General features: G+C 38.9%; 4 protein-coding genes, 1 long non-coding RNA gene and 1 other non-coding gene across 6 annotated transcripts; all 6 read right to left on the reverse strand.

Moving 5' to 3' along the window:
* Positions 1-17719: 17719 nt before the first annotated feature.
* LOC104120192 (2-oxoisovalerate dehydrogenase subunit alpha 1, mitochondrial-like) lies at positions 17720-32203 on the reverse strand. Its single transcript, XM_009631922.4, has 9 exons — positions 31824-32203; positions 20248-20385; positions 19883-20065; positions 19136-19293; positions 18959-19058; positions 18742-18853; positions 18373-18512; positions 18090-18275; positions 17720-18008 (listed from the first exon to the last, which is right to left on the reverse strand). Exons 1-9 carry the CDS (start codon positions 32046-32048, stop codon positions 17841-17843), a joined length of 1410 nt encoding a protein of 469 aa, XP_009630217.1. The 5' UTR covers positions 32049-32203; the 3' UTR covers positions 17720-17840.
* On the reverse strand, positions 28959-30187 carry LOC117273390 (uncharacterized). Its single transcript, XR_004503399.2, has 2 exons — positions 29785-30187; positions 28959-29467 (listed from the first exon to the last, which is right to left on the reverse strand). It is a non-coding gene; the product is annotated as an uncharacterized lncRNA (long non-coding RNA).
* Positions 32204-62826: 30623 nt separating the features above from the next.
* LOC104120193 (2-oxoisovalerate dehydrogenase subunit alpha 1, mitochondrial-like) lies at positions 62827-65031 on the reverse strand. The gene is made up of 6 exons (XM_070177670.1): positions 64821-65031; positions 64606-64705; positions 64415-64526; positions 64121-64260; positions 63795-63981; positions 62827-63690 (listed from the first exon to the last, which is right to left on the reverse strand). The coding sequence occupies exons 1-5, from the start codon at positions 65012-65014 to the stop codon at positions 63835-63837; spliced, it is 693 nt and encodes a 230-aa protein (XP_070033771.1). The 5' UTR covers positions 65015-65031; the 3' UTR covers positions 62827-63690; positions 63795-63834.
* Positions 64979-65081, reverse strand: LOC117273393 (U6 spliceosomal RNA). Its single transcript, XR_004503401.1, has one exon. It is a non-coding gene; the product is annotated as a U6 spliceosomal RNA (small nuclear RNA).
* A 36037-nt stretch (positions 65082-101118) lies between these two features.
* On the reverse strand, positions 101119-101673 carry LOC104120199 (uncharacterized). Its single transcript, XM_070179241.1, has one exon. It carries the CDS (start codon positions 101671-101673, stop codon positions 101119-101121), a length of 555 nt encoding a protein of 184 aa, XP_070035342.1.
* Positions 101674-105543: 3870 nt separating this feature from the next.
* Positions 105544-107561, reverse strand: LOC104120195 (small ribosomal subunit protein uS5x-like). Its single transcript, XM_009631926.4, has 2 exons — positions 106835-107561; positions 105544-105873 (listed from the first exon to the last, which is right to left on the reverse strand). Exons 1-2 carry the CDS (start codon positions 107486-107488, stop codon positions 105700-105702), a joined length of 828 nt encoding a protein of 275 aa, XP_009630221.1. The 5' UTR covers positions 107489-107561; the 3' UTR covers positions 105544-105699.
* Between the last annotated feature and the right edge of the window lie 21525 nt (positions 107562-129086).

The raw sequence follows: 129086 nt of genomic DNA on the forward strand, positions 1-129086 counted from the left end.
TTTTCTTCTTATTGTAAGTCTATTTTGCAACTTGTCTTGTTAATATGTGCATTATGTAATTGAAATCGTTTTCTGAAACTTGGTTAAGTCTGTCTTAAATCTAAGCATGTTCTGTTACCTATTTTTTACGTGCTCAATTTGATTCTGTCCTTCAGTGTTGTCCCTTAACCTCATTCTATTCCTTTTACTACTTGGTCTCTTTGAGTTCTTATTCCTTAGCCAGCTGAAAGCCAAAGCTACGTAGGTTTGGCCCTTTGACCTCCCTAGTGTGAGCATTGCTCAGGGTTCAATTGAGATCCTTGTGAACTCTGACACACCAGGACTTGGTCCCTAGTTACCCTCTGAATCTCTCCCATTAACCTCCCTAGTGTGAGCACTTCCCTGGGTTCTTGAAGCTCTTGGGAACTCTGACACACTAGGCTCTTGGTTCTATATGTTTTATACCTAGTGGGTGAATCAATTGATTTTTGGCTGCCTTATGTCAATGAAGATTTCATTTCTGGGCTATTCTGAAACATAGGATTGAAGGCCTGGCCTGGCCGGGTATATCTTTGGTCCTGCTGTAGGCTCCCTATAGTCATTTATTTCTGTAATTTATTCCATTCATGTTGGGTCTGTAATAATTGTTGTAATAACAATTGGGGTATTAGTAAAATTGAGAAAATGGATTTACATTGTAACTATAGAAATCATGCCTATAGGATCTAAAATCAGTTTCAATTATGACTATATAAATTCTGTATATAGGGTCTAAAATCAAACTTAATTATTGTCCTACTCGTTTCTTTTAAGAGTTTTCAACATTGTGCTAATTATCATTATTGGGAACTATGCCTATATGACTCGATTAAGCAATTCTGAACATATTCCTATGATTACCATTGTTAGTTACTGTGTGAATCACCTAGACATGATGCCTATAGGTTTTAATCTCTTATACTTGTAATCAGTAGGCAACTATGAAGGCTTTAGAAATCGTATTAAGGGAAGTGGCTTTTAACACACAAATTCCCTGCTTATTAAAATTCAGAATCACATAGAGATCCTGCCTATAGGATTCTGCAACCTTAACTTATTTAAAATATGCAACTGTCAGTGGCAATTAGTTTGCGTGCATTTGTTGTCTAAATGCGGAGGTCAACTTGAGCCCTTATTTGCTTATACATGAAAGTCCAAATTATTTTGTATGTCGCCTAGTTTTTCTCAATTTTGAGCAACCTAAGTTAAGTCTAGAACCACCCGAGATAGAGGTCCAAATGCCTCCTGGACCATAGGCACGGGACGAGAAGTGCACACATAGGATACGATTTAGAATTAACTAGTGCGCTTTAGGTAAACAACGTAAAGATAGTAATCGGGTAGCAGGAGATGATAGTGTGTGCCCGCTGAATAATACGAGTAACACCCCATTTCGACGGAGTTACGAAGTATTATTTATGTTGCACGGGGTGATCCTTTAGGCTAAAAAACTTAGGACCCCCTTTTTGTTTTAAAATCAATCATTTTATTTATTTGCCCAATTTTGTCTTTTCTCTTTTGCTTAGACTAATTCATATAATTCGAGTTTGACCGGGACCCACCGTTGTGGACCTTGAGAAGTGCCTAACACCTTCTCCTCGAGGTAATTTGAGCCCTTACCCGATCTTTGACGACACAAACTGGTTAAACCAGATTTATCTGCAAATAGGTGACCTAACGCACCTTAAATCCGTTAGGTGGCGACTCTCTCTTTTAACACCCTTCCTTAAAAGAGTTGTCACGTGTCGAAACCCTATTTCACGAGAAAAGGAGCGCGACTGCATGGCGACTCTACTAGGAGATTTTTAGGCTCTTACCATAGCAAACTTGGTCTATTTGAATTAATCTTCTTTGATGAATATGTTTTCTTGTTCTTTATCGTTACATGAACATCCCGCTCTCCTTTCCCTTTTATTGATACATGCACATCCTTTTCCCTATTTTTCCTTTATGTGAATTCATATTAATATGCAAATCCAGTTATGTTTACTTGCTCCGAATCATCTTTTTTTAAATTTTGCTATATCATGTCTTTCCCCATCCCTACCCTTTTGTTTGCTTTATTGCAATTCTTTTACATTGCGAGAACTAACTTCTTCCTTGTTTTCCTTTCTTTTTATGTCTTTACGTTCCATTTAATACTGCGTTTATTGTCTTCATAATGCAAAATACTTGACAACGTGTTGTTTTATCTTTATATAAAGCATGCTCCACATCATATTCCACTCGTGCGTAATTAATATTATAGCGGTGCTTGATGAGTGTCCGCGCTCTTCCTAAATCACCCTTTTAAATTTAGAAAGGCTTATTTGCGGTAAAACTAGTCGATCAGCGGTGTAATCGATTTCGTGCCTTCCCCTCTCAAGTTGTCTACTTGAGAGTACCGGTCTAGACTCTTCTAGAAACCCCCACTCTTATATTAACTGTGCATGCATCATGTCTAAACCTAGTATGGGTTAGAACGCTGTCCGCATAATAACTCTTTAAGGCAAGCCTTGTCCAAAGCCCGCCGGGATTTTCTTAAATCTCAATGGGTACGATCATGATATGTGCATTATTTGGAGAAAACGTGCCGATATGATAACCATTAATGTGTAAATAGTCGAATCCGGAGGGGAAAGGGCTAACTTTATTTGTTTTGCAGAAATGAGGCACGAAGTCCCCAGGTTTGGTATGGTTCGAAGTATCCCACCTTTGTTGTTAGATTGGTGGGAAAATATCTCGCCGAGCGACAAAAACCATGTGAAAAGAGTTCTCGGGAATTTACCTTCTTTGTTAGATATTCAGCCGAACAATGTGTTAATTGAGGCTGCCACCATGTTCTGGGATGAGAAGAGGGTCGTCTTCTGTTTTGGTGATATAGAAATGACTCCCCTTCTAGAGAAAATAGAAGGCTTCATTGGGCTCCCATGGGATAGTCCTGGCGTGTTGATACCGGAAAACCGTACTTCTCGAGGTTTCCTAAAAATGATGGGTTTAAGGAAAAATGATGAGTTAGTCTGTCTGAAGGAATCTTACATACCATTCGAATTCCTTTACGAGCGTTATGGTCACAACAAGTCATATCACCTTTACCATGATGAATTTTCCATCACTTCTTTGGGTCGGACTCACCGCCGGGTTTTTTGTATTCATTGTCTATTTTCTAGGGATGTTGATATTCCCGATACAAGGAGAAAGGATCCATACTTGCCTAGCTATAGTCACTAAGACCCTAATGGAAGGAATTGAGGGGCAAACTTACACTATTATCCCAATGATCGTTGCTGAGATGTACCGAGCCTTAGACCGTTGCAAAAAGGGATATAGGCATTTCGAGGGTTGCAATCTGTTGCTGCAAATGTGGTTGTTGGAACACCTTCAGAGGGGACAATACAGTCAAGAATTTCTGCGATGACCATGGAATGACCACATAGCTTATCACCATCCGAAAAGAATGACTTTTATCCCAGGTAGGTTTGCACAACCGGGAAACGCTGTGAGCTGGGTACATTTCTTTAGCAATTTGACTGATGACAAGATACATTGGATGTTTGAGTGGTTCCCTAGCAGTGAATTCATCATTAGGTCGAGAGATGTTCCTCATCTAGTGCTAATCGGATTAAGGGGAATCTATCCTTATGCTCCTATCAGAGTCATGAGGCAAGCTGGGAGAAAATAGGTTATACCACGAGTTTCCAAAATGGTTCATTACAAAGAAGATTTCCAAGGGAATGTCATTCCATTCAAGTTCGAGGCACAACACATGTGGCATCAAAAGATTATTGTGGAAAAAGATACCATCGAGCCGGACACGTATCGTGCCGGCCATGTGTACTTCTACCCATCATGGTTGGTCGATGACATAGCAGGAGAGGTCAAGCCAGGGGTTGATTTGAGAAATAGGGTCATAGACGACGCTGCTGAAGCACAAGTCAAATACAGGAGGTTGCAAAAAAGGTCTTTGAATCTGAGTCCAGGCATTTGGAACAGTATAAAGTGGACATGGAAGCAATCAATGAATGGAGGGGAATCGATACTAAATCAACATAAAGTTTGGAGTATTCGGAGCAGGGTTTGATGGAACTTGAGGGAAAGATGAGGAAAAGGGTCTCGGATTGTCAGAATGCAGAGGGCAATAAAGGAGGACATCTGGCAAGGGTGTATCTTCTATTGGACATGCGCGACCTGGGGAATCTGATTGGCAGGGCTAAGAAGGCCAAGCTTGGAGAAGGTCCCTCTGGGACCAAGTAGATTAGGGGTGATGTTTTCTAGATTCGTTTTAGAATTTGATTGTAGTAAGGCAAATATTACTAGTGGCTCTTTATAATTATTGTCATTTTAGTAGAGATTTGGTCTATTTATCATATTAATGAAATGATGCAGTTATCGGCATTGAGTTTTCTCCAAAGCTATATGTCGCTAGGCATATCTCGGGCACGATGAGGTCCCCAAATTAGGACACGAATTCTGCAATACGTGTTTAAATATCGTAAATATCCTTTTAATACTCTTTACTGACTTGTTTACCTTTTGTTTTTCTTCTTTTCTTTGTTTATTCGCATCCCCTAAGGTTGGTTTGTGCATACTGGCATCATCGGCATATCATACCAGATCTAGAGGTCCTCCACCTCCTCCTCCTCCAAGTGATCCTAAGAACAAAGGAAAGGTTAAGATGGATGATCTAAGTGGTATCAGGAAAGACAACGCTACACATGCAGAGAATGTTGAGACTTCGGATGGTCGGAGTACTCCGGCACAGAACGACTTAGTTTTGCGATTAGAGCAAAAAATACTGGAGTTACAAGGGGAACTTGAGCAGGTCCGTAATTTGGCAAACCGTTCCCTTATCCCAGATGTTCCCGATATTAACCAACAAAATGCCCAAAACTCAACACCTCCTCAAAACACACAAAACCAGCACCCGCAAAATCCTCTCGTACCTCATCAATATGCCACGCCTCCCCAAAATCCTAATCCTCCATCAGCACCAACTCCTCCACAACATCATCATCATCCGACCCAGTACCCACAAACTACCACATACCACTCCTCAGAATGCACCACAGCCTACTCCTAACCCGCAAAACTCAATCAATGACCACCATTACGCCCATATTCCCGGAGTCCACCAAAGCAATCCCATATATGCGGAAACCTTACCCCACACCCCACAACAGACCCTATACATACCCGAATCCGCCGAGAAGGACCTGCTCATCAAGAACATAGTAGAGGAACTCAAGAAATTTACCGGCAGGGTTCAAAATGTCGAAGGAGGCAAAGGTGTTGAGGGTTTGAATTATGAAGATTTGTGTATTCAGCCAGATGTAGAACTTCCAGAGGGTTACAAACCTCCTAAGTTCAAAATTTTCGACGGAACTGGTGATCCGAAGGTGCACTTGAGAACATATTGTGACAAGCTTGTAGGAGTTGGCAGGGATGAAAGAATCCGCATGAAGCTGTTCATGAGAAGCCTCACTGGAGATGCCCTGTCTTGGTACATCAGTCAAAACCCAAAGAAATGGGTTAATTGGGTAAGCATAGCATCAGATTTCATGGATCGGTTCAGGTTTAACACAGAAAACGCAGCAGACGTTTTCTACATTCAAAATCTCAAGAAGAAGCCAATGAAAACTTTCTGCGAGTATGCTACTCGGTGGAGGTCTGAAGCTGCAAAAGTAAGGCCAGCGCTGGAAGAAGAACAGATGAATAAGTTATTCGTCAGAGCTCAGGATCCGCAATACTACGAAAGATTTATGGTTATTGAAAACCATAAATTTTCTAATATCATCAAGTTGGGAGAGAGAATAGAAGAATGGATATAAAACAGAATGGTGAAAATATTTGAAGCACTCCAAGCCACAAATAAGGCCCTGCAGTCAGAAGGTATCTCCAAGAAGAAAGAAGTAGGTGCAGTAATGGTAGCCCAAGGTCCGAAGTCTCCTATCACATACCAAACACCTCCACCCACATATCAGCCTTCACCTCCCAGATACCAACAACCTGCCACCACTTACCATACCTATAACACCCAACCCGCATACTACCACTCACCACCAGCCCGCCAAAACTACCAAAAACCTAGACCAAATTTCGACCGCAGACCACCTAGCTGAACCTATAGACCAATTGTACGAGAGACTGAAGGTTACCGGTTATATCACTCCCATTCTCGCTGTCACCATGGAAAATTTCTTTCAATGGGTCGATCCAAATAATACATGTGCCTATCACTCAGGCATGAAAGGTCATACTATTGATGAGTGTCGTACTTTGAAGGATAAGATCCAGACACTAGTTAACACGAAAATCATACAGTCAAAGGAGGCTGCACCCAATGTCCGTAACAATCCTGTCCCGGATCATAGGGGCGGAGGGGTAAACATAAAGACCGATGAAGAATGGGACTCAGAAGGGTCAATTGGACTCATTCGAGAAGGGGATAATCCTGAAACATCCCTAGTCACTCTCACACCTATCATGGTACAAACTCAGGCACCAATTAAAGGTGAGGTAGCTGCACCAACTCCGTTTGAGGTTGAAATAACAACACCCTTCACTGTGATGGTAACACCTACACCATCTTATAAATCTTATGTTATACCATGGGATTATGTTGTAGAAGCGAGAAGGAAAGGAAAGGGGAAAATGGAAGAAACTGGTGCAGCACAAGGTATGACCAGAACTGGTAGGGTTTACACGCCCGAGCATTTGGGGGGAATAAATAAAGAAGCCGCTTCCAGGCAGCCCATCATTGAAACCGGCCCGGATGATCTTTGGATAAAGGTGCAAGCAAGGGAGTATTTTGTGGTTGATCATTTGAACAAAACCTCTGCTCAGATATCCATTCTATCACTACTGTAGAATTCTGAGGCACACAGGAATGCATTGATGAAAGTGTGTGAATGAGGCTTATGTACCCAACAACATTACCAGTGGAGAAATGGCCAATATGATAGGACAAGTGTTGGAAAGCCACAAGATCGCTTTTCATGAAGACGAGCTACCACCAGAAGGACTAAGTCACCAGGGGATCACCAAACCAATACAGCTAAAGCATCATGGCATAACTTTGGGTCTTGGGTATGAATACACCTGACACGAGTATCAGAATTGGTCGCCACCATGGCGTGGTCCTTATTACCCTCTAGAGCAACCAGTACCACATTTGAGCCAGTCATTTCATCAAGCTGACATGATGTGGGAGTCCGAAGAAGATGAAGTTCTAGCCGGTATAAGGAATCTATTTCTGGATGATGAAGACATGGATTGCAGTGCGATAGTTGAGGAGGAGGAGGAGGAGGAGAAAGGCCTCATTATTTAGACCGTGGAGAAGGGAGCTATTCTTAAGAACTGGATTGTTGCATCATCAAGGGCCCATCGAGTTCCTGGGTAGCCTGACAATTAGCATCATTTATTTTAAAAGCAATTTTTATGAGCATTTAAAACATTTTTAGTATTTTGTTTTAAGCGTGTTTTGTTTTGAAATAATTGCTCGGGTCATCGAGCCGTACCTGTTTGATGTTTTCAAGATTTACCTAAATGCATTATTATTTTTAGTATTTATTATTATTCTTTACGTTTTTTCTCTACAGTATTATTATTACCTATCCCGATGAACTTACGACTGTGACATGTAATGAGATAACGCAACATAAGGATAATGATTTAGAGGATCCGAAAGAGGATATAATACCCGAGGAAATTGTTAGAGAAGTGGAATACTTTGAAAACAAGACTAAGTCCAATCTGGATGAGACTGAAATAGTTAATCTAGGAGACTCTGAAACAGTCAAAGAAACACGTGTAAGCATTCGCCTGTCACCATCAGAGAAAGAAGAATACACTCGTTTCCTGAAGGAATATGAGGATATCTTTGCATGGTCCTATGATGATATGACCGGTTTGAGCATGTCCATAGTGGCTCATAAACTACCTACCAACCCAATGTGTCCGCCCAGAAGCTCAGAAAGTTTAAGCCGGATATGAGTTTGAAAATCAAAGAAGAAGTCATCAAGCGGATCAAAGCTAAGGTTCTCAGAGTGGTTGAATATCCAACTTGGTTAGCTAACATAGTGCCAGTTCAAAAGAAGGATGGGAAAGTCAGAGTATGCGTCGATTATCAGGACCTAAACAAAGCAAGTCCCAAAGAATATTTTCCATTACCCAACATTCACATACTGATCGACAAATGCTCTAAGCATGAATTCCAATCCTTTCTGGATTGCTTCGCGGGATATCATCAGATCTGGATGGATGAAGAGGATGCCGAAAAGACAGCTTTTATCACACCATGGGGGTGTACTGCTATAAAATGATGTCGTTTGGTCTGAAGAATGCTGGGGCCACTTATATGAGGGCCATGACAACTATTTTCCACGAGATGATACACAAGGAGATAGAGGTATATGTGGATTGCGTCATCATCAAATCCAAGAAAAGTACAGATCACATAGCAGACTTGAGAAAATTCTTTGATCAGCTTTGGAGTTACAATTTGAAATTGAATCCCGCAAAATGTGCCTTCGGGGTCCCCGTAGGAAAATTATTAGGATTCATCGTCAGCCGCCGAGGAATTGAGCTATACCCATCAAAGGTCAAGGCTATCCAGGATTTGCCACCTCCAAAGAACAAGAAAGACGTAATGAGCTTCTTGGGACGTCTTAATTACATTAGCCGCTTCATAGAACAATCAACCATGATATGTGAGCCGATTTTCAAAATGTTAAGGAAGGATACCGCAACCAATTGGACTAAAGACTGCCAGAACGCTTTTGACAGAATCAAAGAATATTTGTCCACACCGCCAGTCCTGGTCCCGCTAGAACCTGGTAGACCACTGCTACTCTATCTCTCCGTATTAGATGGGGCTTTCGGTTGTGTCTTGGGACAACACGACAAGACGGGAAGGAAAGAACAGGACATATACTATATGAGTAAGAAGTTCACACCCTACGAAGCACGGTATTCTTTGCTGGAACGCACCTGCTGTGCTTTGACCTGGATAGCCCAGAAATTGAGGCACTACTTCTGTGCCTATACCACATATCTCATATCAAAGATGGATCCTCTGAAGTACATCTTCCAGAAACCCATGCCTACAGGGAAGCTGGCAAAATGGCAGATATTGTTGAGTGAATTCGACATCGTCTATGTGACTCAGAAGGCGATTAAGGGAGAAGCATTAGCGGATCATCTTGTAGAAAATCCTGTAGGAGGAGAATACGAACCACTAAAAATGTATGTTCCTGATGAAGAAGTATCATTCGTAGGAGAAGATATCGCCGAAGCCTACGACAGGTGGAGAATGTTTTTTGATGGAGCCGCAAACTTCAAAGGAGTGGGTATTGGAGCCGTTTTGGTGTCAAAAATAGGTCAACATTATCCGGTATCAGCAAAACTCAGATTTCCATACACCAATAATATGGCAGAATATGAGGCTTGCATATTGGGGCTCAATTTAGCCGTTGACATGAATATCCAGGAATTACTAGTAATAAGTGATTCAGATCTTCTGGTACATCAGGTGCAGGGAGAATGGGCTACAAAGAATACAAAGATATTACCATATCTATATCATGTGCAAGAGATGATAATGAGGTTCACGAATAAAGAGTTTAGACATGTCCCGAAAATCCAGAATGAGTTCGCAGACGCATTGGCCACTTTGTCCTCCATGATACGGCATCTGAACAAGAATTTCATCGACCCCATTCCGGTAAGGATTCATAATCAGCTAGCTTACTGCACTCATGTTGAAGAAGAAGCAGACAGGAATCCATGGTTCCATGATATCAAGGAGTACTTGGCAATAGGAGAGTACCCGGAGCATGCAAATCATACTAAAAAACGCACGCTTCGAAGATTGTCCAAACATTTCTTCCAAAGTGGAGGAATCATGTACAGAAGGACTTCAGACTTAGGATTATTACGGTATGTTGACGCCAAGGAAGCTTCCAAACTGCTCGAAGAGATACACTCTAGAACTTACAGACCACACATGAATGGTTTCGTTTTAGCCAAGAAGATACTGAGGGCAGGTTATTTTTGGATGACTATGGAAACAGACTGCATCAGGTATGTCCAGAAATGTCATCAGTGCCAAATACACGCAGATATGATACGGGTGCCGCCAAATGAACTCAATGCAACGAGTGCACCTTGGCCTTTTGCCACTTGGGGAATGGACGTCGTTGGACCAATCGAGCTCGCAGCTTCAAACGGGCACAGGTTCATTTTAGTGGCCATAGACTACTTCACAAAATGGGTCAAAGATGCATCCTACAAAGCTGTAACCAAGAAAGTCATCGCATATTTTGTCAGAGATCATATTGTTTACCGATTCGGGGTTCTAGAGTCCATCATCACCGACAATGCCGCCAATCTCAACAGTGACCTAATGAAAGCTATGTGCGAGACCTTCAAAATCAAGCACCAGAATTTCACAGCATACAGGCCTCAAATGAATGGAGCCATGGAGGCATGAGAGGTTACCATTTGCCTTATTGAGGTACCGGACCACAGTCCGCACATCAACTAGGGCAACTCCCTATTTGCTGGTCTATGGTACCGAAGCTGTCATTCCTACCGAGGCTGAAATTCCTTCTTTAAGAATTATACAAGAAGCTGAACTCAGTGATGCAGAATGGATAATAAGCTGCTATGAACAATTAGCTCTCATTGATGGGAAAAGAATAAATGCAGTTTGTCATGGTCAACTCTATCAGAATAGGATGTCCAGAGATTTCAACAAAAGGGTCAAACCTAGACAGTTCGCACCGGGGCAGCTGGTACTAAAGCGGATCTTCCCGCATCAAGATGAAGCCAAAGGGAAATTTTTTCCCAATTGGCAAGGGCCCTACATGGTTCACCGAGTACTAACAGGAGGAGCACTCATACTCGCAGAAATGGACGGAAAGGTTTGGCCAAAGCCTATCAAATCAGACGCAGTCAAAAGATATTATGTTTAGAATGTTCGCATTTCTTCATCTGATGTAACTGAACTACACTTGACCCGATTCCCATTTAAGAGGAGATACGTAGGCAGCCCTGTGAGTTCGGTCACAATTCAATAAAATTCTCATTTTCCCCACAATCAGAAACTGGGGCAGAATTTTGAGGAGGACCCTCAAATTTTTGGGGTAAGCTCAGCCAACGGCACCGTGTGCGGAATATCCAGAAAATCGTCTGAATAACTGGGGCAAAATTTTGAGGAGGACCCTCAAAATTCTATGGCAAAAAGGTCGCAATGTATCTGATAATGTCACAGTTACTGGTTTATCTAATTTACTTAATATTACTATGTTTTAAATAACTATGCACATATATTTTTCGGAAAGCTTTATTTTTAGCCAGATGCTACTCATGGTAACTCGAGCAGGATTTCAATGCAGAGCAAAGCAAAGAAAGCAGGCAGAGGCACAAACCGATCTCCCCGTAAAAATCACAATTTTCCTTTGGATACAGGAACAAAGAATAGCCGCGAGTACGTGCGCACCTTAGAATCACTATCTTCATAACAACAAAGCTACCGAACGCAAACATATCTCCAGCTAAGAAATACTCTGCTATCACTTATTATCTATTCATTGCACGAGACTAAGCATTGTCTCCATTTTGTATGAGGCTAAGCTCTGCCCCCAGTTCTACACAAGACTAAGCTCTGTCTTGTTTCATCTCAAGCATCATGTCTTTGCATCTCATGGGCTGAAGCATAGCCAAATTTTTCGAAGGCGTCATAGTCCGAAGGCATCATCCTCATAGCCGGAAGACACCATGCCATGGCCTGAGGATCTCTCAATATTGCACATCATTATTCAAAGGAATCATAGTTCGGAGGCACCATCATCATAGCCCGAGAACATCATTTCATGGCATGCGAATCCCCTATCTCACAATTCATGGCCCGGGACATAACGGTCTAAGGACATCATCCTCACCGTCCAAAGGCGATCTCCATAGTCCAAAGGGAATTTGCATCATGCTTTAATTTATGCAATAATCTATATGTATTTGTATGCATCGTATTTTGAGTTTGCAGGTGATCCAAGAAGTAATCGTTCTCTTAACTGGAGCAATCTTCGCTCCGGTTTTCATTCAACGTTCATGTCCAATAATTATTTCAAACGTAACCAACCACTGTCTGTTACCCATTTACATCTGAAAACAATTCAAATATCCATAACCATTCCCATATACATCTGTTTACAATCCCGATATCGTCCTATCCAGAATATTTTGTCCGTTCTTACAATAACTCCATCGGTTTAATCCACCGTTGGATTCATAACTACACATGACCTGATTCCTGTAAAATCAGGGATATGTAGGTAGCTCAGAAACCAGGGTCCAGCCTATATTTTTCAAAATCACCCCGTTCGGTCAAAATCGATCATCATTTCTTTACCCGACAACTCTTTCATCCTTTCCGGGTAAAGAGGGGCAGCTGTTGATACCCAATTTTTCCCTCATATTTTTCATATATATATATATATATATATATATATTCATATATAGCGCATATGCATCATCATTTGATTTACAAGCATACACAAGTATATTTTCATAATTTTTCATATATATATCTTCAAAATAGCGCATATGCATCATCATTTGATTTACAAGCATACACAAGTATATTTTCATAATTTTTCATAATTTTTAAAGACTTTAAATCAATTTATTTATGTATTTTTATTATATAAATATCCAATAATTACCCTAAAAAAAATTTTATGATAATTTAATCATTTAAACTTATCATTTATACCAATATGAGGTTTTAAATATTTTCAGCGCATTTATCATAATTACATTTGTATTTTTTAGGGCCAAATTGCATATTTTATAATAATAACCCATATGTATATATAATTACATTATTCATATAGAAAATGACTTTTTATACTTTTATAATGTTAAGTAATTATTTTTAATTATTTTTATGCACAAATCATATTTTTTTATTTATTAAATATTTTATAAATTATTTATTTGTTAGAGAGTGGGTATTTAAAATCTAGCCCTAAAATCCCCTATTTTCGGATTTAACCCAACACCCTTACACCAGCCCAATACCCTGAGCCCAAACCAAATAATCCCCAGCCCAAACCAAATAATCCCCAGCCCAACCAATTAAAATAGCCCGACCCAGAACCCCAAACTAATCGTGGCCGTTGATCTCTGAGATCAACGGCCCATATTACTTTTACCCTTTTAATTAACCAAACTCCCCTAAACCCTAAACTATTCTCCACCATCCGCCGCCTTTGGATTCTCTCATCTCTATGCCCAAACCCTAGCCGTCTCCCCCAATTTTCTCTCATAATTCCTCCGGACATGGGATTACATAGCTGTTTCTTGTCATATTCTACTTCCCCCGGTACTGGAACCTTCTATATACCGCTTGCCTAAACATGGCAAGCAGATCTTATCAACTTCGAACCAAGGCTGGTTCAGTTCCTTGACCTTTTCCGTCTATGTTCATGCTTATTCTTTTATGATATGAATCTCTGTGTATTTCTGTGATTCCTACTCACTCTAAAATTAGGGTTTCAGATTCTTTTAAATCGAACCAAATCTGGTTCGATTCTTTGATTTTAAGCGCTATTTTCGTATATGTTCATTCTTGTTCTTTTATGGTATGAATCTCTGTGTATTTATGTAATTCCTACTCACCCTAAAATTAGGGTTTCATATTATTTTAAATCGAACCAAATCTAGTTCGATTATTTAATTTTAAAAGGTATTTCTGTCTATGTTCATCTTATTCTATGCAGCATATGATTTTTACCTTTTATTTATTTTAGATTTCTACCGATTTGTGTACTTTACCTAAAATTAGGGTTTTGAAATTTTCTCTTTTCCTTACTGATTTCGATTGCTTTCATTTCTAAGTGTTTGGCTGATGTTTTTCCATGTTTATGTGTTCGATTTCTCCACTATATAAATCCCTCCCTACTCCCCTTTGAAAGAGTTCTCGAATCATTAAGAAAATTACTAAAAATTAAAGTTGTATGCTCTTTGCTCTTTAACAATCTTGTTCTGCATTTTCATTCCTGGCCGGCTAAAAGACAAGGCCAGAAATTCTGGGTTCTTGCTCTTTCGTTGATATTCATAACACTGCGGGTTTTCTTTCTTTCTTGTTTTATTTAACTGGTGAGTTACCAAACCTTTGTCATTTTATTCTGATTTACCTGTCATTAACATGAGTTTTTACTTCTTAAGATTTTTATTCCATGTGTTACTTCAATTTTAGGCTTTGCTAATCTGAATGCCATTACGTTTGTAGTTTGAGACATGTTTAGACCTGAGTTGATTAATTTCTTTTAATTCTGCCTAGCCTATGTGTTATTGATAGCCACCCCTCTACTGTTTAAAATTGCTACTGGAACATGCTCTCTTATCTCCTTCTATGGATTAGTTGATTAAGTATGAGTGTATTCATTAAGTAAATAACAAGTCTGTTTCTGAATTGCTACAATATAGCCTGTTTTGATCCTTTTTTTATCATGTCTTGACTTCTCCAGTAATTGCCCTAATTAGTTCTCAGCATGTTACATTCTATTGCCAATTGATATGATTCCTTCTTGTGACACTAGCCTTCTGCACTTAGCATAATCTGAAATCTCTTTTTCTTCTTACTATAAGTATGTCTTGCAACTTGTCTTGTTAATATATGCATTATGTGATTGAACTCGTTTTCTGAAACTTGGCTAAGTCTATCTTAAATCTAAGCATGTTCTGTTACCTATTTTTTACATGCTCAATTTGATTATGTCCTTCAGTTTTGTTCCTTAACCTCATTCTATTCCTTTTACTACTTGGTCTCTTTGAGTTCTTATTCCTTAGCCAGCTGAAAGCCAAGGCTACTTAGGTTTTGCCCTTTGACCTCCCTAGTGTGAGCACTGCTCAGGGTCTAATTAAGATCCTAGTGAACTCTGACATACCAGGACTTGGTCCCTAGTTATCCTCTTAATCTCTCCCATTAACCTCCCTAGTGTGAGCACTGCCCTGGGTTCTTGAAGCTCTTGTGAACTCTGACACATTAGGGTCTTGGTTCTATATGTTTTATACCTAGTGGGTGAATCAATTGATTTTTGGATCTCTTATGTCATTGAAGATGTCATTTCTGGGCTATTGTGAACCATGGGAATGAAGGCCTGACCTGGCCGGGTGTATCTTTGGGCCTGCTGTAGGCTCCCTAGAGTCATTTATTTCTGTAATTTATTCCATCCATTTTGGGTCTATAATAATGGTTGTAATAACAATTGGGGCATTAGTAAAATTGGGAAAGGAGATTTGCATTGTAACTATAGAAATCATGCCTATAGGATCTAAAATCAGTTTTAATTATGACTATAGAAATTCTGCCTATAGGGTCTAAAATCAGTCTTAATTATTGTCCTGCTCATTTTTTTTAAGAGTTTTCAACATTATGCTAATTATCATTATTAGGAACCATGCCTATAGGACTCGATTAAGCAATTCTGAACATATTCCTGTGATTACCATTGTTAGTTACTGCGTGAATCACCTAGACATAATGTCTATATATTTTAATCTCTTATACTTGTGATCAGTAGGCAACTATGTAGGCTTTAAAAATCGTATTAAGGGAAGTAGCTTTTAACACACGAACTGCCTGCTTATTAAAATTCAGAATCACATAGAGATCCTGCCTATAGAATTCTGCAACCTTAACTTATTTAAAATATGCAACTTTCAGTGGCAATTAGTTTGCGTGCATTTGTTGTCTAAATGCGGAGGCCAACTTGAGCCCTTATTTGCTTATACATGAAAGTCCAAATTATTTTGTATGTCGCCTAATTTTTCTCAATTTTGAGCAAACCTAAGTTAAGTCTAGAACCACCCGAGATAGAGGTCCAAATGCCTCCTGCACCATAGGCACGGTACGGGTAGTGCACGCATAGGGTACGATTTAGAATTAACTAGTGCACTTTAGGTAAACAACTTAAAGAGAGTAATCGGGTAGCAGGAGATTATAGTGTGTGCCCGCTGAATAATATGAGTAACACCCCATTTCGAGGAAGTTACGAAGTATTATTTATATTGCACGGGGCGATCCTTTACGCTAAAAAACTTAGGACCCCCTTTTTGTTTTAAAATCAATCATTTTATTTATTCGCCCAATTTTGTCTTCTCTTTTGCTTAGACCAATTCATATAATTCGAGTTCAGCCGGGACCCATCGTTGTGGACCTCGAAGAGTTTCTAACACCTTCTCCTCGAGGTAATTTGAGCCCTTACCCGATCTTTGGTGACGCAAACTGGTTAAACCAAAGTTATCTGCAAATAGGTACCCTAACGCACCTTAAATCCATTAGGTGACGACTGTATCTTTTAACATTCTTCCTTAAAAGAGTTGTCACGTATCGAAACCCTATTTCGCGAGAAAAGGGGCGCGACACAAATAATCCTCTATTTATATTTTTCAGAATCCAAAATCATTGTCATTGAACTTGTCAATCTTAGTCTTCCCTTCTTCTTATGCTATTACTTCAATAAAAAAAAAAAATTATGTGAATAGTACCTATGAATAGTGACCGCAAATACTACTCTGTGTAGGAAAAAATATCCCGACCGTGTAAGGTAAACAACAATTACTATTGGTGAATAGTCTATCACTATTAATGAATAGTACTTCACTATTGTGAATAACGTTAGTATTGATGATCAATAGTGTCGCACTATTCTTGTGAATATTACCTGCACCAATAGCGTACTTTTCTACCAAAATTATATTATCTGTGCTCTGATACCAGTTGTTGGAAAGCGTATCAGGCTAATAGAAAGGAAAACTATATTTAAAGAGAAAAACAATAAATTGCACAAGACAAGATTTACGTGGTTCGTCAATATTTACCTACTCTACGGCCACACAAAGAATAGCTCTTTATTAATTGAAGAGAAAGAAGAAGTTGAGGGGATGATTACAACTGAAGAAGAGGATGCCTATTTATAGGCTGAACGTCTGCTGAAAAAAAGTTTCAGCGAATGTGAATACGCGACAAGACGGTACAACAAATTCCGCGCCGAATTCTTTCTTTCATATTGTGTCAGCCCAAGTTTTCTGGCCCTTCTTTCTTTATGTCTCTTTCTTTCTTATCTTTGTTTCTTTTCATTTACCCACATGAGTTTGTCCCATCAGAGTCTTCCTTTTCAAATACTACTATTTACACTCTCCGTTTCAATTTATGTAAATTCATTTGATTGGGCACGGAGTTTATGAAAATAGAGAAGATTTTTGAACTTGTGGTATAAAATGAGTCACTTATATTTTGTATGGCTATACATCATTACATAAAGGTAAATTGTTTCCAGATAGGGAAATGAGTCATTCTTTTTGACACGGACTAAAAAGGAAATATGTCCACATAAATTGAAACGGAGTGAGTACTTATTTCCAAACAGTAAATTCCAGTTGGACATCATTTAAGCACCAAGAACCTAATTGGATTATGTTCTTTTTTTCTTTTCTTCAGTAGGTAGAGCATCATAACTAGTACGTGATAATCATAAATGATGCTTGAAAATGACATTCTAGTTGACAACTATCAAGTCTGACTTTGCATGGCATAGTGCATGCATTTTGTGAATATACACTTCATGCACATAAAACAGGATAAAGTATGCGATCAAGTTTTTTTATTAACTTGGGATTCATTGTGAGTTTGAAAGAAGGTTCTGAGTTTGTCCCATTTTGGTAACTTTTAGGAAGTTGCATTAATTAAGTTTTAGAGTAAAGTATACATTAATTAAGCTAATATTTCATTGCTACAGGATTTTTCATGAATTTGCATATACATATTTTCAATTAAGCTATACATGGACATCAGTTGGGTAGTCTGTTGAGTGTTTCTTGAATGCGTCTCTAAGAGACCTCTCTTGCTCTTGGAGGTTAGGTAGCATCTGGTCATATACATCTGTAAACAATTCTGTCAATGGAGGTTTTTCCATTTTCTCTGCTGTTTGAATTGCCTGCAGTACCTGCATCAAGATGAAAAATTGATCTATAAATCAATTTCCATTTTATTCCATATATTTCAAGATGGCATGCCCATGTTGTACCTGTTTCTTGGTATTTCTGCAGAATTCAGATTCCTTGTCATCACTCCACCAACCATTTCTCTGAATCCATTTTCTGAATCTGGCAATGGGGCTTCTGACTGTTTTCCAGTATTCTATTTCATTTGTTGCCCGATACCTTGTAGAATCATCAGATGTTGAATGGTGTCCCACTCGATAAGTCATTGCCTGAACATTTTCACCAAATGCACATATAATTTTTCACTTCATTTAGTTGGTAATTATGATGCATTCGAAAGCCAATGACAGTATACATAAGTTTCACCTCAACTAATATTGGTCTATCCTCATTGATTGCCATATTCCGAGCTGCATGAATAGCACTATAAACAGCAATAGCATCATTTCCATCTACTCGAATACTTCTTATTCCATAACCTAGTCCCTTTGTCACAATGCCATCACCTGCCACCAGAAGAAAAAGGGGAGAACCTAAGGAGATAATATAGATTAATCACATTCCCATGTCCCAAAAAATGTGATTTAGTTCCCCTTTAGAAATCATTCAGGTAATTTTATGCTTTATTTTCACTAAGTAATATAATTAAGTAAACATAAGTGTATTCTTTCTAATAGCTTGAACTTTTAGATAAGGTGGTAACACAATTCAGACCGAAGAGGAAATGAGTTTTACTTCGGAACTGTTCATTTACAGGGGTGCTTATGGCCCATCCATTATTCCGGCATATGAAGATAACAGGAGCTTCCATAACTGCTGCAAAGTTCAATCCAGCATGAAAATCTCCCTGCATTGATGTTTTTTCACCAATAAATTTTAACTGTAGTTAATTAACATTCATCTCTAGTGAGAAAGTAAGTTTAATTTCAAAGCGCTCATTTCCAATATTTACCTCACTGGTTCCACCATCCCCTGTATAAACAACAGCACATGTGCCCCTTTTATCCAGTTTTAGAGAATAAGCCACACCAGCAGCCTGAGATATCTGAGTGCTGAGCAAGAGTAATAGAATAAGTAGGCACATTATCGCGATTTCTACAGTAGGAATTTAAATTAAGATGTATCTTACGCCAAAGGTGAAGAGATGGTAATAACATTGTGTTTCTTGGAACCATAATGTACTGGCATTTGTCTGCCTTTTCCTTTATCATCCTTATTCCCAAAACATTGGTTGGTGCATTCTTGCACGGTAAAGCCACGCCATAGCAAGACCCCTGCTTCTCTATACTGCAATAACAATATATCCATTTGGTTCACATTTCCATGTTTCACGATTGCATAACTGAAGTTAAAAATTTCATATTATAACCTGATACAATCATATGGAAGTTCAATATGTGCACGGCTTTCAAATTTAGCCCAAGCCCAAATGACCCGTCCAAGGTTGGACTGGTTATTGACCTGCTCATTTATTGAACACATCCCGTTTTGACCCAACTCATATCAACTTGTTTAAAGTTGAGCTAATTTTTAGGCAAAACTGATCTATGAGTAACTTTACCAAAATATCTTAGAAATAATTCGTTTTTATTTTATATGTTATATATAACCATAAGAAAAGAAAAAAAGTCTTATTTAGTAATTATACAATTCATAAGAAAATAACACATTAATTAAAGCTATGTAAGAGTTGGGTGACTTGAGCTATGACCCAAATTTTAACCTATCTTGACTCAGCCCATTTCAGCCCAAATAACTCTTGGACGGATCATTTACCCGCCCATTTATTAACTCAGCCTATTTTGAGCCGCCCAAAATCGGCTCAACAGGTCCATTTGACCCCCAAAATATGTGCAATCAAGGTGATGGAAATTACTTGAGGTAATGCAAAGTCATGTGGAGATAGAGCAGCAGCAGATGCAATGTTGATGGCTTCTTCACCACAAGATGTCATATAGAAGGAAATTCTGCCTTGCCTTTGTGCTTCATAAAGGAATGTGTCCATAATCTTAAGAGTAGCCATGGCAGTGTACATGTTCACAGCTAGTTCTTCCCCTACCTGACATATAATTACTGTCCATTACATACGCAAATTAATAAAATTGGCTGTCCGGAATGATTAGTGTAAATAAATTTTTATATAATCGTATGATTTAACCTGTTATAGAAGGTTACTTGTTTCAGTTGTAAGTAATTAAGTATATATATTCTAGTAGTAAGGTTTCAAGATTTTTGTGGTACCTGCTCATATATGCTATCGGAAATTAGAGAGCCATCATCATTTAGAACTCGATAACATGGCAACCTCATATCGGATGCCTCTGAAATAAACTTCATTTGTGATGTTAATGGAATTTTCCCACCTGGAAAATCCAAAGCCTGTTGAATCAATAATAATTAATGATTATCAGTTTACAGAAGTATATCAATACTTATCTTCAGTAAATCATGCAGAAAGTTATAAACTCTCTTCATTGAGCCTAAACACATAAAAAATTTAAAGATTTAAGTATTTAACAAGTTTCAATCTCTAGGCATTTTCAATTTACATCTAGTACTTCAAAGTCTTCATTTCTTAATTAGTAATTTCTTATATTTTATTTTCAATAACACTGAAATGTCGTTAATAAACGCATAATAAAAGATTGGACACCCGTTAAACGTCAGTTCCTTAGAAATTTCAAACAAGTATTACTTCCTCTTTTCCACACGTTATACTTGATTGAATTTAGATTTAAAAAAAAAAAAGACTTTTGACACTTAAGATAAATGTAAATCATATATGACAAAAAATATTCTTAGAATCTTGTAACATTTAATTAATATGTTTGATGTTATTGAAAGGAACAAACCCAGCTATAAAATAAATAGCGAAAGAAAGAGAAAAAGGTCAAAGAAATACTCAATGAAGAAAGAAAACAATATGCAAAAGACAAAGAAGGAAATGTATGCTGCACCAAAAGTCAGCACCAGCAAAATCCACAGTGAGGAAAAAAGAAAATGTGTGGTTAATATCGGCGCATGTAAGAAAAGAAGCAGTATTCATATTCTAATATTTGCATATAAATAGGCATCCCTTTCCTCAATTAATAAAGAACTATTCTTTGTGTGGCCGTGGAGTAGGCAAAAATTACCGAACCACGTAAATCTTGTCTTGTCTTGTACAATTTATTGCTTTTCTCTTTAAATATATTGTTTTCCTTCTATTAGCCTGACATATTTTCCAACAACTGATATCAGAGCACAGTGTAATTCTGATAGAAAAGTACGGTACTGGTGCAGGTACTGTTCACAAGAATAGTGCGACACTATTGATCATCAATACTAATACTATTCACAATAGTGAAGTACTATTCATTAATAATGATAGTATTGTTCACCAATAGTGATTGTTGTCTACCTTATACGGTTGGGACATTTTTCTTACACATAGTAGTATTTGCAGTTACTATTCACAGGCACTATTCACATAAAAATAATTTGTAAAAAATGGCATCGGAAGAAGGGAAGGTTAAGATTAACAAGTTCAATGGCAACGATTTTGGATTCTGGAAAATGCAAATAAAGGATTGTATGAGAAAAAATTACACTTACCTCTGACCGAGGTAAAATCAGAGAATATGGCCAAAGCAGATTGGGATCTATTAGATCGTCAAGCTCTTGGTGTGATTCGTTTCACGCTAATACGAAATATAGCATTCACAATCATTAACGAGAAGACCATTGCGTGCTTGATGAAGGCGTTATCAAATATGTAGGGGAAGCCATTGTTTCAAATAAAGTCTAATTGATGCGTCGATTGTTCAACTTGAAGATGACAGAAGGTGGATCTGTTACGGAACCTATCAATGAGTTTAATGTAATATAACTTAGTTGAGTTCTGTTAATATAACACTTGATGACGAAGTCAGGGCATTGATTCTACTATCATCTCTACCGGATAGTTAGTCTGCAACAGTAACTGTTGTTAGTAGTTCATCGAGAAGTACCAAATTCAAATTGGATGATATCAGAGACTTGGTTCTAAGCGAAGATATTCGCCGTAGAGAATCAAATAATTCCCCATGATATGCTTTTTATAACAAAAGCAGGGGGAGAAGCAGCCAAAGAGGATAAAGTCATAGTCATGGCAGATCAAAGTCAATGAGAAGAGGGCAATCCAAAAATCTCAAGGACATTACTTGTTGGAATTGCGATAAAAAGGGTCACTACAGTAGTCAGCGTAGAGAACCAAAGAAGAAGAATGGTGAAAATTCGGCAAATGTAATTATTGAACAAGTCGGTGATGCACCAATTAGTTGTGCAAACAGTCGAATCTTGGATTCTAGACTCAAGTGCATCCTTTCACTCTACCTCATGCAAAGAATTATTGCATAATTATATTGCTGAAAAATTCAGAAAGGTTTATCTAGCAGACGACGAACCTTTGGATATTGTAGAAAAAGGTAAAGTTCATATAAAGACTTCACAAGGGATGCTATGAAAATTGCAAAATGTCCGACATGTTCCTGGCCTCAAGAAAATCTGATATTCATGGGTCAGATTGATAGTGAAGGATACACAACAGTATTTGGTAACAGATCGTGGAAGATAACCAAAGGATATTTGGTTGTGGCATGAGGCTTCAAGAAAGGAACATTGTATTCAACCGCAATACAGAGAGATACTATAGCAACAGTTGATCATGGTCGTGATAAAACATTGTAGCACCATAGGCTCGGGCATATGAGTGAGAAGGGAATGAAGCTATTGGCATCCAAAGAAAGATTGTCAAACCTCAATCATGTTGAATTAGGTTTGTGCGAAGATTACATTTAAGGGAAACAAAAAAGAGTTAGTTTCTCAAAGGCGGGAAGGACGCTAAAGAAAAAGATGTTGGAACTAGTTCATACGGATTGTAGGGACTAGCTCCTGTAACTTCTCTAGGAGGCTTACGCTATTATCTCACCTTCATTGATGATTCCACGAGAAAAGTATGGGTTTATTTTCTTAAAAATAAATCTGATATTTTGTTACCTTTAAAAGATGGAAAGTTGAAGTTGAAAATCAGAGAAGCCTAAATTCAAAACGTCTGAAGTCTGACAATGGAGGAAAGTATGATAGTCAAGAGTTCAAAGTATTTTACTCCGAGAATAAAATTAGAATGATCAAGATAGTTCCTGGAACACCGGAACAAAATGGCATTTCTAAGAGGATGAACAGAACCCTGAATGAACGAGCCAGAAGTATGAGAATACATTTTGGGTTGGCGAAGTATTTCTGGGCCGATGTTGTTAACACGACAGCTTACCTGATAAATAGAAGACCCTCTGTACCACTGAATTTTGAAATTCCTGGGGAGGTATGGATAGGAAAGGAGGTAACTCTCTCACATCTGAAATTTTTTGGATGTATTGCTTATGTGCATATAAACTCTAATGATAGAGATAAGCTTGATCCTAAAGCCAAAAAATATTTCTTTATTGGTTATGGTGATAATAATTTTGGTTATCGATTTTGGGATGATCATGATAGAAAAATCTTAAGCCACATGAATGTCATATTCAATAAAAATGTGATGTACAAGGACAAGCTTGGAGTAAAACCAATCAGCACCAGCAAACAGACATCTGAAACATTTGAGTTAGAAGAAATCTCAGATAATGAAGTGGCTAGAGAGATTACAACTGATTCTACAAATTGAAGATGAAGAACCAGAAGCCGAATCTGGATCAGAATCAGAATTGGAACCAGAACCAGAGATAGAATCAGATGTAGAACTAAATATGGAGTCATGACTTGAATTAAATTCGGGATCAGTTACTCCTGAACCTACATTAAGGAGATCTAAAAGAGTCACGAATGCTCCAGATATGTCAACTCTCTCTCTTCGCTATTTACTTCTGACTGATGTTGGAGGACCATAACATTTTGTTGAAGCAATGCAGGTGATAAACTATGATAAGTGGAAGCTAGTTGAAAGAAGAGATGAATTCTCTTCAAAAGAATAAAATATGGATACTTATAGAGTTACCAAAAGGAAAGAAGGCATTGCAAAACAAGTGGGTGTACAAGGTCAGGGAAGAGCATGATAGTAAAGAGACCGAAAGCACGATTAGTAGTAAAAGACTTTCAGCAGAAGGAAGGAATTGACTACACAGAGATCTTCTCTCCTGTAGTCAAATTAACTACTTATCAGGTTAGTGTTAAGTATTGTAGCTGCAGAAAATTTGCATTTGGAGCAGCTAGATGTTAAAACTGCTTTCTTGCATAGTGACTTTGAAGAAGACATCTACATGAAGCAGCCTGAAGGTTTTCAAGTTTCTGGTAAAGAAAACCTTGTGTGTAAGTTGAAGAAGAGATTGTATGGTTTGAAACAAGCTCTCCGACAATGATACAAGAAATTTGATGGATTCATGCATAACAATGGTTTCACGCGATGTGAGATGGACATTGTTGTTATATCAAAAATCTTGATACATCATATATCATTTTACTGGTGTACGTTGATGATATGTTAATTGCAAGATCTAACATAAATGAGATCAACAGGGTTAACCAACAACTGACGGAGGAGTTTGAAATGAAAGACTTAGGACCATCTAAGCAAATGCTTGGGATGAGGATTAGCAGAAACAGGTCTGAAGGAACCTTAAAGTTGTCTCAACAAAAGAAAATACAAAAGGTGCTAAGCAGGTTCAGTTTTCATGATACGAAGACCAGAAGCACTCCACTCGGAAGTCATCTTAATCTGTCAAAGGACCAATCACCTAAGACAGATGAAGAAAGGAAGTACATGTCCAAAGTTCCATATGCTTCAGCAGTAGGAATTTTGATATATGCTATAGTTTGCACGAGACATGACATAGCTCATGCAGTTAGAGTTGTCAGTAGATGCATGTCAGATCTAGGAAAGGAGCATTGGAAAGGTGTAAAATGGATATTGCGATAACTCAAAGGCACCTCAGGTATGGCACTTTACTTCAGAAAGAGTAGTATTATTTTACAAGGGTTTTCTGATGCAAACCTCGATGGTGACCTGGATAGTCGAAAAAGTATCACAGGCTACGTATTTACTTTGGGTGGTACAACTGTTAGTTGGATGTACAGGCTTCAGAAAAGTATTGCTCTATCTACAATTGAAGCAGAGTACATGGCGAACTCAGAAGCTGCGAAAGAGATGATATAGCTTAAGAACTTTTTGGAAGAGTTGGGAAAGAAGTAGGACAATTGTGAACTTTTCACTGACAGCCAAAGTAAAATTCATCTTGCCAAGAATTCAGTATTTCATGCAAGATCGAAACACATCCAGTTGATGTATCATCATTTTCGAAAGTTGATAGAAGATGGAACTATGTCCCTGAAGAAGATACCAGGATCGAAGAACCTGACAGATATGTTAACCAAAGTAGGCTGTGTATTGCCTCAGTTGGCCTTCAAAATTAATAATGTAAAGGCACCACATAGAGACATGTAATACTTCTTTTGATGTATATAGGTTTGTAGGGGAGATTGAAAGAAACAAACCCAACTGTAATATAAATAATGAAAGAAAGAGAAAAAGGTCAAAGAAATACTTAATGAAGAAAGAGAACAATATGCAAAAGGCAAAGAAGGAAATGTATGATGCACAAAAAGTCAGCAGTAACAAAATCCACAGTGTGAGGAAAGAAGAAAATGTGTGAGTTAACATCGGCGCATGCAAGAAAAGAAGCAGTGTTCATATTCTGATATTTGCCTATAAATATGAATCCCTTTCCTCAATTGTAAATTATCCCTCAACTTCTTCTCTCTTCAATTAATAAAGAGTTATACTTTGTGTGGCCGTGGAGTAGGAAAAAATTATTGAACCATGTAAATCTTGTCTTGTCTTGTGCAATTTATTACTTTTCTCATTAAATATATTGTTTTCCTTGTATTAGCCTGACACGCTTCCCAATAATTATTTCTAAAAGTATTTTTAAGGGTAAAGGGAAATGTCAAAATTAAAAAGTTTTTAAATATGTCAATTTTATTATAACACACTTTCAAAGAGAGTATTATTGAAACTAATTGAGTATCTAAAATCACTATTCATACACTCTCTTTATCCCAATTTGTTTGATGCAATTTGAATTTATAGAGCCAAACGAGTTTTTCTTTAAGCACAAGTATGCCATATGTCTTTTAAATAATTTAAATATTTAATTATGGTGACTTTTATACTTTTTATGCAGTTTCCTATCAAATTAACCAATGAACGAGAATGAAATCGATAGAGTAATAGAAAGAAGAGGAGATGAAGAAAACTTGGAGAGAAATCTAAGAGATTCTCATTTCTTTTGCATACTACAATAATGAGGTGTACTTCATATATATACGCATACCAGCTAACTACATCCCTAACCGACTAAGCTGACTCCTAACATAAATAACTGACTCATTAGCTAACTAACTAACCATTACACATCAGCTTGCTATGCTCTCAGCACTCCCCCTTAACTGATGCTTTGAATATATTTTCAACTCCAAGTTGATTCAACAGGACTTCATGTTGTGCTTTCCCGATGCTCTTAGTCAGCAAATATGCTAGTTTATCCTTTGTTGAGAGATGATGAGTTGTGATTACTCCTTGTCTTAGTTTTTCTCTCATAAAGTAACAATCGATGTCTATGTTCTTGGTTCGTTCATAAAATATAGGATTTGTTGCTATTTGGATGGCAACTTTGCTGTCACAAAACAGATCAACAGGCTGGTGCAGTTCAATTCCAAGTTCCCTGAACAAACCTATTAGCCAAGTAACTTTAGCCACACAGGATGCCATGCATCTGAATTCAGCTTCAGCTGAACTTCTAGCTATAGTTTCTTCTTTCTTTGACTTCCATGACACCAAGGTTTCTCCAAATTTCACAAGATAGCTTGTGACAGATCTCCTGGTCTACAGGCAAGAGCCCCAGTCAGAGTCACAAAAGGTTTATAGATGTTTGGTCTCGGTTGATGGCATTAGGAGTCCCAGACCTGGTGATGCGTTCAAATATCTAACAATCCTTAGAGTAGCTTCCATGTGTGATTGTTTTGGGGCATGCATATACTGGCTCAACACTTGTACTCCAATTGAGATATCTGACCTAGTCATGGTCAAGTACAAAAGTCTGCCTACAAGCCTTTGATATTCTCCAGCATCATTTAGTATAGGATCTTCATGGCCTGCACCTTTGTTAAACGTTCTGTCATACTCAATTGAAGTAAGTTTTTGAATGCACTCCAAAGGAATATCAGTTGTCTTTGATCCTCCTAAGCCAAGTTCAGAGATTAACTCCAAGGAATACTTCCTTTGACACATGTGTATTCCTCTTTTCGACCTGGCAAATTTAATACCTAAGAAGAATTTTAGTTCCCCTAGGTCTTTCATCTTGAACTTCTTCTGAAGATCTTCCCTTGTTTTGACTAACAGATCATTGTTGCTTCCTGTGATGATCGAGTCATCCACGTAGATTAGGATCACAACTATGTCACCTCCTAGCTTCTGTGTGAAAAGTGAGTAGTCAAAGTGGCTTTGAACAAAGCCCAACTGTTGTAGAGCTTCAATCAACTTGAGATTCCACTGTCTTGGTGCTTGTTTCAGACCATATAATAATTTTTGTAGTTTGCAGACTTGTTTGGTCTCCCCTGTCTAGCAAACCCATCTGGAATGGTCACGTAGACCTCTTCTAACAGATCTCCTTGCAAGAAGACATTGTGAACATCCATTTGATAGATGAACCAATGTCTAGAAGCTGCCACAACTACTACTAATCTAACAGTAACCATTTTAGCTACTGGTGAAAATGTTTCTTTGTAGTCCAACCCTGCTTGTTGACTATAACCCTTTGCTATCAATCGTGCCTTATACCTCTCCACTTCTCCTGATGATTTATATTTAACCTTGAACACCCATTTGCAACCAATGCGAGTTTTTTCCTTAGGCAAGTTCACAATGCTTCGGGTGTTATTTACCTCTAGTGCTGCAATCTCCAATTTCATGGCTTCAATCTACTTTGGATCTACAGCTGCTTCTTTGTAACTGGAGGGCTCCACAATAGAGGAGTAGGAATTTAAGGCAACCTTATAGGAGGGAGTCAAATACTCATAACAAATATAAGATGATAGAGGGTAGGCACAATTGGATTTTTTGGTAATGACAAAATCCTGGATCCACAAAGGTTGTTTAATAGTTCTAGAGGATTTTCTAACTGTTTCAGGTTGTTGTTGCTCAGGGATAGGTAACGAACTGATGACAGAGTCATCGGCTACTGTGCTATCAGGTGCAGATGGGCATATAGAGTGATCCACAGTTGTGAAAGGAATTGGAGATGGAGGACTTTATGTGAGTAAGTCTTCTTGAGTAGGTGGTTGTTATGTTGTTAGGTGTTCTGTTTGGAAAAGGTTTTGGTAGATCGGGTGAAAGTTCTAACACTGAAAACAGAGGTAGTGTAGAGGGTGTAAAATGTTTGAAAAGAACCAAATCTTCTCTGAAAACTATATTTCTACTGACAAAGAATGATCTAGCATATAGGTTATAGAGTTTATACCCCTTTTGAGTGGAAAAGTACCCCATTAAGGCAACGGGAATAGCTCTTGGTGACATTTTATTAGTAACACTAGGATTTGATGCATAGGCAAGACAACCAAAGGTTCTCAAATGGCCAAGGTTAGAAGGATGTGAATGCAACATTTCAAAGGATGATTTATTCTGTAAGATAGCAGAGGGTAACCTATTGAGTAGATAGACAGCTGTAGCAACACATTCTCCCCAGAACTTCAAAGGTACAACTCCTTGAAACCTCAGAGACCTAGCTACATTCAAAATTGACCTATGCTTCCTCTCTACTATACCATTCTGTTGAGGTGTATAAATACAAGAGCTCTGGTATACAATGCCATTTTCCTTAATCAACTCATCAAACTGAGAGTTAAAAAATTCACAGCCATTGTCTGTTCTCAAAGTCTGAACATTAGAATAGAACATATTCATTACTAAAGCCAGAAACTGCTTCACCATAACAAAGGTTTCAGCTCTATTATTCAATAAGAATATCCAGGTATACCTGGAGAAATCATACACTAGTGTTAGAAAGTATCTCTTACCATCATGTTTAGGTACTCTATAAGGACCCCAAACAACACCATGTACTAGCTAGAAAGGTTTATTTGAACTAGTAGTGCTGATAGGAAATGAGAGTTTTGACTATTTTACAAGTGGACATACAGTGCAGTGATGGTTTTTATCTAATTTAAACTGTTTCAAGGACTCTATTTTTCTGAGTACATCTAAAGGAGCATGAGCTAATCTATTATGCCATACAGATAGTGGAACATTAGCAGATACTGAATAGCAAACTTCTCTGTTAGACTTCTGTAGTTGTAATTGTACTGGTAGTTGAACTTATGTAGGAGCTGGTTTCAAGTAGTATAGGCCACAGTCTTCTTTACCAATCCCCCTCACCTGCCCATTGAAGAGGTCCTGGAAGAGGCAGAAGTCAGGAAAAAATACCACACAACATTTCAGTTCCTTTGTCAACTGTGACACAGACAAAAGGTTAAACTTGAAGTCAGGAATATGTAGCACATTTTGTATTTCCTAATCCCTGAATATACTAGATGTCCCTGTGTTTGAAATTGATACCACATTACCAGTTGGTAGATGCACTTTTTCACCTTTTAGACTAGACTCTTTGTCCAATTTGTTCAATAAAGTAGAATTTGCTACCATGTGGTTAGTAGCTCTAGTATCAATTATCCACCTATCATCAATTATTCTGGATAGGAATGAAAATATACCCGTTGCTGCTGGTTGAGCAGAGCATGTTTCTTCATTCCCTTTACCAAGCATCTATAAGATTTGTTGGTATTGTTCTGGAGTAAAGTAGGGTGCTGAAAGGGGTGGTGGTATCAGCTGAGTTTTGCCACTATCACCTTGGTATCCTCCACTGCTGTTACCTGCAAAATTAGCTGTTGAAAAAGGGTCCTGACTACCAGTAGTATGCATGAGTGGTCCAGTATAAGTTCCAGAACCACCATTATTTCCTGCAAAGTTAGCTGTAGGAAATATGCCTCCCTTTTTCTAATGCTTGAAATCAGCAGGATAACCATTCAATTTAAACAATTCTCTCTAGTGTGCCCTTTGTAGTTGCAGTAGTCACATATGAGGTTAAAATATTTCTTAGGTTTCTAATGGAATCCACCTCTAGCAGATACAAGAGCAGTAATATCAGGATTCTCTATAGTCACACATGTGTGTACAATTGCTCTCTGGCTTTCCATTTCCATTAGCATAGAGTAAGCCTTGTTAACAGAGGGAGTTGGTATCATCATGAGCAGTTGACTTCTAGCTTACTCATACGACTCATTTAGTCTCATAAGGAACTGTAGAAGCTTCAATCTTTTCATGAACACAACAAATTCACGCGATTTCTCACAGTCACACCCAGGGAGTGGATCTAGACTATCAAACTCGGCCCACAGTAGACGTAGTTTTGAGAAATAGGAAGAAATTGAGCTAGTACCTTGATTGATTGTAGCAATGCCCTTATGAATCTGAAAAATTCTAGAGAGATCAACTTTGTCGAACCTCTCTTTTAGATCATTCCACACAATACTCGCATTTGAGGAGTAAACAAATCCACTAAGTAATTTTGGTGATACACAGTTCATTATTCACGATAGCACTATTGCATTACATCTCTCTCATAGATCCACTAGATTTGGACCATAGTTTTCTCGCTTGCATGTACCGTCTATAAACCCTAGCTTATTTCGCCCTAAAATGGCGATTCTCATTGCATGACTCCACACCGAGTAATTCTCCGGACCTTGTAGTTGTAGTAAGATCAAAATTGCTCCAGAATTATCATTTGAATTCAGGAACAGAGGATGATTATGACTTAGCTTCTCAGGAACTTCATTATCGATTTCTGCCATTATTGAGCTTTACCTGCAGATACAGAGCTAAGCAATTGAACTCGAACTAATCAAACACGCAATTGAGAGATTTAGATTCGAGCGACAGGATCTGATACCATGTCAAATTAACCAATGAACGAGAATGAAATCGATAGAGTAATAGAGAGAAGAGGAGCTGAAGAAAACTTTCTGCATACTACAGTAATGAGGCGTACCTCATATATATACACATACCAGCTAACTACATCTCTAACCGACTAAGCTGACTCCTAACATAAATAACTGACTCATTAGCTAACTAACTAACCATTACACATCAACGTGCTATGCTCTCAACATTTTCAAATATATGAAAATTATGTCTAAAAATTTTAAAAATTTATGTTTGAATTTGTTGTCAAACTTAAGAAGTTTGATTTTCTATATTCGAACTTCATCAAACAAATTGAGTCTAAGGAAGTATTCTTTGTAAGTTCTAACAGCAGATCACGGTTATAGACTCTGATCTCAGTCTCGAACTGAACTATGCGCACCACCTGGGTTCTACTCTAATTCTCTCCAGAAACATAGGAGTAGTTAATCTTACTTTCTTTTTCTGACATAATAATGCTAACTATATTGATTTAATGAAGTTCTAGGTTTCATTTTAACATTATTTCCGATAGTGAGTAATTTCAGATTATATCTCTTTATAGAACTTAATAACAATATTGTCATTTTTAACGGAAATATTACACTCTCAGTGGCAGAGCCACCTATGTTTGAGGGCTTTCAAAGTGTCAATGACATTCTTTCCCAAAAAAATTACATTGTATAGCTAGGCGTATAGTATATGTTAAATGATCCAAGTTAGTAAAGTCAACTAGACCAGAATAAAAATGACGATAGTACGAAGAAACAGAGAGTTCAAAAGTTGCCTGATTTTCGTGAGCAGTGTCATTATGATAATCCTCTTCATAACTGCATGGATCCAGTTTCTGTCCAGCTTCAATGGACTCGAAACGTCTTGATACAAGAACGGCGGCAGACTCGCCGGAAAAAGCCACCGGCAGCTTTCTTATAATGCCACTGCAGCTAGTCCTCCTTGAGCTTGGTAGAAAATGATTTAAGCAGCTTCTTGATCTTACAACCCAACTTGCCATTGAAATTTTCTTGAAGAAAATAACGAAAGATTTTAGGATGCTCTTTAGAAGGTAGTAAGATAATGAGCTCAAGGTTGATGTATGTAATGTGTACCATAAATATGAGGAAGACAGCTCCCTTTTCCCCCCTACTCTTTCTCTTTCTGGAAAGTATAGTCGCCGGTATGGAAACTCAGGGTGGATTTATAGGAGAAATTATGGAGCACGTGAGCATGTTCTTTTTGTAAAATTAGATATTTTATGTACATAGTTTCTAAAATTGATATAATATTAACCGTATGGAAACAGAGGGGGGCGATTTATAGGAAAAATTATGGAAAACGTGAAGCCATGATTTTTCCGCAAAATTGGATGTTTTATGTACATTTTTTCTAACATTGGTACTATAATATTAACTGTTAGCGTCCATACTCCAAGAAGGTTGAATGATACACTTGGTTGAAGGTTGAATTATTGACGAAGAGGAAAAGGGATCAATTTTCACTTAATATATTTTTTTCTCCTTTTTTTTTAGTAGTGCACCCATATTGTACTAGAAATTTTAAATTTGCCTATAGAAACAGATCATTTGGTTTGGACTAGTTATGCATAGTAATGCATGAGGGATTAATTTTTATTGAATATCTCGTTTGTTGTATTAAAAATTACTACTACCCATTGTATAACTATAATATATGTTTTCTTTTTTGTTTAAAGAATATTTGGTTACTATCACTACTAGAAATTCGGTAAAAACCGACCAAGGTCGACCGACCAACTTTGGTCGGTCAAATAACCGACCAAAGTTTGGTCGGTTTTTCAAAATATTTAATTTTTAAATTTTTTTTTTACGAAACCGACCAACTTTGGTCGGTTTTCTTTGGCGCAAAAATACGGGAAACTATTTTTGAGTCCCGCGAAATTTATTTTTCAAGAAACCGATAAACTTTGGTCGGTTTTTCAATTAAAATAAATAAAAATTAATATTAAAAAAATCGACCAAAATTGGCCGGTTAATTCGTCCGGTCATTTAAAAAAACCGACCAACTTTGGTCAGTAATTTTACTTTTTAATAAAACCGACCAACTTTGGTCGGTTATTTTCGTGCGAAAATACAATTAAAGAGTATAAATCAAATAAAAGATAGTCTTAAAAATAAAATATACCAATGGTCTAGTGGTAGAATAGTATCCTGTCACAGTACAGACCCCGATTCGATTTCCACATGATAAATCTTTTTATTACATAATTAAAATACGGACCAAATATTTTTGGTGAATCTATTAAGTTGTCACGTAATCTGAAATTAAGTGACCCAAGTGTTGGTGTTCTCGTATATTTGGCCGGCATAAGTAAAGCAACATACCAAACTGCCTATTTAATGTAGCATCATCTACCACATGATTTCTCCAATTCCAGTACTCAAACTTGTTGGACATACAGTTACATTAGTTAATTTAAAGCCCCAACCAACTGCCAATTTAATGCAACCATATGACCTCCCAATTCCAACTACTCAAACTTTGTCAACATATACAGAGTTAATTTTAAAGTCCCAACCTCTCCCACAGTTGGAACTTAAGTGGTGATGTTGAAAACATCTAAATGACAATGTTGTTCAAGAGGACCACCTAACGTCATGTCAAACCAGAGTACGAGATAGTTGTAGTATAAAGTTTTATTGCTGCTAACTGTTCAAGACGTGTAAATGCACATACACTGCTCCATTTCTGTTGTATCCAACTCCTCGTCAGTAATGTATTTTTCTTTTCTGTTAGTATCAACAACAAACACAGTATAAATCACGAAACAAAAAAAGCATCATTCTAAACTAGCCTTTCTAATGACTTCATCCCGAAAAAGGAATGGTTAATATAACTTTTCAACCAGCCAAGCAATCCAAAACCCATATTATTTACCCGAAAAATGGATAGAGTTGAATTTGTACATAGTTCTAAGGGTACGTGGTATAAATTGATATAAATCGTAAAAGTAAGTAGAAATATCTAATATTGACGGTAAAGAATGAAATACAAACCAACTTGAATAGAGAATGATTTATGGATAAGCTAGATGAATCAATATATAAAGCTCAAAAAGATAATTTTCCAAAATGAGAGTATCTCAATAGTATCTGAGTTATGTTGTATGAATGCCTTGATGATTTCTCTTTACAGAAATAATAGCATCCTTTTTATAGTGGAGGGATCCTACTTTGAATATAATTAAAAATACATAGTGGGGAACCCATGATAGATTAGCTTTTCCATGATTTCCGCCGAGATTCTCTCTATTAATGCGGCTGTAACGGTTCTTGTCCCTTGGCTCGATCTTGATCGGACTCGATATTGACTCAGGGCCCGGTATTGACTTGGGCTCGGATTGGTTGGTCTCTGGCTCTTAAGCTTGATAACTCCTCTTCACATCGTAGCTCGATATTGGCTCGAGCTCGACAATGGCTTCGAGCTTGGAATTCGATTGTTTCCTAAAACATGAGTTCGGTGACCTGGCTTCAAATCTCATCATGATATTATGAAGACGCTACTCGGTCCACTATGTTCCGATCTTGACTAATCATACGAAGGTCAAAACTGGTTTGACCATATACAGATAGTCCCTTCGTTTCTCGGGAAGGATGTGGCGAGAAACGACATGATTTTTCAACGGCTTGACTAGATATACACTAACGTTTGCATCGAGCCCGACCATGACATACGTGATAGATGTCCCGTCAATTCAGTTACCAAAGCATTAAATGCATATCAGACGACGGTCAGCCACTACTGATATTGAACCGTCATTGCCCAATCTATAAGTAGCTCCTCTCTTCACTATTTTTCACTTTTAGATCTTCAAATCTTCTAAGTTCCTTTTCGCATCTTCTGAGTTTTTCGTCTGCAAATTTGTGATTTTCACCGCAAATTCCTTCTCTAAACATCAAATACTTCCGATCTTCATCCACAGAATTATAGATGGCAAAAACGTCTAAAACCGTTCCGCAAAAAGAGGCCGCTTCTTCATCTCGACCCGTCGGTGGCGAAGATGTGGAGGAGCTTCGCCCTGAGGAATTTATTCCGGTGGGGTGTTCAAATGTAGGTGATTTTAAAATTGAAAAGCCTTCTCCGGTACCGGGCCGATGTGAGCCGATGTCGAGGTACCAGTGTTCTACCGAGAAAGTTCTCGAGAAATTCATACAAGAATGCAATTGGGATAATAAGCTCGTAGTAATCCCATCGCCTGACGAATCCATTACTACTCACGTGAAAGGGTTTTTAAGTGTTTATACTTATCCTTTCACGTTGGGTCCTCTAGACCCCGTCATCAATGCCTTTTGCAAGAGGTACGATGTGACCCTTGGCCAGATCCATCCTTCATTTTGGAGGATAGTGATTCTTCTCTAATTTTTCTCTAGTAAGATCGAGGGGCGTATCTTCACCCTCGATCACCTTATGTGCCTTTATAGTCCCCGACTTTATCGAGGAGGATTAATCAAGCTTGCTCGTTGAGCATCCAAAGCGCCATTCTCGAGTATTGATGAGACTCGCGATCGGTGTTGGATGGGCCGTTTTGTCCGAATCAAAACTTCGGACTTGATCCCTGCCGATGACTTGCCGTTTCCTGAGAAATGGAACTCGAACCGTGAGTAAACATTTCACTTTGTTCGTTTTAATTTTGTGACTGCCTTTCATTTTGTTGATCCATTTTTATTTTCTTGTTACAGCCATATCTCGGATGCCGGAACCAATTCCAAATCTTAAACAATGGGTTGAAGGTTTGGTGCTACAGAGACCGTACTCCGAGCGTGCTTGGGTCGAATTATCAAATGGTCAATGGGAGGCCCATAGTCATGGTAAGTCTCTTTCTCGATTTGTCTATTATTTGTTCTTCTTTATTTGCTTATTCCCTTTTTTGTAGGATATGGAGAGGATGTAGCCATGAGGCCCCCATCTGGTGATGAAGAGGTTCCTGCCCCAAAGCAGATTAAAGAAAGGAAGAGAAAAGATGTACCGAGCTCCTCGAGCTTGGAAAAGAAAAAACCGGCTAAGAGATCTCGCAAGCCAAAGGGGGGCTCCGGTGTCATGCCTTTGGAAGTGGTCCGCCGATTAAGGGACGAGTCCGAAGGAGGAGAAGAGGATTTAGCCTGTGTACAGGCTAATGTTGTGATTCAACATTCTTCCGAATTGGCGGAGGCAAATCAAGAAATCCTGTCCATAATCCTAGAACAAGAAGAAGCCGAGATTATCCCTTCTCGAGCTAAGATGATTGAAGGGGAGACCGAGGGTAGGACTTCTCGGGCAGTAGAAGATATTTTGAGGGATGAGCTCGGGATAGTTGATATTAGTGGATCCCCTCAGATTTCGGATGCCATGATCCAAGAGGCCAGCATATTGGAAGGTCGGTCCTACGAGGGTATTCAGGAATCAGCCGATATCTACGGTTTTCTGGATGGGCTCGAGTCAGCTGCCTCGGAGGAGGTTACCGATTTTGGTGGAATGCCGATACCAAAGAAAGCATCATGGTCGGGTCCTCCCAAGCCTTTATCGGTTCACAAACTAGTGGATCGATTCCCAGCCTCGAGTGTCGATCCTGACCGTAGGCGGAAGATAGTGCTCTCCGTGCCTGAGGATACCCGAATTCTTTCTCCCCCCTGTGGGGATAGCCAATTACCTTCGGTCCTTGGTGACCGAAGAGGATCAATCAGTGATGAATGCGGTAGGGCTCGTTTATCTTTTCAACGAGGCCCAACATGCTTTGAATCGGGTAACTATGATGGCATCTTTGTTGTTTCTTTTATACTTAGAATTATAGGTAATTCTAACGTTTTTCCTTCTATTTGTAGGCTTCGGTGTTGCATCATGAGGCCTTCCTCCGAATTCGAGAGGAGCACGATGCTGAGGTTTGGAGCCTCACTGAGAAGAGTGACTCTTACAAGCTCCTTAGTTTAAAACTTTGAGCAGATTTGACCGCAGCTCGGGAAGAGCACGAGGAGATGGCTGAGCAGGTATTCCGAATTTTCCATGATAGTGAAGATGAAAAAGAGATAACCACTAACGATTCGATTCTACAGGTTCGGCAGAGGATCGAGAAGATCGGACGGCTTAACTCACAGGTAGATGGGCTACTGGCCGAGGCAGAAGAATTTAAAAAGAGTATGGATATACTTGCCTCGAAAAAGGAAGCCGTTCAAGCTTAGTTAGAGTTGTGTGATACCCAACTTCGATCTGCGAAAGAAAATGCTTCGGGGCTGATCGAGAAGATGAATGAGCTTCAGCATCAGTTGGATTTGTCCATTTCTGATAAAGCAGGCTTGGCTAATGAACTTGAAGTGGCCAGATCTGAGGTGATCGAGGCCAATAAAAGAGTCGATGCTAAAGTGGCTCAATTCAGGATCGATGTTAAAGTTAATCAAGACAAAGCCAAGAGTATGGTCGAACATGCTAAATGGCAAGCTCGGAGAGAAGCTCTCGAGGAGGTCAGTGCTTAGGGCTTCGATGTTGGGGCCGAGATTGAAGTTGCCAGGGTGGAAGAAAACAAGGCTCGAAGGCTGGACTTTCCTAAAGAAGACCCCGATAACTCGAGTGAGTCTGAAGGTGAGGAAGATGCCGAGGATACGGCCTCTGAGGAGGATCAAGTCATTTAGGACCTTAGGTAGTTGTTGCCTCCGAGGCTGTTTTAGGTTTTTTGCAAAGAACTTCTGAGTTTCCATTGTACAAGATTTGCATATATATAAAACTTTCTTTCTTTGCAGCAACATAGCCTTTTAAGCTAAATAATTTGAACTTTGAATTATTGTTACCTTCGGGCTTTGTGGGTAGTCCCTTTCGTTTATTGGGTACAAATTGAGGTAGCCTTCAGGCGTAAATGGTCGAATGAATGTTTGTTTGAACTCGAAATAATGAGTAGCCCTTAGGCTTAGTAGTCAAGTGAGTGATTGCTCGCACTCGAAGTAATGTAGCCCGTAGGCTTTATGATTAAGTGAGTGCTTGCTCGAACTCGAAGTAGGAGTAGCCCTTAGGCTTAATAGTCGAGTGAGTGCTTGCTCGAACTCGAATTAGGAGTAGCCCTTGGGCTTAATAGTCGAGTGAGTGCTTGCTCGAACTCGGAGTAGGGGTAGCCCTTAGGCTTAATAGTCGAGTGAGTGATTGCTCGAACTCAAAGTAATGTAGCCCGTAGGCTTTATGGTCGAGTGAGTGCTTGATCGAACTCGAAGCATTGTAGCCCGTAGGCTTAGTAGTCGAGTGAGTGATTGCTCAAACTTGAAGTAATGTAGCCCGTAGACTTTATGGTTGAGTGAGTGCTTGCTTGAACTCGAAGTAGGAGGAGCCCTTAGGCTTAATAATCGAGTGATTGCTCGGACTCGAAGTAATGTAGCCCGTAGGCTTTATGGTCGAGTGAGTGCTTGCTCGAACTCGAAGTAGGAGTAGCCCTTAGGCTTAATAGTCGAGTGAATGATTGCTCTAACTCGAAGTAATATAGCCCGTAGGCTTTATGGTCGAGTGAGCGCTTGCTCGAACTCAAAGAATTGTAGCCCGTAGGCTTAGTAGTCGAGTGAGTGATTGCTCAAACTCGAAGTAATGTAGCCCGTAGGTTTTATGGTCGAGTGAGTGCTTACTCAAACTCGAAGCATTGTAGCATGTATGCTTAGTAGTCGAGCAAGTAATTGTTCGAACTCGAAGTAATGTAGTCTGTAGGCTTTATAGTCGAGTGAGTGCTTTCTCGAACTCGAAGTAATGTAGCCCGTAGGCTTAGTAGTCGAGTGAGTGATTGCTCGAACTCGAAATAATGTTGCACGTAGGCTTTATGGTCGAGTGAGTGCTTGTTCGAACTCAAAGTAGGAGTAGCTCTTAGGCTTAGTAGTCGAGTGAGTGATTGCTCGAACTCGAAGTAATGTAGCCCGTAGGCTTTAAGGTCGAGTGAGTGCTTGCTCGAACTCGAAGCATCGTAGCCTGTAGGCTTAGTAGTCGAGTGAGTGATTGCTCGAACTCGAAGTAATGTAGCCCGTAAGCTTATGTGGGGCTTGATCTCGTTGATTTTTTGGTTGGCAATCCCCGATTTATGAGGTGATGGTCGGCCCTTAAGTGTGTTTGCGATAGATCACAAAATAGAGGATGGATTCTGAAATATAAGATATCGGCAAAGAAGAAATTTCTCTTTATGTCATTATACATGTGTTTATGTTTTGTACCAGGGGTCGAGCAAACTATACGAGCATGGTTCGTTTTGACCATTTGGCTCTTACAATTGTTCCTATCGAAACCCTGTTATTGTGAAGTAATTTCCTTGCCTTGAACTTAATAATCGAACTTGATATATTTGAGGGTAATGTCCCCCAGTATTCGAGGTTGATTGTAAAGAGGCCTCGGATACTGTTGAATTGTTCTAAGTTAGCACGATCAATGGTTGCCTCATTAAAAACCTTGCCGAAAAACCCATTTGGGACAAAACCGGTCTAAGAGAAAAAGAGTGCAACACGTGTTTTCAGGCCTAAAGGCTCCGAGTTGAGTGATCCATCCCTGTTTCTGATCAAACGCCTGCAAGAGTTAATTTCAAAATATAAATGAACATAGGAGGGTCGTACCTTAACAGTAGTATCATTTTAGGTGCGACACGTTCCAATTGCTTGGTAGTTGTTTGCCGTTTATTACACCGAGCTTGTAGGTTCCTTTTCTGATTATTTCGAGAACCTGATACGGTCCTTACCAGTTCGGACCCAGTTTTCCTTCAATTGAATTTCGGGTGTTGAGGGTGACTTTCCTTAGCACTAAATCCCCGATTTTAAAATATCGAAGATTGGTTCTTCGATCATAATACCTTTCAATCCGCTGTTTTTGGGCGGCTAATCGGACGAGAGATGTTTCTCATTTTTTGTCCAATAATTCTAGGTTCGTCTTCATCGTCTCGCTATTTGATTCATTTGTTGCATATCGAAGACTGATGCTGGGTTCTTTGACCTCAACCGGGATAAGAGCTTCGGCGCCATAAACTAACGAGAATGGTGTCGCTGCGGTACTTGATTTTGATATTTTGTGGTATGCCCATAGGACATCGGGTATTATTTCTCTCCATTTTCCTTTAGCGTTGGTTAATCTTTTCTTAAGATTTCGGATGATGGTTTTGTTGGTCGATTCGGCTTGTCCATTCCCGCTGGGATGATAAGGTGTCGATAGGATCCTTTTGTTACTTTGCTTCCGATGAATTGTTTTCCATTATCACATGCAATCTCGGATGGCATCCCGAACCGACATATGATGTGGTCCCAAATGAAGTCTATCACCTCCTTTTCTCTGACTTTCTCAAAAGCATGTGCTTCAACCCATTTAGACAAATAATCAGTCATAAACAAAAAGAACTGAGCCTTACCTGGGGCCGATGGGAGGAGGCCGACGATGTCCATTCCCCATTTCATGAAAGGCCAAGGAGATAGGACCGAGTGGAGAAGTTCCCCAGGTTGATGAATCATGGGTGCATGTCTTTGGCATTTGTCGCATTTTTAAACGAACTCCCTGGCATCTTTGTCCATATCGATCCAATAATATCCTGCTCTGATTATTTTGTGGACTAATGAATCGGCACCGGAATGATTCCCACAAGTGCCCTTGTGAATCTCACGTAAGATGTAGTCAGTATCTCCCGGTTCCAAACATATTGCTAGTGGACCATCGAACATCCTTCTGAACAGCGTTACATTATTGGATAAGGTGAACCGTGCAGCTTTTGTGCGTAGAGCTCTCGATTCCTTTGGATCCGATGGAAGTTTCCCGTTCTTGAAGTATTCAATATACTTGTTTCTCCAATCCCAGGTTAGACTCGTGGCGTTTATCTCGGCATGACCTTCTTCGATTACCGATTTCATGAGTTGTACGACAGTCCCCGAGTTGAGTTCGTCATCGTCGACCAAAGAACCTAAGTTCGCAAGAGCGTTGGCCTAACTGTTCTGTTCTCGAAGCACATGCTGCAAAGTCTATTCCTTAAATCGATGTAGAGTCACTTGTAATTTATCCAAGTACCTCTGCATTCGATCTTCTCGGACTTCGAAAGTCCTGTTGACTTGATTTACCACGAGGAAGGAATCATATTTAGCCTCCACGACCTTGGCTCCCAAGCTTTTAGCTAGTTCGAGACCTGCAATCACGGCCTCATACTCGGCCTCATTATTAGTCAATTTTGTAGTTTTAATAGACTGTCTAACTACATTATCTATGGGCAATTTTAGTACGATGCCCAGTCCGGACCCCTTTGCGTTCGAGGCTCCGTCCGTAAAGAGGGTCCAGATTCCCGAAGAGATATCCGATTTTATCAAAAATTCCTTTTCAATTTTGGGTACCAAGGCCGGCGTAAAGTCAGCCACGAAGTCCGCTAAGATCTGAGATTTGATAGCGGTTCGAGGTCGATACTCGATGTCATACCCGCCGATCTCTATGGCCCATTTGGCCAATCGACCTAAAAGCTCAGGCTTGTGTAAAATATTTTGTAGAGGATAAGTTGTCACAACATGTATCGGATGGCACTGGAAATATGGTTTTAGTTTCCTAGAGGCACTTATTAAAGCAAGCGCTAATTTTTTTAAGTTTGGATATCTAGTTTCGGCCTCACCTAAAGTTCGACTGATATAATAAATAGGGAATTGCGTACCTCGTTCTTCTCGAACTAGGACTCCACTTACCGCTATCTCCGAAACAGCTAGATACAGGTAGAGCTGTTCGTCTGCATTCGGGGTATGAAGCAATGGAGGGCTCAATAAATACCGTTTTAGCTCTTCCAAAGCCTGCTGACATTCCGGAGTCCATGCAAAATTGCTTTTCTTTTTAAGAAGAGAGAAAAATCGGTGGCTCCTATCCGAGGATCTCGAAATGAATCATCCCAGGGCGGCTATCCGCCCGGTTAGCCTTTGCACGACCTTTACATTATCTACCACTGTGATGTCCTCGATTGCTTTAATTTTATCGGGGTTAATCTCGATTCCTCGATTGGATACCATGAAGCCAAGAAACTTGCCCGAGCCAACCCCGAAAGCACATTTTTCGGGATTGAGCGTCATATTGTACTCCCTTAGTATGTCGAAAATTTCCTGCAAATGCTTTAAATGGTCCTCCGCTCACAGTGATTTAACTAATATATCATCAATATAAACCTCCATTATTTTTCCTATTTGTTTTTTGAACATTCTGTTTACTAGGCGTTGATAGGTTACACTAGCGTTTTAGGCCGAATAGCATTACGTTATAATAGTAAGTCCCATACTTAGTGATAAACGAGGTCTTTTCCTGATCCTTCGGGTTCATCTGTATTTGGTTATACCCGGAATAGGCATCGAGAAAGATGAGATTCTTGTGGCTAGCTGTGGCATCGATCATACGATCGATATTAGGCAAAGGAAAAGAATTCTTAGGGCATGCTTTATTCAGGTCTTTATAATCTATACACATTCTAAGCTTGTTCCCCTTTTTAGGGACTACCACCACATTTGCCAGCCATTCGGGGTACTTTACTTCCCGAATGGACCCTATTTTAAGAAGTTTGGTTGCCTCATCTTTGATGAAGGCATGTTTGACCTCGTACTAGGGCCTTCTTTTTTGTTTTACCGGGTGGAACCTTGGGTCCAAGCTTAGCTTATGAGTGGTGATTCCCGGTGGGATCCCTATCATGTCAAGATGGGACCAAGCGAAACAGTCTATGTTAGTTATAAGAAATTGAATAAGCTTTTTCCTGAGCTCGGGACCTAACCTCGTGCCCAGGTATACCTTTCGTTAGGGCAGATATTCGATTAGTATGACTTGCTCCAGTTCTTCGACCATAGATTGAGTAGCGTCGGAATTATCGAGGACCACGAAGGATCGAGGGATCCTATGTTCATCATCTTCGTCAGTCTTCCGATTCTCTAATTGGGTCGGAGCTGATGTTTGTGATTGCTATTTGGTATTTCGTTCTTCCTTCGAACCCGATCCTTTCGCCGATGATAGTGAAGATATCAGAGTTGCTTCTTCGATGGCAAACATTTTTCTTGCGGTCGGTTGTTCTCTGTAAACTATTTTGACTCCCTCCGATGTTGGGAATTTCAGAACCTGGTGGAGGGTCGAAGGTACAACTCTCATATTGTGGATCCACGGCCTTCCAACAAGGGCGTTGTACCTCATATCGTCTTCAATTACGTGAAACTTCATTTATTGGATGGTTCCGGCCACGTTTATTGGCAGAATTATCTCGCCTTTAGTAGTTTCACATGCCATATTGAATCCGTTTAGAACTAGGGTTACGGGTACGACCTGGTCCTGCAGGCCGAGTTGCTCTACGACCTTCAATCTAATAATGTTGGCCGAGCTACCTAGATCAATTAACACACGTTTAACTTTAGTTTTATTCATAAGTACAGATATTACCAGCGCATCGTTGTGAGGTTGCATGACTCCTTCTGCATCTTCATCATTAAAGGACAGGGTTCCTATGGGTGCGTAATCTTGAGCTCGATATCGTTTTTCTCTTATTACCGATATCTTAGTGCGTTTAAGCACCGGCCCCTGAGGGGTATCGATACCACCGATGATCATATGGATGATGTGTTGTAGCTCTTCTTGTTCGTTCCGTCTATTGAAATCCCTGTTTTTGAAATGATTTTTGGCCCTGTCACTTAAATATTCTTGAAGATGCCCTTTATTGAATAACCGAGCTACCCCCTCTCTTAATTGCCTGCAATCTTCCGTTCTGTGGCTATGAGTGTCATGATATTCGCACATTTGATTGGGATTCCTCTGGGCAGGATCAGTCTGCATAGGTCAAGGCCATTTAGTATCTTTGATACGTCCGATATCTGACACGATAGCGGATGCATCGGTGCTGAAGTTCTACTCCGATAATCGAGGTGCTTCCCTGGGTCCGGTATGCCTGTCGAGCCCATTCTTGTTCATCAGCCCCCGAGAACCTTGGCCTCGATCATTTCTCTTTTCACCTTGTACGGGGTTGTATGAAGGTTCGCTACCCCTATAATCTCTGTTATATGGCCGATATCGATCCTTGTTTGCCCTTGGTTCTCGGTTGATATCCCTTTTAGTATCGGATCCAGAACCCAACTAGTCGTCTTCGACTCTTATTTTGGATTGATACCGATTGTGCACATCGGCCCAAGTAATAGCTGGGTACTCGATCAAGTTATGCTTCAGCCGCCATGAAGCCATCGAGCTTCGTTCGTTTAGACCTTGAGTGAAAGCTTGAACAGCCCAATCATCTGTGACTGGTGGTAGATCCATTCGTTCCATTTGGAAACGAGATACGAATTCTCTAGCATCTCGTTATCCTTTTGTCTTACCTTGAATAGGTCCGACTTCCTGGTTTCGACCTTTATAGCCCCAGCATGTGCTTTTACGAAAGAATCTGCAAGCATAGCAAAAGAATCGATAGAGTTAGATGGTAAATTATGATACCATATCATTGCTCCCTTGGACAGGGTTTCGCCGAATTTTTTCAGTAATACAGATTCGATCTCATCGTCCTCTAGATCATTCACTTTGATGGCACATGTGTAAGAGGTGACATGTTCGTTGGGCTTGGTCGTTCTGTTATATTTAGGAATCTCGGGCATGCGAAACTTTTTTGGGATCGGTTTAGGAGCCGCGCTCATAGGGAAAGGCTTTTGTATGAATGTTTTAGAATCTAAGCCCTTCAATATCGGTGGTGCCCCGGGGATCTGATCAACCCTGGAGTTATATGCTTCCACTTTTTTATCGTTTTCCTCGATCCTCCTTTCTCCTGACTCTATTCATTTTGTCAATTCTTTGAATATCTCGGGATTAGTCCCCGATTCTTGCTCATTTGACCTTACTATAGCTGGCCTCCGTTTTGTGGGTGACTTCTTAGGGTGGACTGGGCTCGAGTCTGGTCGGTGCCTGAGTTTGGCTCTGTAACTGGGCTATTGCTACTTGTTGAGCTTGCAACATCTCGAAGATTATACGCAAGCTGATACCGTTTTCCTCAGCATATTGGGTATTTCGAGCTGCAGACCGAGTTCCACCATGAATGTTATTTTCAGGGTCGGAACGTTGGTTTGCCTCGATGGACGCATGTGAATTGACGTTTATTGGCTCTTCGACCCGAGCTCCAACGGGATCGACGAGTGGCCTTCCACGCCCGGGGGTTAAGTTGTTGTTCTTATCTTGAAGGCCAGCTTCGTTGTCGATAGGTAGGACCATTAATTGAGAATTCGTCGTTTTCAATCTGAAATCAAAGATACTTTCAAGAGCAAGCGTAAAATTGTGTGTTTTGTAGAGATTCGTACCAAACAACCACTGTTATCCTTAGCCCCACGGTGGGCGCCAAACTGTTAACCCGAAAAACGGATAGAGTTGAATTTGTACGTAGTTCTAAAGGTACGTGGTATAAATTGACATGAATCATAAAAGTAAGTAGAAATATCGAATATTGACTGTAAAGAATGAAATACAAACCAAGTTGAATGGAGAATGATTTATGGATAAGCTAGATGAATCAATGTATAAAGCGCAAAAAGATAATTTCCCAAAATGAGAGTGTCTCAATAGTATCTGAGTTATGTTGTATGAATGCCTTGATAATCTCTTTACAGAAATAATAGCATCCTTCTTATAGCGGAGTGATCCTACTTTGGATATAACAAAAAATACATAGTGGGGAACCCATGATAGATTAGCTTTTCCCTGATTCCCGCCGAGATTCTCTCCCTTAGTGCGGCTGTAACGGCTCTTGTCAACTCGATCTTGATCGGACTCGATATTGTCTTGAGCTCGATATTGACTCGGGGCCCGGTATTGACTTGGACTCGGTATTGGTCAGTCTCTGGCTCTTAAGCTCGATAACTCCACTTCACATCGTAGCTCGATATTGGCTCGAGCTCGACAATGGCTTCGAGCTCGGAATTCGATTGGTTCCTAAAACATGAGCTCGGTGACGACCTGGCTTCAGATCTCATCATGATATTACAAAGACGCTCCTCAGTCCACTATGTTTTAATCTTGACTAATCATATGAAGGTCGAAACCGGTTTGACCGTATACACATATATAAATCATGTAGTACTTTCAGAAGCACTTTTCCATAGGCCAAATTAGCAGATACAGTATGCAGAGGCGGAGCTAGGATTCGAAGTATGTGGATTATAAATTTTAAAATAAAACACTGCTTTCAGTGAGAATCGAACCCCCATCTTTTATCAGGGAACCCACATCCCTTACCGTTGAACCAAGTCCCCTTTTATTTCTGGGTTCGGCAGTAGATATTTATATAGATTTAATAAATATTTCAATACAAATACAGGGTTTCGGAAAAAACCACTGAGTTCGCCCGAACTCGCACCCATTACTGTAGCTCCGCCCCTGACAGTATGCCTGCAATTGATCTTGTCTCTAGCGAATCACTCAGAAGATGAAACGCGCAGTAGCAGCGGGATCTCCATTCTTATATTAAGTTCTTTCTCCGAGAGTTCTTTCGTTCCTTAAGAAAAAGGAAGGAGATTTTAATTCAAAAGTGATAGAAGGTATTCTTGTCATTTGCTAATTAAATCCATAAATTATTTAATACATGTATTCTTATTCCATGTACAATTCTGCATGAAATAATACTACATAGATTTTATCATCAATTCATAAAGATATTATGTATGAAGAAAAAAAAAACTAACCAAAACTAACCATATTTATATATACTAACTATATTGGATTTTATATCAAGATTAACTCTTCTTAAGAGACCAACCAATTAAACAATGTATTATATCGTAGGAAATTACACCTAATGACTTTGAAAATGGATAATCTTGATTATTTGACCTTCATTTGTCCCATAAACAAACGGTTTAAGTTCAAAAGTTAAAAGTGTTACGCATGAGGCAAGCGAGGGGAACACTTATTAAACTTGATTGCCCATGGGACAAATGGGGTCAATAAATCAAGATCACCCACTTCCAAGACCATTCTTGCAAATCATCCTATTGCAGGAAATTGTTATGCAGAGATTAACACTCTCTTCAAATACCAACCAAACGAGCCTTTACATGATATGATGTCAAAGTCAATCATGCAATTTACCTCATGCATAACTTAGGTAAAAATAAAATATGCATAACTTAAGTTACCATCATCTAGTAGACTTCGAGATTCCAACAATGAAGGATTCTATTTTGAGTCTAGCTTATTTTAATGTCTAAAATATTTCTAAAAAAAGGCGTGAAGCTACATAGAGTATTTTTCATAAATAAGTAAATGAATAAATAAATAAAAACTACAGAGAGTCTCATCTATTTTAAGAAAGAAAGATAGGCTCTGTTCCAGAATCCAGGTCTTTCAATAATTATACTACAAATATCCAAAAGGAGTCCTGACATTCTGACTCGAGAGCTTGTCTTGTTATTTTTCATTATATAAGTATAATAATAGATCCCCAATGATTAGTCTTTGAAATAAAGATGTGAGAATGAGCAGAGGAATGGGGCGTAGAGAAGCAGGATACATCAACTTGGATGGGCTCATAAAACTGTTGTCGGAACTCAAGGATGGACCCAATAGGCTCACTCTGCAATATCTCCTGTTGTGACGCCCATTAATGGACGGTGAACTGATGAGGACGGGTAGAGAAGGAGCTACCGAGCTAGGATTTCAATTTTATGTGTTCTGAATTTTAGAACATGATTTTAAGAGGTACCATGAGTTCTAAATTAAATACTATCTTTTTTAACACAAACATATTGTTTGAGTAAAAGCTGGTGGGTTCGACCGAACCCGTCCTTAGATTTCTAACTTCGCCCCATAGGGCGGGTAATAGAGAAAAAATGGCAGGCTTCTAAGTTTTTACAAAAGTAAAGTGTCAAAGTATAAAATAGAGCAGAAGTTTAGATGATATACGCATTTTTAGGCTGATAAAGGTGTAATGCAATGGACAAAACCGTGAGACCAAATAGATTAAGCGAATAATATGTGTCATGGCTTGGGTTGTGACACTTTCTCCAACTTTGTTTTCTTCTTCATCGCTCTTTCTTGTATGAGTTCTCTAAGATTTAATTTTTCTAGGAAATTTATTATTAACTTGAAAATGTTATATATATATATATATACACTAATTTTACCTTCAAATATTAAATCAACCTCTGGAATCAACTTAAAGATCAGTGGCGAATTCAGGAAATTCAATAAGGGTTTCAAATTTTGAACACACTTTGCCAGTGGGCTATGCAAGAATGTTCAAAGTCTATTTTTTAATCAATAATAACTAATATTTTACCTTATACGTAGTATAATTTTTCGGCGAAGGGTATTTAGTTGACCACCTTTGACCAACATAACTTCGCCCTTGTTAAAGATTGTATATAGTTTATCTTGCAGTCAGATCCATGCTGCATAAAAGCAACCAGGGGAGTCAGTTGACCACCCTTAGCCAACATAGCTTCACACTTGTTAAAGATCGTATATAGTTTATCTTGCAGTCAGATCCATGCTGCATAAAAGCAACCAGGGGAGTACTTCCTTTACATAGGAATATTAATTTTTATAGCCCCTCAAGATTTTAAAAATTATCTGTCACTTGACTCCATTGAATTTCGGTTCTGTAGTTTATTTTATAGTAATACCTTATTGAATTATCAAATAATTTTTAATTAATTTTTGTTTGAGGCGATATTAATCTAGAAGCTAAGATACAAAATGAGAAAATATCAAGAAGACGAGGGTAAGAACTCGCAACAACTTCCATATACATAGGTGAATAAATGCAAAGTAGCTAAACGTGGACAACCCGTCCAATTTCAGATTTTCTTTTGATAATTACAATACACAAAAACCATAGCTATTACAGATTATAATCTTGACATATGAAAATCAGACGAAATAGACTATACAGGCACGTCAGAAGGATAATCTTTTGGGTATCTTTTAATAGTATCTCTAATAAACTTCTCTTGCTCGTGCAGATTTGATGCCATTTTGTCATAAACGTCACCAAATGAGGTTTCTGTTAGGTGTTGTCCTGCTTTTTTTATCATATTTGATTTTTCTATCTGTTGTACGAAAGGGTAACATATTTATCATAATTGGGTTTTCCTTCTTGTAGAAGGAAATTATAAATTTTTCATATTTGGCTAGTCCCTTTTCTTGTAAGAAAATGTTTGGACTTCTATAAATTGAGGGTCCTTCCTTCTCATTCAGTAGCATCCACAATGTAGCCATATGTGGTTTGAGAATCTTGTTTACGGAGAGAACTTTACGGGACAAGTGTTAGTGTGTCACTTGTGTTTGCCTTTTCGTGAAGTTATTCTCTCGATATTTTGTATTCTTTTTTATTAAAGTGGATTGCTCATCTCCACCGTGAAAGTAGGTCAGTTGATCGAACCACGTTAAATGTTTGTGTCTCTTTTGATATATTTCTCTTTTATTGTTTGATTTATCGTTGTTCGAGGTTTGCTTGGCTAGCTTTCATATGACACCTGATTTTTCTGTCCTAACAGTTTCTCCACTTTCTCTGCAACTTGAATTGCTTCCAATACCTAATCAAAGCCAAAGATATCAGAAATTAGAAGAAAAAAGTCATACTAAACATTTGGCAGATTATATGAGGAAAAAAAAAAGAAGAATTTTCATAAATCACTATAGCCTAATTACTATTTGTAGCTATAGTTTGCCTAATTACCATTCGTAACTACTGTAACCAAGGCGAAATACAGAAAAATAAAATACTCTCATTAAGAGTCGAACTCAAGACCTCCGCTTACTAAGCGAGTGGTCTAACCAACTGGGCTACTTGTTTCAATTCAAAACAATTGATCTCTTGTTTCAGTAGTACAAGTGGATTTGCTATAAAATTCAAATATAGCTATGAATGATAATTTTCTGAAAATATAGCTACGTATTGAAGTATGGAATGATTAGTTATTAGTTAGTATTAGGGGTCAATTTGTAATTAACACAAAGTTAGAATATCTTATTATTAAAATAGGAAGTTAGGTTGTTTAGTTGAGTATATACAGTTTGTACATCATCATTTTTTGTTAATACAATGCAACAGTGAAAATTCCCAAACTGCTTCTCTGCTTAGCTCTTCTTATGTGTTTCCATGGCTGATTCTAACATGATAACAGAGTCATGAGAGAGCAAAATTGCAGGAGCTTCGTTTGATTACTGTCACGACCCAAATCGATGGGCCGCGACGGGCACCCGGTACCTTACTCAACCGAGTACCAACATAACATATCTTTCTTATTACATCATCATGGGTAAATGGGCCAGAAGGGGTGTCATGAGATAACCAGAGTAAACATGAGGGAATACCCGACATAGAACGATTCAACCTGATATAGAAACTCATACATGTGACATACGGGCCTATAAGGCCAACGTGATCTTTTATATACTTAAAATATAGGCCGACAAGGCCATACAAGTATCTGTATACATGACATTTATCTACAAGCCTTTAAGAGCACATAAATATCATAAAGGTCGGGACAAAGCCCTGCCATACTAATCAATACATGTCCAAATCATACTGACCAAATAACCAACTACGGAGCAAATGGAGCGCAACAACACTTTCCGCTGAGCTGATAGCCTACTTGGAGGACTCTCAACCTGTCTATTAGGACCTGCGGGCATGAAACGCAGCGTCCCCGGATAGAAAGGGACGTCAGTACAAATAATGTACCGAGTATGTAAGGAGTAAAAATCAGTAAATAAAAGACATAGAGAAACATGGATTAAAATACTCAACATGTAAGTCTGAATAGCTCTGTGAATCATTTCATATTTATAATGTCATGCATATGCGTATAAATGTCATACCATGCATAGGTATATGCGTTCAAAAATCATCAAGCCTCTGAGGGCATCCCATCATATCATCTCGGCCACTGTGGGCACATCATCAACGTATACCAGTTGATTAGGTGGTGGTGCGTATATAATGTCGTAACCTTTTCCCATAACCCATATACATATATATATATATATATATATATATATATATATATATATACGCGTATATAACACCATCTGGTCATGGGTCAATGTACATGTATAAATGAACGCAATGCATGAGAAGTACATCAATAAAATCTCTCGGAACGTCATAAGACAATTATACCTCTGATTAATATCATGAAATAAATTTTATCAACTCATGTATTTTCTGAGACCCATGAACAGATGATAGAATAATATGACACATGGAGAATCAAGAACGTAGGCACTTCTAGTATTTCTATGAATAAAGTCATTTATGAAAGTGGTGCATTTGCTCGTTTTGTTTGTATCGTATGAATCATGCCAAAAGAAAAGAAGCGATAGCCTTAATATACCTGAGTCGATTCTCTTGACAATCCCTCTAACACACGTCTTTTGCGAAAACACGTAACGGCGGATCAAAGTAGGAAAAAATCCGTATGATGTCCTTGAGAAAGATTATACCGAGCTCCCTTAGAATTGCAAATCCCGTTGCTATTGCGTAGTAATAATTCGTATGAATTCCTTTGCTGAAGATTGTTACTTGTGAATTTGATATTAGGTGAATTCTTCCTTTGCAAATCCAAGAACTCCCGTTGCTCTCTTTGTGAATTAATTGTAATATTATATGACTTTTATTGAATTTGAGAAGTCTTTTATGAATTTTGCTAAAGCACTCACGTTGCTAAGATACAATCTATTATGAATTGTTGAAGATCTCATCATTTACCCATTTTGAAGCCTTTCTCCATTTGAAACTCAAGGCAATTTTCATGTAGAAATCAAGTTAATGTTGAAAGCAATTTATGTTTGCCATGGCAGATCCGTATAATCTCATTCCTAAAATGAATGAAGAAATTTGAAAGGTTCCTTATTATAGTGGTGTGGGCTCCACTTGATAAGGGATACTTGGCCAAAGACTTTTCCAAATTTTGCCACCTTTTATGTGAACTTAAGAGTTACCATTTCTGTAAGGCAAGGCTGCCAATGTTCCTTAAACTTTATCCAAAGTCTTAGAGTTTCAAATGAATTCTTTAAAATTGTTGGTTGGTAGGCCCCACTTATAACTTTAATGCTTAGCAAGCCTTCTTATCCCAAAGTGTGACACCAACGTAGCATACATATTAGTCATTTCATCACTTTAATTGTTATGGTCCCACGTGGACAAGACAATTCTTACAAGTATCTATTTAAATTAATAATTAAACCAATTATCTCAAATTACTTAAAATACTATTTACTTTTAACACACTTTATACACCCTACTATCATGGTCATGTGGTACCTTATATGATACTAGTCCATAAATATGAGGTATTGTAGCTTGGACCGTATTTTATCTCAAAATGTCAAACTTCGACGAAATTCATTTTCTTCGATTTTCTTACTCTCTCACCTTCATGAATTTGCGTATCACTTGTTTGAAATAGCATAATGCTTATAATCTCAAAATAATCTCATTTCTGAACTTACGTCGATTAACTTACGACGAAACTTTAACATACGAAAATGCGGGATATAACATCTCATTTCTAAGCTTATCTCAATTTACTTATGGCGTACTTTCACGTACGAAAATATGGGATGTAACATCATTCTCCCCTTTGGAACAATCATCCTTGAATGTTGACTAATGCACTTATCATTTCCATAACCTATGTCTTCCGAATGCTTTAGTACTCTTCTTTCTATCTAGGAAACTGTTCTGTGAATAAATCCAAAGGCTAGGATATTCCCTTATTTAGGCCTTTTTCTCACACCACGACTTGTGGTCGGAATCCTTCCAATCTCGTAACTGTTGCTACCTTCTATCATGTAGCCTGTACGACTTTGACCTTGTAAGTGCGCCTATGCGACTTTTCTCTCCTTTTTCCCTCCAGCTTTTAGCCAATCTTTAGGCCTTACTTTGTAAACATATACAAAGCTTGATAAGATGTCCCTCTGGCATCTATAGGTATACTGAAGTTCTTTGCTCGGTACTTTGTCGAACTTACGAATATTGCTATATCTTATTTCATAGACCCGGTTATCCATTCTTATGACTTTACTGCATCTAGGTAGGTCATATTATACCATAACTCTTACTTCGATTTATCGTTACTGAGGTCTGCTACCAAACTCCAGGTTACTCTTCTGCTTCTTATCATATATGTATAAGTCTAAGTCCTTTAATGCTTCCTCATTATTGTTCATCTTAGGAATGATGGCCTAATCTCATCTCATACTTTATAACTTTTATCCATCCATTGCTGATTCACCTCAATATTGATCTATAATCTACCATTAATAACTTAACTTTTTATGTAACACTGTCGCTAGGGTTCACGACGCATCAAGGAACATTAGAAGTGATTTTCATGATCCACCCGAGGGCGATACTGTACTTCCATAACCGTATTTCATAGAATCCCAATGTGATTCATATTATGTGGGTATTTTAATCTTGTACCATTCATGAAATCCCCTATTTATTTTCAAATCATTACTCAATCGAAGGCCCAAACGTCATCCTTTATCTATCACAATTACACCCTTTATTCTACTACCAGGGCATCATTCCATTTCTTCTAAATGCTATTAGTCTTAGACTCCTTTGAGTTCATTCAGGCTATACTGAGCTTTCTATAACTTAGAGAAACCATTAGATCTCTTGTTTTCATGGGCTTAATCCTGAGGACTTATCTATTCTCGTCACCTTCTCACTCGCCCTTTCTTATCGTTACTCAAGTCTTCCTAAAACTTTTTCGCTTTCCCATACTTTAACTTGCGACCTATACATATCTATTTATATTACTCGCAACATTCTTTTAACTTGCTTGCACCATAGATTTTCTTGTGTTATTCTGAAACATCAAGCGAGACATCACATCTTCTATCTCTTTCATGACCTCCCTTCCACATAGGTATAATTCACATCCATAACTTGAAGCTCTATTATAACCATTACCGAATATGGAAGCTTCATACTAACTTCTTATGAGGCTGGTATCATAGAACCATTACCGAATATGGTTGTTGTACTATGTCTCTTGTACCTTTGATATTAAGAGTGATTCTGTAATGTTCTCAATCACGATTTCTATAATTTTCTGGGTCCAATAACCAGACTCCTGATTTACTTAGTTGATGTAACTCTTTAGTTTCCTCTTCCTTCTGATTAGCCTTTATGTAGACTTAATCTATCTTTCAATCTGTGGCTCATGGTATTAGTTATTACTTTAGCCTTTCATGGGCACTATGGAATATCCATGATACAATCTCCTAACAATTCAATCATTTGTCTATGACGTGGACTCAATTATTTCTTTTAACTTATACTAGAGTCTTCTACGATTGTATGATTGTCAATATATATGATGCATGGATAATACTCCGAAACCTTAAGTGCGTTCATAACGTAACTAACTCTGGATCATTAATCGAATAATTCCTTACGTTCCTTCTCAACTTTCTTTAAATGTAAGCAATTACTTTTTCTGGTCGTCCTGCCACTTGTTGCATGAATACTTAGCTTATCTTAGTGCCCACATATATTGGGATTCCATACAACCCATATGATCTTGAATATCACCTTTTGATTTTTTTTTCTTCCCGTTCATTAGCCACGATAGCTGCCACTTTCTTATGGAGTGCATACATTATTGTTGTGAGACTATTGTTACAAGACCATTTCCTCTTTAGGTCACTATGCTTACGTTGAAGCCTTCTTCCTTATTTCCTCAACTAGTCTTTCGTTGTAGTACTTACGGAGGACCTTCTGACTCTTGTAAAGTGGTGATCTTATTACATCGTATACTCGACAGAAGTTTTTGATGTCTTTCCTTGCCTATAATTATCTGTAGTTACTTATTTCCACGCCCTTTGTGCTTGTAGGGCTGCTTCTGAACTAAGATTTTGATTGTCTTCCCAGTGGCATTCTCTTTTATTTCTGTAATACTCATACGGTAACTTTAACTTCCTCAAATCCTATCTAAATATATCTCAAGTATTACAATGTCATATCTGCGAGACTGAATTCCCTATGTTAGGGTTTAATATGTTTATCTTGCACGATCTGTTGATTTGTCTGTATCCTTTTGTCTAGCCATAACTAGGCTCTTCCTGAATCAACTTCTAACTATTCGTTGGCCCATTCTCATATCAATACTCTGCGTAATCTTTCTTGGGTTATTTCCTTTGTCTTAACTTACGTCTCACACTAGCTCCTTATTTATCAACAACATCTCGGACAGGAGCCCTTACTTCCTCTCCTTGACATCGTGTTTGCATAATGTTCTGGAATCGTAGCATATATGTAGGATTTGAATAAGTGCAATCTCACCCCTTACTCATTTTTATCGCATTCTTCCTTTACCATTCCATAGTTACTAAAATCACTTCATTCTGACTTAATGCCACATCACTTCATATTCCCCCATTTAGGGGAGTACTAAGATTTAGTGCTACGACGATCTACCTATAGATGTTTTACCTCTTCATCTTTGGTGTCTTTTCACATCATCGATGATCCCTACTCGCCTTGTAGTAATCCTTCTGTAACAAGGATAACAAAATTCTTTACTCACAAGGGTGACACTTAGTGTAACTGGCACACATAGTCCTTTAAGCTTAACTTTGCTCACATTGCTTGCTTTTTAGGGAAGCGTCTTCCTGAGTGCCTTTTAAAGGTTAGTCTTCTATCGTCCATTGTATTATTGCCGGAATGCAATCTCTGAAATTCTCATGATGCCGACTATTATCAAATCACTCAATCCCTAATTCATGTTTAGTTTATCTTGTTCATCAATCCATACTGATTTCTATTACTCTGGGTTTAACTTTTCCTTTTGGTAATCACGTTAGAGTCATGAACTTATTTCTTGAAATGAGGGTATGACTTTATGGCCTATACTCTTTTGTAGCCTCAAGTCCTGTCACCTCTCGTCTTTTCCTTCACTTGACTATAGACTCTGTAATACTGTCATTTGTTTTTATCTACCATTGTCATCTGTGTATCACATCTTACTCATAATGTTTCATTAACTCTCTTCTTATTTTCTTGCTAACATTTCTGTTTATTACTTTATTCTAAAACTTCAACAAGATATTCTTTTGCTTTTAGCTCTCCTTTCTCCATCCCCTGGCTCTTTGGGTTGCCTAACATCCTCGTTCTACTAAGGACGGGACCATACTAAGGTAATATTTACCCCTTCCAGGATTCCAGTGTCTATATTTTTACCACTCATATCTAGCTGTACCATTTTAGAGTGCACCATTTGAGTGTCTCATAAGGAGATCTATTAGCACATTTGCAATATCCTTCGGAAATGTCAACTGACGCAAACAATCCATCCATCTTTTTGGGTTACTCTAACCCCAGCCAGATCCTGATATCCTGTCCTTCTCTTAAACCATATCTGTTAGTTTCCATAGGGCATAACTGAGATGGGTGCGACCGATTGTACATAGCTCTGTTACTGTTGAAGGTAACTCAAAATGTTTATATCTCTCTTCCTGAATGGTAAATAATGATAATCTTCACTAGCTGGGTACCTCGTACCCTTTTTCATCTTGCTTCTTTTACATTGTTGAAACTTGTATCTACCTTCTGATTCTCTCATTGCTTTTCACCAAATAGGTAGATATTCTTACCTTAATTTCCTTATCAAGAATCTTACACATATGTTCTACTGAAAACTTCACATTTACTCATCATAAGCATGATGCAAAAATTGAATTCCTCTGACTTAACCATTCCATAGCTATATCTCATACCAACCGTCTTTCTGGATGTAGGTATCGTTGTATTACGAATAAGATAGAGTTTACGAAATTGAGTTCTTACAATTGCGCTCTACCACACGATCTAGAGTAAGAAGAAAGAGTGACAGTCCTAAATGCCCTGTAGCCTCCTGCTTATAAGTGTGGTGCACAACACACCCATAAACAAGACTCTACTAGACATGGCTTATAAACTCCCTAGGACAGAACTGCTCTGATTCCACTTTTGTCACGACCCAAACCGATGGGCCGCGATGGGCACCCGGTACCTTACTCAACCGAGTACCAACGTAACGTATCTTTCTTATTACATCATCATGGGTAAGTGGGCTAGAAGGCGCGTCATGAGATAACCAGAGTAAACATGAGGGAATACCCGACATAGAACGATTGAACCTGATATAGAAATGCATACCTGTGACATACGGGCCTATAAGGCCAACGTGATTCTTTATATACTTAAAACATAGGCCGACAAGGCCATACAAGTATCTGTATACATGACAGATGTCTACAATCCTCTAAGAGTACATAAATATCATAAAGGTCGGGACAGGGCCCTGCCATACTAATCAATACATATCCAAATCATACTGACCAAATAACCAACTTCGGAGCAAATGGACCGCAACGACACCTTCCGCTGAGCTGATAGCCTACTTGGAGGACTCTCAACATGTCTATCGGGACCTGCGGGTATGAAATGCAGTATCCCCGGGCAAAAAGAGACGTCAGTACAAATAATATATTGAGTATGTAAGAAGTGAAAATTAGTAAATAAAAGACATAGAGAAACATGGAGTAAAAGACTCAACACGTAAGTCTGAATAGCTCTGTGAATCATTTCATATTTATAATGTCATGTATATGCGTAAAAATGCCAGACCATACATAGGTATATGCGTTCATAAAATCATCAAGCTTCTGAGGGCATCCCATCATATCATATCGGCCACTGTGGGAAAATCATCAACGTATACTAGCTGATCAGATGATGGTGCATATATAACACCGTAATCTTTTCCATATCCCATATCCCATATATATATATATATATATATATATATATATATATATATATATATATGCTTATATAACGCCATCTGGTTATGGGTCAATGTACATATATAAATGAATGCAATGCATGAGAAGTACGTAAATAAAATCTCTCGGAACGTCATAAGACAATTATGCCTCTGATTAATATCATGAAATAAACTTTATCAACTCACGTATTTTCTGAGACCCATGAACAGATGATAGAATAATAGGACACATGGGGAATCAAGACCGTAGGCACTTCTAGTACTTCTATGAATAGAATCATTTATGAAAGTGGTGCATTTGCTTATTTTATTTGTATCATACGGATCATGCCAAAAGGAAAGAAGGGATAGCCTTAATATACCTGAGTCGATTCTCTTGACAATCCCTCTAACACACGTCTTTTGTGAAAATACGTAGCGGCAGATCAAAGTAGGAAAATATCCGTATGATGTCCTTGAGAAAGATTATATCGGGCTCTCTTAGAATTGCAAATCCTGTTGATATTGCATAGTAATACTTCGTATGAATTCCTTTGCCTAAGATCGTTACTTGTGAATTTGATATAAGGTGAATTCTTTCTTTGCAAATCCAAGAACTCCTGTTGCTCTCTTTGTGAATTAATCTTAATCTTATATGACTTTTATTGAATTTAAGAAGTATTTTATGGATTTTGCTAAAGCACTCACGTTGCTAAGATACAATCTCGTATGAATTGTTGAATATCTCATCATTTACCCCTTTTGAAGCCTTTCTCCATTTGAGACTCAAGGCAATTTTCATGTAGAAATCAAGTTAATATTGAAAGCAATTTATGTTTGACATGGCAGATCCATATGATATCATTCCTAACATGAATGAAGGAATTTGAAAGGTTCCTTATTATAGTGGTGTGGGGCCCACTTGATAAGGGATACTTGGCCAAAGATTTTTCCAAATTTTGCCACCTTTTATGCGAACTTAAGAGTCACCATTTCCCTAAGGCAAGGTTGCCAATGTTCCTTAAACTTTATCTAAAGACTTAGAGTTTCAGATGAATTCTTTAAAAGTGTTGGTTAGTAGGCCCCACTTATAACTTTAATGCTTAGCAAGCCTTCGTATCCCAAAGTGTGACACCAACATAGCATACATATTAGTCATACATCACTTTAGTTGTCATGGTCCCACGTGGACAAGACAATTCTTACACTTATCCACTTAAATTAATAATTAACCAATTATCTCAAATTACTTGAAATATTACTCAGTTTTAACACACTTTATATACCATACTATCATGGTCATGTGGTACCTTATATGGCACTAGTCCATAAATATGTGGTATTGTAGCTTGGACCGTATTTTATCTCAAAATGTCAGACTTCGACGAAATTCATTTTCTTCGATTTGCCTACTCTCTCACCTTCACGAATTTATTTATCACTTGTTTGAAGTAATATAATGCTTATAATCTCAAAATAATCTCATTTATGAACTTACGTCGATTAACTTATGACGAAACTTTAACATACGAAAATGCGGGATATAACATCTCATTTTCGAGCTTATCTCAATTTACTTATGGCGTACTTTCATGTACGAAAATATGGGGTGTAACAATTTTACTCGCACAGATAGGCAATTTGTAAGTATCTCTTGATCAATCACAGTATTTCCCTATTTCTTTCTTGAGCTTCTTCCATCGATCTTCAATGGCGGAAGAGAAGATCGATCACACTCATCCCTTGTATTTGTAACCTTCTGACACACCTAGTTTGGTGTTGATTCCTATTTAACTCACCGGTTCTGAAAACTATGGCATGTGGAGTAGATCGATGCGACTCGTACTGAAAGGTAAACAAACGCTAGGGTTTGTAACAAGAACTTGTACTAAGGCATCGTTTAAAGAGGCACTCCATAAGGAGTGGGAAACATGCAATGCGATTGTTCATTCCTGGATTATGAACTTAGTTTCGAAAGAATTAATCAGTGGAATTATTTAGGCATCTGATGCTCGTGCTGTGTGGGAATATCTTAAGGAGCACTTTGATAAAGTAAATCAGGTGGAATCTTTCAATTATATAGTGAAATCTCAAAATTATCACAAGGAGGTGATACTGTGGCTGTATATTTTACCAAATTGAAAGAACTATGGGCAGAGTATGATGTTTTGGTACCATTTCTAAATTGTGGTTGTCCTAAGTCAAAAGAACATGTTGTGCATCTTCAGCAACAGAGGATGATGCAATTTTTGAATGGGCTTAATGACACTTATAATCAGGCATAGAGGCAGATCCTCATGAAGACAACTGAGCCAACACTTAATCAAGCTTATGTTATGATATCACAGGATGAAAGTCAACAGACCATCAATAACAACACTGAAATGAACAAGGTAGATCCTTTGGCACTATAGGCTGGAATAGGTCAACCATATTGTTGGAAGAAACAACCTTTGCAATGTGAGCATTGTCACATGAGAGGACACACTAAGGAAAATTATTACAAGCTAATTGGTTATCCAGATGACTATAAGAACAAAAGAGGTGGATATCAGCCAAGAGATGGTCAGGCAAGAGGCACTCTCACAACAGCTAACAATGTTGTAGGACCTACTAATATGAACACACCAGGAACCTCACACACCAAGAGTGGAGACTATTTCTTTACAGAAGCACAGTACCAGCAAATTCTGAACTTTCTCAGTAAAGATGAATCTAATGAGACACAGACTCAGGCACATATGTACAACTGTCTCTCTTTCATCAACTGTGCATACATCAAATTGGATAGTAGACTTAGGGGCTACACATCATATAACTTCCATATTTGATCTGTTGAGTGATGTGAAAAGTGTTGATAATTTTGGTAACAATAAAGTTAAGCTTATGGAGATAGCACTGATATCACTCACATTGGCAGTGCTTGGTTGACAAGAGATAATAAGCTGGAAAATGTTCTCTATGTCCCTAACTTTAAGTTTAACCTAATGTTAGTTTAAAAACTAACTAGGGATTTGTGATGTGCTTCCATTTTTTCTACCTGCATTGTGTATATTTTAGGATCTTTACAATTGCAGGGTGAAAGGGATAGGTAGACAGCATGATGGCTTGTATTCGCTGAAAGGAAAAGGTGTCAAACAGCTGGTGACTCAGGCTAAAGCAGCGGGAAAAACAAGTGCATAATCTAGTAGTTTGTGTCATAAAAGACTAGGTCATCCTTCTATTCCAGTGATGCAACATATTTCCTTCTTGTACCATAGAGTAGACAATGCAGTTCATAATCAATGTATTGTTTGCCTTCTGGCAAAACAACCTAGACTAAGCTTTCCTAATAGTGAGAGTAGAAGTACTAAGCCTTTTCAGTTAGTGCATATGGATGTTTGGGGACCATACAGGACTACTACTCATGATAACAAACATTATTTTCTCACTATTGTGGATGATTTCTCTAGAGCAACTTGGATTTTTTTATACAATTAAAAAGTGAGACTATTGTTTTCTTAAAGTAATTCCTTTGCATGGTTCAAACTCAGTTTGATACCACAGTTAAAGTGATTTGAATAGACAATGGGACTGAAATTTTCACCTGTTAGTGGAATGACTATTTGCAGGCACATGATGTCATTCACCAAAGCAGTATGTGTATACACCACAACAAAATAGCATAGTAGAGAGAAAATACAGGCATATCTTAGATATTGCAATGGCCTTGAAGTTTCAGGCTTCTATTCCTAGTAGATTTTGGGGTGAGTGATTACAAGCTGCAGTTTACATACTGAACATATTACCTTCCAGAATTCTTAATGGTCAAAGTTCTTTTGAATTGTTATATGGTAGGAAATCATCACTCACTCACTTGAGAGTGTTTGGTTGCATATGCTATGCCACAAATATGTTGAAAAAGGATAAATTTGCAACAAGATCAAGACAGGCAGTGCTTATGGCTACTCTACAACTCAGAAAGGATACAAGTTATATGATTTGGCCACTAATACCTTTTTTGTTAGCAGGGATGTTGTGTTTAGGGAAAATGAATTTCCCTTTGCCAAGTCAGATGAGATTCATGTTCCATCAGTAGTGGATCATTCTATAGAGTTTTTGTCTCCTCAACATGAGCATGAGCATCCAGCAGCAGAAAGGATGGAAGAACCAAGCACTCAAATTAGTGATGAAGCTATATGTCTCGTGAAAGACCAAGTAGTACATGGTGATCCAGTAGAAGACTCCTCTGTTGATCAAGTAGCTGATCCAACTGAGGTGGAGTCTCCATGTCCTAATACACCTAACAATCAATCCAATATACTAAAAAAGTCCAGCTCAAATACAGTAACTAGGCAGTCTACTAGAACCAAACATCCTCTTATATGGTTACAAGATTATGTGACCACTAGTTCAACATCATCAAATTGTGTCCACCCTATCTCTCACTTCCTGTCATATGACCAGGTGTCACAGAAGTACAAAGACTATGTCTTAGCTTTTTCAGCCTTAAGGGAGCCACACAACTTCGGAAAAGCTGTGAAAGATCCTAAGTGGATATAGGCCATGAAGCAAGAAATCCTGACTTTGGAAGAAAACAAAACATGGAAAGTGGTTGACTTGCCTCCTAGAAAGAATTGTATAGGCTCCAAGTGGGTCTACAAAATCAAATATAAATTCAATGGTGAGATAGAGATGTTTAAGGCTCGATTAGTAGCTAAAAGATACAACCAACAAGAAGGATTACATTATAATGAAACTTTTTCACTAGTTGCCAAAATGGTGGCAGTCAGGTCAGTCATTGCACTTGCAGCCTCTAAGGACTGAGAATTGCACCAGATGGATGTCTTTAATACCTTCTTATAAGGAGATCTCTCAAAAGAGGTATACATGGATTTGCCACAGGGGTTTCAGAGGCAGGGGAAGCAGAGGAAAGTCTACAGACTTTTGAAATCTGTGTTTGGGCTCAAGCAAGACAGTGTAACTTGAAGCTTACTCAAGCCTTGCTAAATGCAAGCTTCAAACATAGTAGATTTGACTATTCCATGTTCACTAAAAAAGTTAGTCAGCACATTGTTGTGATACTGGTTTATGTTGATGATTTGTTGATAACTGGGAGTAGCATTGAGTTAATCTGTGAAGCCAAACATTCCTTACATCAGCAATTTAAAGTCAAGGATTTAGGTCAGTTGAGATACTTCATTGGTATTGAGGTATTGAGATCTAAACATGGGATCCTACTCAATAAAAAAAAATACACTCTAGAGTTGATATCAGAACTATGGCTGAGTGGAGCTAAACCAGCAGTCACCCCTCTTGAAATCAATCAAAAACTGACCACAGTTGAATTTGATAAGGTAGCATGCTATTCTCCCACTGCAGATCCTTTAGTAGACATAACAGAAGCTCATTGGCAAGCTTCTGTATCTTACAGTTATCAGGCCAGCCATATGTTATGTTGTTCAGAGTCTCAGTCAATTCATGCACGCACCTAAGAGATCTCATATGGATGCAACCCTTCGAGCGGTGAGATATCTCAAGAATGCACCTGGACTTGGGGTTCACCTGAAGAGGTCACCTGTGCATTTTCTAGTTGCCTTTTGTGACTCTGAAAGGGGAGCTTGTCCTGTTACTAGAAGGTCTGCCAGTGGTTATTTGGTGAAGCTTGGTGATTCATTAATCTCATGGAAGTCTAAGAAGCAACACATAGTCTCCAGAAGCAGTGTAGAAGCTGAGAACAGGAGTATGGCCACTGCTGTTGCTGAAATCACTTGGTTGTTGGGCTTATTTGCATAACTAGGTGTTTTTGTCCTCCAACCTGTTACTCTATACTGTGATAACAAAGCAGCCATGCAGATTGCTGTCAATCATCACTTCATAAGCTAGCTTTTGGGATTGAGTTAAGCCCAAGGTCCATGCTCTTCTTCTGTGTTTCCATGGCTGATTCTAACACTACGAATAGTAAATAAAATGTATATGTTTTCTGTGTCGCGTAATTTTTCCACAAAAATAAAACTAATGGTATGAAATTATGCCATGGTTGTTGAATGTTGAACCTGTTTTCTGATGTTTCTGCGAATTTAAGTTTCATTTTGATCAAACCACCAGCCATTTCTCTGAATCCACTTTCTGAATCTGGTTACAGGGTTTCTTGATGTTCTCCACTGCTCTATTTCCTTTAACGCACCGATACTTTGTTGAATCATCAGATGTTGAATGGTGGCTTACTCTATTTGCCATAGCCTGAGAGTTAAACTTTTACCAGATTAAGGTTTGTGCAGTTTATGTAGACATTTTTAACTTCAATGTATTTTGTAACTTGAACTGGTTTTGGCACTTACACTGTTTAGGGCTAGTAGATATATAAGGAGTTAAATTTCACCTCAACTAATATTGATTTTTGCTCCTTTATTGCCATTTGACGAGCTGCGCGAATAGCACTGTGAATTGCTAGAGCATCATTGCCATCTACTCGAATACTTCTAATTCCATAAGCATGTCCCTTAATAGCAATTCCATCACCTATAAAAAGAAAACACTGAAAACAATAACCAACTAAAGCAATCTTGTTTATTTTAGAGGCATTCAATCATTTGTATTGTTGTAAACTACAGACACTAAAATGACAAAATTAATTTAATGTTGTGCATATTAAACTGAATGAGCTTGGAATTACTTCGAAATTGTTCAGTTACAGGAGTACTAATGGCCCATCCGTTGTTGCGGCAAATAAAAACGACAGGAGCTTCCATTACTGCTGCAAAATTCAAACCAGCATGGAAATGACCCTGCATAAAGATTTAAGAAGAAAATAAATGGCCTTGATCTTCTAAGCGAAAATTGCGCTAATATGCTCAATTATATTACCTCACTGGTGCAACCGTCCCCAAAATAAACCACTACACAAGCTTCCTTTTTATCCATTTTCAGGGAATACGCCACGCCAGCAGCCTGTGGAAGCTGCGTGCTGAAAAAATGGATTTTATTTGAAGCGGAGCATTGCTTAGATACAAAATTCTGAATCTTGTACTAGGAAAATGGCAAAAAGAAAATGGTATATGTATGAGGATTTGAAATATTACGTGAGAGGACAGGAAACAGTGAAGTAATTGAGCTTATTAGAACCATAATGTATTGGCATTTGTCTTCCTTTCCCATAATTGTCCTTATTTCCGAACAATTGATCTGCAAATTCTTGCAGAGTGAAGCCGCGCCATAACAGAACCCCTGGTCGGCCCCCCCAAGTTTGGACCATTTCTCGATTTGGACATGTCATCCTTGCAGAGGGGCCACAGTAATATTCTATATATCGTCTCAATTTTATCAAATGTCCCGAAGGGTAAATTAATTTGGTTTAAACATTAATTACACGGGCAGCAGTAGATTAGGAGGATAAAATCAATTCCCTGAGGCAACACAATATCATTAGAGGTGTTATATGGACAATATTTTGGCTAATGGAGTTCATCTCACATAAATATAAGCATATTTGCAAAGTGTAGACTTTGTTGGCAATATTTTTTGGGACCCAAAAATATTGCATTGTGTGGTAGATATCATTTGTACAAGTTGTATCTTTTCTTTTACAACTAAGATGCCAAAACGTTTTTGCAAGGAAAGGACATTAGTTCATTTTAATCACACCAACAAGACTTGAGTATTCATTTCTTATTTCTTCCTTTCCTCCTTTATTAAGAGTGTTTTGTATGAGAGTTGAGCGTTGGGAAGCACTTGTGTGAACCCTTTTTTGGAGCGATCTTGTGAGATTACTCTCTTAGGGTATTTGGGATTAATTAGAGTATTTATTTTAATTTTGTACTCTTGTTGGTATAATGAAATTGCTCCTCTCCGCTTGTGTACGTAGGTCACTTTGACCGAACCACGTTAAATTTGTGTCTTCTTTATATGCTTTAATTGCCGTTATTATCAACTTGCATTGTCTTTGTTATTGTTATTATAACGTTGTTTGGCTAAATTACGCACTACCCAGGCTTCCGATCCTAACAAGAGGTGAGAGAAGCAGCAGAAGCAATGTTACTAGCTTCTTCTCCAGTACTTGTGAGGTAGAAGGATAACCTCCCCTGCCTTGGTGCTTCATAAAATATGGTGTCCATAGTTTGAACTGCTACCATTGTAGAATGCATATTTAGTGCCAATCCTTTGCTAACTAACCATTTGATGTCCAATAAATTCTATCAAAATCTATGTCTTTTTGGAAATGAATTTCTACTTCTACTTAAAGAATTGCTCATACTATACCTGCTCAAATATACTGCCTCGAATTAGACAACCATTATCGTCAAGGACTCGATAACAAGATAATCTCTTTTCAGATGACTATGAGATAAACTTCATTTGAGTTGTAATTGGAACCTTTCCTCTTGGTAAATCCATGGTCTACTAATTCAATAATAAAAGGTAAAGAGCTGAAATCATTTTCTAATTCAAGTAGAAAGATGATGCTTTTCCACGTATAGCAACACATTTCTCTTAAACGGAAATTATAAATTTGTCCATGTCAAATCTTGCTTATATGACACCAAAGTATAAATTCCTGAAAAGTTATTGGCATTAAAAACAGAATATATACAGAGAAAGGGATTGTTTTTGGTATGGAGGAAAATATTTTTCAGTTTCTTAATTTTTCAATTTTTAGTTGGCTTAAATATTTTAGAAAATATTTATCTTATTAACTCATTTTCCTCAAATTTTAGAAAAATGACTTTCCTGTCAAAAGAAGAAAAAATATTTTCTGAAACAGTTTCAATCCTCCCCACTCAACCACCCTCCCCTCACTCTGGCCGCTAGACCAGGGGTTAATCTACTATATTATTGACGGGTTCAATTGAACCCATAACTTTTGACGCGGAGTAAAATATAATAAAAATTCATTATATGTAAAAATTCATTAAAATTACAAAAATAGTAGATATGGACCCATAACTTTAAAAATATAATGAGTTCAATGCTAAAAACTTTAAAAGTCGAACTCATAGTGTTTAAATCCTGGATCTCCTTCTGCGCTAGACCCACCACCCCCGGCACCTACTCACCAGCCCCCGCACCGGCCCTGAATTTACTTCTTAATTAATGGAATTATGGATGTGCACCTAAATTCTTCTTGTTTGTTATTTCTAATGGAGTTAATGTAATGAGAAATAAAAATTTATATTACTATTATTTAATTTGTGCAATATGGTAATATGCATTTATTCTAATCTAAGTATATAATGCAAAATCTAAGCGTTCAAAAGTTATTCTAACACGTGGCATACATCCATAACTCCATGCAATAATAAATGGAGCTAAAATCACAGATGGGATCCTTTCATGTTATTGATGCCATCTGCTTGCAAGTTGTTAAGATGGTTAATTATGTAAAGTGGCTAGACATTTATAAAGTGATTAGTTAGTTAATTTGTAAAGAGGCTATTTTAGCTATTCACTTTAGTTAGACAAGTTTTGTATATATTGTCAATACAAATATCAGAATAAGGTCGGTGGATTCATTTCAAATATTTCTTTCTCTCTCTTCGTTATGCACTCTCTCTATCTCTCTGACCTCTATTATTGCTCGTCTCGAGCTTGAGCGAGGTGAGGGCATGTGTAATCGACATGGTATCAGAGCACGGCCACTCTATTACGATCATCTCCTCTGTTCATTATCTTTCTTCTGTTTAGTATCTCCTTGATTTTGCCCTAATTCGAGTGTCTAAATAGGGGCTTCTTCTTCTAACAGCGTAATACTAGCATAACTAGTTTTGCTTACTCATGGTTGTGGACGATTTGAATGATGTAGCTAGTACATCAGTGAATGTTAGAGTTCAAGGAAATTCCGGAATCGATCCAAGCGATCCTTTGAATTTGCACCCGTCGGATAATCCTCGTGCTACGCTCGTGTTAACTCCTTTCAGTGGAGCTGGTTATTGATCATGGAGGCGGAGTATATTGCAAGGTTTATCGATTAAAAATAAACTAGGCTTTTGTCACGACTCGAAATTTCCACCGTCGGGACCGTGATGGCGCTTAACATTTCACTTGCTAGACAAACCAACGTTAGAGAATCATTAAACCAATTTTTATTCCATTCAGTAAATAACAATAATTAGCTAAGATGAAATATAGTAAGTGCGGAATAATATAAGAACTGCATTAAATTACTACCACCCGGATCTGGAGTCACAATTCATGAGCATTCTATAATTTACTACAAATAATAGTCTGAGAGAAATACAATTGTTTGAATGAGAGAAACAGTAAAACAGAAAAGATAGACGGGGACTTCAAGGTTTGTGAACGCCGACAGATCTACCTTGAATCTCCGGATGGCGGGTCCAACAACTAAAATCTCGATCAACCTTAGACAATACTAAAATCTGCACGAAAAGTACAGAGTGCAGTATTAGTACAACCGACTCGATGTACTGGTAAGTATCGAGCCTAACCTCGATGAAGTAGTGACGAGGCTAAGGCAAGGCACCTACAAATTAACCTGTATAATTTAACAGTGTATATACGAATAACAATAATGAAGAGCTAGACGGAAAATATCGGGAAGGGGAAACATGCTGGGGGAAATACGAGATAAGGAACTACAGCAGAATGATAACTGGCACGACCAATATACTATGAATCAACAGAAACAACGAATACAGTAAAGGAAAAATGCACGGCATCACCCTTCGTGCTTTTACTCTCAATCTCATCATAAAATCAATAGAAACGGTACGACATCACCTTTCGTGCATTAACTCTCATATCATGGTACGGCATCACCCTTCGTGCATTAACACTCACAGTATGGCACGGCATCACCCTTCGTGCTTTAACACTCACAATATGGCATGGCATCACCCTTCGTGCATTAACACTCACAATATGGCACGGCAACACCTTTCGTGCATTAACACTCTCCCTTATCATAATGTAATGCATAAATAACAACATGGAGGTGGAATAACAAGTACAAGCCTTACTTTAACATTTGGTTCCACAATATCAATCTCAACTTTGAAATAAATACTCAATTATCACCAGAGAATCCGTAAACATGATAAGAACGATCAATTTAACAGCACTAGCATAAACAAGTAGCACTTAGGCATAGGAAAGAGACAATATAAGAAAAAAGGAGGAACGGTGAAAAGCAGGTAAATTGGCGGCGCATAAGTACTCGTCACCACACATATACGCCGCTCACATGAATTTCACATAACAAATAGTCTGAGATTCCTAATTCCCTCAAGTCAAAGTTAGACATAACACTTACTTTGCTCCGAAGGCCACTCAATACTCAATCATAGCTTTTCCTCTAGAATCCATCTCCAAACCACTCGTATCTATTCAAAAATGACTCAATTATATCAAATATTTCTAAAGGAAGCAATTACATTGTATAAATTTAGATTTTCCAAATTTTCCTCCAAAAGTCAAAAATCGACCCCTGGCCCGCTTGGTCAAAACCCGAGGTTCAGACCAAAATCCATTTACCCATTCACCCCCAAGCCCAGATATATAATTGATTTTGGAATCCGACCTCAATTTGAGGTCTAAATCCCCAAATTTCTGAAATCCCTAGTTTCTATCCAAATCCCCAACTCTACCATGAAAACTCTAGATTTTAGGTTGAAAATTTATGAAATGAAATGGGTAATTGAAAGAAAATAGTTTAGAATCACTTACCAACACTTTGGGAAAGCAAATATCTCTTGAAAATCGTCTCTAGCCCGTTTGGTTCTTGAAAATGTGAAATAATGGCTAAATCCCATTTTTGATTTTGTTTTAAGTGCTGGGCGACAGTGTTCATCGCGATCGCGTGAACACTGTCGCGTTCGCGAAGAGCAGCCTCCTAAGGACTTACGCGATCGCGGGAGTCTTTATGCGTTCGCGAAGGTTTAGCCTGCCTTACCTTCATGTTCGCAAGACAGGGCTCGCGTTCGCATAGAGTTTCCCAGGTCCCCTGCCCAGCCTAGCTAAAGCTATGCGTTCGCGTTCGACGGGTCGTGTTCGCGTACAGCAACTCCCCCCAATGCTCCGCGTTCACGACCATGGTCTCGCGTTCACGTAGAATAAAATCCTCCCCAGCCCAGGTTCCCATTCGCGATTGCGAGAGTGACTACGCGATCGCGAAGTATAATATATCAGATACCAGATACAGCATAGACGCACCAGATTTTCTAAGTCTAAAACATCTTGTAGCCTATCCGAAACTCACCCGAGCCCTCGGGACTCCAAACCAAACATGCACACAAGTTTATAAATATCATACAAGCTTGGTCGCGCAATCAAATTGCCAAAATAACACCTAGAACTATGAATTGAACACCAAATCGAATGAAATTTTCAAGAAAGCTTTAAAATTTCTATTTTCTCAACTGGACGTCCGAATCACGTCAAACCAACTTCGTTTCTCACCAAATTTCACAAACAAGTCTTAAATATTATAATGAACCTGTGCTAGGCTCCAGAACTAAAATATGAACCCGGTACTAGCAATGCCAAACATCAATCAATTCTTAAAAATAATTAAATTTTCAGACTTTTAATTTTTATCAAAAATTCATAACTCGAGCTAGAGACCTCCAAATTCGATTCCGGGCATACGCCCAGGACCCATATTTTGATACGGACCCACCGGGGCCGTCAAAATATGAATTCGGGCCCGTTTACCAAAAATGTTGACCGAAGTCAACTCAATTGAAGTTTTTAGGCAAAAATTCTTATTTTCTTCAATTTTCAACATAAAAATCTTTCAGGAAACACGCCCGGACTGCGTATGCAAATTGAGGAGGGTGAAAATGAGATTTTTAAGGCTTAAGAGTGCAAAATCGAGTTCTAAAACATAAGATGATCTTTTGGGTCATCACATTTTCCATCTCTAAAATAACCGTTCGTCCTCGAACGGACATAGAAAAGTACCTGAGCTGGTGAAAAGGTGGGGATATCTACTCCGCATATCGGACTCGGACTCCTAAGTAGCTGCCTCAATAGGCTGACCTCTCCACTGCGCGCAAACTGAAGGGTAACTCTTTGATCTCAACTGGCGAACTTGCTAGGCTAGGATAGCCACCGGCTCCTCCTCGTAAGTCAAATCCTTGTCCAATTGGATAGAGCTGAAATCTAACACATGGGACGGATCGCCATGATACTTTCGAAGCATGGACACATAGAACACCGGATGAACTGCTGATAAACTAGGTGGCAACGCAAGCCTGTAAGCCACCCCTCCCACTCTCTCCAGAATATTAAAAGGTCCGATATACTTAGGGCTCAACTTTCCCTTCTTTCCGAACCTCATCACACCCTTCATGGGTGATACCCGAAGCAATACTCTCTCCCCGACCATGAATGCAACATCACGAACCTTGCGGTCGGCATAACTCTTCTGCCTGGACTGAGCTGTGCAAAGTCTATCCTGAATAATTTTGACCTTGTCCAAGGCATCCTGTACCAAATCTGTACCCAATAACCGAGCCTCCCTCGGCTCAAATCATCCAACTGGCGACCGGCACCCCTACCATATAGTGCCTCATAGGGAGCCATCTGAATGCTCGACTGGTAGCTGTTGTTGTAGGAGAACTCCGCAAGGGGCAAGAACTGATCCCACGATCCTTCGAAGTCTATAACACATGCGCAGAGCATATCCTCCAAGATCTGAATAGTACGCTCGGACTGTCCGTCTGTCTGTGGATGAAATATTGTACTCAACTCAACCCGCGTGCCTAACTCACATTGTACAACCCTCCAGAAGTGTGAGGTAAACTGCGTACCTCGATCAGAAATGATAGACACGGGCACACCATGAAGACGGATGATCTCGCGGATGTAAATCTCTGTCAACCGCTCTGAGGAATAGGTAACTGCCATAAGAATGATGTTTGCTGACTTGGTCAGCCTGTCCACAATGACCCAAACTGCATCGAACTTCCTCTGAGTCCGTGGGAGTCTAACAACAAAATCCATAGTGATACGCTCCCACTTCCACTCAGGAATCTCTAACCTCTGAAGTAAACCACCAGGTCTCTGATGCTCACACTTTACCTGCTGGCAATTTAGACACCGAGTTACATATGCAACTATGTCTTTCTTCGTTCGCCTCCACCAATAATGTTGCCGCAAGTCCTGATACATCTTGGCGGTGCCCGGATGAACAGAATATCGGGAATTGTGGGCCTCCTCAAGAATCAACTCACGAAGTCTATCCACATTAGGCACACAAATACGACCATGCATCCTCAAAACTCCATCATCTCCAATTGTAACCTGCTTGGCATCACCGTGCCACACCATGTCCCTAAGGACAAGCAAATGAGGGTCGTCGTACTACCGATCTCTGATGCACTCAAACAAAGAAGACCGAGCAATTGTACAAGCTAGAACATGGCTGGGCTCAGAAACATCCAACCTCACGAACTGATTGGCCAAAGTCTGAACATCTAGTACAAGCGGTCTCTCCCCAATTGGAATATATGCAAGGCTACCCATACTAACTGACTTTCTACTCAAAGCATCGGCCACCACATTGTCCTTCCCGGGATGATACAAGATGGTGATGTCATAATCTTTCAATAGCTCAACCACCTCCTCTGCCTCAAATTGAGCTCCTTCTGCTTGAACAAATACTGCAAGCTCCAATGATCCGTGAACACCTCACATGGCACACCGTAAAGATAGTGCCTCCAAACATTCAGCGCATGCACAATGACTACCAGCTTTAGATCATGAATAGGGTAATTCTTCTCGTGAACCTTCAGCTGCCGCAAAGCATATGCAATAACCTTGCCACCCTGGATCAATACCGCACCCAGACCAATACGAGATGCGTCACAATATACTATATAAGATCCTAAACCTGAGGGTAACACCAATACCGGTGTCGTAGTCAAAGTTGTCTTGAACTTCTGGAAGCTCCCCTCACACTCGTCTGACCACCTGAACGGGGCACCCTTCTGGGTCAACCTGGTCAATGAGGCTGCTATAGGTGAAAACCACTCCACGAATCGACGGTAATAACCTGCCAATCTTAAGAAACTACGGATCTCTGTAGCTGATGTGGGTCTAGGCCAGTTCTGGACTGCCTCAATCTTCTTAGAATCCACCTGAATACCCCCTGCTAATACAACGTAACCCAAGAAAGCAATTGAACACAACCAAAACTCACATTTTGAGAACTTAGCATATAGTTGACTGTCTCTCAGAGTCTGAAGAACGATCTGAAGGTGCTGCTCATGCTCCTCTCGACTGTGGGAGTAGATCAAGATATCATCAATAAATACAATCACAAAGGAATCCAAGTAGGGCTTGAACACCCAGTTCATCAAATCCATGAATGTTGCTGGGGAATTTGTCAGCCCAAATGACATCACTAAAAACTCATAATGCACATACCGAGTCTGAAAAGCTGTCTTAGGAACATCGGATGCCCTAATCCTCAACTGATGGTAGCCAGATCTCAAATCAATCTTCGAAAATACCTTGGCACCCTGAAGCTGATCAAATAAATCATCAATCCTCGGCAATGGATACTTGTTCTTGATGGTAACTTTGTTCAATTGCCGATAATCTATACACATCCTCATCAATCCATCTTTCTTCTTCACAAACAACACAGGTACACCCCAGGGCGAGACACTAGGCCTAATGAAGCCCTTATCAAGCAAATCTTGTAATTATTCTTTCAATTCTTTCAACTCTGGCGGGGCCATGCGGTATGGCGGAATGGAAATGGGCTGAGTGCCCGGAGCCAAATCAATGCAGAAATCAATATCCCTGTCGAGTGGCATCCCTGGCAGATCTGCATGAAACACCTCTGGAAACTCACGAACAACCGGCACTGAATCCATGGAAGGAACCTCCACAATAGAATCATGGACATAAGCCAAATAAGCTAGACACCTCTTCTCGACCATATGTCGAGCCTTCACATAAGAGATAACCCTTCTAGTAGAATGGCCAAGAGTCCCTCTCCACTCTAATTGAGGCAATCCCGGCAAGGATAAGGTCACCGTCTTGGTGTGACAATCTAATATAGCATGATAAGGTGACAGCCAATCCATACCCAGTATGACATCAAAATTAACCATATTGAGAAGTAGAAGATCTACACGAGTCTCAAGACTCCCAATGGTGACCACACATGAACGATAAACACGATCTACAATAATAGCATCCCCCACTGGCGTGGATACATACACATGAGCACTCAAAGAATCATGGGGCACAACCAAATATGAAGCAAAATAGGATTACACATAGGAGTAAGTAGATCCCGAATCAAATAGAACTGAAACGTCTCTACTGCAAACTGAAACTGTACCTGTTATAACAACATCAGATGACTCAGCCTCAGGCCTATGCTTCCGGGGCTGGGCTCCACCACTCTGAACTACGTCCCTACGACGGCCTCTAACTGGCTGGTCTTCACCTCTAACGGCCTGACCTCCACCTTTAACAGTCTGGCCTCTACCTCTAGCTATCTGACCCCTGCATCTAGCTGGTTGAGCAGGTGGTGCAGCAACTGGTGCTGGAACCATGGCACGAGAACTCTGATACTGTGAGTTCCCCATTGCCCGAGGGTAAAATCTAGCAATGTGCCTCGGATCACCACAAGTATAACATAACCTTGGCTGATGTGACTGCTGACCCTGAAACTGACCCATTCGACCTGAGTAACCACCCTGATAACTCTAGAGTGGAGGTGCACTAATAGGAGCTAGTGGTGCATTGTAAGCTAGCTAGTCGGAATAAGGCATATGAGGACCGCGACCACTTGAGGCACCGTGGGATGCCTGGAGTGCTGAATGAAACGGCCTGGGAGGATGGCCTCTACCAAAGGTGCCTCTGCCTCTAGATGAGGCACCGCTGAACTCACCGGAATAACGAGGTCTCTTGTCAGACCCCTGACCTCCCTAAGCAAGAACCATCTTGACTCGTCTGGCGACATTAGCAGCCGCCTGAAAAGAAATCTCACTCACAGTCTCCTTAGCCATCTGCAATCTGATAGGCTGAGCAAGTCCGTCAATAAACCTCCTTACCCTCTCTCTCTCTCTCGGTGGGAAGCAGAAGAATGGCATGATAGGCCAAATCCACAAAATGGGTCTCATATTGAGTAACAGTCATACTGCCCTGCTGGAGACTCCCGAACTGACGGCGACACTCCTCTCTCAATGTGATAGGCAGAAACTTCTCTAGGAAGAGCTGAGAGAATTGGTCCCAAGTAAGAGCAGGCGACCCAGCTGGTCTGGTCAGCAAATAATCTCTCCACCATTTCTTGGCTGAACCAGTCATCTGAAATGTAGCAAAATCGACCCCATTGGTCTCCACTATACCCATGTTCCGTAGAATCCCGTGACAGCTGTCAAGATACCCCTAGAAATCCTCTGAAAAAGCACCATTTAAGTGAACTGGAAAGAGCTTGGTGAACTTGTCAAATCTCCATAAAGCCGTAGAAGACATAGCTGGCCCATCTCCGACCTGTGATGCAATAACCGGCTGAACTACTCTGACTGGCTGAGCTGCTGGAGCCTGATACCGGGGAGCCATCTACTCTGGAGCAGGGATAGTGGGAGTCTGGGCTCCTCCTCTAGCCTGAGAGACGGCTAGTGCCATGGGAAATGCGCCAGTCTAGGCCACACTCTCCATAAGTCCCACCAAACGGACCAAAGCATCCTGAAGTACTTCGGTGGCAATGAACCCCTCTGGAACCTGAGCTGGTCCGGCAGGAATAGTCTAGGCTGGAACCTTCTCATCAAGATCAATCTGAGGCTCCACTGCTGGGGCTGCTGCTAGGGCTCTGGGCTGAGCCCTGCCCCTACCTCGGCCTCTGGCATGGCCTCGGCCTCAGCCCCGCGTAGGAGCTGCCACTGGAGGCTCTGGCTGCTATTTAGCTGAGGAAGCGGTACGTGTTCTCGCCATCTGTGAGAGAATAAGAGTAGAAGAGTTCAATCAGTATTGAAAAAACAACATTGCACGATAGAGGAGAATGTCACGACCCAAACCGACGGGCCGCGACGGGCACCCGGCACCTTACTCAACCGAGTACCAACATAACATATCTTTTTGTATCATGCTATCATAGGTAACTGAGCCGTAAAGTCTGCCGTAGGATAAGTAGAATAAAACATGTAATACCAACTTATACATAACACATACGGGCCTATAAGACCAAAATGATCACTCGTATACTAAATATAGACCGACAAGGTCGTACAATCTTTCATGTATACGATATATGTCTACAAGTCTCTAAGGATACAGAAATGTTATAAAGGTTGGGACAGAGCCCCGCCATACCAATCAACACATTTCCTAATCATACTGACCAATAGCAACTTCGGAGCAAATAGAGCACACCAAAATCTTCCGCTGAGCTGATAGCCTGCTTGGAGGACTCTCGACATGTCTATCGGGACCTGCGGGTATGAAATGCAATGTCCCCATGCAAAAGAAATATCAGTACAAATAATGTACCGAGTATGTAAGGAATGAAAATCAGTAAATAACATATATGAGAGAAATATGGAGTAAAAGACTTGACATGTAAGTCTGAATAGCTCTGTGAATCATTTAATAATATAATGACATGCATATGCGTATAAATGTCATACCATGCATAGGTATATGCGTTCATAACATCATCAAGCCTTTGAGGGCATCCCATCATATCATCTCGGCCACTGTGGGCAAATCATCAACGTATACCAGCTGATCAGATGGTGGTGCGTATATAACGTCGTAACCTTTTTCCATATCCCATATATATATAATATACGCGTATATAACGCCATCTGGTCATGGGTCAATATACATGTATAAATGCATGAAATACATAAGAATTACGTTAATAAGATTTCTTGGATTGTCATAAAAATCAATATGCCTTTCGAATAAACTTTATCAAATACGTATTTTTCTGAGACCCATGAACAGAAATATATAATAATAATTCACACGGAGAATCGATAACATAGACACCCCTAATACTTCTATGAATAGAGTTTTTATGAAAATTGTGCGTTTACTCGATTTATTTGTATCGTATGAATTATGCCAAAAAGAAAGAAGGGATAGCCTTAACATACGTTAATTTCTCATAAGAACTCGATAAGGTCATAGATGAACATTCAAACTTGGATCATATTCAAAAGCATTATCTTCAAGGCATGAATTCCCAAATAATTATCCTTAACAAAGGGTGTTGAATGTTTGTTAACTCCTTCTCTATACCAAATGAAGGGTGAACGTTTATAATAGGCTTTCCAAGAATGAGATCACACCAAATTCACTCACAACAGTAACATAAACCAAATGCCTACCAAGTGCTCCATCATGTTTATTTTAATCCATGAAAGAGATGCCTAATCCTTATAACCATTTCCACGTTCTTATATTGGCACGCTAAAGAGCTAGGTGAATCAGCAAAAACATAACAACTAGGAATATAATATATGGAGTATTAGCAATGGCAAACATGTTTAGTGCACCTAAATTAAAAATGATTACCACTTGACCTATCACCAATTCACTAATAAAATTAGTGGCCATCCAAGAATTTTTGAATTTTAATCTTTCGGTGCATGCGAACACGTGTACAGATTCGTTGCCACCTTTTAATTTGGTTTATGAGTCACTTAGTTTGAAGGGTGGGCTGCGACGTTGAGAAATTTAATCTTTATCCAATAATTTCCTAATTAATTAGGTAATATCCCATTACCAAATAATTAAGAATTATCTCAATTTACTTAAAATACTACTCACTTTTAACATACCTTGTACACCTTACTATCATGGCCATGTGGCACCTTGTATGGTACTAGTCCATAAATATCGGGTATTTTAGCTTGGACCGTATTGTATCCCAAAATGTCAAACTTCGACGAAATTCATTTTCTTCGATTTGCTTACCCTCTCATCATTATGAATTTACTCATCACTTATTTGAAATAGCATATTGCTTATAATCTCAAAATAATCTCATTCCCGAACTTACAACGATTAACTTACGACGAAACTTTAACGTACGAAAATACAAGATGTAATATCTCATTTCCGAGATTTCATCAATTTACTCATGGCGTACTTTTACGTACGAAAACATGGGGTGTAACATCATTCCCCCCTTTGGAACATTCTTCCTCGAATGTTTATTGATGCACTTATCATTCTCATCACCCATAGCTCTTGCGAATACTTTAATACTCCTCTTGCTATTTAGGCAACTGTTCTTTGAATAAATCCAAAGGCCAGAGCATTCCCTCCTTTAGGCCTCTTTCTCATACCATGATATATGGTCGGAATTCTTTCAATCTCGTAACTCTTGCTACCTTCTGTCATGCAGCCTGTACGACCTTTTCTTTGTATGTGCGCCTATGCGACTCTTTTCTCCTTTTTCATCCAGTTTTCAGCCAATCTCTATGCCTCACTTTGTAACCACATACAGAGCTTGATAAGATGTCCCTCTGGGCATCTATAAATACACTGAAGTTCTGTGCTCAGTACTTTGTTAAACTTACGAATATTACTATATCTTATTTCATAGACCTGGTTATCCATTCATATGACTTTACTACATCTAGGTAGTTCACACTATACCATAATTCTTACTTCGATTTATCATTACTGAGGTCTGCTACCGAATTCTAAGTTACTTTCGTTGCTTATCCCATATGTATAAATCTAAGTCCTTTAATGCTTCCTCATTACTATTCATCTTAAGAATGATGGTTTAATCTCATCTCATACTTTGTGACTTTTGTCCATCTATTGTTGATTCACCTCAATATTGATCTACAAATATGCCACTGATAACTTGAAACTTCTTACGTAATACCTTGCCACTAGGGCTTGCGTTGCATCGAGGAATATTTGAAATGATTTTTCTGATCCACCTGGGGGCGATACCATACTTCCATAACTGTATTTCATGGCATCATTACGTGGTTCATCTTATGGGTGCATTTTAATCCTGTACAATTCATGAAATCCCTTTTTTTCAAATCATTACTCAATCGAAGGCGCAAACATCATCCTTTATTTATCACAATTACACCCTCATTCTACTACCAGGGCAGCATTCCATCTCTTCTAAATGTTGTTAGTCTTTGACTCCTTTGAGTTCATTCAGGCTATACTGAGCTTTCCATAACTTAGAGAAATCATCAGCTCTTTTTGTGTTCATGGGCTTAATCCTGAGGACTTATCCATTTTCGTCACCTCCTCACTCGTCTTTTCTTATCCTTACTCCTGTCTTCCTAAAACTTTGTCGTTTTACCATACTTTAGCTTGCGACGTACACATATCTATTAATACTACTCGTAACCTTCCTTCAACTTGCTTGCATCATAGATTTCCTTATATCATCCTGGAATATCAAGTGAGACATCACATCGTCTGTAACCCTTCTTTACTCTCTTAATTATACTTCTCGATACCTAGAAACCATAGGTCGGAAGACATGCCACTGACAACGACGCTATCATTCCTGGATACTGAATCCTAACGCTTCTAGCCCTTTATCTGAAGTATAGATTATTCATAACCTTTTATACCTGAGTATCTCGTACGTTGTTTACCTTTACCTTACTTACCTTAAAATCTCGCATCACATCTTCTATTTCTTTCATGACCTCCCTTCCACATAGGTATGATTCACATCCACAACTTAAAGCTCTATTATAATACTTGCACCTCTGGCACATACACAATCCGGTGGGAGCTTCATACTGACTTTTTATGTGGCTATTACTTTTCTAACTGGCTTTCTCGTAGAGTCGTTATAGAATATGGTTATTGTACTATCTCTCTTGTACCTTTGATGTTAAGGGTGATTCTCCAATGATCTCAATCATGATTTCTATAATTTTCTGGGTCCAATAATGAGACTCCTGATTTACTTAGTTGATGTAACTCTTTTAGTTTCCTCTTCCCTATGATCAGCCTATATGTAGGCTTAAGCTATCCTCCGATCTTCGGCTCATGGTATTAGTTATTACTCTAGCTTTTCATGGGCATATGGAATATGTATGATACAATCTTCTAACAATTCAATCCTTTGTCTATGACCTGGACTCAATTTTTATTTTAACTTGTATCGGAGTCTTCTACGGCTGTATGATTGTCAACATACATACTGCATGGATAATACTCTGAAATCTTAAGTGCATTCATAAGGCACCTCACTCTTGATCATCGATCGAATAATTCCTTTCGTTCCTTCTCAGCTTTCTTTAAACGTAAGTAATTACTTTTCCTGGTCTTTCTGCCCCTTGTTGCGTGCATACTTGGCTTATCTTGGCACTCAAGAATACTATAATCCTATGTAACCCATATGATCTCGAATACCACTTACTTCATGTTCATTAGTCACGATAGGTGCCACTTTCTTATGGAGTGCATACAATGTTGTAGTGAGACTGTTATTACAAGATCATTTCTTCTTCAAGTTACTATGCTTAGGTTGAAGCCTTCTTCCTTATTTCCTCAACTAATCTTTTGTTGTAGTAATTAGGAAAGACCTTCTGACTCTTGTAAAGTTGCGAGCTTATTACATCGTATACTCGACGGAATTTTTGATGTCCTTCCTCGCCTATAATTATTTGTAATTACTTACCTCCATGCCCTTGTGCTTGTAGGGTTGCTCTTGAACTGATATTTTGACTGTCTTCCCAGTGGCACTCTCTTTTATTTCCGTAACACTCATACGGTACCTTTAACTACACCAACTCCTATCTGAATATTTCTCAAGGGTCACGATGTCATATCTGCGATACTGAATTCCCCATGTTAGGGTTTACTATGTTTATCTTGCACGATCTGTTGATTTGTCTGTATCCTCTTGTCTAGCCATAACTAGGCTCTTCCTGAATCAACTGCTAACTATTCGTTGGCCCATTCTCATATCAATATTACGCGTAATCTTTCTTGGGTTATTTCCTTTGTCTTAACTTACCTCTCGCACTAGCTCCTTATTTATCAATAACATCTCGAGCAGGAACCCTTACCTCCTCTCCTTGATGTTGTATTTCATAATGTTCTGGAATCGTAGCATATCTGTAAGATTTGAATAAGTGCAATCTTATCCCTTTCTCATTCTTATCGCATTCTTCCTTCACTATTCTATAGTTACTAGAACCACTTAATTCTGACTTAATGCCACATCACTCCATATTCCCCCTTTAGGGGAGTACTCGGATTTAGAGCTACGACGATCTACCAATAGATGTTTTAGCTCTTCCTCTTTGGTGTCTTTTCACATCATCGATGACCCTTACCCGCCTTGCGGTAATCCTTCTGTACTAAGGATAACATAATTCCTTACCCACGAGGGTGACACTTAATGTAACTGGCACACATAGCCCCTTAAGCTTAACTTTGCTCACATTGCTTGCTTTACGGAAACGTCTTCTTGAATGACCTTTAAAGGTTATTCTCCTGTCGTCCATTTTATTATCGCTGGAACGCAATATGAAATTCTCATGATACCTTATTCATGTTTAGTTTACCTTGTTCACTAGCCCATACTGATTTGTATTACTCTAGGGATATAACTTTTCCTTCTGATAATCACGTTAGAGTCACGAAATTATTTCTCGAAATGAGGATATGACTTTATGGCCTATACTCTTTTGTCGTCTTAAGGCCTGTCACCTCTCATCTTTTCCTTCACTTGACTATAGACTCTGTAATACTGTCATTTGTTTTTGATCTACCGTTGTCATCCATGTATCACATCTTACTCATAATGCTTTATTATCTCTCTTCTGATTTCCCTGCAAATACACTTTATTCTGAAAACTTCAACAAGACATTCTTTTACTTTTAGCTCCCCTTGCTCCATCCACTGGCTCTTCAGGTTGCCTAACATTCTCTCTCTACAGAGGATGGGAGCCACACCTAAGATAATATTTATCCCTTCCAGGCTTCTAGTGCCTATCTTTGTAGTACCCATATCTAGTTGTACTATTTTAGAGTGCACCATCTGGGTGTCTCACAAGGAGATCTATTAGCACATTTGCAATATCCTTTATAAATGTCAGCTAACGCTAACAATCTATCCACCATTTTGGGTTACCCTAACCCTAACTAGATCCTGATATCATGCCTTCTCTTATACTACTTTTATTAGCCCTCATAGTGTATAACTAAGATGGGTGTGGCCAATTATACATACCTTTATTACTATTGAAGGTAACTCAAAATTCTTATATCTCCCTTCCTAAATGGTAAATAATGATAATCTTCACTAGCTGGGTACATCGTACCCTTTTTCATCTTGCTTCTTTTACTTGTTGTAGCTTGTACCTCCTGATTCTCTCGTCGCTTTTCACTATATAGGCAGATAGATATTCATGCCTTAGGGCTCCGTAACAAGAAGCTCACACGTCTTAGTACACACATGATCTGCTGGAGACCTTATATTTACTCATCATAAGCATGATGTAAAATCGAGTTCTTCTGACTCAACCCTTTTACAGTCGTATTCAATCCCTTACCAACTGTCTTTCTAGAGGTAGTCATCGTCCTATTATGAATAAGATAGAGTTGAGGAGAGTGAGTTCTTACAACTGAACTCTACCACACGATATAGAGTACGAAGAAAGAGTGACAGACCTAAATGCCTTGTAGCCTCATGCTTATAAGTATGGTGCACAACATACCCATAAACAAGACTTTACTAGACACGGCTTGTAGACTCCCTAGGACAGAACTGCTCTAATACCACTTTTGTCACGAGCGAAACCGATAGGCCACGATGGAAACCCGGTACCTTACTCAACCGAGTACCAACATAACATATCTTTTCGTATCATGCTATCATAGGTAACTGAGCCGGAAAGGCTGCCTTAGGATAAGTTGAATAAAACATGTAATACCAACTTATACACAACACATACGGGCCTATAAGACCAAAATGATCACTCATATAGTAAACATAGGCCGGCAAGTTCGTATAATCTTTCACGTACATGATATATGTCTACAAGCCTCTAAGGATACATAAATGTTATAAAGGTCGGGATAGAGCCCCGCCATACCAATCAACACATTTCCTAATCATACTGACCAATAGCAACTCCGAAGCAAATGGAGTGCACCAACATCTTCCGCTGAGCTGATACCGTACTTGGAGGACTCTCGATCTGTCTATCGGGACCTGCGGGCATGAAACGACAGCGTCCCCAGGCAAAAGGGATGTCCGTACAAATAATGTACCGAGTATGTAAGGAATGAAAATCAGTAAATAATAGACATGAGAGAAACATGGAGTAAAAGACTCGACATGTAAGTCTGAATAGCTCCGGGAATCATTTAATATTATAATGACATGCATATGCGTATAAATGTCATACCATGCATAGGTATATGCGTTCATAACATCATCAAGCCTTTGAGGGCATCCCATCATATCATCTCGGCCACTGTGGGCAAATCATCAACGTATACCAGCTGATCAGATGGTGGTGCATATATAACGTCGTAACCTTTTTCCATATCCCATATACATATAATATACGCATATATAACGACATCTGGTCATGGGTCAATGTACATGTATAAATGTATGAAATACATAAGAATTACGTTAATAAGATTTCTTGGATTGTCATAAAAATCAATATGCCTTTAGAATAAACTTTATCAAATACGTATTTTTCTGAGACCCATGAACAGAAGATATAATAATAATTCACACGGAGAATCAATAACATAGACACCCCTAATACTTCTATGAATAGAGTCATTTATGAAAATTATGCATTTACTCATTTCGTTTGTATCGTATGGATCATGCCAAAAAGAAAGAAGGGATAACCTTAACATATCTTAATTGCTCATAAGAACTCGAGAAGGTCATAAATGAACATTTAAACTTGGATCATATTCAAAAGAATTATCCTCAAGGCATGAATTCCCAAAGAATAATCCTTAACTAAAGGTGCTAAACGTTTGTTAACTCCTTCTCTATACCAAATGAAGGGTGAACGTTTATAATAGGCTTTCCAAGAATGAGAGCACACCAAATTCACTCACAACAGTAACATAAACCAAATGCCTTCCAAGTGCTCCATCATGTTCATTTTAATCCATGAAAGAGATGTCTAAACCTTCTAACCATTTCCACGTTCTTGTATTGGCACGCTAAAGAGCTAGGTGAATCAGCAAAAACATAACAACTAGGAATATAATATATGGAGTATCAGCAATGGCAAACATGTTTAGTGCACCTAAATTAAAAATGATTACCACTTGACCTATTACCAATTCACTAATAAAATTAGTGGCCAGCCAAGAATTTCTGAATTTTAATATTTCGGTGCATGCGAACATGTGTACAGATTCGTTGCCACTTTTCAATTTGGTTTATGAGTCACTTAGTTTGAAGGGTGGGCTGCCACGTTGAGAAATTTAATCTTTATTCAATAATTCCCTAATTAATTAGGTAATATCTCATTACCCAATAATTAAGAATTATCTCAACTTACTTAAAATACTACTCACTTTTAACATACCTTGTACACCTAACTATCATGGTCATGTGGTACCTTGTATGGTACTAGTCTATAAATATCGGGTATTTTAGCTCGGGCCGTATTTTATCACAAAATATCAAACTTCAACGAAATTCATTTTCTTCGATTTGCTTACCCTCTCATCTTCACGAATTTACTCATCACTTGTTTGAAATAACATATTGCTTATAATCTCAAAATAATCTCATTCCCGAACTTACAACGATTAACTTACGACAAAACTTTAACGTATAAAAATACAGGATGTAATATCTCATTTCCAAGCTTTCATCAATTTACTCATGGCATAATTTTACGTACGAAAATATGGGGTGTAATATCATTCCCCCCTTTGGAACATTCGTCCTCGAATATTGACTGATGCATTTATCATTCTCATAACCCATAGCTCTTGTGAATACTTTAATACTCCTCTTGCCATTTAGGCAACTTTTCTTTGAATAAATCCAAAGGCCAGGGCATTCCCCCCTTTATGCCTCTTTCTCATACCACTGTATGTGGTCGGAATTCTTCCAATCTCGTAACTCTTGCTACCTTCTGTCATGCAGCCTATACGACTTTTTACTTGTATGTGCGCTTATGCGACTTTTTTCTCATTTTTCATCCAGTTTTTAGCCAATCTCTAGGCCTCACTTTGTAAGCACATACAGAGCTTGATAAGATGTCCCTCTGGGCATCTATAAATACACTGAAGTTCTGTGCTCGGTACTTTGTTAAACTTACGAATATTGCTATATCTTATTTCATAGACCCGGTTACCTATTCATATGACTTTACTGCATCTAGGTAGTTCACACTATACCATAATTCTTACTTTGATTTATCATTACTGAGGTCTGCTACCGAATTCTATATTACTTTCGTTGCTTATCCCATATGTATAAATCTAAGTCCTTTAATGCTTCTTCATTACTGTTCATCTTAAGAATGACGGCTTAATCTCATCTTATACTTTGTGACTTTTGTCCATTCATTGTTGATTCACCTAAATATTGATCTACAATATACCACTGATAACTTAAAACTTCTTACGTAATACCTTGCCATTAGGGCTTGCGTTGCATCGAGGAATATTTGAAGTGATTTTTCTGATCCACCTGGGAGTGATACCATACTTCCATAACCGTATTTCATGGCATCCTTACGTGGTTCATGTTATGGGTGCATTTTAATCCTGTACAATTTATGAAATTCCTTTTTTTTCAAATTATTACTCAATCGAAGGCCCAAACGTCATCCTTTATCTATCATAATTACACCCCCATTCTACTACCAGGGCAGCATTCCATCTATTCTAAATGTTGTTAGTCTTAGACTCCTTTGAGTTCATTCAGGCTATACTAAGCTTTCTATAACTTAGAGAAATCATCAGCTCCTCTTGTATTCATGGGCTTAATCCTGAGGACTTATCCATTTTCGTCACCTCCTCACTCGCCTTTTCTTATCCTTACTCTTGTCTTTCTAAAACTTCATCGTTTTACCATACTTTAGCTTGCGACCTAAACATATCTATTAATACTACTCGCAACCTTCCTTCAACTTTCTTGCATCATAGATTTTCTTATATCACCAGCTACTACACTAAATTGAAAAAGCTTTAGGAAGAATTGAACACTTTGAGTAAAAGGTCCCAGTACAGCTGTAATTGTACTTGTGGTTCCAAGGAAAACTTCTACAAAACTGAATAGGATAGGCGGTTAATACAATTCCTCATGGGTTTGAACGAGACATACACTGTAATTTGAGGAAGTATTCTCATGATGAACCCATTACCAACATTGGCTCAAGCCTTTTCTTTGCTGATACAAGACGAGAAACAGAGGGAAATCAAACCAAACACTCAACTGTTTATTGAGTCCACATCATTGAATGCCACTATCTCGAGGTCCAACACCTACAGGACCAATTATTCACCGAACAATGGCAACCACAGTGGTTATGGAAGGGGAAGGCCCATGTGTGACTACTGTAAGAAACCAGGGCACACTAAGGACAGGTGCTATAAACTACACAGCTACCCTGATAATCCTGGATATTCACGCAATCAAAATCAAAATCCCAATCAAAGCTTCAATCAAAAATCAAGGTTTCAACTGAAATCAAAGTTTTAACAAAGGAAAAAAGGTGGTGGCTAATGCTCATCCTGACACATCCTGCAACAAGGTAGAGGACGCTAACGACCTGAATGAAGATCAAAATATCAGTTTATCAAAGGAGCAATATGGATAGATCATGAATTTGCTGGAACATTTTCAAGCTGGGAATGGAAGAGAACATGCAAATGCTGCCAATTCTATCAATTGAGCTGTGAACTTTGCAGGTATAGTAGTATGCACTTGCTAAATAGATTTTGGTAAATTGTCATGTAAGTGTTTCAAAAATAAGACTAATTCCTGGATACTAGACTCAAGGGCTTCAAATCACATGACCTTTAATAAATCCCTACTCACTAACATTATGACATTACCTTATCCACTCCTTGTTGTCCTCCCAAATGGCTATAAAGTAAAAGTAACAGAAATTGGTAGTGAAACACTTGTGCCTGACATCACCCTACATAAAGTAATGTTTATACCCGCTTTCAAATACAATCTAATTTCCATTCACTGTCTAGCCAGTTCCAACTCCAAGAGCATAGTAGCTTTCACTGATCATCTTTGCATTCTGCAGGCCCCTTCAATGAAGAGGCCTCTGGAGATTGGTAAGGCTTGTGATGGTCTGTACTTTCTTTGTCCAAAGTGTTTAAGGAACAGGTACTCAAGTTTTGTAGTCAACAATTCAGTTTCTTGTCTTGATAATGGAACTTACTGCACACACACAACTCACCCTGTCATGGTCATTCATCCGTATATAGTTTAATTTCCACAAATAAGTGTGTATCTTTCCCCTTTGTAAATAGTTCAATCTCAAGCAATAAAAATCAGAGTCCTAATCTGAATTCTTGTGCATCCACTGGTTATGATATGAATATTGTGTGCCATAATAGGCTAGGGCATGCACCCTTTGTCAAGATGAGAGGGATCTCCTCTATCCCTATCCTTTTTCCATCCAAACAACATTTTTCTGTTCCATCTGTCTAATGGCTAGACAAGGGAGACTATCATTTCCCCAGAAAACCAATTTCACCACTGAAACTTTCCAATTACTCCATATAGACATATGGGGACCTTATCATGTGGCAACACATGATAATTACAAATACTTTCTTATAATGGTAGATGATTATAGTAGGTGCACTTGGACCAATCTTCTAACCTATAAAAGCAATGCACTACAGGTTATAAAAACCTTTGTTTCCATGGTTGAAACCCAATTCAACACCAAAATCAAGACTATTAGATCTGACAATGGCTCAGAATTTACCAGTACAGAAGCAAACATGTATTTCCAATCCAAAGGCATTATTCATCAAAGGAGCTGCCCTATACATCACAACAAAATGGCATAGTAGAAAGAAAACATAAATATCTCCTAGAAACTGCCAAGGCACTCTTGTTTCAATCTAAATTACCTGTGAAGTACTGGGATGAATGTATTTTGTGTGCAACTTACATCATAAATAGACTACTTTCTTCCCACAGTCACCCTAAATCCCCATTTGAATTACTTTACAAAAGACCAACATATTCTCATATGAAGAGCTTTGGATGCCTATGTTACCCTTCTGTGCCAAAGATGCATAGGGACAAATTTGAACCTAGAACATTACCACACATATTCATTGGTTATCCCTATGGAGTCAAGGGGTACAAGGTCCTTAGTCTTGCCACTAAGAACATACATGTCTCCAGGGATGTTGTCTTCATTGAAAGTGTGTTTCCCTTCACTATATCATCTGAAAATACATCTTTTCCTTTTATTTTTAACTCTGTCCCTTTCATTGATCACACTTCTAAGGATGATAAATATCTTTATGATAGTAATGATGGTACAAGTGTTACACATAGTCAGCCTTTAGAGCATGATACTCCTTCATTACCTATGAGATCCTCCAGGTTAACTGAATCTTCCACCACCTCACCACAATCTAATACACCACAGTCTTTAAGTCACAGCATATCACCAATTGGTTATCAACTAGACCCTACATCCATTACCTTAAGGAAATCATAAAGACCTCACAGAACACCACTATACTTATAAGACTATCTACACTTACTTCAAAAATTAAAATCATCATCACTTGTTGCTCACAGCTACTCAACTATACCATTTTCTCTCAATGCTTTATTTTTAAAAAATCATCATGTCTCCCCTGATGCTCTAAATCATGAGAGCCAAAGTCTTGTAAGAGACATTTGTAGTGACAGTGAGCCCTTATCATATGAGGAGGCAGCTATGAATCATGCCTGGCAAACAGCTATGAACCAAGAGTTTGAAGCATTACATGTTAACCACACCTGGGACTTAGTGCCCTTACCTGTTGGAAATAAAACCATAGGGTGCAAATAGGTGTATAAGATCAAACATAAAGCAAATAGGAGTGTAGAAAGACTCAAAGCTAGGTTGCTTGTGAAGGGATATACCCAACAAGCAGGCATTGACTATACAGAGACATTCTCTCCTGTAGTCAAGATGACAACAGTGAGGTCTCTGATAGTTGTTGTTGTAAAGAAGGGGTGGCATATATCCCAATTGTATGTGAATAATGCATTATTACATGGGGACCTGAATGAGGAAGTCTACATGGAGATTCCACAGGGCCTGGCTGTAGATAGTTCAGATTTGGTTTGCAATCTCAACAAATCTCTTTATGGGCTGAAACAAGCCAGTAGGCAGTGGTATGCTATGCTCACTGAAGGCTTATGTTCAGGGGTTATGCACACTCTATGTATGACTAATCTTTGTTTTACAAGAAAACTGAAAATTCAACTGTCTATATACCAGTGTATGTAGATGACATTGTGCTGACAGGAACTGACACAATGGAAATTGAAGACTTGAAGATGTTTCTAAATGACAGCTTCAAGATAAAAGATCTGGGCAGGCTACACTACTTCCTGGGTTTAGAGATTCTTTATAAGGATGATGGTGTGATAATATCTCAGAGGAAGTTCACCCTTAACTTGCTCAAAGAGTATCAGTGCATGGACTATAGCAGCTTTACTTAACCACTAGACCTAACATTCAAGCTCAAGGCAAAAGAGGGAGAGGCTTTGACAGACCCTACTTATTATAGGAAACTAGTAGAGAAGCTCAATTTCCTCACCAATACTAGACTAGACATAGCCTACAGTATACAAAATCTGAGTCAATTCATGGATGACCCCAGACAACCTTACTTGAAAGCAGCTTTTCATCTACTCGGATATTTGAAAGGAGATCCAACCCTGGGGATATTCATGTCCAGAGATACAGATTAAACTATCAAGGCTTATTATGATTCTAACTGGGTAGCATGCCCAGATTCCTAAAAATCTGTAAGTGGCTATCTTGTATTATTGGGCAGCAGTCCTGTTAGTTGGAAGTCCAAGAAGCAGGACACCATTTCATTATCTTCTGCAGAAGCAGAGTATAGAGCTCTGAGAAAGGTAGTGGGAAAATTGGTGTGGCTTAGCAGACTGTTTGAAGAACTTACAGTTCCTTTCCCCAAGCCCATTGCAGTGTTCTGTGATAGCCAGTCTGCCATGCACATAGCAAGGAACCCAATGTTCCATGAAAGAACCAAACATATAGAGGTGGATTGTCACTTTGTGAGAAGTAAGCTATAAGAGGGGTTGATTTCACTGCATCATGTAGGAACTGCAGACCAACTTGCCTATGTTCTAACTAAACCAAGCACTAATAGGAGTCAAACATTTAGCAGTTCTGCACAAGTTGGCAGTGTTTTCCACACCACCAACTTGAGGGGAGTGTTGAGATGGTTAATTATGTAAAGTGACTAGACATGATTTGTAAAGTGGTTAGTTAGTTAATTTGTAAAGAGGCTATTTTAACTATTTATTTAGTTAGACAAGTTTTGTATATATTGTCAATACAGATATCAGAATAAGGTCGGTGGATTCATTTCATATATTTCTTTCTCTCTCTTCATTATGTATTCTCTATATCTCTCTTACCTCCATTGTTGCTCGTCTCGAGCTTGAGCGAGGTGAGGGCGTGTGTAATCGACACAAGTGTCCTCTAAAGATTTGGTTAATCGCCTGCAATAGTACTCATTAATAATGTTAGTAAAAGAAAATGATCAAACCAATAAAAGAAACAAACTGCAACACGATGTAAATCAAGAAATAATTCATGAAACAACAAAAATAGACCTACGATATTAAGTGATATGCGAATTATATATTTAGACATCAAAATGACAAAACAATTCGCTTTATAATTGAAAGAAAAAACAATATTTCCCTTGTGGAATTAAATAAACAAGTAAATTTGTGTCATGTAGCACCACATCACTGAATAAAAGATTGCTTTTGATATTGATATTCTATTAATTATATTCAGACAGATGCTGCTTCCAGACGTCAATAATTGATTTATTGTTACCTTATAATTTTTTAGTAATATAATAACAACATTATTTTAAATATTAGCATGGAGTATTATTTAGTGTTAGCGTACACATTAAAAAAAGTAGCGTACACTCTTGAATAATAATAAAATTCTAGTTTATCATCAATTATTTAATATTTTAATTTGTCTTAAGAATTGTGTGAAGTGAAATTTATGTTCTTTAAGTTTATTAACATTTTATGGAGCCATTTCTATAATCAAGTGATCAATGATCGCTCTGCTTTCTTTTATATGATGTTGTTTAAATGGACGGGAAGATATAGAAGGAAGAAAAAAAACTTTTCACATGTTAGTTAAATATATAGGAGATACCAAAAGTACCTTTATTATCTAGTATTGCCATATCAATATAATATCTTATAAGAACATGTCGCTAAGCATAATCTTTAAGAGTATCCAAATATAAAAATGTCCAATTTTCTTGGAATTGAGGGGGGGGGGGGGGGGAATGGTCATATAAAATGAAATAGAAATAGTAATTAATAAAAGAAAAAGGAGAGTTCAAATATTACCTGATCTTTGTCATTAAGGCCATCATTATAATCCTCCCTGCAGTTGTAGAGATTCAGTTTCTCTCCAGCTTTCATGGATTCAAAACGTCTCGATATGAAAATGGCGGCGGCAGACTCGCCGTAAATAGTCACCGGCAGCTTCTTAACACCACCGCAACCGCCCCTACAACCAGCTATAGTGGCAAGTGATGATGCCCTGATCAATTGGTGCCGTGCCATCTCTTGTCAAGAAGAGACAAGAGAGCAATTCTTGAACTCAGTAAAAGCTGGTTTAAGCTTCTTGATCTCGAAAACCAAATCGCCATTGGAATTCTCTTGAAGGAAAATGAAGAAGTTTGAAGATGGTGTCAGACAAGATGATGATGATGCTAAGGGGCCAAGCCTCAAGTGTATATATATATCTATACAAGTTTATGCTGTATTTGAATATTATAAACCATCTCCATCATAATTGATTCTATGTCGATCTATTAATTAATTTTATTATAATGATAAAATTGAATGTTTTGGTAAAGATTAGGTGGAGTAAAGTAGTTTAACCTTTACATTTATAAATAATAAATAAATATGTATATATGTACGTGCATGTGTACATATAAACATATGATATAGGAGTATAATGATTTGTTCATTATTGGTTAACGTCATTAATTTGTTTTTCATTAGACATTGATGTGATAAAAACATCACTTTCTTTAAATTTAAAGCAGCAAAGACGTGTAGATCTCTGAAAATATTTGGATTAGTAAGGTCTATTTTGAAGGGAGGGCCATCATGTATAATATTTGGACTATTCTCGTACTGTATAGCTCACTGGAAACGTGTTTTGGTTGGGTTTTGATTGAATTCTGGTTGGGCTTGAAACTTGGTTTGTAGTTAGGCTTTATCTGATTTATAACTTCATGGTTAGTTCCCTTGTCCTTGTTTGACCCAAAATTTAGATCTAGATTTAAACAATTAAATTTTCTTAACAAGATGGGTTAATCTTAGCCAACAATAATATCCACTAGATTATTTAACTAGTGTCGTGACAAAATATTACATGATATGTGGTAATATTGATAAATATACAATAATAAACAACACTTAATGGCGCAAATATGAAGTGAATGGCATTCAATAGCAATAAATGATGTAAAATGGTATTTACGTAAATATATGTAACAGAGATGACCAAAAGAGAAGATGAAACCGTGTAATATTCCTTCTGACAATGATAAATGATTGATAAGCCTTGAATATTCGGATTCTCCTTGAATCGTGGGAGAAAAGTTAGACAGTCATCTCAAGCAAAAGGTGTCTTTTATATGTATATAATAAACCAAGAATGTCAAAGTGTTGTTCTTTTACAAATGAGTGTTCAATGTCCCCTGTAACTATGTCTCTTTCTATTTATAAGGGGACATGTGCCACAAAACTCTAATAGCACAGATCCGGAGATATTCCCTTTAAAGTCTTATCCTAAAACTAGTCGTTATTACTCTGTTTAAGGAGAGTGCTCGTCCTCGACCTTGATCTCTGTTGACTCCTTGACCTAGCCCTTTTATATTTTATCAGATCAATTCGACCTTGAATCTGTCTTTTATTGGAGTCATACTGATGACACGTGGCAGCCCTCGAAAGCCTTCTTAATGCTGACGTGGTCTACTAAGATCATTTTTGGCTCATACAGTTAGTCCCTCCGCTTGTTGAGGTTGTCTTCGCGAGCGAGTTCAATGAGCGGATAATGTCGTTTATGGTCGAGCTTGTCGAACATATATGTTGGGTCGTGGTCGTTGTAGCGAGCAGATAACGTGGCTCTCCGTGGGCCGTGTATTTCAAATTCCTTAAATTTTTCGGGTGATTTGTTGGAGCGTTCTTGTCCAAGAGAGGGAGTGACGTCATGACATCATGCATCATGATGATTCTTGTTCCCAGCGCATCTCGTCGACTTGCGCGTGACCTTTGATTGGATCTGTCGTTCCGATTCTGGTGCCAATTATGATGAGCCGTTTCGGGTTTGGTGCCCATTATGACAAACAGTTTCGGATTTGGTGCCTCAATCTCTATAAATAGGGATGGCCAAACCCAAATTTAAAACTTTATTCTCCCAAACTTTTGAGACTTCAAACTTCCTCTCCGAACCTCACTTCTCTGCATCGTTGCTCTCTTCTGTATTCTAAACTCTCTTTCATGTATCCTTCTTCACTTCCTCATAATCATGTCGAATGTATCATCTAATGTAGGTGAAGGGAGTTAAGTCGTTCTGTTAGTGGTTGTGTTCCCCGATCAATGGGAGAATGCAGTTGCCACCGTAGAGGATGAATCTTTTCCCTCAGTGGAGGAGATCGTCCCCCACAACCCCGAAGCCAGGTCCGATTTCCAATGATCACCGGACACAACACTTGGAAAATTCTTGTCGACAATGGCGCCCAATCAGTTGGCTGAATTTAAAGCCAAGTTCGGCCTCCCTGGCCATATCCAACTGATCCCCCTGAGGGGGTCAAAGTACATGTTCACCGCCTCGGGTACTGTGCTCTATACGCTTACCCGTTTGTTATCGGTTTCTCATTTCCCTTCTCCCGCTGGTGGAGGAATTTTACCGCCACTATGGCATTTTTCTTGCTCAGCTCACCCCTACGTTTATAAAGTCATCAAGACATTGACCAAGTTTGTTGAGCTCGCCGGTGTCGAAGTGACAGTACGGCATTTAGTGCACATGTTCTCCCCTAGATTCTATAGGGAACGATGTTGAACCTCTGTCACCGTAGAGGCAAGTGCCTGGTGGTAAAAATGGATGACAAGGTCATCTGTCAATTCTGGCTCGATTTCTTTTATGTTAGAACCGAGGACATCGGGTCAATGCCGAAGGCTTCCTCGAGGCTTGGAATCATACATGTAAGTGTCTATGTTTCTTTCGTTTTTACCTTTTGCATCTCTTCGCCTATTTTGGGCAAGTCATGTAATTATTCCTTTCTTGTAACCAACAATTGTCCTCCCCCTCTAAACGTATGCATCACCGACTGGGTCGGGAAGATTCTCCCTCATGCCGTACGGATTCGTGATTGGGTGAGTTTTTTAAGAAGTTCAAACCGGCTCTCCCTTCTACAAGTAACTTCCCTTTTAGCCGTGATCATTGCCTCTTTTTGTTTGTTGGACGGCTTTGTTAACTTTTATACTTCTCCCTTTCTCAGGTCCAGTTAATGGGGTCTTCTCGAAGGAGCAGGGCGTGCGTGCCCTCGTTTAGGAGAAGGGCTACTACGCCTTTGATTTCTTCCCCCGGTGGGGCTACTCTGCCTTCTGCACCTGCACCCGTCCTTGTTGTTGCGGCCTAAGATTTTGTCCCCATCCTAACTGTTGCCTCTTCTCCTTAGCTAATTTCGCTGATTGACAAAGATGGCAAAGTCTCCCCCGGCGATAGGGATCTAAGGCCTCACAAGAGGAGAGTCATGGACACCGGAGGGGAAATCCCAGTTATCGTTAATTCGAGGGAGGATGACTTAATTTATAGAGAGACGGCGACGATTCATATAGGAGAAGATGTTGGGGCAAGCAATGAGACCCCATAACTGGAAGAGGTGGTCGTGGATGTGCTGGTGCATCCCGAGGGGGAGACGGTCGTGGTGGGGGCACTTGACGGAGGCCCCGTACTTCTATGGCAAGAGGAGGATTCGTCCTCTAGTGCAGTGGTGGATGTTTCTTCGCCCGTCGGTGATAGAGGGAAAACTATCGCCGAGGAGGGCGACGAGTCGGGTTCTCATATTGACCTGGTCGATATGAGGATGATCGATGAGGGGCTCACCTAACTCGAGGTGAGAGTAGAGGGAGGTTCTAAGACCATCACGATCCCAATGGATCATGATTTTATTATTAATATCGAGGAGGTTGTCCCTGCCCTCGGTCCTCTCTGTTCTGATGTCGAAGGTGAGACCCTCAATAAGATAACAGACAGTACTTTGTTGAAGAGTATCGCCGGCCTCGCTCTCAAGGTAAGTACGATTGTGATCTGCCCTTTTCCTAATGCCATAGATTATTTTTGAGTTCTAACCTCTTTTCTTTGATTTGTAAACGGTCATTCTGGAAATTGAGAGTGCTCGGAGGGAGAAAAGGCGTAAAGAGATTTTCGTGAAGATGAAAGGAAAGTATAATGAGTACCGTGTGAAGTACCGGGATCTCCGAAGTCGGCTTCATGAGGGAGGCAATGTGCTGGCTTTGAGACAAGATTTGAAGAAATGGTATGAGGAGCTGATGGCAGCCGTAGAAAAGTGCAATGTCCTCGAGGGAACGTTGAGGAGCATGGAAGAGGAGCTTGAGCATAGTAAGGACATGGAGGCCCAATGTAGCGACCTTCAAGCTCAAGTGGTCCAACTGCAAGGCCAGATAGAAGAGTGCTAGTTCCAGGTGGAGGCTCTCAGGGGTGAGATTGTCGAGAAGCAGGAGGAGCTTGAACAGGCAGAATCTTCTCGGTTGGATGCTCGGAGGAAGGTGGACATCCTTGAGCTGGCGAACAAAACTCTTCGTTCTACGTGGGAGAATGATCGGTCAACAGCGAGGGCAAAGAAAGATCGACTCGAGGAAAGGATAGGGGAGTTGGACAAGGAACACCCTGGGCTATATGATTGAGTTTTTGCTCTGGAGGCCGAGAAAACTGCTTGCGCAGCCTTCTTCATCTAATGATTCTGATTTCCCCAACATCCCCCGGGAGCTGTATGAAGAGTGGACTCATGCTGAAGCCCGACTGGATGTGTTCCGTGACCTGCATGTAACGTGCTTCATTTTTGAGGTGGCCCGCGAGGATGCTCTGGTCAAGGCTCGTGAGTCTCAGCTTGCTTGTTGCTATGATCCTGCTATGCCCCGACCTGGTTCCCGAGGAGGATAAGGATGAGGATTTGGATCGACTCGCGGACGGTGTTTGGTATGACTCTACATATGGTCAAGATAGGGATGGCAAGGGCGTTGAAGGTCGAGACGATGATGGTGCTGAAGGTTGAGGTGGTGATGATGTTGAAGGCCGAGACGGCAAGGGTGTTGAGGCCCTTGATGGCGATGGACAATAGTTTTGTTTTAACTTTTTGTGTATTTTTTTTGGCGTCTTTGAGCGCCTTTGTAAAAACTCTTTTAAGTATGAATATCTAAGTAGAACTTTGTTTTACATGTACCTTTTTCATTTGCTGCGATTTGTTTCTATACTTGTATGTTTTGCTTCTGTGTTTTCATGTTTTGCTTATTTATCCTTTTTATTGTTATCGTCTTCTAGCTGACCGTAGCCTTTGAGTCGAATATCCATGGGCTATATCGGCCCTTTGTTTATATAGGTCGAGTATGTCTCTTAGTTGAGATTTGGCTGAGAGCCAATAGGTGTTGTTCGACCTTTAGTTAAGTCGTGGCCGAGGGTCGGTAGGTGTTGTTCGAACTTTGTCGAACTTAACGTTTCATTAAGTTGTGACCGAGGGTGATAGGCTTTGTTCGATCTTGATCGAACTTAACCTTTCGTTAAGTTATGGCCGAGGGATGGTAGGTATTGTCCTAACTTGGTCGAACTTAACCTTTCGTTAAGTCGTGGCCGATAGGTGTTGTTCGAGCTTGGTCGAACTTAACCTTTCGTTAAGTTGTGGCCGAGGGCCGATAAGTGTTGTTCAAGCTTGGTCAAACTTAACCTTTTGTTAAGTTATGGTTAAGGGCTGATAGATGTTGTTCGAGCTTGGTCGAACTTAACCTTCTGTTAAGTCATGGCCGAGGGCCGGTAAGTATTGTTCGAGCTTGGTCGAACTTAACATTTCGTTAGAGTAGTTTCGATAAACGTGAATTTCTATTACTTTGACGTCATTGCTCTAATTACATTATTTTGCCCTTGGACAATTGTTTTGAGAAAGTTACAAATTTTGGGTGTTGGTTGGCGTTCCAGTCCCAGTATATCTAATCCCGTCATTGGTCGACTTGGAAAATCATGAGGAATCCGACAATGAAAAAATTAGTCTATTATCGTATACTCCAACTCGAAGTGTCCTTCTTATCGCCTCGTTAAAAACCTCCTTGAGAAAACCCCAATGGGACAAAACTCAAATGAGGGAAAAAAGAGTACGACTTGGGGGCACTTCTTATTTTCTAGAAGTTGAAGTATTTGAGGTGGCTGATATTCCAATTATTTGGTAATTGTTTTCCTTCCATTGTCTCTAGTTGGAATGAACCCTTGTTCGCTTTGCCTACAATTTTGTATGGTCCGTCCCAATTGGTTCCCAATTTGCCTTCTCGTGGATCTCTGTTTGCTTGGGTTTTGGCTTTGAGTACGTAGTCTCCGATCTTGAGCGGTCGGACCTTTGCCTTTTTGTTGTAGTAACGTTCTGCCTGTTGTTTTTGGGCGACCATCCTTATGTATGCCATATCTCTTCGTTCGTCGACCTCATCGAGCTCTTGTCTCCTACTCTCGTCGTTGTTGGTGCCGCTTTCATGGGAGTAGGCTGGGTTCTCCGACCTTGAATGTTATAACTGCTTCTATTCCGTAGACCAGGGAATAGGGCATCTCTCACATGCTCGTCTTTGGGGTGGTTCTGTGCGCCCATAATACTTCGGGGATTATTTCCGGCCACAGTCACTTGGCTTCTTCAAGTTTCTTCTTCATGATATTTAATATGGACTTGTTGAAGGATTCTGTCTGCCCGTTGCCCGCTGGGTGATAAGGAGTTGAAAGCATCCTCTTAATGTGCCATTTCTCGAAGAATTCGGTGATTTTCTTTCCCGTGAACTGGGGCTCGTTGTCGCAGCTTATCTCCTTGGGTAGGCCGAATCGGCAGATGATGTTTTTTCATATGAATGTGATTACCTCTTGTTCGAGCACTTGGGCGAATGCTCCTGCTTCCACCCATTTAGAGAAATAGTCAGTTAAAACTAAAAAAAATCGTACATTACCTCATCCTGGTGGGAGTGGACCCACGATGTCCATTCCCCACTTGATAAATGGACATGGAGAGGTGACCAAATGAAGGTGTTCGCCCGCTTGGTGAATTATTGGGGCCTATTTCTAACATTGTTTGCATTTCTTCACAAATTTTGAGGCGTATTTCTTCATGGTGGGGCAGTAGTAACAGCCCCGTAAGAGACACCTGACGAGTGCTCGATCACCAGAATGAGCGTCGCAGTGACCTTCATGGACTTCCTCGAGAACACGCTGGGTTTGATTCGGACCTAAACACTTCGTCATAGGGCCACTATATGTTCTCTTGTACAATTCGTTAAGAAGGAGGTTGTATCTGGCCGCATGCATTCTTAGTTTTTAGCTTCTTTTTTATCGTTTAGGAGGGTGCCATCCTGCTCTAGATTTACAGATCAAACTTACAGATTTTACCTCGATTTGGTCTAGTGACGAGTTGAGGAGATGGACTACGTTTTCATCCTCGGTCGTGATGTTTCTGGTGGTAGCGGCCAATTTGGCGAGGCCATCATCTTCGTTGTTCTGAGCTCATGGGATGTGGTCGAGCTGGCATTCGTCGAAATTGGGCAGCAACTTACATATCCCGGCTTGATATTTTTGCAAACTTTGTTATTTCATTTGGAAAGTCCATGTAACTTGGTTGACCAAGAGCTGAGAATCACAGCGGAATTTCAGCCGCTTCACCCTATATTTGAGTGCTAGTCTCATCCCTGCAATTATGCCTCATACTCGGCCTCGTTGTTAGTCATATCTACAGATTTTACCTCAATTTGGTCTAGTTAGGAGTTGAGGAGATGGAATACGCTTTCATCCTCGATCGTAATGTTTATTGTGGCGGCGGCCAATTTGGCGAGGCCATCTGCTTCGATGTTCTGAGCTCGTGGGATGTGGTCGAGCTGGCATTCATCGAAATTGGGCAGCAACTTATAGATCCCGACTTGATATTTTTGCAACCTTTATTATTTGATTTGGAAAGTCCATGTAACTTGGTTGACCATGAGCTGAGAATCACACCAGAGTTTCAGCTGCTTCGCCCCCTATTTGAGTGTTAGTCTCAGCCCTGCGATTACGGCCTCATACTCAGCCTCGTTGTTAGTCATATATAGGCATCTTATGACTGGTGAATTACTTCGCTGGTAGGGACCTCGAGTACGAGACCTAATCCAGATCCACAAGCATTGGATGTGTCATCGTTGTACAGGACCCAGAGGTCTTATGTTTGAAGCAAAGCTTTAGCGGCTTCCTTCTCAGCCTCGGGCATTACTTTTGCGCTAAAGTCTGCGACAAAGTCGGCGAGCACTTGCGACTTTATCGTTGTTCGAGGCTAGTATATGATGTCATGCTCACTTAGCTCGATGGCCCATTTGTCCAGCCTCCCCGATAGCTCGGGTTTATGCAAAATGCTTCTTAAAGGGAAAGTAGTAACGACCGAGATAGGGTGGCACTGGAAATACGGTCTAAGCTTTTGTGAATCTACGACCAATGTCAGGGCTAATTTCTCGAGGTATGGGTACCTCTCCTCGGCATTGACAAGTGTTTTACTCATGTAATAATTAGGAGATTGTGTACTTTTACTTTCTCGAACCAGGACCGCACTCACTGCTACTTTGAAGACGGCGAGGTAGACGAGGAGGTGTTCCCGGGGTTCAGACTTGGAGAGTAAATATGGTGATGACAAATATGACTTCAGTTCTCACAGTGCCTTCACACACTCAGGCATCCACTCGAGGCCATTATCCTTTTTCAGTACGCCAAAAATCTAAGACATCAATCGGACGACCGCGAGATAAATCTCAATAGGGCGGCAATTCGACCAGCCAATCTTTGGACTTGCTTCTTAGTTTCCAGTTGTTCAGGTATCCCATTGATAGCCTTATTTGATCTGGGTTGACTTCAATTCCTCGTTGGGATACTAAGAAACCTAAAACATTTCTCGAGGCTACGCCAAATGCGTATTTCTCGGGGTTTAGTTTCATCTCGTATTGTCTTAGTATGTCGAAAGCTTCCTTTAAGGTCGATACGGTCTTCTTCCCTCACGGATTTGACCAGCAAGTCGTTGATATATACCTCCATGGTCTTGCTGAGTTGATCTTTGAACATTTTTGTGACCAACCTCAGATAGGTGGCCCATGCGTTCTTCAACCCAAACGGCATGACTCTATAACAATATGTTCCCTTGTGGGTGATGAACGTGGTTTTTTCTTGGTCATCTTCTTCCATGAGTATTTGGTTATAACCCGAGTATTCATCTAGGAAACTTAGCAGCTCATGCCCAGTCGTTGCGTCAATGAGTTGGTCGATATGTGGCAATGGGAATAAATTTTTCGGGCATGCTTTGTTAAGGTCTATGAAGTCCACATCCTCAATTTCCTATTTTTATTTTTGACCATCACCACATTGGCTATCCATTTAAGGTACTTCGACTACCTGATGGAGCCATTTGCTAATAGTTTCTCTACCTCCTCGTGGACATCATCGTTGATGGTGGGGTTGAAATTTCGTCGGACCTGCCTTACCGGGGGATAGAAAGGGTTGATGTTTAATTTGTGTGTAGCGACCTCTTTTGGGATGCCTGACATATCTTCATAGCTGAAAGCAGTCAAATCTGCGTTAGTTATTAAGAATTGACTAAATGTACCTGGTTCTCGGAGTTTGCAGCCGATGTAGGCCTTTTTACTAGGGTCACAGTGGTCTAATTGAAAGGGGTCGAGGTCCTCTATAGTTGGTTTTGCTACTTCGACCATTTTGGGTTCCATAATAATGTCCCTAGCTCATTCTTGCAGCGACCTCGACCGTTTCGGTAGCATTCCCGGGACGTGCGTTATTCCCCTCGTATGCTGAATATTCCCCAAGATGCTGGGAACTTGATCACTTGGTATAAGCTGGAGGAGACGGCTCTCATAGGATGTATCCATGGTCATCCTACTATGGCATTGTATGTGGTGGCCTGGTCTATGATGTGGAAAGTTATCTCTAGAGTTATGCCACCGGCAAGGAAGGGTAGTGCAATTCTTCCCAAGGTCTGTTCAACTGCATTGTTAAAGCTGGTTAGTGTGATGCAACGTGGCACTATTTTGTCCTCGAGTCTCATCTGGGCGAGGACTCGGGGATGGATGATGCACGCTCCACTCCCATCATCTACCATGATACGTTTAACATCATTATCTAGAATTCGTACAGTAATGACTAGAGCATCATTATGAGGGAAAGTCAAATTGTTGGCATCTGACTCGTCGAAGATGGTACTTTCTTCGAGTCCGTCATTCCGTTCATAGGTGATCGAGTTTTTGAGCTTATGGGTGGAAATGAACTTGACGCCATTAATGGAGGAGTCATCCCTGCCACCAATAATCATATTGATGGTACGCGCTAGTGAGTACGACTTCGGCGGGCCTTGACGTTCTCTACCCCTGGCAAAAGTACTTCTTCCTTTGCCACTCAGCATCTCTTTGAGTTGCCCTTGCTGCAACATGTTTGCTACCTCCTGTCTTAGGGCGATACAATCTTCTGTTTTGTGTCTGCGTTCCTGGTGGGAACTTGTAGAGGGCATTGGATATCCTGGTGCTCGAATCAGACCTCATCTTTGGCGGCCACTTTACCTTTGTTCCGAGCTTCTCAAGGGCATAGACTACCTCTGTAAGCGAAACACAAAAATTATGAGAAGATAACAAACGGGGAATACCCCTCTCGTTCCTGTGAGCCACCGTCCTCGGAGTAGACGGGCCATCATCATAGCGAAAGGAAGGAGGGGCGGGTGCCCTGACATAAGGCTGATGTCGTTCCCTGTTTGGCCTTGGTAATGGGTGATCCCTTCTCATGTTATCTCTTCATTCTTTCCTAGGCTTGGTTTGTACCAAACTGAGTCGTCGAGTTGGTCCGTTGAGGTCTTCATCATCTGCTCAGACCTTGGCACAATAGGCATTATGGATTTCATCCCAAGTGGTTGGAGGATACTTCATCAACTTGCTCAGCAGCTTTCTGGTTACTGTTGAACCCTCTCTACTCAACCCGTTCTGAAAGGCTAAGGCTGTCATTCCTTCGGATACATTTGGTAAGGTCATACTTACCCTATTGAATCGGGCGAGGAAGCCTCTCAGTCCCTCTCCTAGGGATTGCTTGATGGCGAAGATGTCATTTACTCTCATTTTGGATTTCTTGGCCCCAATATGCGCCGTCACAAACTTGTCGGCCATTTCATCGAAAGCTTCTATGGAGCGAGCCGGTAGCTATGAATACCATGTTAATGCCTTTCCGAATTTCTTCAGCAAAATGGATGACCCATATTCCTTGGTGAGGTCGTGGCCCTTCACGACGGTGACATAATGAGTCACATGGTTTTCGGGGTCTGTTGTTCCATCGCATATTCTGAGATACGGTGGCATTTTGAAGGTCTTTGGTATGGCATGTGGGTACACCTCCTCGCTATACGGCTGTTCTACGAACCTGTCGCGTCCCTTTTCGGCAGTAGCTTAGGGGCACCCAGTATCTTGTCTACTCATTCCTGGTGTTCTTTCATTTCGTTTCTGAGCGCCTTGTTCTCATTCCCTATTTCTTCCATTCTTTTCAAACCAGTGGCGAGGATGTTGTCACCTATACTGTGAGTAACATTGTGAGTTATACCTGTAGTTGGAGGGTCCGGTTGATCGCCATGTTCGTCCCCTCGCTGCACCGTGTGGGATCTTGTGGTTTCTATGGTCGTGCATGGAGCTTGTTTGTTGAGCATGCTTACTAGGGTATTGGTTAGCCATGCTTCGAGGAGCTTCTTCATGGCAGGTGTCGTCCCTTCTCCTGTAGACATGGAAGCTCCTTTTCTCGTTTGGCTTCGTTGTACTGCAATAAGGGGGAGGCGATCTCTCACGCCTGGGGGAGGCAGTGGGCGTCACATCCTCACCCAGTATTTCATAGCTCTCGTTGATGGCGTTCATGAGGTTACTGGAGACATCACATATCGCCCTTGTCATGTTTTCTTGGTTAGCTGCCATCGAAACTTCTGTACGTGCAGAGAGGAGAACAATATTGTGACCCGTTAGGTTAGCAAGTCACATGAGTTGTAGATCTAATGGAAACTAAGAGATTAGCTAAGAAATCCCCACAGACGGCGCCAAACTGTTTGACCCAAAATTTAGATCTAGGTTTAAAAAATTATATTTTCTTTAAAAAATAATTGGGTTAATCTTAGCCAACAATAATATCTACTAGATTATTTAACTAGTGTCGTGACAAAATGTTACAAGATCTATGGTAATAGTAAAAAAATATATAATAAAGAACAACACTTAATGGCGCAAATATGAAGTAAATGGCATTCAATAGCAATAAATAATGTATAATGGTATTTATGTAAATATATGTAACAGAGATGACCGAAAGAGAAGATGAAGTCGTGTAATATTCCTTCTGACAATGATAAATGATTGATAAACCTTGAATATTCAGATTCTCCTTGTATCATGGGAGAAAAGTTAGACATGGATCTCAAGAAAAAGGTGTCTTTTGTATGTATGTAATAAAGCAAGAATCTCAAAGAATGTCAAAGTTTTATTCTTTTACAAATGAGTGTTCAATGTCCCCTATAACTATGTCCCATTGTATTTATAAGGGGACATGTGCTACAAAACCCTAATAGTATATATCTAGAGAATATTCACTCGAATATTTCCTTTAAAGTCTTATCCTAAAACTAGTCGTTATTACTTTGTTTAAGGAGAGTGCTCCTCCTCGACTTTGATCTCTGTTGACTCCTCGACCTAGCCCTTCATCTCTTACCAGATCACTTCGACCTTGAATCTGTCTTTTGTTGGAGTCATACTAATGACATGTGGCAGCCCTCGAAGGCCTTCTTAATGTTGACATGGTCTACTAAGATAATTTTTTGCCCATACAATCCTAAATAGAGTTTTTTCTGTTTTTGTAGATGACAATGGTCTATTTATTGTCTTAGATATATCCCTTGTTATGAACAATGTGGGGTTTGGGGTTATTGTATTTTAGTTTGATTGTAAGGACGGAATATGGTTTTGTGATTTAATCTACCACAGGATAAATAAACGTTATTGAAGCCATCATATGCTATATGTTGTTTTCCTATATATATTTCAGCTAATAGAGGATTTATTTTGATTACCAGGACAGAAAGTCTTGCATATTTTCCTCGACTAGCTGATATTGTACAATTGACGATCCTAAGTAATTTTCCAATTTGATTTCCTATTCCGGTGAGAATTTCATAGTCATATTGGGAATTAGGTAATTTAACCCATAATGCAGTGTGTGCAAGTGAAGTTTGATATAGGGAAATAGTGGTTCCCATTTCCTAGTGGTGAGAAATTAGTTACCTATGAACCAAGGTCCGCTAATGAAGCAGTATTTTATATTCAGGCTTTTGAAAATGTATGAGAAAGGTGTTAAAGTTTAAGTCGATTAGGGTTAATGCTTCACTATGTTTCCACAGTCGTGTGACTCTTTCTCCCAGGTTGTTATAGCATACTTTCCTCCCAAATGCTTTGATGATTAATGCATTTACCCATGGTATATGTATATCCTTTGTTTGTCTAGGGTGGTAAGAGGAACGAGGGTACGAATATTAATTGTGTTCTTGGTTTCATCCTCAAGGTAAAAGGTTACTAAAGTTCTTGCCTATTTGTGTTAAGTAATCTTCCTGCTAAATGTTTCCGGCTAGCAGAGTTCGTAGAAAGCTAACTTTTTCTTTCGTTTCTCAATCTGCATCCCATTTTTGGCGCTTGCTTCTTGTTGCACTGTTTGATGATCAAACTTTCATCTTAAACAGTTTTGACACAAATAGTTTTGTCAGAGTTGAAGTCATTTCGTCTGGACAGCTTCCCTCCGTTGATATAGTTTTTACACCGTCACTTGCTTCTGGAAAGATGGAGGGATTTCCGTGGTGTAATTGTTGTTTTTTCATCAAGGGGATTTTGATAGTAGAAGTTGAGAATGAGATTTTCTAATTGGCAGATAGTCAGTTGAGAAGTGGCTAGGTTTCCTCTAGCAAACTATTCTCCGGAAAATGGGTCCACATACTATTATATCACACCATAAGAGGTACACAGAGAGCATATCTCTAGCAAGGCAACATGAAAGAAAAAGAAGTGTTAACGTAGTGTCAAAACATGTTGATCTTCGACGACTCCAGCCAATTAACCATAGTTTGTCAAAACATGTAACGACCTCAATGAGACAAATCAATAAAAGAGCACCTTCCTTTGTACCTAAAAATTTCAAACTTTAACGGATCAATCTAGATAAACTTTTTGCCTAACGCAAAGTACTCATATGGTAGCATATCAAAGAGTTTGTGGCAAGTTCATTGGGTGGATCACCAACAAAATCAACCAGGCAGAATATATTGAGGCAAAGATTAAAATTATCCGAGGACAAATGTACCAAAAACACCCTTTCAAATGTAAACCAAAATTGGAAACAACAACATTGTTTAATCAAATCCTAAAAAGAACAACTTTAGAACAAAACAAACTCATACTCAAGCCTGAACCGTCTCAGGTGCTGCCTCCTCAGTTGAGTGGACAATAACCTTACTGGCAGGCTTTGACAAGACATCAGCGTATTCTTGGAAAGGAGATTTAGTGAAGCGAGTCTCCTTCCAGAAGTCTGGAGTAAGGAAACCGTATGTCTTCATTAAACAATCAAAGGTTGCCTGCATAGAAGAAAAACATTGAGCACCAAAAGTTCAAACAAAATCAAAACCAAGTGACATGGGAATGTGCTTGACTGAGTATGGAAAGACGGGAAAACTTGTGATTTTAAACATGGCATAACATATGCGTGGCTATAAAATCACATAATTAAGGATAAAATGGAAAACTTTGAGTTAAATTGTTTTAAATATAGAAAGGCGAAGAATGACTAGAAAGGAAAAGGAAAGATTCACATAAAATTGGACAGAAAGAGTACAACTGAAGCTCTCCCTAGAGCAGAGTAGTTCACAACCTCGCATAAGTTTCATTGTGTACAGACAATTACAAGTACCAAAAGTAGGACAGAAACTACAGATGGGAAACTCACTAGTTCCAAAGTTAAAGCATTCTTTTACTGTCCCACATCCTACCCCAAAGACAATTCTCAATTTCAACCAAGACATAAAGTGACATGTTAGGCATGTTTTGATTTTTATCAAACATGTTTCTTAAGCAATGCCATGTACTCCAACTCTCATAACAAAAAAAACTAACTACTATCACACTCAACATTAGCTACAGAAATCCTAGTGAATAATGACTTCAACTTGGGCTAACGATCGAATGCAAAAAATATTGAACCAGTTTCTTGTATGTGACAGCATGCTCAACATTAGCTTCAGAAATGGCATTTCCATTGGTTTATAACATAATTAATCGCATTTCCATTGGTTTATAACATAATTAATTGCATTTCCATTGGTTTTATAACATGCATTTCTACCTATGATAACCTCACATTAGAATTAAACAGGAATAGGAGAGGTGAATCAAGGATCCAGATTCAGAGTCGACAGGAAGAATTATATAGATATTCTAATTTATTCGCAAACATACTCCGAGCCAAAATCAATTGGTTGAATTGAACACACAACAAAAAGCCATATCACAATTAAAGTAAGACTAAAATTAAAAACGAACCTTGACAAAGTTGCCGAGGGTTTTGGTGGATCCACGAGAGGAGGTGAAGACATCCTCAATACCAGCAAACTGCAGCACCTTTTTAGGAACCCTAGCAGCCACAATACCAGCACCACGTGGAGCAGGCACCATACGGACAGTCACAGACCCACATTTCCCTGTAACCTTACACGGCACGGTATGCGGCTTTCCAATCTTGTTACCCCAATAACCTCTCCTCACAGGAATCACAGAAAGCTTAGCCAATATAATCGCGCCACGAATGGCAGTCGCCACTTCTTTCGAACACTTGACGCCTAATCCCACGTGTCCATTTCCGTCACCTACAACAACGAAGGCCTTGAACCGGGTTCTCTGTCCGGCCCGGGTTTGTTTCTGAACCGGCATGATTTTCATCACTTCGTCCTTTAGAGATGGACCGATGAGTGTGTCTATGATTTGGTACTCCTTGATTGGTAGTGAATGAAGGTAGATTTGTTCCAATGAACGGATTTTGCTGTCTTTTACGAGTCTCCCAAGTTTGGTGACTGGGACCCATTTTTCCTCTTCGGTTTCACGGCGGGGACGGCGGCCCCCACGGCCACGACCACCACGGTCTCCGCCTCTTCCACCACGACCACCGAATCCACGGCCGAATCCTCCTCTCTCAGCCATGCTGCTTGCTGTTTAGCTCAGGGTTTTCTAAATGCTGGAGTGTAAAAGTGGGCGTGAGGTGAAAAGAGAGAGGTTTATAGGCACTAGGGTTTCGGAATTGGGCTTTGAGATATTGGATTTTCATTGGTGATGACAAGGCAAGCGGAACTTTCAGCCCGACTTCAATTAAGTGTGCAATATAGAGTTTTATGTAGGTTGGCCCAATACATTATCATAATTAGTAAAGCCCAATTTCATTTGGATCTTTTCTATCAAAGGATCCAAATTTCACGGACTAGCCAGTTTTTGAACTAATAACTGAAAAATAGCCAGCATTTGCAAAATTATTGAAAAATAATCACTATTTTGCTTAAACACGAAAAGTTCCAACATAATATGCGGGATTATGGAGTTCATGCGTATAAACTTCCAGCATATGATGTTGGAACTCCAGCACACGGAAAGTTCCAGCATAATATGCTGGATTATGGAACTCCTACATATAAACTTCTCACATATTATCTTGCAACTCCAACATATTATGATGGAAGCTCATATGTAAAAAATTCAAATTCCGGCATAATATTTTCAGATTTTTAAGGGTGTTTTTGTTCAGATTTTATTTTTATATAAAAAAAATGGATAAATTTCAATTACTTTTGAAACTATGGCTATTTTTCAATTACCAAATGTAAATCCAGTCAGACAATGTAGTGCAAGCGACGGGTAGCACTTGCCATATGAAGAAGGCGACTACAATGGGAGACTGCCTTGCAGGGTCGCTTGCCTAGTTCACCGAGGAAGCTTGACTGAGAAAAGAAGTCAAGGTTTCCCCAAATTTCATTCTCCTTTGATGCGTCTTTTTAACATCTTGATATATTGTTGATCTATACCTAAAATAAAAGTTTAAGTACAAAAAAGGAATTTATATTTTTCAATTACATCTGTTTGTTTTTTTTGTGGGATGGACTTTGATTAAATAGTTTATTTTCTTCGTTTTATGTTGTATGATAATATTTTATAGAAGAGTATAAAGGTCAAAGATTAGAATAGAGTCGAGTGATTCCTCTATTTTATGTGGGAGGACGTGGTTCTAGTTTAGACTTTAGATTACCTTATAGTTCTCTCTTCTCCTTATTTAGTATTAGTCTCTATACACGTGTGTTGCACGTGAATTTCCATATCAGCTAGAATATATATATATATATATATATATATATATATATATATATATATATATATATATATATATATAAATTATAAATTTAAATGTACCAAAAGCTAGCATTCACGTATAATGTTAAGATCTTTTATAAATAAATTAAAGTCAAACAAACATACTCTTCGACCAACTCTATTTTTGTTCTTCTAGCTATTTTTGATAATTTCATATCCTTCATCCATACTAATATCAATTGGCTTGGCATAATTATCTTCTCTATGTTGATTTCTCTTCTTTTTTTGCAATATTTTAAGCCTCACTATTCATGTTTTAATGTATATATCATGCAAAAAATTTCAATTTCACCATATACACCTATAAGTAATACTTATTTATATCAATAATTGTTAGAATCCAAATAATATCATTGGCGGATATGAAAAATGAATTGCACAATGAGTCATCTTTTATCTACCTATTACAAATTAGGTAATCAAGTAAGATAAAATTAAGGGTAAAGTTCTACATATTCTATGTATTATTCAAAAGTATTCAATTTCTTCTTCTTCAATAAACTCTTAGAGCTTTATATCTTCCTCTGCTTACCATGGTCCTTTCTTCGCGTTAGTTTAACAGAGTAAGGTGATTTCCTTTTTCATTCCATTTAACTAAATGAGATTTATTTAAATAAAAAAAACTAAAATTCAAGAGCTTTGAATGACCAATGTGTATCACAAATTTTAAATTGTTCATATTTTTTGTTGCCGAGCATAATACATAAAATATTAATGTGTTATGCTTCTCTCAAGAGACATCAGATTTATGATAACATGTCACTAATTGGTAAATAATATTTATGTAAACTTTAATTTTCTCATGATCTCAAGAATATTTTTAAATATTAGTTTAAGCTTAATTTACATCTTTCAACCTTGAATATAATCATCCATAATATTTTATGCATACTTACAAATTACATATTAATTAATCAATTTTATTTGGCAGAAGAAAAAATAAATTTAATTTATAACCATATGTTATTTCCTGTCATCACATGCTTGCAAATTAATATATTTCAAAATCATAACATAATAAATATCTACCATAACACTTGTACAAAATAAATTTCATAAATGACAAATGGTAAATATTAATACAAAAATAAATTATAAGTTCCGCGAGAAACATGTATTTATTTTCGTTAAACTGTTCCAATCTCTCCGAGGAACGGCTAGAAAGAACATTATTTAAGTCCGAAAAACCATGCCATTTGACACGTTTAAAGACATCTCTGTCACATTATTCATGTCTTTACTCTATCACATCATTCAATAAACATATGAATATATGTAATTTTGCAAAATTAATATTTAAGATAACCACATTAGAGATAAGAGAAACTAAGCGAGGAGATTGACTTGAAGAAAAAGTTGAAATAGATTGTTAACAAACAACGTTAAAATTAGAATGGATACCTTGCAAGAATTCATGAAACTCTATTGGTGGCACTCCTATTATCTTTTTATACTCCTACAGTCACAATTCTTTGTAGGACTTTAGATTCAAGTTTTTACTTTTGTGTTGTCTCTCTCTCCTCTTCTTGCACTTCTTTCTCGTCGTGAGAATTTGGAGAAAATCCAAGAGCATCACAGCCGCTGCTTCTTGATACACATATTAAAATAGAAGGTAATTATTTAGTGCATTAACAAACCGTTGCCTTTTTTTCTTATAGGGCTTCGTAATGGTTTGAAACGTTGCCTTATATGTTAGGCGTTAGTTTCTTTCCTTTTTTAAAAAAAAAAAAAAAATTTAGGATAATTAATTTTTTAAAAGGGCAAATGGGTAATTTAACTTTTAACTTAAGGGCTTCCTACTTTTAATATAGTATAGATTATTATTATTCTATTATCTTATTCTTTCATTTTATTACTAGTGTTGTTTCCTTTGCTTTGGTTATCTTACTATTTTTGCTACCAATACTTTTTTTCTCTTTCATATTTCCATCATAGCGTTTTTACTCTTGTATTTTTCAAACGTGTTTTGAAAATACTTTTCTTGAGTCGAGGGTCTATCACAAACTCTCTCTACCTCACACAAGATAGAGGTAAGATATGTATACACTATACTATCCCCATACTCTATTTGTGGAATCACACTGAGTGTATTGTTGTTGTTGATAATATTTGATTGGATATTAAATTTAATAAGAACGAAGAGCTTTTGGCACATATCTATAAAATTTGTGATCTTCAAATTTTTATGCCTCTAAGGGCATGTCATTAGGGATGAAATAATTAGTTCAAAATTAAAGAATTTTCAATTGTAAAATTGTATTATGCTATTTAAAATAAACTTAATAAACAATGTTCCATATTTAATACGTAGCACATTTTTGGTAATCCATGAATGAAAGTCAAAAATGATTCGAACATAGATTTTTTAGCAAAGTTCATTTGTAGCCACTAGAGGCAAACTTATATCACCCGATAGCCACAAAATAACCTCATACAAGTCATAGCCTAAAAAAAAAAAAATAATAATAATAATAAAGGCTAGCAACTGAAAAACCTGAAACCATACGCTCAACACAAACAAAAAGGAAATCACTCCTAATTGATTTTGTATCCTAAATTCACGCGCTCAGTATGGAATCTTCAACCCGCAAACAGTATAAAAGTCGCCTAATTATTCACATTGTCAAAATAATTCTAGGTTTTCTGATGAGTAAACCTATAGCAGAGCTCCAAAAAATTCACGCTAAAATTCAAAGTTTTTGCACAATTGCGGCCTACAATCAGTTTAATAGAGTTGAGATTTCGTTCTTAAATTGTCAAATCGATACAAAATTGATAAATTCAACTAATGTCTATGGAGATTGTGAATGTTGGAACTACTATTCCAATTTTGATTCCGATTTTACTTCAACACAGTGGTTAATGGGTAAGTGAGAGTAAATTTGTTAATTTCCTTGTTAATGGCATGTTGATCAATTCGGACTGTAGTTATGAGTATTTTGTTGATGAGATATACAAGTAATTGGGTAGAGATTTAATTACAAGTGCGATGGAGATAAAATATACAGTGAAGGATGGCTATATAGCAATTCCAATATACAATGATATGAGTGTGGGCTTGTATATGGAGATGAAAAAGAAAAACATGGACATCACTGAATATCCATTATGCATAATGTTAAAAACTGTGTATTCAAGTGCTGAATGCTCATATTCAAGTTCATACTTGGGTGGTAACATTTGCAACAACTTCATATGGTTTACAATGTCAGAACGTAGAAGAAGTACACGGAACTAATATTGTTGAGATGTTGGATAATCATGGAAAAGAAGACAAAATTTGAGATAATGAAGGGAAATTATATAATAGACAATCCACAACATGAAAAAATTGAAGAAGGTCGGTTGTATTGAGACAAAGATATACTCATTAGTGTAATAAAGCACTACGCAATACGAGAAAAATGTCAATTTATAGTGGATAGATCATCTACAATAAGGTATGATTTTTACGTATGAGATTGCACTTCTCTGTAATTTTGTGTATACTGCTTGTATAAAAAATATATAATTATTGTATAATGAGAATGCATATGTATACTGGTTGTTTATTTGAGACACAAGTGTAAAAATCTGAAAAAGTGCATTATCATAATATTATATTTTAAATAGGTATTGTCTTACATGCGTGGATGAAAGCCGCAAATAGAGTCTTGGATCTTCAAGTCTACACAAATCAAATGTCTTCAAGGTTAGACGGTTCAATGATGTTCACACTTTTCCAGAGACGAGTAGACTATTTTTACAACATCGTGCTACTTCGCCGGCCATTGCAAAAATGATTTGCAATAAATATGCCAATTCATAAATAATATACACTCCGGCAAACATCATGAGCGACATGAAACAACAATATGGGATTAATATGAGTTACGTAAAAGATTATAGAACAAAAGAAAAGACGCTTGAACTGATAAGCGGGATACCACGCGAATCTTATAGTAAACTGTCAGGTTACTTGTATTGTAATGACCCAACCGGTCGTTTTGAGCAATTGCATTTTTGTCACGACCCAAAATCTAACCATGGTCATGATGGCGCCTATCGTGTTACAAGGCAAGTCTATTTCCCAAAATATTACTACTAAATCGATTATAAGAATTTAATGAAATATTTCCAATATTTGAACTTTTCATAAACTAAATCAACCCTAAATATAATTATAGAAAAATACAGAAACGAGCCCCAAACATCGGGGTGTCACTAAGTCATGAGCGTCTAAAACTATAAACTAAGATATATAAACTGTCTAACTGTCCAAAATAAGAAATGACAAAAGGAGTAACAAGGTCCTGCGGACGCTAGCAGCTACCTTCCAATCTGCACAGATAGCCGGCCTGAACTCAACGATCGCCGTGCTCTAACTCACCTGGATCTGCACATAAAGTGCACGGTGTAGTATGAGTACAACCGACTCAATAGTAACAGAAATAATTAAGGAACTGAGCAGTAGTGATGAGCTAAGTAAAACAGTCCAATTATTCATTTTCATAATTTAAAAATAAACAGAAATAAACAAGTAAATTCCATAACTCAGTAAATGCCACAAGGAAGTTTAACAGATAAATGCAGCAACATCACAAATAAATACAATCTCACAGCAGTGTCACACCATCACTCATTACTCGCACTCAACACTCATAACACTCAATACTCTGCGCTCACTGGGGGTGTGTACAGACTCCGGAGGGGCTCCCAAAGCCCAAGCGCTAAGCACGGACAGCTCACGTATCATAATATCAATACCTCGATCCGCATGGTCATCTCACGTGCTACGCCGACAACTCACGCGCTATGGTATCAATACCTGGACCCGCACGGTCAGCTAACATGCTATGCGGACAGCTCATGCGCTATGGTATTAATATCCTCACAAGTCACAACCAGGCCCTCGGCCTCACTCTGGCATATTGTCACGATCCGAAATTCCCACATTCGGACCGTGATGGCGCCTAACATTTCACTTGCTAGACAAGCCAACGTTAGAATAATATTAATAAATTTTTAAATAATTTTTAAATTATTAATAATCAAAGAAACAAATGCGGAAGCAAAGTTTGAAATATAGTGAATAATCCATAAAAAAAAATAACGGTGTCTAAATACCATCCCATAATTGGTGTCACAAGTGCACGAGCTTCTAGAATAATACAAATAAAGGTCTGAATAAAATGAAGCTATCTGGAAATAAACACACAACTAAAGTAAAATAGACGGGGACTTCAGAACTGCGGACGCCATGCAGTTATACCTCAAGTCTCCTCCGAGTAGCTGAAATCCGAGCAAGTCTATGGCACGCCGCTGGGACCAACTCTGAAATCTGTACAAGAAGTGCAGAGTGTAGTGTCAGTACAACCGATCTCATGTACCGGTAAGTGCTGAGCCTAACCTCGACGAAATAGTAACGAGGCTAAGGCAGTTCACTTACATTAACATGTACGCAATATTAGTAACAACAGCAATAATAGAAATAAATCAAGTAACTCATTTATAATGATTGAAGCCAACTCAGTAGTCATAACCAGTTATCATTTCCATCAATTCTGTTGCAGCGTGCAACCCGCTCTCACAATATATTCACATTCAATTCTGTTGCAGCGTGCAACCCGCTCTCACAATTATATTCACATATTCAGTTCTGTTGCAGCGTGCAACCCGCTCTCACAATATATTTATTTAAATTAAGTCTGTTGCGGCGTGCAACCCGATCCACACACACACACACACACACACAATATATATATATATATATATATATATATGCCGACTTTTAAATAAGTTTGTTGCGGCGTGCAACCCGATCCTCCAATATAGACTTTTAATAAGTCTGTTGCGGCGTGCAACCCGATCCTCCAATAAATTCATTGTAATCAATCTTGTTGCGGCATGCAACCCGCTCCTCCAACATATTCATTTACCAGTTCTTATATAAGAATTTCCTCAATAAATGCAACAATTAATATAAAATTTTAAGACAACAAGTATACAATAATTATGATTTAATTACGAAACAAACAAAGGCAAATAGCAAATTATTATAGAAATCAGAGAGAAAATATACAGTTTAATATTTAATATGCTAAATGTCAAATAACAATTAATGGACATAATTCAAATAGCATGTAACAATTAATACAGGAATTCAAGAATTAATATTTGACAAAGAATAGGAGAGAAACAATTATTATAATAATTAATTCATGATTTAAAATAATTTATGATTTTTCAAGTAATTATACAAACAATTAATTTGACGAAGTATAGACACTCGTCACCTCGCCTATACGTCGTTCACATGCATTTCACATAACAAATAATTTAAGGGTTCTATTCCCTCAAGTCAAGGTTAACCACGACACTTACCTCGCTTTGCAAATTCCAATCAATTACTCAACCACAACTTTTTCTTTTAAATTTGTCTCCAAAAGCTTCAAATCTCTTCACAAACAATTCAATATACTCAATACGAATCATAGGAATTAATTCTATATGAATTTACTAATTCTTTTGGATAAAATCTGAAATTCATTAAAATATTCGACAGTAGGACCCACGTCTCAAATCTCGGATAAACACAAAATCCAAATACCCATTCCGAGACGAGTCCGGATATACAATTGGTTTTGGAATCCGACCTCAATTCGAGGTCAAAATCCCCACATTTCGAAATAGCTAAGTTCTACCCAAAAATCCTAATTTCACCATAAAAATTCAAGATTCTAGGTTGAAATCTTGTTATAAGATGTAAAAGATTGAAAGAGACTAGTTTAGAATCACTTACCTATGATTTGGGGAAGAAATGGTCTTTGAAAAATCGCCTCTTGTGTTTTAGGTCTTGAAATTTTGGGAAATGAATGAAAATTCCCGTCCAAAAGTCATTTTTATCAGCTGCAGATGTCGCATTTGCAACCTGAGCTTCGCAAATGCGAAGGAGTCATCGCAAATGCGAAGCCCTTCACACTTATGGTGCCTTCGCAAATGCGAAGATAAGTTCGCAAATGCGACCTTGAATCTTCGCAAATGCGACTAAATGATCGCATTTGCGACCACTGTCCTTCCCCGACTACCTTCGCAAATGCGAAAACTATTGGCCCAGCTTCTCTTCGCATTTGCGATGAGAAGCTTGCAAATGCGAACCTCTCAGAGGTCGCAATTGCGATGCCTGATCTCGCAAATGCGAGATCAGAGGCCTGCAATAATATCAGATGCACCAACAGTGTTTTCCAAGCCAAATCTCACTCCGTAGCCTTTCTGAAACTCACCCGAGCTCTCGGGGCTCCAAACCGAACATGCCCACAAGTCTAAAAATATCATACGGACTTGCTCGCATGATCAAATCGCCAAACTAACACCTAGAACTACGAATTTAGCACCAAATCAAATGAAATTCTCAAGAACACTTTAAAATTCATAGCTTCTCAACTGGGCGTCGGAATCACGTCAAATCAACTCCGTTTCTCACCAAATTTCACAGACAAGTCTTAAATATTATAATGAACCTGTACAGGGCATCGGAACCAGAATGCGGACCCGACACTAACAATGCCAAACATCAATCAATTCTCAAAAATAATTAATTTTCAGACTTTTAATTTTCATCAAAAATTTATAACTTGAGCTAGGGACCTCTGAATTCGATTCCGGGCATATGCCCAGGTCCCATAATTTGATACAGACCCACCGGAATCATCAAATATGGATTCGGGATCGTTTACCAAAAATATTGACCGAAATCAACTAAAATCAACTTTTAAAGCATAAATTCTTATTTTCATCAATTTTCAACATAAAAGCTTTCCGGAAACCTGCCCGGACTGCACACGCAAATCGAGGAGGGTAAATGAGATTTTTAAGGCTTAAGAGCGCAGATTCGAGTTCTAAAACATAAGATGACCTTTTGGATCATCACACATGTACCTCTCTAGCCTCACAATGCACCACAAATAAGGGGACACAACCCACATCAAGTATCACAACATATCAACAAAATAATAGAGACTGAGGTAAACATGTACAATAATTTCTATAACTGAGTACAAATAACGTGAGCATGAATGAAGCCTAAACATGGGCAGACAAGTTCACCAACAAGTAAATGCCTAAACACATATAGTGGTTATTAGGCCTCACGGGACGGACGGAGTCTCAATCTCTCAAGGTATACTCCCACACGCTCGTCACCTAGTGTGGGTATCACCTCCAAACAATCACATGATGTCAAATCTCCGGGTTTATACCCTCAAAGCCAGAGTTAAAATTGTTACTTACCTCAACAGTGTAAAATCCTACTCCGGGATGCGCTCGTCTCTGGACTCGGTCTCCAAAAGCTCTGAATCTAACCAAAATCAGAATACTACTATCAACATGTGCTAAAAAATCGAATTCCACAATAAAAACTACAAAATATGCCAAAAATCTGAAATCGGCCAAAACCCGCCCCCATGGACCACGTCTCCGAACTAGTCAAAAATGGTAGAATTAGAACCCTCGTTCTCTCCCGAGTCTAACCATATAAAATTTATCAAAATCGGACTCCGTTTGGTCCCTCAAATCCCTACCTAAAACTCTCCAAAACCCAAGCCCTAACTCCCTCAATTCCAGTTTGAAATCATCAATTAAATCCCAAAAACGAAGATGGATTCATGAAATATAACCAAAACCGAGTAGAGAACACTTACCCCAATCCCTATGGTGAAAATCGCCCAAATTCGAGCTCCCCAACTCAAAATATGACCGAATGAACAACCCCTTATTATATATATTTTTCTGCCAGTTATTTTGCCTCGTTTCTCTTGCCAAATGATCCTGAAACTCGCTTTTTATGCCTCTAATAGATTCCTTGTGAAATGCTAGTTAAGTTAGGCTTTTGAATCACTCAATTTGACCTTATAATGAAGGAGATACGTAGGTTTTAATATTTGCAAATAGTGCAGATTTTTAAATACACCGTCAATGGCACTTTCGTAATTAATCTGAACAAATCTGGCAATCTAATTCTTAGTAAAATGACTATAAAATCCTCATACGATGTCCAAATTCGACAATTCTTTTTGCTACGGGTCCGTAATTATTATACGGATCTAATGCTTCAATCAAAAAAGAAGTCGGAGCTCAAGTTTTTCAATATGATATCATTTATGCTTGAAGAAACGGCGTCGAAACATAAGAAAAACGAGCGCAACACAACCCAAACATATCTGAAACTCACCCAAAGCCCTCGTGACCTCAACCAATAATTCCAACAAGTCATATATCACTACCTGAACTTAGTCGAACCTCCGGAACATCCAAAACACCAAATCAACCTCGAATTCAAGCCTAAGAACTTCTAAACTTTCAAAATTCGCCAACGACGCCGAAACCTACCAAACCACGTCCAAATAACCTCAAATGTTGCACACACGTCACAAATGACACTACGAATCTACTCCAACTTCCGGAATTCCATTCTGACCCCGATACTTAATTTTCCATCGCCGACCAAAATCGCCAAATTTCTAACTTTCGCCAATTCAAGCCTAATTCTACCACGGACCTCCAAATTACATTCCGGACACACTCCTAAGTCTAAAATCACCCCAATGAGTTCGTTTATTCATAAGTCAACTTCCGGCTGACTTTTCTAACTTAGCTTTCTAACTAAGGGACTAAGTGTCTCATTTCACTCCAAAACTACTCCAGACCCAAACCTACCAACTCAATACAACTCAACACCGCTGAACAACACATAAAGAAGCAGGAATGGGGAAAATAGGGCTATAACTCTTGGAATGACTGGCCGGGTCGTTACAACTTTGCTCGGTAGTTTACGGATATGAGTAGCTCCGTATGATATATTATGACTTATGTGAATCGTCGGTTTTGATTTTTCAGGTTATTCGGAATCGAATTGGAAAAATGGATTTCATTATTGAAGCTTTAAAGTGAGAGAGTTGACCAAGTTTGACCTTTTGTAAATTTGAACCCGGAACAGAGTTTTGATGATTTCGGTAGGTCCGTTCGGTGATTTTGGACTTAGGAGCGCATCCAGATTGTGATTTGGAGGTCCGTGGTTGAATTTGGCTCGAAATGGCGAAAGTTAAAATTTTAGAGAGTTTGACCGGGAGTGGACTTTTTGATATCGGGGTCATATTTCGATTCCAGAAGTTGGAGTAGGGTCCGCAATGTCGAATGTGACTTGTGTGCAAAATTTGACGTCAATCGGACGTGATTTGATAGGTTTCGGCATTGGTTTTGGTTATATTTCATTAATATATTTTTATTTTTGGTAATTGGATTGTGAATTTTAAAGAGGAAATTGAGGGTTTTGGCCTAAAGTTTTATGATGTGAATTTTTGAGTTTTGAACATCGAATTAGAGTCGGATTTGAGTGAAACTAGTATGGTTGGACTCGTAATTGAATGGGTTGTTGGATTTTGTAAATTTTGTCGGGTTCCGAGGTGTGGACCCGAGTTGGGCTTTTGGCTGATTTTGGGATTTTGATTCAAGATTTGATCTTTTTCAATCGGGATTGGTTCCTTTAGCATTGTTTGATGTATTTGAGTTGTTTTTGGTTAGTTTCGAGCCGTTCGGAGGTCGGAATGCACGGGATGGCATTTTGGAGCATCGCTTGGCTTGCTCGGTGTTGGAATTGGCTTGTTCGAGGTAAGTAACTCTTCTAAACTTAGTGCTCAGGGTATGAAACCCCAAAATATGTGTTATGTAATTGGTATTGAGGTGACACACATGCTAGGTGACGGGCGTGTGGGTGTGCACCAAGTGAATTGGGACTCTATTTTTTTCATGGCACTGTATAGTAGTCCTATTTTGTTAATATCCGTGTTTTCACCATGCGATAAAGTCAATGAGCTGTCAATCATGCTAGATATCATGTTTATGCATTATGCCGATACTGTTGGGACCCATAGTGGTAGTTTATTGTTGTCATTTCACTGATTTCATTGATATTTTATAACGACCTGATCGGTTGTTTTGAGTATCACAACCTCGTTCCCCCATTTACTGCTCAATTTATGTCTTACAGTTGATTTATGACTTATCGGGTTAGTTGGTACGGGTCCGAAAAGATTTCAGAGTGAAATGAGACACTTAGTCTCATAATTGAAAACTTGAGTTAGAAAAGTTGATCGGATATTCACTTATGTGTAAACGACCTCGGAATTTAATTCTGATGATTCCAATAGCTCCGTATGAGAGTTTCTGCTTCAGGTGCGCGGCCAATGCGCGGCCATGCACGTAGGAGCTCATTTAATACCCAAAGGTCGGGTAGGGAGAAGGCTTAAGTCATTTTGAGCTAAAATCTGACATTTTAGAGAGAGGTGAGAGCATTTTAGAGAGAGAAAGTGAAGACTTAGTCATTTATCCATCAATTCTTGTTCAAGGTTTGAAGATTTCACAAGGATCTTGCTAGGGCTTCAAAGAGGTAAGAATTTCTTTCCCCAATTCTTCAATTTCGGATTTGGAGTAAAAATGAATAATTAAAAGTATGATTCTTGAGTGTTAATGCATTATTTATACATACATACCAATAAGGTTTATGGAAGGACTATTGAGTTCAAATGGGTAAAGATTGGGTTGAAAATGGTAGAAATCTTCATAGACTTTAATTGAAGATTTGAGGGTCGAGTTGATGTCGGAATTTGGTGAAATATGTATGGTTCGACTCGTGGTTGGATGGGCGTTCATATTTTGTAACTTTTGTCAGGTTTCGAGACATGGGCCCCACTATTGATTTTTGAGTTAATTTCGGATTTTATTGTGAAATTTAGCATTTTCATATGGAATTGATTCCTATACCTCGTGTTGATTGTATCGAATTATTTTGACTAAGATTCGAGGCGTTCGAAGGCCGAATCGCGAGCAAAAGGCTTATTGGAATAAAGAATTGCTCGGATTGAGGTAAGTAACAATTTTAAACTTGGTTTTGAGGGTATGAATCCCTGAAATTTGATATGATATAAATTGTTTTGAGGTGACATATACGATAGGTGACGAGCATGTAGACGTGCACCACATATATTGTGTCTTGAATAAATCCTGTGTAGTTGTAAAATTAATGAATCATGTTATTATCCGAATATTCTCCCTCGTGTTAGGAAATTGAGCTGAGACTCTTATTAAATATCGTGTTTAAGCTATGTGTCAATATTTTGGGACTCATGGGGTCATGTTGCTGTTGAATTAATTGTTTCAAATATATACTTTTCACACTCAGTAATATTTGTCCATTGTGAGGATATTTTTGGGATTGAGTTGCGCAACGCAGCAAGCCATATTGGCTTTATACATTAGTATTATATGGATCAAGGTTGCCCGCCTGCAGCATGCCTTATAGGCTTTATTATTATATGGATCGGGACTGCCCGCCTGCAGTAGGCCATATAGGCTTTATATAGCGCTTGGGCTGAAGGAGACTCTCCGAGAGTCTACACATACCCCTAGTGAGCGCGGCTGATATATAGCGCTTGGGATGAAGGAGCCCCCCCAGAGTCTGCACACACCCCCAGTGAGCGCGGATGATTATATATATTGAGGGATGGATCTTCCCTGGGCATGGATCTTGCCCGAAACATTTATATTGAGGGATGGATTTTCCCTGGACATGGATCTTGTCCGAATCATTGATATTTGGGGATGGATCTTCCCCTAGTTGGATTGGCCTTATACAATACTGAGTGACTGACTGTCAGTTGATGAATATACATATATATATTTGGGATGGATCTTCCCTGGGCTGGATTGGCCTTATACAGTACTGAGTGACTGACTGTCAGTTGATGGATATACATATATATTTGGGATGGATATTTCCTGGGCTGGATTGACCTTATACATATGTTTCATACGGTTATCATCAAGGTCAGTCATCTCTTAGTGCACTTTCAGCCCAGAGTACGCCCTGTGTTCTTTCCGTTCAGGGATTACTTGTACCAGGTTCTTATGGTAGTTATTCTGGTTCTCGAGGTCTTCCTTAGAACTTACCAGCCTTTTCAGAGAGGGGTTGCTTTGAGTGTGGAGACTTGGGCCACATAAAAAGATATTATCCCCGCCTTACGCGAGGTCAAGTTCACCAGAGGAGTCATGTTACAACTTTTGCACTAGCTGCTCCACCACCTGCCCAACCAGCTCGGGATGAGGCTCAGTCATCTAGGGGTCGCCTAAGAGGGGGAGGCCGATTAGGTAGCGGTCAGGTCCTATTTTATGCTTTTCCTGCCAGGCCAGATGTTGTTGCTTCAGATTCAGTGATCACATGTATTGTTTCAGTGTGCCACAAAGAGGCTTCTATATTATTTGACCCCGGTTCCACATATTCGTATGTTTCATCATATTTTGTTCATTATCCGGATATGCCCCATGAGTCCTTAGTTTCACATGTTTATGTATCTACGCCGGTAGGCGATACTATAATTGTGGACCGTGTGTATCGGTCATGTGCGGTAATTATTGGGGGACTAGAGACCAAAGTTGATCTTTTATTGCCTAGTATGGTCAATTTATATATTATCTGGGTATGATGAGATATCAGATATTTTATTATATGGCCTTGGCCAATTGAGGGAGTCTGCTATCTACGATTTGATTGGGTGATTAAATTGTTATTTTGAAAGATGTAGTGTGCACGAAGTAGAATTTGATAGGCTTTATATAGCGCTTGGGCTGAAGGAGCCCCTCCGAGAGTCTGCACACCCCACAAGTGAGCGCGGCCGATATATAGCGCTTGGGCTAAAGGAGCCCCTCCGGAGTCTGCACACACCCCCAGTGAGCGCGGATGATTATATATATTGAGGGATGGATCTTCCCTGGGCATGGATCTTGCCCGAAGCATTTATATTGAGGGATAGATTTTCCCTGGACATGGATCTTGTCTGAATCATTCATATTTGGGGATGGATCTTCCCCTGGCTGGATTGGCCTTATACAGTACTGAGTGACTAACTGTCAGTTGATGGATATACAAATATATTTGGGATGCATTATCCCTGTGCTGGATTGGCCATATACAGTAATGAATAATTAAGTATTTTAGATTGTGAGTACATGGAGTTTTCACTAAGGTACATCACATACATTATGTACATTGGCATGTAGATACAGAGATGTCATATTCTTCATATCATACAATATTGATCTATTTCACTTGTACTGAGTTTAACTGTTAAATTTGAAAGCATGTCTACGTTTTGTACCATTATTTATACTGGATTGTATCTGTGGAGCTCGTCATTGCTTTCAGCCCAGAGGTTAGTCTTATTACTTATTGAGTTAGTTGTACTCATATTACACCCTGCACCTCGTGTGCAGATCTAGGTGCTCCCAGATACGGCGACTATTAGAATTCAAAGTTCTTTCCGTTGTAGACTATCAAGGTAGCTGCTTGAAGACCGCAGACTTGATTCCCTTCCTGTTTAGTTATTGTATTGTTCTATATTTCAGACAATAATTTTTACCAGTTAGACTTTTATTTTTTAGATGCTCATGTACTCAATGACATCGGGTTTTGTGAGTGTTTATAATTGTATTTGTGAGATTTCTTCTGCTGAATTTAATTATTATGTTTTCAAATTTAAAAGATATGGTGGTTCATTGGGATTGTCGGCTTGCCTAGTATTGAGTTAGGCATCATCACGACAGGTGAGATTTTGGGTCATGACATATTTCGTACTCAGTCATATTCATACATTCATATCATATCGCAGTCTTAGTTGTTATTTATTGATACATCATATCAGTGTTGTCGGGCTAGTTTCATGACATTGTGAGCCCGTGAGTGAGATTGGAGAGATTGATGACTGAGTGAGGACGGGGGCTTATTTGTGAGGATATTGATACTATAGCACGTGAGTTGTCCGTGCAGCATGTGAGTTATCTGTGCGGATCCAGATATTGATATTATAACACGTGAGTTGTCCGTGCAACACGTGAGTTGTCCGTGCAACACGTGAGTTGGATCCAAATATTGATATTATGGCATGTGAGTTGTCCGTGCAGCACGTGAGTTGTCCGTGCAGCACATGAGTTGTCCGTGCGGATTATAGCGCTTGGGCTGTAGGAGCTCCTCCGGAGTCTGCACACCCCCAGTGAGTGCAGTCGTGTACAACGCGGAGTGATTAAGTGTGCTGAGCATTGAGCATAGTGAGAGAGGATGCGATACAGTGAGATTGAGTACTATGAGAGTGTGAGTATACGAGCTCATCATCGAGATGCATTGCATTTGATATGCGTACTTGAGATACATGCATAAAGATGTATTTCCTTCTGCTACCTAGTTTTGGGATATTTATGATTTTACTTGTATCTTGACATGTAGGCATAAAGACGTACTTTCCTCATGCTATCTGAAAATGAAACATCTTACTTATTGTTGAAAGGATTTTGGGAAAAATCACGGTCTTCAAACTTACTCGTATTTTGGCATATTCAGTAAAGATTTGAGTTTTCACTGAGATACCTATTTTATTACCTGTATTATGCTGTTATGAACTGTTGTGGAATATTTGTATTATACCCGACCTTGTGTTAGCTCGTCACTACTTTCAACCTAAGGTTAGGTTTGTTACTTACTGAGTACATGGGGTCGGTTGTACTCATACTACACTTCTGCACTTTGTGTGCAGATGTTGGCTGTTGATATTACTATGTTCGATAGGAGCTGGATTGAAGATGTACCTGCATCCCGATTGTAGCTGTCTCTTGTTCGTGGTAGCCTTAGATCTATAAAACCCTGTTTATGTACTTTTCAAACAGACTATGTATTTATTTTATTTCAGCTTTGTAAACTCTATTTTTAGAAGCTCATGATTTGTACTTCCAGTCCTTAGGAAATGTATAAAATTTAGTATATTACTATCGTTTCTTTGTCTTATTAATATCATTGAAATTGGATAGTTACTAGTTGGATTATCTAGCGGGTTGGGTTAGGTACCATCATGACTAGTGGATTTAGGGTCGTGACATGTATATGATAAATATGACAAATCCTGGTTATGTCACGATGTTAAATAAATCAGAGGACATGCGCTTCATGTATGTTCTTGTCGCACTAAATGCATCAATCATAGGATGAAAATACTGCCACCCTATTGTAGTGGTTGACGGAACATTCCTTAAATCATCACACGGGGGGGCAATGTTAACAACTAGCGCACAAGATGGGACAGGTGAATATGTCGCAGTCTCGTATAATAATTATATATGGTATATATAGTTCTTATCTGTGTATAACAAAAATAACATGTGGATGCTTTTTTAAAGCAAATATACGGTTATTCACCTAGTAGTTATTATATATAATAAATCCCTAAAAGGGGCCGAATATTACAAATTATCCAACAAGAATGAAAATAAAAAGTAAAGTAATGGGTAGTGCTAGTTCCTACTAAGTACCAATAACCTATCAGGCAAAGGAATGTTACACATCATGTACTCAAGGATTTCCCGGTTGTAATGTAGCTTTTGAATTGACACATCAGTTGCAAACGTCTCTTTGTAGCACCTATAAATCTCTCACTGGGCGCCATCGTTTGCATTTCTGTGTAGAACGCATGCATAAATCCACAAAGGATACACCACAGTCACTCGAAAACCTTGTAATACACCTGTGATAACCCCCAAGGCTGTAGCAATCTGTACAAGCTCAGAAGCTGCCTTAATCGTTGACAGAAAAATAGTATTGTTGTATGTTTACGGGCATATACTTTCTGCTTATGAAATTGGTGTCATTTATTATCTTTTCACCTCCAGGCTGAGTGTGGATTCACACTAATACCACTGGAAAATGATCTGATAATACATGCCACGCAAGTTCTAGCAGCAGGTGTGCTTTGTCGTAGGTAAACACTGTCCAATTGAATACTAATTTTTTTGTTTTGCCAGGGTGGTAAAAGTTTGTATCATAATGATTACATGATGTTGTAAAACTTTGTGTTTCATACTGAGATAACTTACATTCTTTCTTTGTCGAGACAGTTGGACAAAGCATCTATGATGAGCATGCTGTCTTGGTAAAATCTACATGTTGTTGGCTCAATGTAACTCCAATTGATAAGGCATATAGTTTGTCAGGTTGTAACAATATTCAATCTGTTGGCCTTTTTCTTGAAATCCTAACCCTAAGGTTAGGCAATTGGGCCTTGTCTTGGTTGATTAGTGTCTTTCCTGCATTTGGTAAATCACTAAAAGATTGGAAAGATATTGAACCTGCAAAATCGAAAATTGCATTAGCTACAAAATCAGCAACAATGTTGCCCTCTCTAAAGACATGTTGAAAGATCACATTGAAATTAGCCTTTATTTCAACAATCTTCTTCACTTCTGCCATAATAGACCAAGGTATATCCCATTCCCCGTCAATGCACTTCTTTAAAACCATCGAATCAATTTCTAGTATTATTGAATGCAATGCTTGTTCTAGACAATATTGTAACCCTTGTAGTATTACTTTTGCTTCTGCTACAACATTGGTGGTAACTCCTAGCTCAATTGATCTTTCATACACCAGATCTCCTTTGTCATCTCTCACATAAAAGCCTGCTGAACTAGGTCCAAGGTTCCCTCTTGATGCCCCATCAGTGTTACAATTATACCAACCTTTAGTTGGAAGCTGCCAGGTAACTCTTGTTGTGATCATAACTGGTATGTATTTTTCAAAGAGGTGTATCATTTCAGGCCATATATTAGGTATGTTAGATATCCAAGGATACCTCAATCTTTCCAAGTAATGCAATGTTTTATTGACTTCATGGATCACTCTGTTTGTTGACATTGTTCCACCATTCCTTCCATTGTTTCTTTTCTTCCATAGCTCCCAGGTAATAATCGCAGGAGCAGCCTGATACAGTGGTTTCAACTTTGGATAACATTTTGCATTCCACCAAGTTCTTATGACTTGCTTCACTTGAATTAGTGGAACAGTGATCCCTGCAGCTCCCATAAATAATTTCCATACCTTTGAAGCAGTAGGGTTAAGCAGAAAGATGTGTTCATATTGTCACGACGCAAACATCCCTCCGAAATATGTCATGATGGCACCTAGTCTCTACGACTAGGTAAGCCTAATAGATTGTGGAAATATCAATAATGGAAGCAAAACTTAACAGCTAACTGAAATAGATACTGAATAACCAATAACAATGTCTCTCGGCATGTACAATAACCAAAATGCTAGACGTACACAGCTTTCCCAAAACCCGGAATATCATGAGTCACAGACTACAGAAAAAAATAATATCCCTATACTCCATAGTCTAATAAAAGGAAATACAGGAAGTGTTTGACATGTGGAATAGTAGAAGGGGACCCCGAGGTCTGCGGACGCGGCAGATATACCTTGAAGTCTCCAAAGCTGTCTCGACTCACTGATAATGCGGCTGATAACGAGCACCTGAATCTGCACACAAATTATGTGCAGAAGAGTAGCATGAGTACACCACAATTGGTACCCAGTAAGTGCGAAGCCTAACCTCGGTCGAGTAGTGACGAGGTCAGGTCAGGCCCACCGGTATATAATAAATAAAGCACGGGAATATAATAGTATAATAAGAGACTAGAGTTCAACAAAGGAAAACACAATGAAATAACAGTACAATATGCGGAAATAAACAACAGGGGATCTCTCGAGATACCGTCTCGTAGTCCCAAAGGTAAATATGCATGGAGAACTCCCGAGGTACCACCTTGTAGTCTCAAAAGTAAATGTGCAGGGAGAGCTCCCGAGATACTTCCTCGTAGTCTCAAAAGTAAATGTGCAGGGGGATCTCCCGGAAAACCGTCCCGTAGTCCCAAAAGTAAATATGCAAGAGGATCTCCCGAGATACTGTCCCATATTCCCAAGAGTAAATATGCAGGGGGATCTCCCGAGATACCGTCCCGTAGTCCCAAAGTAAATACATAGCGCAGACAATTACAGATGATAGGTACAACAAGAGAATTTACAGTTTAGACTAAGTACAAGTCGAGAAAAGAAGCAGGAATTCACTAAGCATGCTGCAAAGAGTTCAGTTAAGCAATAAGACACATAGACATGTTATTCTAGGCTAACAGGGTAAATACACATGCTAGAATATTCAATTAAGGGGAAAACATGTAATTACTCAGTAAAAATCAGGTTTTGCAATAAATAGCCCGTGTACGCACTCGTCACCTTGCGTACACGACGCTCAAATATCAATATCAGTACCAAATCCTAAAGGGATTTCCCCCACACAAGGTTAGGCAAGCCTCTTACCTCGAACCAAGCTCAATCAATCGGTTCCAATGCTTTTCCCATGAATATCCGACTCTGAATGGCCTAAATCTAGCCAAAATCAATTACATACCATAAATATATCTATAAGAAACTAATCTAATCAATGAAATCTAAGCTAAAACAAGAAACTAGGAAATCGTCTTAAAAAGTCTCCCCAGGCCCATATCTCGGAATCGGGTAAAAGTCACAAAGTATGAACAACCATTCACTCACGAGTCCAACCATATAAGAATTGCTCGAATTCGACCTCAGATCGCCTTTCAAAACTCAAAATTTTTGTTGAAGAACTACTTCCCATTTTTTCTATTTTTTCAACCCCAATCCGAAATTAAAGAATTAATTAATGATAGATTAGTGGGATATAACCTAAATGGAGTGTAGAATCATTACCCAATCGATGTCTCTGAAAATCCCTCAAAATCTCGTAGAAATCCGAGTCCCAAACTCAAGTTTTGATAAAAATGGCCAAACCCTCGTTTTGAAATGATATATGTCTTCCCAGTGATTCCTTAATCGCGATCGGGGAAATAGCCCTGCGTTCGCGAAGAACAACTTCGCTGCCCCAGGATTTAACCCTACGCGAATGCGTAAAACACCAGTGAACGCGATGTACTGGCTCTCAGACTTACGCAATCGCGAACGTCCTCACGCGTTCGCGATGAGCAAAGCGCGTGGCCGAGCTTTAGCCTCCTTAACTCTATGTGAACACGACACTGGCCACGCGTTTGCGAAGCACCACTTCACACCACTACGCGTTTGCATCCTTCTGCCCGCGAATGCGAAGAACAAAACTTCCTCTGCCCAGCTAAGCCTACGCGATCGCGGCCCCTCTCTCGCGATCGCTTATAAGAAAACCAGATGCACCAGATCACAGAACTTAAGCCATTTCTCTAAGTCCAAAATGTATCCGATAATGATCTGAAACACACTCAAGGCCCCTGGGACCTCAACAAAAGATACCAACAAGTCCTAAAATACCATACAAACTTAGTCGAGCCCTCAAATCACATCAAACAACGCTAAAAATATAAATCACCCTCCGATTCAAACTTAATGAACTTGAAACTTCTAATTTCTACAACCGATCCCGAAACCTATCAAACCACGTCTGATTGACCCAAAATTTTGCACACAAGTCAT

Source organism: Nicotiana tomentosiformis, chromosome 6, assembly GCF_000390325.3.
Source record: "Nicotiana tomentosiformis chromosome 6, ASM39032v3, whole genome shotgun sequence".
NCBI lineage: Eukaryota > Viridiplantae > Streptophyta > Magnoliopsida > Solanales > Solanaceae > Nicotiana > Nicotiana tomentosiformis.

What these genes read in the sequence shown, in the direction of transcription:
- LOC104120192 (XM_009631922.4), bottom strand. Translation starts at nt 32,048, where the DNA reads ATGGCAAGTTGGGTTGTAAGATCAAGAAGCTGCTTAAATCATTTTCTA. An exon ending in ACACTGCTCACGAAAATCAG is followed by an intron (nt 20,386 to 31,823) that starts GCAACTTTTGAA and finishes TTGATTCAACAG; the next exon opens with GCTTTGGATTTTCCAGGTGG. An exon ending in ACCATCTCTTCACCTTTGGC is followed by an intron (nt 19,059 to 19,135) that starts GTAAGATACATC and finishes ACTCTTGCTCAG; the next exon opens with CACTCAGATATCTCAGGCTG.
- LOC104120193 (XM_070177670.1), bottom strand. Translation starts at nt 65,014, where the DNA reads ATGACATGTCCAAATCGAGAAATGGTCCAAACTTGGGGGGGCCGACCA. An exon ending in GGGACGGTTGCACCAGTGAG is followed by an intron (nt 64,527 to 64,605) that starts GTAATATAATTG and finishes ATCTTTATGCAG; the next exon opens with GGTCATTTCCATGCTGGTTT. An exon ending in TGTAACTGAACAATTTCGAA is followed by an intron (nt 64,261 to 64,414) that starts GTAATTCCAAGC and finishes TTCTTTTTATAG; the next exon opens with GTGATGGAATTGCTATTAAG.
- LOC104120199 (XM_070179241.1), bottom strand. Translation starts at nt 101,673, where the DNA reads ATGTTGCAGCAAGGGCAACTCAAAGAGATGCTGAGTGGCAAAGGAAGA.
- LOC104120195 (XM_009631926.4), bottom strand. Translation starts at nt 107,488, where the DNA reads ATGGCTGAGAGAGGAGGATTCGGCCGTGGATTCGGTGGTCGTGGTGGA. An exon ending in CCCTCGGCAACTTTGTCAAG is followed by an intron (nt 105,874 to 106,834) that starts GTTCGTTTTTAA and finishes TCTTCTATGCAG; the next exon opens with GCAACCTTTGATTGTTTAAT.